We start from the raw sequence: 144179 nt of genomic DNA on the forward strand, positions 1-144179 counted from the left end.
TGTTGATTGTATCAAACTATTTGTGACAAGCGAGGCATTTGGAGACCATTTTGTGAGGCAAGGGCTTGTTGGGGTAGGGATTTGCACAGCTTGAATTAAGTAACACTTCTAAACTTGGTTATGAGGGTATGAAACCCCGAATTATGTGTTATATGGTAGATGTTGAGGTGACGCGCATGCTAATTGACGGACGTGTGAGCGTGCACCATAGAAATTGTGATTTAGTCATTACCTTGGAACTGCGTAGCCATTTTATCTGAACATTCTTGTCGTATTCTCTGGGTTAGAGCACTTGAGTTGTGATTCATGCTAGTAATCATGTTTAGACTATATATTGGTATTGTTGGGACCCATAATGATCGTTCTTTGTTGTTGACTTATTTGTTAAATTGCATTTATGTACTTAGTCTTATTCATCATTTCATATCACACCTCAGTCTCTATTATTGTGTATTGTCATATCTCGTATCATTGATTAGGGTTGTGTAGTATGAGCGTTATGAGTCTGAGGGACTGGAGAGATCGATGACTGAGTGAGGCCAAAGGCCTGATTGTGAGTGATATTTATGGGATCAGGCTGCACACTGCAGCATGTTTTATTTATTTATGCCTGGATATGGCTTATTATAGTGCTTGGACTAAAGGATTCCTTCTAGAGTCTGCACCCCTACAGTGAGCGCATTTGATTTAAATTAAGGGATGGATCTTCCCTTGGCATGGATCTTGCCAGAATCATTTATATTAGGGGATGGATTTTCCCTGGGCTGGATTGGCCTTATACAGTACTGAGTGACTAACTGTCACTTGATATATATTTGGGATGGATTTTTCCTAGGCTGGATTGGCCATATACAACACTAAGTGATTAAGTACTCTGAGAGTATGAGTACACTAGGCTTCCATTCTAGTGCATCACATACAGCATGCATGGTGGCATGTAGATATAAAAATGTCATATCCCGCATATCACTCAGAGTTGATCTATTTTACTGGTATTGAGTTTTTATCTGATGAACTTGAAAATTGTCACGCCCCCTTTTTCTAGAGCGAAATCGGGTTTAAGACATTTGGAGGGACAACTCATTCCTTTTGGGAATTGGGTTTGCATTCGAAGAGTCGCCACCTAATGATTAGGGTGCATTAAGACACCAAAGAGTTTGATTTTGAATAACAAGAGATTAGGGTAAGGGCTTGAAATTATTCCAAGGGGAAGGTATTAGGCACCACTCATAATCCACTAGTGTGGTTCCCGGCCAGACAATTATTGTGAATTTGGGTGCAATAAGCAAATAAATCTCAAATAAGAGGGGGTTTAAATTTAAACACATAAGAGTTTGAAAGAACAATTAAAAGACGAGTTTTGAAAAGAAGTTTGCAGATAAAAGGGAAAGGGGGTCCTAGGTTTATATTTAATATGGATCACCCCACACAATGCCCGGTAATCACTCCTCAATGAGGGGCTACACGTGACATTATCGTGTGGTCATCATATCTATATCTACCCTTCCCATCTCATTAAGGTATTTAAAGCGCGGATTGGTCTCGTTTACTTATTGCATGCTATTACCCGTCCCATTCCTATCAGTCCCGGAGGCACTTAGGACTACTAATCCTAAACGGGAAGGATGTTGGGCTTATTTGGAGTTTCAAAGGTAAAACTCTAGGTGACATACAAAAAAAGACATATATTGCACATTTTGGGGAAAGCATATAAACAAACAGAGGCTCAGATATACCTCCTTAAACAAAGAAAGTATACAATTAGCATTACTTACACATATTGTTTAGGTCTGATTTAAAAGATATTAAAGACGAGTGAGAGGAAATTGTTGAGACAGTTTCAGCTTATCACATAACTCAGATAAGAAGTCCGAGTCAGGCCTGCCTCCTGGTTGTAATTATTAACAGAAGCAGATTCAGTTTATATTTGTTACCCTAAGGCTCGCCTAAGTGTTGGAAAAGATCTTATGAGCATGGTATCTACTGGATTCAGAAAGCAATGAAACAGTAAGGCTCAAAATGAACTGTTTGAATGCATACTCGTTAAACTTGCTAAGTGAGGGACTTAGATTATTAAAAGAGAGAGGCAGAATTTAAACGAATTGATCGCAAGTTCTGCAAATGATAGCAGCCATTACTACTGGTTTTATATCTAACACTAAGTGAGGCGAATCAGATTTTTATTAGAAACTCCTATAGGCATGCTTTCTAGGAGTTACTGATTTAAGACCTTGTAGACGTGGTGTCTAAATGCGGACCTTGTTTTAAACCTTATGTAGATTTTAACATTTCTATAGGCATGATTTCTATATGAAATTAAATATGCAGAACCCTATAGACATGATTTCTAAGTGAAGTTTGAACATGCAGAATTCAGAACATCCTATAGGCATAATTTCTATATGAAGTTAAATAGGCAGAACCCTATAGTCATGATTTCTACCCTTTGCATACATAGTTACCCACCCTTTTTCACTAACTAGTCCCAAATATTTATTACAAATTATTACAAACCAGAATAAATGAAACTACATCAGGAAAAGTAAAAAAAATACAGCTAGAGGAAGCCTGATTCTGACATCCTCACTGAGTTACAAGATAAACCCAACTCAAAGACCAATTATCCAAAGCCTTTCTCCAATTTGAGTGTGTCAGAGTTCCCTAAGAGCCTCAATGGGACTCCGGGCAGTGCTCACACCGAATTATATTATCAGAATAGGGGCAAGTGCAGTGTGGGAGTGCCAGCCCTCAAGTGTCCAAGTTCAGAGGGAACTCAAGGGGTCCCAAGGTAAGGCTCACAAGAGGGGGGCAGAACTAAAAGTCTAAGAGAGAGTGCAAGTGAAGAGTAGAGTTCTAAAGCGGTGAAGGTGAGGGAAACAGCTACAAACAAGTACACAAAAGGGGTTCAGGGGAATAGAGAAGTTGCAAAGAGACTATGTGCTTAGGCAAGGGTAAGCTTTGGGCATGCACATCAATAGACAATGTTGGCATGCCTATAAGCCTACCAGAACATACAATATTAGAGAAACATAGAAGTAGGGGATCAAGCTTGAGTCATGGGCAGTAATATTCAGTATTGTCATGCCTCAAGCAAACCATAGCATCAAACACATTGGGGTGGGGGTTTGGGATTCATAATAGATTCAGAACAGGCAGAAGGAACTCATGCTAAAATAAATACTGAACTAAATACAAGCAGTAGACAGACAAGAAGGTAAAAGTATTAAGTAAACACATTGTTGTGATGCTGGAAATTTAATCAGAACATACTAGTTCAAAGAAGCAAAATACAGCAATAGCAGTACTTGAAAGAAAACAGGTCACAGTACAAGTAACAAAGGGAGAGAGCTTTTTGAGTAGGAGTGTGAGTTCAGAAAACTAAGAGTGTTCGTGTGTGTCCGTGTCAATGAAAGAGTCAAGTATTTATAGTGTAAAAACAGGCAGAAAATAAAGTAAGAAAATAACCACGTACCAATTAAAATCAATCAGTAGAAGAACTTCCTTTAATTAAGGAGTTCAAACTTAAACAGTAATGAATAAAATTTATTTAAGGAAAGAGATCTAGTAAGCATCTTGTGAAAAGTAGACAATTAGGAGTAAATACATAGGGGTTTAATTAAGGGAAGAATTAATGAAGAATCTTTGAAATACACGGCTAACCAAATAAGGCAAGAAACACAATAGATCAATCAGCACATAGTAAATCAAGGAGTCAGAGATTTGAAATTACTGGTTCATGTATAAACCAAGTCAGAAAGGCTAAGGAAAGTTTTCAAATCAAACCAAGACACAAGAAAATTAGCAAAACAAGGAAAGAATCAATCAGATTTACACAAGGAGGTCTGAAAATTAGTCAAAAATTAAAAGTCATTTTAGAGGAGAAACTCAGCATATATAAAGAGCACACAAGTATTAGGCATGCGAGGCTGAATTTAGGACAAAGAAAAGTATCATGCAATTGCAAAATCATTAAGTAGTGGACTATAGGAACATGGTAGTCACATAGGTCAGTTTCAGTAACTCAGCAATGGAGAAGGGAGAGAGTAGCAATAGCATGCAAAGGGTCAAGTAAAAGATCTTATAGAGTTTAGCAGGAAGTCAGAATAATATAAAGAAACAAAAGTTGAAACAAAGATTTCGAAACTCTGTCGAGCAGTAGATCAAACGACTTTAAGAACTCCAATAGGTCCAAAGGAATTAGGGTTTTGAAACCAAACAAGTTCATAGATGAGGAACAAAAAAATAACATAGCAAATAGTCTCAAAACTCGAATGAACCCCTAAATTTTAGGGTTTTCACCATCAATCGAGTATAGAGATGAAAGACAAGAGAATCAGGCAAAATATCAACAAAGAAAAATAAAATCATAAACCTTAAGAAAGAACCAAGACTTTTAACATAAAGAAATACAGTAGAAGAATCAACATAAGAAACACAGTAGAAGAATGACATGCTTTAAAAAAATCAGAAAAGCTTCGAAATAACTTAACAAAACCCTAAATCGGAAAAGATAAAGGTTTTGAAGGTAAGGTTTTGAAAGAAACTTTAAGAAAACTTTCAAAGAGTTTGGAGAGAACACAGATCGACAACGGATCTAAAAGAATCAGAAGAACCTCGAAGGTTAGGGTTTCAGAAGAAACCCAAAGGGTGAGAAAGGCTTGGAAATCATCGATTTAAGCAGGAGAGGTCGAGATCAGGCTTGAATAGCCATACCTAGATGGAGCAAGATCGAAGATGGCCGTAGACAGCCATAGCACTGAAAACATCCGAGGTCTGGTCCAAATTTCTTCAAGGTACGACCTTGAATATGATAATCGAGCATGTAGGAGTCATAAGAGGCAGATACATGCCTCTAATGGCTTTGGAAGCCATGGATTCAGGCTATTTCAGGGTGGAAGCGGAGGAAGGCAGCTACGGTTTGAGAGGAGCTGGGAGAAGGGGGAATTCAAGGGCGGCTGCAGGTGCAAAATGACCAAGGTTTGGGGAAGGTCCAGGTTAAAAAGGAAGGGGCAAAAGTGAGTCGTTGATCTAAGTGATCAACGGCTGTGATTAAAAGGGGGATCCGGGTGGGTTATTTAAAAGGGTCATGGGTCGGGTAGATTAAGATTCGACCGAGTAATTGGGTCTCAGATTGGGTTCAAATTGGGATGCCAAATCCGGCAAAAATTGAAATGAAATGGGTTAACATTTAAATAGCCATTTGTTCCTTATTTTCTTTATAAAAATAGTAAAATAATTTCTGGACATAAATTAAAAGCACTAAAATGATTAATAATACATAATTATCAAATGAAAAATACTGGAGTCAATTTTATAAATATAAATACGATTAAATCTTAAAAGAGGCTAATATTGCAATTATGTGCAATTTAGCTTTAAAAATACTGAATAAATTTGTAAGAATATGCAAAAATTATGCTAGCTATATTTTAACATAAATGTGAGAACGGACGTGATATTGAGGACGGGGTGAATGGTCAAAGTCTAACAGGGCTGCGGGAACTGGAGCGGGATCGCTCCTGCTGAGATGGTCGTTGCTCGCCGGTTTACTTGCAAATAAGCAACACAAGCATATATTGTGCGTAAATTTAAACATGATGCAAATTCCCGTCGGACCATGAGTGTTTGTCCTTAAACGGTTAGGATGACGTCCTTAGACCATGATGTCTCAGGCCATTAAGTGTATAATAAAGGATTCGCAGGCCATGAAATGATGCTCTCTGGCTATGATGATGATGCCTCCGAACCATGATGCCTTTGAATAATGATATGCAAAAGATTAAAAGGGGTCCTCGGGCCATGATATGGTGTTCTCGGGCTATGAAAATGGTGCCTCCGAATGATGACGCCTTCGGATGATTTGGCGATCTTTCAGCCCATGAGATGCAGTAAGTGGCGATCTTTCAGCCCATGAGATGCAATGGGTGGCGATCTTTCAGCCATGCAAATGTAGAGGTGGCAATCTTCCAGCCAATGCAAATGTAAATAAGGTGGCGATATTTCAACCAATGCAAATGTAAATAAGGTGGCGATCTTTCAGCCATGGAAATGTAAATAAGGTGGTGATCTTTCAGCCCATGAGATGCAGTAGGTGGCGATCTTTCAGCCATGCGAATGTAAATAAGGTGGCGATCTTTCAGCCAATGCAAATGTAAATAAGGTGGCGATATTTCAGCCCATGCAATGCAGTAGGTGGCGATCTTTCAGCCAATGCAAATGTAAATAAGGTGGCGATCTTTCAGGCAATGCAAATGTAAATAAGGTGGCGATCTTTCAGCCCATGCAATGCAGTAGGTGGCGATCTTTCAGCCAATGCAAATGTAAATAAGGTGGCGATCTTTAAGCCAATGCAAATGTAAATAAGGTGGCGATCTTTCAGCCAATGTAAATGTAAATAAGGTGGCGATTTTTCAGCCCATGCAATACAGTAGGTGGCGATCTTTTAGTCAATGCAGACGGAGGCAGATCTTAGTCTCGGAAGGTAGAATGGTAGCCTTATGCAATACAAGAATGCATATGGAGACAGAGCTTAGTCTCGGAAGGCAGAATGGTAGCCTTATGCAATGCAAGAATGCAGACAAAGGTAGAGCTTAACCTCAGAAGGCAGAATGGTAGCCTTATGCAATGCAGGAATGCAAATGGAGACAGAGCTTAGTCTCGGAAGGCAGAATGGTAGCCTTATGCAATGTAAGAATGTAGACGGAGTTAGAGATTAACCTCGGAATGCAGAATGGTAGCCTTATGCAATATAGGAATGCAGATGGAGACAGAGCTTAGTCTCGGAAGGCAGAATGGTAGCCTCTGCATACGGAGGTAGAGCTTAACCTCAGAAGGCAGAATGGGAGCCTTATGCAAGAAGTAAAAGGGCAAAATGATAATAGAATTTTCTTAGCTGATAGCGAATTGCGATATTGCGACTGTTGGGGACACTGCGTGCGGATAGCAGTTGTGAGCAAGTGCAACGATTCTAAGAGTTGTATTTCTAAGCAATGTGAGTCTCGTGAGTGTATAGTATGTTTGATAAATTTGCAACTCAAGTGCATGTATCCAAAGAAAAATCGTGAGTTTTGTAAAGGAGGGAGGTTAGTTTGTATTCCCGCTGGCTCTGCTTGACCTGCTCGACTTTGATCTGGTGATGTTGTACGTATCGTTGGGGGTAGCATTGCTAAACAGAGCGATTTCAGAAATAAACATGCATGATTTAGTAAAGAAAATGTAACAATAAATACATAATTAAAAATAGTTTTCTTTAGATAAACTGACGACTGCGACGTGGTTCAAAACATTGCAACCCTTCTTATTATGGAATTTTGAGGGTCCTCCTCAAAATTCTGCCCCCAGTTTAATAGGTTGATGCTTCTGGCTGCTGCTAGCGATGATTGGCTGAAATTAACTTCGAAATTTTGAGGGTCCTCCTCAAAATTCTGCCCTAGTTTCCAATTGTGGGGGGAAATAGAAATTTTATTGAATTGTGACCGAACCCATAGGGATGCCTACGTATCCCTCTTAAACGGGAATCAGGTCAGGCGTAGTTCAATTTACATCATATGGGAAAGCATAAAGATTACACATAGTAATGCTTGACTGCATCTGAATTGATCGGCTTTGGCCAGACTTCTCCGTCCATTTCTGCAATTATGAGGGCTCCTCCTGTTAGAACCCGGTGAACCATGTACGGACCCTGCCAGTTGGGAGAGAATTTCCTTTTGGCTTCATCTTGATGTGGAAAGATTTTCTTTAACACCAGCTACCCCGGTGTGAACTGTCTCGGCTTGACTCTTTTGTTGAAGGTTCTAGACATTCTGTTCTGATAAAGTTGACCATGGCAAACTGCATTCATTTTCTTTCCATCGATAAGAGCCAGCTGCTCGTAACGACTCTTTACCCACTCTGCATCGTCGAGCTCAGCTTCTTGTATGATTCTTAGGGAGGGAATTTCTACCTCAGCGGGAACGACGGCCTCTATACCGTAAACTAGCATATAAGGGGTTTCCCCGGTTGATGTGCAGATTGTGGTGCGATATCCCAGTAAACCAAACGACAACTTATCATGCCACTATTTATGCTTCTCTATCATTTTCCTCAATATCTTCTTGATATTCTCATTGGCGGCTTCTACTGCTCCGTTCATCTGAGGTCTGTAGGCTGTAGAATTCTTGTATCTGATCTTGAAGTTTTCACACATGGCTTTCATCAAGTCACTGTTGAGGTTGGAGCCATTATCAATAATGATTGATTCTGGAATCCCGAATCGACAAACGATGCGGTCGCGGACAAAGTCTGCCACGACTTTCTTAGTCACTGCTCTGTAAGATGCTGCTTCGACCCATTTGGTGAAATAGTTGATTGCTACTAGAATAAACCTGTGCCCGTTGGAGGCGGCGGGCTCGATTGTTCCAATAACATCCATTCCCCAAGCGGCGAACGGTCATGGTGAGCTTGTTGCATTAAGCTCGCTTGGAGGTACCTTTATCATGTCTGCATGTATCTGACAACGGTGGCATTTTCGGATATACTGGATGTAGTCCGTCTCCATAGTCATCTAAAAGTAACCAGCACAGAGTATCTTCTTTGCTAAGACAAAACCGTTCATATGTGGACCGCAGGTCCCAGCATGAATTTCCTCGAGTAGACTGGATGCTTCTTTTGCATCGACACACCTTAACAATCCCAAATCAGGATTTCTCCTATACAGGATTCCTCCGCTGTGAAAGAAATTGTTGGATAACCTCCGAAGTGTGCACTTTTGAGTAGGATTTGCGAGCTCTAGGTATTCTCCTTTCGTCAAATATTCCTTGATATCATGAAACGAAGGTTTTCCGTCTGCTTCTTCCTCAACATGAGCACAATAAGCTGGTTGATCATGGATCTTTACCGGAATGGGGTTAATGAAGTTCTTGTCTGGATGTTGTATCATGGATGATAGGGTAGCCAATGCATCGGCGAACTCATTCTGGATTCTAGGAATATGTTGGAATTCTGTCTTTGTGAACCTCTTTCTTAATTCATGTACATGATGTAGATATGGGAGTATCTTGGAGTTTTTCGTTGCCCATTCTTCTCGGACCTGATGTATAAGTAGGTCCGAATCTCCGATCACTAGCAACTCTTGAATGTTCATATCAATGGCCATCTTAAGCCCTACGATGCAGGCTTCATACTTGGCCAGTTGTTGGTGCACGGGAACCTGAGTTTGGCAGACATCGGATAATGCTGGCCGGTTCTGATACTAGGACTGCTCCTATGCCAACTCCTTTGAAATTTGCTGCTCCATCGAAAAACATTCTCCAACCATCATAGGATTGTGCAATGTCCTCTCCTATGAATGATACCTCTTCGTCAGGAAAATATGTTTTCAGGGGTTCGTACTCTCCATCCACAGGATTTTCAGCAAGGTGATCTGCCAATGCCTGTCCCTTGATCGATTTCTGATTTACGTAAACAATGTCGAACTCACTTAACAGGATTTACCACTTGGCTAGCTTGCTAGTGGGCATGGGCTTCTGAAAGAAGTACTTCAAGGGATCCATCCTCGATATGAGGTATGTAGTATAGGCACAGAAGTAGTGTCTTAGCTTCTGAGCTACCCAAGTCAAAGCACAGCAAGTGCGCTCTAACAGAGAATACCGGGCCTCGTACGGGGTGAAATTCTTACTGAGGTAATAAATGGCCTGCTCCTTCCTCCCCGTTTCATCATGCTACCCCAGAACACAACCGAATGCTCCATCCAATACTGCAAGGTAGAGTAATAAGGGACTACCTGGCTCAGGTGGAACTAAGACTAGTGGTGTTGGCAGGTATTCCTTGATTATGTCAAAAGCTCTTTGGCAATCATCAGTCCATTTGGTAGCGGCGTCCTTCTTCAGCATCTTAAAGATCGGCTCACAGATAACTTTAGATTGTGCTATGAACCAGCTGATGTAGTTAAGTCTCCCCAAGAAACTCATCACGTCCTTCTTGTTCTTTGGCGATGGCAATTCTTGAATAGCTTTGACCTTTGATGGATCTAGTTCTATTCCTCGGCGACTCACAATAAACCCAAGTTGTTTTCTAGCAGGAACCTCAAATGCACACTTCGCGGGATTCAGTTTTAGGTTGTACCTACGTAATCTGTTGAAGAACTTACTCAAATCTTCCATGTGGTCAGTGGCTTTCTTGGACTTGATAATAACATCATCTATGTACGCCTCTATCTCTTTGTGTATCATATCGTGGAAGATGGTAGTCATGGCCTTCATGTAGGTGGCCCCCACATTTTTTAGGCCGAACGACATCATCTTGTAACAGTACATTCCTCACGGCGTAATGGAAGCCGTTTTCTCTGCATCTTCTTTATCCATCCAGATCAGATGATACCCAGCGAAACAATCCACAAATAATTGTAATTCATGCTTGGCACAATTGTCGATCAGGATGTGTATGTTTAGCAAGGGGAAGTCATCTTTCGGACTGGCCCGGGTGAAATCCCGGTAGTCGACACAGACTCTGACCTTCCCATCCTTCTTTGGTACTGGCACAATGTTGGCCAACCATGTTGGGTATTCTACTACCCTGAGAACCTTGGTTTTGACTTGCTTAGCGACTTCTTCCTTGATTTTCAGACTCATGTCAGGCTTGAACTTTCTGAGCTTTTGATTTACCGGCGGACATGTTGGATCGGTTGGAAGTTTGTGAGCCACAATAGATGTACTCAGACCAGTCATGTCATCATATGACCAAGCGAATATGTCTTCATATTCCCTTAGAAATTCTGTGTATTCCTTCTTTTTTGATGGCGATAAGTGGACATTGATTCTTGTTTCTTTGATGTTCTCTGCATCTCCCAGGTTAACAATCTCGGTCTCGTCCAGGTTGGACTTAGGTCTGTTCTCAAAATTCTCAACTTCCTTAACAACCTCTTCTGGTATTTTATCTGTCTCTGAATTTGTGTCTGTTTGTTGCGTTGTTGCGTTGTCTCGTTGCACGTCACAGTCATCGGTTTATCAAGATAGGTAATAGTAATGTTGTATAAGTAAAGTAATGAGAGAAAATAATAGTAATAAGTGTTGATTCATAAGGAAAGTCAAAATGCTTTGATAAATAGCATAATCATTTTGAACATTGGAGATCTTATTGCGGGAATAAAAATGTGAAAGGAAAATCATTTAGTAAATAAAAACAGTGCATGATGCTTGTTTTAGCCTTGCTACCCTGAGGCTCGTCGGGCTCTAGTTGTCCTGATGGTCCAGTTATTGAGGCGTGCCCCTCTGCTTACGGCCTGTATGGAAGGGCCTTCCTCCCCCTCCTCCTCAAGAACAATACAACAGTCCATGTCATTGTCTTCTAGGAACAAATTCTTCACCGCTGCAAGTGCTTCTTCTTCTTCTGACCCATAGGTAACACCGGCCGGTTGGAAAGTCTGCTCAAAATGTAGTATTGGATACTCCAGTGGATATTAAGTATCACGCCATGGTGGCGACCAGTGGTTGAATTCCTCCCAGGTGTACTCATATCCCAGACCAAAAGTAGTGCCATGCTTCTTGAGCTTTATGGGCTTAGCGATTCCTTGGAGATTCCTGCCGAGCCCTTTGCCAAGTTCGTACCATACCAATTCAGTATACTCTCGATCTTGTTATCCCTCCATTTGCCTTTGTCAACAACATTCACCCATTCGATGTGATAGTAAGTCTCTCCTCCCAACTTCTTTCTCCCCTCGATTGATGGAATGGTCTGGCGACTGTATATAGGGTTGCTACCGTCGCCGTGAATGATCACTTCCTGGTGATTCCACTCAAACTTCACTGCCTGATGTAGTGTTGATGCTACGGCCCCAGCAGCATGGATTAATGGTCGTCCCAATAGCAGATTGTAAGATGCTGGCACGTCTATCACTTGGAAATCAACATCGAACCAAGTTAGCCCCATCTGTAAGCACAGACTAATTTCCCCAGTGGTGGACCTTTGGGAACCATCGAAAGCTTTCACGTTGATGGCTCCATCATTTATCTCGTGCAATCCCCTACCTAACTTCTTGAGTGTTACCAATGGACAAATGTTGAGACTGGAACCCCCGTCGATCAGGATCCTAGTGATGAAGTAGTCCTCGCATTGCACAATGATATGTTGTGCTTTGTTGTGTCCCAACCCTTCAGGTGGCAGCTCATCCTCATGAAAAGTGATCTTGTGGCTCTCCATCACCTGTCCTACCATGTTAGACATTTCTCCGCCAATAATGTTGTTGGGTACGTAGGTTTCACTCAGCACCTCAACAGAGCATTCTTGTGTGCCTTTGAGTTTTGTAGCAAAGCAAGTACGGAGATTTGTGCCGGTGTTTTGTTCAACTGGTCGATGACCGAGTATTTCTTAGCCTGTATCTTTCTCCAATGATCGCCTGGACCTATCTCAATGATGGGCAGCCAATTGGAGTCCTGCTTGCTTGACTCAGCTAGGTGTTCTGGGGCGTAGACCCTACCAGTTCTCGTCATACCCTGTGCGGCAATAGTTTCCTCGAACCTAATGTAGACACCGGATTCTTGACCCTCCCCGAGAATTTTCACATTTTTAGCGTTAATATGTAAAATGGGGTCTAATATAGCCATTTTAACTATTTTACTTTATTTCGTTGCAAAAAGAAAAAATCACAAAAATACATATATAAATTTTAGTTTATGTATTTCTCATAAACTTGAAAAAATATAAAAATTGTACTTTATTTTGGTACTTTATATAAATTCGAAAAATTACAAAAAAATATAATTCTATTAATGTTTTGTAGTCATTTTAATTTTGGAAAAATACAAAAATATTACTTTATATTTTGTCTTTATTAAAAAAAACGAAAATTACAAAAAAATAGTTTTATTAATATTTTGTAGCTATTTTAAATCTTGAAAAAATATTAAAAAGATATAGTTTTGTTAAATATTAGTCTTATTTTGGTAGCTATTTTGCTTACATAGGACTAGTTAAGCAACGTCGTGTTCTTATTCTCGGATCCGAGCAAAAGAATAATATTCGGGTTCGAACTACCCGGCTTTAGGCCTAATTTTCGGACCTAGCCCATAATAAACCGAGTCCATGACACATGGGGAACCCCACCACACGTGGGGGACACAAACCTTGAACCCCACCACGCGTGGGGCTCATTTTTCTTGGCATGGGTATCAAATACACGGACAAGGCCAAGGCAAAAGGGAGGACTTTGGAAATTTTAAAAAAACGAACAGATTTTGAAAGAAAGAAGCACTGTTCACGTTTCTTCTTCCTCACCAAAAACCTAACAAAACCCTAGCGGAACCCTACCCAAAACCCCAGCCCGTCACCCTCACGTCGGAAACCCTCGCACCCCAGCAACACCAAACAGACCCTTCCACTGTTCGTGCTTCTTCTTCCTAAAGAAGAAGAAGGGAAAACCCTCGCACCCCAGCAACACCAAACAGACCCTTCCACTGTTCGTTAGGGAAAACCCTCGTCGGAACCCACGCCCTCACGTCGCCACCAGCTTCCTCAACCAGCCTCCCCGTCGTTTCCCCACCTCCATCACCACCTGCTGAACCAACCAGCCTCACAACCAGCAGAAAACCTTCACCAACCCACGTCCAAACATCCCTCCATAGCTCCCCTTTCCTCACCTCCAACGACCCCTTATGTTGCAGCTTCACGCAACAGTTGCTGCGTCGAAAAAATACAGCAGCTGTTGCTACGTCGCTGCGTTGCTGAGCAGCTCAGCCGTTGCTTCAGTCCGGTGAGTTTGTTTTTGCTCGTCGAGGTCTGGTACGTCGAGGTTGTTGTCCGAGGTGTCAAGGTTCGCCTACGGTCCATTATGTTTCAAGGACAACGCCGCCTCGCGGTTAGTTTTCGTTCAGATTTGTTTGAGGTTTTTTATTTGGCGTTTTTTTTTGTTCGCTTCAGTAGATTTTTAGTTGTTCCCTGCTCATATGTATGTGGTTATTAACTTGTTTTTAATATGAGCATATGAGTGAGATTCTGGAAAAAGATGCATAATTATGCTTGGGTTTTTTGTTGTTGTTTTGTTTAAGTTTTGTTTCTAGTGCTTGTATTATTAAGGAACATTGCAATTAGGTTACAGATTTATTTTTACGTGATTTTGCTCGACAGATATAGCCTAGTGCCATGCTCTTAGTAGTCGTGTAAATATGGGCTTAAACCTTTAGTAGAAGTAATCCTTCGAAATCAGAATCCGAGGTGTGTCGTTTTTTAGCAAATTCTATGGCCACCACAAAGTAGATAATCGTAGTTGTTTTTAGGCTTGCCTTAAATAAAAATGAGACGAGCCTCGCCAAATAAAAGGGACAAGCTGCGGGGCCCTCTAAATGTATATATTAAATACTTAGAATTCGGGACATGCCGTTTAGCGAATTTCACGGCCTTTTCCCAACATAACAATACGCTAGTTGCTTTAGACGCGTATTTAATAATGTTATCTTCCTAAACTCGGGTGCACATTTATGTGACCCAAATCCCAATCTCAACAGAGTTGAAACGTAGCTCTAACCACGGGTACATTGATTGTAACGTGGTTCGAGGTGTGTTTTCCACGATGTTGCAATTCTTGATAAAAATAACATTAAATGATAAAAGCGGTTAAAAGATAAAATTGGCACATAAGTTCATATTTGTATAAAATCAGATAATCAAGCCGAATATAATAGTTGAGCGACCGTGCTAGAACCACGGAACTCGGGAATGCCTAACACCTTCTCCCGGGTTAACAGAATTCCTTATCCGGATTTCTGGTACGCAGACTGTAATATGGAGTCATTCTTTTCCTCGATTCGGGATTAAAATTGGTGACTTGGGACACCCTAAATCTCCCAAGTGGCGACTCTGAAATAAATAAACCAATCCCGTTTCGATTGTCTTTTAATTGGAAAAACTCCCTTGCGCCCTCGCGGGTGCGTAAAAAGGAGGTGTGACAGCTCTGGTGACTCCGCTGGGGATAAAAACCAGAACCACTGATTCAGGTTAAGAATTCGAGCTTAGAATAATTGTTATTATTTGGCTTTATTTATTATCTGATTATTACATGTTTTGAGCCTAATGTGCTAAATGCTGCTTTTACCGCTTTGATATTATTTGAACTGTATATAAACTGTGCCGAAACCTTTCTCTTCTTACCTCCGGGGATGTGCTTACTGGTTGAGACTCCCTATTCTGTTAGTGTCATACCCTGAATAAAAGAGGCTCGGAAAGTTTCTAAGTCGGCTGGCCTTTTGGTTCCCGGAAAGGAGCTCCTTCCTCAGCTCGAGTTGTCCGCTCGGGCACACTGTCTAGAACACCGACCCAGGTTCTGAACCTAGTATAACAAAGCCACATGTCGGATCCCTAGTAGGAGCGTTTATTTGCATCATGTGCATTTGACTTAGGGGACTCAACACAGGGGTTGGGTCCGTCTAGGACAAGCAACCTGAAAATAATAGACCATCTTTTGGCATCCTATGTGCTACATGTTGTATTTATTCAAGGGTGAATGGGTCAATTGGCGGACCAATGATAGTTGCGGACAAATGACACACCTTGTTATGTTGATCACGTTAAATAAGAAAGTTGCACGATTTTTTTAGATAAGTATGCTATTATATTAATTAAGCACATGGGGAACATTGTGGAATTCAAGAAGCTTTGGTATTCCACATGTCCCCCACGCTTCATTTTTTGGAAAAGGCACATGGGAAACATTTGTGGAATCCAAGAAGTCTTGGAATTCTCTATGTCCCCCATGCTTCACATGTTGGGAAAAGCGCATGGGGAACATTTGCGAAATCCAAGATGTCTTGGAAATCCTTATGTTTCCCATGCCACATTTGTGAAAATAGTAATAAATTTAAAAATAAAAATACATATAAAAAAAAGCATGAAAATTCAAAAGACTTTGTATGTTTTTCATCATTTTCCACAAATAAAAAAAATCGTGAAAAAGAGGAGAAAAATAACATTGTAGAGATATACTACTTATTTTTAGAAAAAATCAATGTCCAAGTAGTGTTGAAACTCTGCCGAAATTTTGAAAAAAAAGAAGAAGTAATGTTTTATGTTTTAGTTTGTTTGTTATGAATGAAAAATAATAGTTTGTTTGTTTATTATATAAAAAAAAGAATAGAGAATGGAAAATGGTCTTCTCAAAAATAGTTTATTTGCCCGAACTACGCGGGTTTGATTCTCACCGAATGTGAGATACGTAGGCAACCCTCATCGGGTCCAACCCCACCTTTTGCTAAAAAGCCAAAAACAAATAAATAATAATAAAATAAAAATATATATATGTCAAATTTTAATTTTGTCATAAAGAAGTCGGGTGACGCTGTTTTATCAAGACATAGCCGAATGTTCCCGAAAGGGACGCCGGAAGGCTGACTTTGCATAAACAGCCACCTTTGGGTCATTTTTTAAGACTTGGTCCAGTTGACCCCCACAGCCTAAAAATCTTCATCCCCGAGACGTTGAAAGACCGTGTTCGCAATATTGACTTTGGGTCATTTTGAGATATGGACCCACACAGCCCTAAAATCTTCGTCCCCGAAGCGCTGAAGGGCCGTGTTTGCAACACAAGGTTTTTATCGTAATTTGAAAAAAAAAACAAAGAGTCAACAGTCAGGTGAATGCCGTTTGGATGTTTAGTCAAAAAAAATGAAAAAATAAAATAAGCCGAGCCAGCTTCGGCCGCGTCTTAAGCCGTTCTTGCCGAAATAGCCTTAGAGTATCTTTCAGTTGTCGAAAGGCTATTTTCGTAAAAGAATGGACAAGTTTGTAAAGTGTCATAAATAATCCTCCCCGGCCTCAAAATTCATGTGAAATTTGGAAGGGGCCACATTTGCAAAAATAACCGTTTGGTTGCATTTGTCGAACAGAGAAAGGGAGCTAGCCTTTTGTTTTTGAGTTTGTAAAGCTTTTGATTAAAATATGTGGGTTGTTTGATTTTCGAGTTTGTAGGTCATCTTCAAACCTTTGAAACCCAGTTTGTTCTAATATGAAAAAATGTTTAGTATTGTTTATCTTTTAGTGGTCCGAACTACGCAAGGTCTGATTCATGCGGGGTCATGATACGTAGGCAATCTCCATAAGATTCGACCACACACACAAAAAAATAAAAAATATAATAATAAATAAATAAAAGAGAGTGTGGAAGATTTTCAGGGGGCACAATTGTCTAACTGCTTAGGTACATTGTATCTCTGATATATGATTGTCTGTCCAATGCCCTAACACTAACGTGATGGCTTCCCTTTGATGTGTCCATATATAGAAAGTGGTTGGTTGTGGTAACTCCTCCCTGCAAAGCAAAATCAAAGGACAATGGCTCAGAACCGCAGAACCGAGTGGGTCGGTACTGATGACCGACAACAATTGATCGAACGGAACAGCGGGTTGGTAGAAGAAGTGAGAATGCTGAGACAGCATGTGGCAGACATGTATCAGGCATGGATAACGGGAAAAGCACCACCCCCTCCACCGCCAAGTCTCTTGAACACGGTCATTTCCCAAGCACCCAACACCATAATGGAAGATCCCCCATACTCTCCATCTCAACCCACCTATGGCAGCTTTCCCAGCTATCCGAGTAGCTTCATCACTCCTCAATGCTTCTCCGCTCCCCAACACCACTTCTTTCCCCGTGACCTCAAAAGCCATACCTCACTTCCCAGGGAACCGACTCCACGAAATGCTTACCCACCCATACAAGCCCATCAAAAGCCGTCTGGATCAGGTTTCCGGCCCTGTCAACATGCAAGAATGAAGAGGTTGCTGAAACAAGGAAAGGCTCTCACCCCCATCGGGGTATCTTATGCCAGTCTGTTTGAAAGGCTAAGGCATGCTGGCTCGATTGAGCCACTCCCCGCATGTACTCTAAATCCACTTGCAAGGAGCTTTGATCCGGCAGCGCGATGCGCCTACCACTCCAATGTCATAGGGCACAACATTGAGAGTTGTCATAGTTGGAGAAGGGAAGTAGAGAAAATGATCCGAGAAGGGCGGGTTGTGATTAATAACAGTGACATGGAGCACTCGAACCCCCTTGAGAACTTGCTGACGGAGGTTGATGAGATTGAAGCTGGTAATGGTCTCGGCAGTATTGATGCAAAGCTCAGTGGCTAAAATGCCAATTTTGATAAAGTGGGAGGACGTTTCGTTCCTTGGTCAGCAAGAGAGAAGCTTGTGGTGGCTCATTTTGTTGTCATTTCTGTTGTTCGGATTATTAGGGTTATAAGTCGGATGTTGTCTTGTCCAGTTTGTTTTAGGATTTTGTTCTGGATTGTTTTGTTTGTTTTGTTATTTAAACCATTTCACCGGTAGTCTAATACAAAATCCGGTCTTTTATTATTTCCAGTCATCTTTTTGTTTAGTCCTTTTATCATTTTTGTTCAATGCCGATTCTAGGGACATGACATGCGCACCCAGTTTGGGCCTAGTCTTAAAAGTTAATCATAAAACCCTGGGAAGGTGATCAAAGCATTTAAAGGAAATAAGAACGGTTTGAGATTATTTGGAGCCCGAGTCATGTGGAACTGGGGCAAGTTAAACACAAAGAAAACCGTTAAAGAAAGATTCGCCTAAATTGGCATGAGGGTCGTTCATAATAATGAGAATGAGAGTGTCGCCCAACGGTGCTTTAGAAGTGACAAATGAACAAACAGATGTTGAATATAATTGTCAAGTCCAGCACCATCGGAAGAGACTATAAATCTATTGTTCAATTGTGTTGTTTGCACTTGGCATGTTTTGAAGACTGGAATGACGAAGGCATTTTATTCTGCTACCTAAACACTTTATCCTTCGTTACCCCTTTTGAGCCTTATTTATTTTTCTTTCATACCCCTCGTTCGGAATCAGTAGCAACGAAAAAAAAAAAGAGAAAGAAAGAAAACGACAACGAAAAAAAAAGAGAAAAAAAAAAGAAAAGAAATGAAAATTGATAACAAAGAAAAAAAGAGAAAATCAAATGAAAAAGAGGAATTGAGAACTACGTTTGACCTGATTCCTCAAAGAGGATACGTAGGCGCTTCACGGCTCGGTCATAGTTTTGAAAAAGGAAAACAAATCAATTAAAATATCCCCAAGCAAGAAACTGGGGCAAAGGTTGCGTTTGTTGTAAATAAATCTAATTCCGAAGGTTGTAACTAATAACCCAGAATTAATGTATTTTTGAGCCTTTTATACCCTTTCTTTCTAGCCTATCCAAAACCCACATTACGGTCCAAAGAAAGACCTTCTGATCAGTCTTCAAAAGATGCCAAGTCAGACAAATGAAGAGTCTTACCGGCGAACATAACATTCTGTTCCACAGCAGAAAGGACTCTAATCTCCAACAGAAAGAGTCATACCAGCAACACTCCAAATCCCCAGCTGGAGAGAGATATAAAACGAGAGAGTCTTATTGGTGAAAACCTTCACAGGCACCATAAGGCGATGAAAGCTGAGAAAAGAACCAAAAATGAGAGAGACTTGATAGTGAAAACCCTTCGGGCACTACAAGTCGAATAAGATTGAGAATCAGATGGGGAATCGCCAATTGAAGATCTTGAAAGATGATTGACGGTAGAGGATAGGCCACATACGCATGTCATGGCCATTAGAGTCGGTATCTGCGTTTGATAGATTTTTATTTATAGTTTCTTTTGTAAAAGAGTCATTCGTTTCCTTTGTCTTTTATTTTGTTTCTTTTATCTTTCTCCTTTCATAGAAAAATTCCCCAATAGAGTCTGTCGGGCCAGAACAAGTATGAAATGACTTCAAATATGCCATCAGCTTTTCAAGATGAGATCTGACTAGTACATCCAAATGGTATAGTCAGCAAGGAACAAGCGCGAGGCCAGTGTCAATAAAGATATCCCCAGCAAAAGGGAATTGACAAAAGGATTGACGAGCGTCAAGAGGGATATCCTTGCCAAAACCAAGGTTATAAACCTCAAAGACAAGGCCCGTGAACAAAGCAAGGAGAGCAGTGAGCATGATTTGGCGAAATCCATACTAGACTAAAGGGTCGGGGAAATGCCAGTTTTCAAGCTATGCCACAAAAGAAGAGGGATATCCCCAGCAGGAAGGGATTATCCCCAGCACATAATATAATCCCCAACATGTCGTGGAGCACAGCGCAATGAAGGAGAAAGGGAAAGCCATCCCAATAGGAGTATCACAGCCAACCACCATGTTTTAAACTAACAAATTTTGTTTGATTTGAAACAGGTAAAGGAAATGGCATTGATGCAGAAACGAATGCCACAAGGGATATTATCAAACTGGGGCAGAAAATTTTTCTTCCATTTAGAAAATTTTCTGGAAGTCAGGTACCCCCAGCTGATAACATTTTACCCCCAACAGGTAAGTAAATAATTCCCCAACAGTGTTATCCCTAGCAGTTGCGAGGAGTCCAACACAAGGTTGGAAAGTCGGTATCCTCAGCGGTTCCTTTCGGGGAAGGGCAAAACGACTCTCAAGGGAGGTAGTCTTCGAAGGAAGAAGCTAAACAAAAAAAAAGAATAAAAAAAAGAATAAAAAGATAATAATGAAAAAAAAAAAGGGTAAAAAGTCATCCCCATCTAAATAATCCCCAACAGTTTCGAGAGGGGACAACACAAGTAAGTAAATAATTCAAAAAAAAAAGCGAAGGTTTCATTAATAGGAGACGCACTTCCTAGTTTGAAATCATTAGAGTTCTACCCATAGGAGATGCATTTCCTCCTAAGTTCGTTTTAGTTTCACCCATAGGAGATGCATTTCCTCCTAAGTTTAAGTTTTACCCATAGGAGACGCATTTCCTCCTAAGTTTAAGTTTTACCCCCTAGGAGACGCATTTCCTCCTAAGTTTGTTTTAGTTTCACTCATAGGAGATGCATTTCCTCCTAAGTTGTTAAAATATATATATATATATGTATGTATTAAAAAAAAAAGACCTAGTCTGATGAACCTTCTCCTAGGATCAAAATCTTAGTCTGATGAATCTTTCTCCTAAGATATCAAAAAACAAGACCTAGTCTGATGAACCTTCTCCTAGGATCCAAATCTTAGTCTGACGAATTTTTCTCCTAAGATAGAGACCTAGTCTGATGAACCTTCTCCTAGGATCAAAATCTTAGTCCGATGAATCTTTCTCCTAAGATACCAAAAAGAAGAGACCTAGTCCAATGAACCTTCTCCTAGGATCAAAATCTTAGTCTGACGAATTTTTCTCCTAAGATAGAGACCTAGTCTGATGAACCTTCTCCTAGGATCCAAATCTTAGTCTGATGAATCTTTCTCCTAAGATACCAAAAAAGAGACCTAGTCTGATGAACCTTCTCCTAGGATCCAAATCTTAGTCTGACGAATTTTTCTCCTAAGATAGAGACCTAGTCTGACGAACCTTCTCCTAGGATCAAAATCTTAGTCTGACGAATCTTTCTCCTAAGATACCCAAAAAAAAACAAGACCTAGTCTGATGAACTTTCTCCTAGGATCAAAATCTTAGTCTGATGAATTTTTCTCCTAAGATAGAGACCTAGTCTGACGAACCTTCTCCTAGGATCAAAATCTTAGTCCGATGAATCTTTCTCCTAAGATACCAAAAAGAAAAGACCTAGTCTGACGAACCTTCTCCTAGGATCAAAATCTTAGTCTGATGAATTTTTTTTCTAAGATAGAGACCTAGTCTGACGAACTTTCTCCTAGGATCAAAATCTTAGTCCGATGAATCTTTCTCCTAAGATACACAAAAAAAACAACGTTTGAATTTGAAAAAAAAACAACGATTGAAAAAGAAAAGAAAAAGAGAGTCATTTTTAGTTTTCTTAAAATTATCAATGTTTAGTTTTCCTAATCTGGAGCCCGCCTGAAGAGAGGAGTGGCGTTTATTTTTTAAGTTGTTTAAATCTCGCCAACCTAAAAAGAGGAATGGCATTTTATTTTCAAAGTTGTTAAATAGGCGCCCACCTGTATAACGAGAGGAATATTTTCATGTCTTAGTTTAAATAGGCGCCCACCTGTATAACGAGAGGAATAATTTTCATGTCTTAGTTTAAATAGGCGCCCACCTGTATAACGAGAGGAATAATTTTCAGTCTTAGTTTAAATAGACGCCCACCTGTATAACGAGAGGAATAATTTTCATGTCTTAGTTTAAATAGGCGCCCACCTGTATAACGAGAGGAATATTTTTATGTTTTAGTTTAAATAGGCGCCCACCTGTATAACGAGAGGAATAATTTTCATGTCTTAGTTTAAATAGGCGCCCACCTGTTTTAGTTTAGCAGGAAGTCAGAATAATATAAAGAAACAAAAGTTGAAATAAAGATTTCGAAACTCTGTCGAGCAGTAGATAAAACGACTTCAAGAACTCGAATAGGTCCAAAGGAATTAGGGTTTTGAAACCAAACAAGTTCAGAGATGAGGAATAAACAAATCACATAGCAAATAGTCTCAAAACTCGAATGAACCCCCAAATTTTAGGGTTTTCACTATCAATCGAGTATAGAGATGAAAGACAAGAGAATCAGGCAAAATATCAACAAAGAAAAATAAAATCAGAAACCTTACGAAAGAACCAAAACTTTTAACATAAAGAAACACAGTAGAAGAACAACATAAGAAACACAGTAGAAGAACAACATAAGAAACACAGTAGAAGAACGACATGCTTTAAAAAAATCAGAAAAGCTTCGAAATAACTTAACAAAACCCTAAATCGGAAAAGATAAAGGTTTTGAAGGTAAGGTTTTGAAAGAAACTTTAAGAAAACTTTCAAAGAGTTTGGAGAGAACACAAATCGATAACGGATCTAAAAGAATCAGAAGAACCTCGAAGGTTAGGGTTTTAGAATAAACCCAAAGGGTGAGAAAGGCTTGGAAATCATCAATTTAAGTAGGAGAGGTCGAGATCAGGCTTGAATAGCCATAGCCGGCCGGAGCAAGGTTGAAGATAGTCGGAGACAGCCATAACACTGAAAACATCCGAGGTCTGGTCAAAATTTCTTCAAGGTCCGTCCTTGAATCTATGATAATCGAACATGTAGGAGTCATAGGAGGCAGATACAGGCCTCTAATGTCTTTGGAAGCCATGGATTCAGGTGATTTCAGGGGGAAAGCAGAGGAAGGCGGCTAGGGTTTGAGAGGAGCTGGGAGAAGGGGGAATTCAAGGGCGGCTGCAGGTGCAAAATGACCAGGGTTTGGGGGAGGTCCAAGTTAAAAAAGGAAGGGGAAAATGTGAGTCGTTGATCTAAGTGATCAACAGCTGGGATTAGAAGGGGGATCCGGGCGGGTTATTTAAAAGGGTCGTGGGTCGGGTAGATTAAGATTTCGGCCGGGTAATTGGGTCTCATATTGGGTTCAAATTGGGATGAAAATCCGGCCAAAATTGAAATAAAATGGGCTAACATTTAAATAGCCATTTTTCCCTTATTTTCTTTATAAAAAATAGTAAAATAATTTCTAGACATAAATTAAAAGCACTAAAATGATTAATAATGCATAATTATAAAATGAAAAATACTGGAGTTAATTTATAAATATAAATACGATTAAATCTTAAAAGAGGCTAATATTGCAATTATGTGGAATTTAGCTTTAAAAATACTGAATAAATTTGTAAAAATATCCAAAACTTATGCTAGCTATATTTTAATATAAATATAAGAATTAATAAATGAATCACCCAAAATGATAATTTTGGGGATAATTATTGTGTTTTTCTTGATAAAATAGGGCAATAAATTGATTTAAAAATCTTAAAAAATTAAGAGAAAAATAATAAAATATGTGGACATACTTATATATATATATATATATATATATATACATGGTATTTTGAAAGTATTTTGCATATTAAAACAATATACAGGAAAAAATTGGGTATCAACAAAAACATGCCTTACTGTCTTATCTATATTGAACTGTACATGCTGAATTCGTCACTACTTTTAGTCCAAAGGTTAGATTTATTACTTATTGAGTTGATTGTACTCACGGTACACCCTGCGCCTCGTGTGCAGATCCAGGTGCTTCCGATCACGGCAATTTCTGAGCTGCGAATTCCGGACCTTTGGAGATCATCGAGGTAGTTGCTTGGCGTTCGCAGACCTTGACTCTCCTCCCTTATCTTTCATTTTATTTTCAGTTTTGTTTCCTAAACGTGTAATTATGTAGATAAATTATTTGATAATTTCATATTAAAGTTAGAAATCATTAAAAAGCCTTAATATTTTATCCTTATTACTAAACACTTTCTTCATCACGAGAATTGACCCCAAAAAAATTGACAATGTTGAACCGTCAATTATAACTTTGTTTGATCACATTCAACCTAGATCTTGAGATCTCCAATCTTCTAGGTAGAGTTACAGCCGTGGTGACTTGTCCTCGTCCATAGTTCCATTTCATTTTATTATATCTCAACCACCTCTAGTTAGGCCTTTTGCAAGTGGATCTGATAGTCAATTGTGATAATTCTACTAGAGAATAGTGGTTTAACACTATTAAATCTTTATAGTATGTGACCATATTCCCATTATACATAACGCTCTTAGCCTTTTCTATTGCCTCTTGACTATCTCAATGTATGTATATAGGGGCCAATAGTTTGTGCCAAAAGATAATGTCCACGAAGAAATTTCAGAGCCATTCAGCTTTTCTAATGCTTTGTCTAAAGCTATGAATTCAGACTCCATTATAGAGCGGTTGATGCATGTCTGCTTGGACGACTTCCTATACATTGCTCCTCCATCAATATTAAAAACTTATCCACTTGTGGATTAAGTTATACCCCTCAATAAACGAGATACTTATTATAGTGTAAAGTATAATCTTTAGTATATATCAAATACCTCAAAACTCGTTTCATTGTCATCCAATGAGTTTGGTTAGGATTACTTGTTTATCGACTTAATTTACTTATTGTACATTTTATATCAGATTGTGTACAATTCATGATGTATATTAAACTTTCAGGGTCATCGCCATTTCTTTTTCAACAACTAAAACAGTTGAAAAGAAAAGAAGAATAAATAATAACATGTTTCATGTGTAATAAAGAGTCTCATGATCTATTATACATATGCACCAGTAGGTTTTACTGAAATGAGAATGTTTAAAAACTTTGGCTCTTGGATCTCAACATATGCAGCTCCGACACAATGAGCATAGTCATGATTTTAAAATTTTGATAGAAGCCCAATTATGTTTGCTTACTTAACAACTTTATGATGCAAACAACGAATTTTATAACAAAAATTAGCACGGTGTGGCCTCACACGCTCGTCTTTAAAGAATGACCCTAGTTGACCTTATTACTTTGGCTATCTGATAGAATTCTCTACCAAATGAACTATATTGATATGATCAGTATAGTTAAAAGTTCGTACATTTTTGTTATAACTGTCTATAACTTTAAATGAGTTACCATTGGTGAAATATGACACTCTGGTAGCACTAAGCTCCGCCAATCTGGTAGAACTCTCTACCAAATGAACTATAGTGATATGATCAATATAGTTAAAAGTTCTAAGTTTGTTATAATGTTTATAACATTAAATGAGATATCATTGATAAAACATGAAAATCCAATAGAGTTTGTGGTTAGCCAACAAGATAGCTAGGTTGAATAAAGCATGAAGTCCTATCGTTTTGTTATAACTTGTCTGCTATCCTTCTGACATGTCTTTTTACTCTTTCGTTCGTAGTTTTAAAATTATGACAATTTGGTAGAGTTTGTGTTGGATCACAAGTCATCCCCAAGAGAGATAGCTTCAAGTATCTTGGGTCGATGATTCAGGGGATGGAGAGATCGACGAGGACGTCACTCACCGTATAGGGGCGGGCTGGATGAAATGGAGGCTTGCATCTGGAGTCTTGTGTGATAAGAAAGTGTCACTGATACTCAAAGGTAAGTTTTATAGAGCTGTGGTTAGATCGGCCATATTGTATGGGGCAGAGTGTTGACCGGTTAAAAACTCCCATATCCAGAGGATGAAGGTAGCAGAGATGAGGATGCCAGGGTGGATGTGCGGGCACACTAGGATAGACAAGATTAGGAATGAAGATATTCGGAAGAAGGTGGGTGTGGTCCCTGCGGATGACAAGATGCGGGAAGCGAGGCTCAGATGGTTCGGGCACGTGCGGAGGAGAAGCCTTGATGCTCCGGTGAGGAGGTGTGAGCGGTTGGCCGTGGTGGGTACGAGAAGAGGTAGAGGGAGGCCTAAGAAGTATTGGGGAGAGGTGATCAGGCAGGACATGGTACGACTGCAGATTTCCGAGGACATGGCCCTTGATAGGACGGTCTGGAGGTCAAGCATTAAGGTTGTAGGTTAGGGGGTAGTGGAGCTTTCCTTACTTCATATCGGGGGTGAGGCGGATTGGATTAGGATTGAGCTTAGATGGCTTGCAGTTTATGTTGAATCCATACTATCCTTGCTATTTATCTTAGCCCCGGGCCTTAGATACTGGTTACTGTTATTGCATGTCATTTATCTTTTGGTTGTTATGCTTCTGTTACTATTACGGTTTCTACTGGAGTTACTAATGAATTGTCTTTTCCTGTTTTAATTTTCGTCTTTCTGAGCCGAGGGTCTATCGGAAACAGTCTCTCTGCCCTATTGGGGTTAGGGCTGTGCAGGGATCGGATCGGATCAGATTTATCATATTTCGGATTCGGATTTCGGATTCTAGAAAATGCAATCCGAATCCGATCCGAATTATATCGGATCGGATTGGATTTTAAAGTTTGGATCTGATCGAATTTCGGATCGTATTATTATGCCTCAAAGTTGCAAACTAATATGTATATTTTCTTTGTAAAAGAGGCAATACATTAAAAAAATCATGTTTATGCAATTATGAGCGGACTATGGTGTCAATATAGTTAAATCCAGCAATTGTAAAGATAATAGCTTGGAGGAAGATGTAAAGGAAGTACTGACTATCCGAAACTAAAGTGTAATATTTATACATGCCCTAATAATTTCGGATTTCGGATCAGATCGGATTAAAATATACCAATCCGAATCCGATCCGAAATTCGAAATTTTAATAAACACAATCCGAAATCCGATCCAATCCGAAATCCAAAATCCAAAACTAAATGGATCGGTTCGGATTTCAGATATCCGATCCGAATGAACAGCCCTAATCGGGGTAGGAATAAGGTATGCGTACACATTACCCTCTCCAGACCCCACTTTGTGGAATTTTACTGGGTTGTTGTTGTTGGTAGAGTTTGTGTATTATGCAACATGATAGCTAGGTTGAATATAGCATGAAGTCCTACCAATTTGTCACAACTTGTGCATGGCATAGTTTACCGATTTTGGTTGCTCTTGCTGCCATCTCTAGCGGTCAATCTTAGGGTATTTTAATCCGGATTATTTCATTAAACGCATGTCTATACATATTGGGGTCATTCCGACAATATTATCAATTATGGGGATAAAATTTCAAGATCAGACCCAAAAAGTCCTTTATTGTGTCAATCTCACGTTTTTTAATGAGCTCCCTCAATCCTTCTTGATATTGTTTAATGATATCTTCCATTGTTTCTGCTCTTCATTTTTCTACTTTTTCGAAAAGAATTTCTCAAGAAAAATTGGAGCAATATAACCGTAAAGTAAACCTTGCAAGTCCTCTTTTTAGGAAATCCAAATTTCCAAAATATATTTCACTTATACAACCTTCGGTTCAATGTGCTTTCAAAGTAACTTACGTAAAATAAACCAAAAAAATTCACTCCTTTCTTCGTTTTTATATTTTACAAAAACATCTATGGAGAAATGAAAGATTTCCAGGCTGCATATAATGTGTAACTTTTTTTCGGGACATTTGCATCTATACCCGCTTTTTGTGTCGCGTTTTAACTTGTGTCTGCTTTGCAAAAAAAATGCAAGCGTACCCGCTTTTTCACATAACTTCAGCATACGGGGCTGAAGTAGCAAAGGCAATCACGCAAAACTTCAGCATTCTAGTAGCCGGGCCTAAAGTTCAGCTCTAGAGCTTAAGTTTTTGTTTGTAACTGGGGAACTTCAGCTCTAGAGCTGAAGTTTTTTTCTTTGTAATTGTGGAACTTCAGCTCTAGAGCTGAAGTTTTTTTCTTTGTAACTAAGAATTTCAGCTCTAGAGCTGAAGTTTTTGTTTGTTTATAATTTCATTTGAGTCGCCGTAATTTTACAAAGGTTCCGCTTTTTATTGTGTGTAAGGAGTATGATAATTTGTCTTAAATGAAGAAAGTTGCAGCAGTTGAAAATACAAAACGTATGAACTTTTCCATTCGTTCGCAGGTGAGAATTCTTTGTTGCCTTCGAGATTTTATCTTCCCGTTGATGTTCATGATGCTCTGAGCATTGAATCTAAGAATTGAAAATTTAATATTATTCTTATACATGAAGGAGATCTTGTCTCTCTGTGAGTATTATTTGTATTTAAGAATAATCGTATTTTCACTATTATTATTCTTATCAAGATAGAACCTTTACAGCTGAGGGTGTCCGCGAAAAGGAAAAAATGATTGAAAATTTATAGGACTCACCGGAGAAATAAGAAGAAGCAGATAGGAATGAACTTTACTTCTGGAAAAAGAAAAGATAAAACTTTGAGGAGGAGAAGGAGGAGAAAGGGGGTTGAAGTTGTTTAAAAAGTGAGTACAAGTTAAAAAAAAATTTAAAAAATGGGTATAGGTTAAATGGGGGCGACCAAATAAGGCGCCCCGTGCAATTTTTACCTTTTTTTTCCTTCTGTTTTCATTTTCTGAATATGAAAGTTTCTCTATTTCTCCGGACAGGGGTAAAGTCTCTTACACTCTACTTCCACAGACCCCACTCGTAAAAAAATTATAGGGTTGTTGTTGACATATCAAATCAAAACATTTGCTTTTTTATTAGACTTGTTATTTTGTCAATTAAAAAACAAATAAATGAATGAATTAGTAACCTAGGTCTCCAGGCAACAATCCTACCTAAAGCACTACCAAATAACTTTTTTTTAAAGACAACAATGTTTAACTTATGCACCTACATTAATGAAAATGATTTTGTTTATTATAATAATTATAAAACCTCACATCAAACAATTAATTATTTGATATATTACGTGCATGATTCAAGGGATATCATTTGACCACAAATAAAAATATTAGTACATGATGGACCAGACAGATGAGAGAAAAAGACCAATTCATAAATTATTATTGACTGATAAGAACTCTTTCACTATAAAAGTTATGAAACTGTGTTCATTCCTGAAATGTTGACCATGTTCATGGAAAATAAAATTTAGTAAGAGGCTACTAAAGTACAACTTGCACAACCCAACAGACAACCTTCCACAGCACCCAAGTGTGACCTAGCGGACAACGAAATGCGTAAAAACAATGGAGATAGAGTTCAAAATGCGTAGATGATTTCTCTCTATCTGCCTGAGTAGTGAGGGTAAAGTTATACGGTACCCAAAGGCGAACCAAGATTTTTACGCGACAGGGCACAATATTCTGCTCAACCGGTGCCCCCTAAAGGCTTTTAGTGTTCAGGGTGTCAAGTGCTTTAAATTAACTATTTTCAAGGTATAAACATATGCATGAAGCTTACGGGGTCCGGTAACTCCTCACTATAACATATATGTCCGCCTCTGACGGTGACCCCTCATGGTATGATGGTCGGAGATTGCACCGCCTCTGACGGTGACCCTTCATGGTACCTATGATGGTCGGAAATTGCAGGTACCTGATAGAAATAGTCAAGATGTGCAAAGGCTGATCCCAACAATACCGCTAAACAAAAAAAAAGAGACAAACTTCCAAAGTTCCATTTTAAGTTAGGGTTGACTTAATGATCTCCGGATTAAACCTCATCCTCAACCTCTTGGACCCGAGCTTTAACAGATTATTTGAAGTTTTAAGTTAAGATAGGGACACTAACAAGAAAAAAAGGCTAGAGCAAACTGAGAGCATAAGCCAAGTAGGCATTTTGGGCAGAGTTGAGGAAGATTAGTCACCTCCAAATAAATACTAACTGTGAACAAATGCAATAAACAGTTACAATTAACTTGAACAGAATCAAGAACTTTCAAAAGTAACCTGGTTCTGTATCAGGATTTTCTTACACAAAAATTGCAATTGGAGGGTTACATACCAATGTTACAGTTTCAGAGGAGGCAGAGCGGGAAATGCGCATCTTGATTCTCAGAATGAGCATTGGAATAATGGAAAAACTAGGCGTTCTACATCATGCCAAGCTGTAGGTGCCTGGTTGTTAGTTCTGTACAGAAACCGATGACTGATTGGGAATGAAATACACGAATTAGAACTATTACAGTTCTGAATATGATTCAGACAGCGATTCGTCTTCAGGTGGTCTCTGTTGGTTATAAGCAAAAGGAGGTGGTGGAGGATCGACAGACAGAGTTCCCTCCAGTACCTTGACTACCTCTCCCATTGATGGCCTCATACGTTCATCACCTTGTAAGCACCAAAATGCAATTCTAAATGCTCGTTCTAACTCTTCCAAGTCGACGCCACCCTCAATTCGCTGATCAATGGCCATTTCTCTTTCAGCTTTAACCCATTTTTCGTATGCCCAATAACAAGCCTCATCCGCATCTTGCCGTCCGGTGATTAATACAACCATCATCTTACCAAAATCTCTTACATCTGTCTCTGCTAGTCCCCCACTACTGGACGCCTCAGCTTGAATCGTCCTCAGCCCAAATTCACTTACTTTAGCCTCTAATTCTTCATCTAAGAACACATTCTCACATTTCAAATTTCCATGACTAACAAACTCCCTACATCCTGTATGCAAGTAAGATATGGCTCTTGCCACTGACAAACATATATCTATTCTTTTCGTCCATGTCAATCTCTTGCACATTCTAGGTTCTTCTAAACATTTGTCAATCGAACCATACTTGGCAAGCTCATAAACCAATAACCTACGGCCTGACTCACAGCAATAACCGTCCAACCTCAAAAGATTTTTGTGATATATACTTCCTATTTTTAGGACTGCACTCCGAAACCTCCTTTCTTCTATAGAGGCATTAAGATCTTTAACCGCAACAAGCCTGGTATCTGGAAGTACACCTTCGAACACATTCTGTCCAATTTGTTTCTTAAAATTGTCTGTCAGATCTTTGATTTCCGAGTAAGACAACACGATGCAACCGGTAGCATTAGGCACCGTATGGGCCGGAACAGATTTCTGCATCATACTTTTCCTTCTCCTGAACAGGTAAACTCCAATCCCGAATTGAAGCATGAAAAACACAACAACTGATCCAGCAGCGACTTCTAACAGACAAGCAACACAGATTTTCTGTGATACCTTTCTCGGAGCAGGTACAGGCGCAGGTAAAACAGCAATTGGGTCTGAACAAGTCTTGACAAAAGTAATGGAACCCAAAGAGGGATCTGATTGACCGCCAACGTATTGGGACTTCATCATGTGGCATTGTGCAGTCCCATTGTTGATGAAGGATGCTGCATGGCAGGACGGGTCTTTCTGACACAGACTTCTACACTGCTGCAAATTGGTTTGCACAACTGTTTTGTTTGGTGGGTATATCCCGTACAAGTACATATGATCATATCGGATCATGGATGAACCAGACTCACAAGTTGGTTTGTATGGAATCAGACATTTGGTGTTTGTGTCTCTAGTAGATCTAAATGGACACTGACAAACATAAGAGTCTGATGCATTAAAGATGCATATACCTTGGTTAGCACATGTCGCAAAGACGTCACACTGATTGATTACAGCTTGCCAAACTGTTGTCCATGACGTGGCATTAGTTTTCCACGAGTACATCCGAAGATTACCATCAGAATCTAGTCTCAGGAACCGAAACTTCACATCAGGATCACTGTGGTCTTCACCATAGACAGACGAAACAACTTTTGATCTTTGATCAATTAGTCGGAGGATTCCGTCAGAGCCAAGAATGGACCGGACAGCAGGTTGAGAAGGACCCCCAACAGTCCAGTAAATGACAGTGGAGTCCCACCTAAGTTGCATCTCACCAGAAACATTCATAACAAGACTGTAATAACTTGCTAAAGAATCCCTACTAGAAGCTCGAAGAGTATGGCCAACAGATAAACTCTGGCCAGGAAGCAATGTGTCAGATGGACTTTCAAAGCTCTGCCAAACAGCACTCTTATTCCTATTTAACAGCACAAAGTTGCCATTATCGAGCAGAACAGCTGATTCAACAGATGCATTGCCAGTTTTGTTTTGCCAAGCAATTTTTTCCGTTGCTGGATCAAACAATATCATTTCCCCACTTCGGGAAAGCTCAAAATATGCTTTGCTACTAACTTTAACATTGCCTGCCGTCCAAATGGCTGTTTGTTCACTGCTAGGAATATAAATCGAATTGAAACGGATGCCAAAGATATACTGGTCGGAGGAGTTCAAGAATCCAACTGCATAGTCCCCGTTGGATGAGACCCAACAATTGTTCTCTTCTACTGTTAGTTTGGAACCCAAAGGAATTTGCGAACTGACTACTGAAAAGAGCAAGAATCCAATAGAGACAGAAAGCAGCAAATTCGAATAACAGGCTATTCTGTCTCCTCTAACCATGTCTATTTCTGCTTGCGGAAGCAGATGAAAAGACAGAAAACTGGTTCCAGCTTCTGCATATCAACAAAAAACTTGTTTACTCGTTCCGCTGGACTACAGTAATTTAGCAACTGTAAAAGGCTTACAAGATCAAGCAATTCTAGAGCAGAAAGAATAACAATGACCATAAGAAACCAAAACCAGGTAAAAACTATTCCTTTGAAAAGGAATTGAAATACATCTATCAAATCTAAGGCCAAACTCTCAAGCTGCCAATAGCTTCCAGGTTTGAAGCAAGATCAACAACAACAACAACTACAGACTCAATGTATTCCCACAAGTAGCTTCTAGGGAGAAGTAGTGTGTACGCAGACCTTATCCCTATCTTTAAAAGGCAGAGAGGGCTATTTCCGGTAGACCTTGGCTCAGGTTTGCAACAAGATCAGGCAAACAAAAAGTGGGAAAATGATGTGAAAAGAATGGAGGTATGATTAAAGGATAAAGATGAAATATAAAGTTTAGTACCTCAAAAAAGACATTCAAAGCCCCATAAGTGGGAAGGAGCTGGCAATGAATACTGCCTGCAGACACTTTCATGAAACAGCAAATGCTCCTCTATTGCCCTATAAGAAATTTGCCATGTGAGAAAACAAAAACAAAATCCACAGCTTATGATTGAATTAAAGAGCTTATGACCTACAAAATATCAAACTGGACCATAAAATAACAGTAAACAAAGAAAACTAGGAACATGAAGAAATATATTAATGGCTAAAAAAATAGCTTTGGATTGAAATCCTGGTTCAAATGGGACCCAATTTAGGTCAATATGATGACCCTTTTAAGCATATTCAATCACTATTCTAAGGCTTTAAAGTAACACTAGAAAATGTTTTGCCAGCATCCAAAGTTGAAGACCTAATCACTACTATATTATCCCAAAAACTGAATAAATTAAAATGAAAAAGTCAATGAAAACGCATATACTTTGACAAATACACGCTACAAAGTAACCTTGTGTCCACATACACAAATAACATATACTACATCTCAAATTCTTTAAGCCAAAAAAAAAAAAAAAACAATTAGATAAGAGAAAACTTATCTAGGTGCACATGCAAGAGAGATTTTCTTCAAAAATTGAATCTTTGGGACAAATGTAGTACAAATTTGAACAACAAAAACACTATAGACCAAACAAAATTCCAAAAGTTGAAAACTAAAATGACCATTAAAATGGAGATCCTCAAAAGGGTATTCGCTAAACTTCAAGAAAATGAAAACCCAAGTGGTAAAAAAGCTTAAAATGCAGTAGACATCAACATTCCTCAAAGAAAAAGCAGAAAGTTGGTATCTTGGGAGAATTTGAGTGGTCAGTGAAAGAGATGTGACTCACCAGTAAAGAGAGAAAACTCTGTGCCTCACATTGTGGATTTTTTCTTTACTCTTATCTTAGACTGAAAAAGCAGAGAAGGGGCTGCCGGAAAATCAAGAAAGAAAAAGTTCCGGTGAGAAAAAAGGGAATGGTCTGAAAAGGTTTGAGACACTTTGGAAAAATGTCTATCAATCTTTTTGGAGAATTTTTTTCTTGAAAAGAAGGATTAGATAATTTTTCGTTACCAATGCAAGTTTTTGTTGTCTTCTTCGTTTAGTGTTACCTTTTTTTTTCTTTTTTCTTTATATTTTTTCCTTCTTGGAGTTTTGCAAATTTTGGGTTTTGTGTAGCTGTTGGAATTTTGAAAATTTTCCAGCTAAGTTTTTAAGAGGTGCTAAAAGAGAGCAAAAAAGAAAGAAAAAAGTTAGAGCGTCGCAACTCATTTGGAGTTGAACTTTGACTGTTGACTTTTGTGGTCTGTTTTGGTTCAGACTGTGACAGAGTAATAAGCTGCCCTAAGACATAAGGACGTCATTGAGTAATCTTTTGACAAATTAGCACTTTGGACGATGGTTACTTGGTGTATTGTATCGTATATTGTTACTTTAACAGAATGTTTGGTTGGAATATGATTTATACCGGTATAAATTATGCCGGTATAAGTTATATTGGGATAAATTATGCTGGGATTATTATTTATTCGTTGTTTGATATGTTGTATTAAGAATGACAATTGCATAATTTCTAAGAAGAAGATATAAGTTATACCGATGTTAATTACTCTACCTTCTATAAGGTATAAGTTATCCCAGTGTTAAAATTAACACTGGAATAACTTATATCTGATTTGCTAACCAAACAAAGTATTAAGGTGGTATTAAATTTTTATACCACCATTATACCTTCTTATACCTCATACCAAACGACCCCTAAATATATTATTTATTTTGATTGTCACTGAAATTTTATTGTATTGTGTCGTTAAATTGTTGTTATATAACGAGGAAAAGTGTCATTTTATGGAACGACAGATTTGGTGAGGTAGTGTCGTTTTCTTACTTTTTTTTCTCTCATTTTACCCTTGTTATTGTTAAATAATCATATTTTATCCTTTAACCTACTTTTTATATAATAATTATACTTCGAATCCTATTTTTTCTTACTAATGCTGCAAGTTTATTCTTCATATTTTTGGTGCGTGATATCATAAATCGACGCCAAACGATATAATTTATCCAAATGTTGTATTATCAAACAATACAATACAATACGATACATTATGAAACGACATGTAACAACAATCCAAACAAGTTGTAAGTTAGTACAAAAATTAACCAATTCATAAAATATTATCATTATTAGCCAATTAGCTATTTATAGCCAAGAAAACATCAAATTTTTTATTTCTTTTAAGTGGGTATTGTTAGAATAGATTGAATAAATCTTAAGAAATTTAAATCTCAATTTTGGGATGATTTGGTATAGTTTTGAGATGGTTTGAATTGAAAATTTGAAGTAGAAGATAAACATGAAAAAGATGATGTGTATCTCACTATGTATCATTTGTGTATCGCACATGTATCATATTTGTATTAAATGTGTCTCACGTGTATATCTATGTATACTTGTATGCGTGATACATTTTTAATACATGTGTCACGGAAAAAATTTTGAACTTGATTTTAACTACGAATTTTGATACCAAATTAGTCCAGTTCACCTCCAATCTTCCTCAAATTTTGTATATTTACTCATCTAAAAAATATCCTTTTTTGCTTAGTTTTTTGAAATCCTGTATATCTATTTTTTATCACCTTATTTGTTATCTCATCCATGATTTTTTTTTCGTTTTGCATCTAATGTTGTTAATCATGCTTTAAAATATGGAAGGAGATCTTTGCATGTGATTATTGGAGAGAAAGAATCCTTATTTATTTGATTTTTTAATTTTTGTATATACTGGGCAAATTTTGGTAAGTATATAATTATGGCTAGAGATTGATAAGTTAAAACTTATTTGGGACATTTTTGTAAGATTCCCTAATCTATTGTTTATATAGTACATCACAAATGCCAAAGCGTGTGGGAGACATTCAAAATTAATCTGATTTATAATTGCTAATTAAGAATTAGTCACCGTAAAAATTAGCTACTATTTTAAGATTAATTAAAATTTAGTCAATTTTTTATGCGACAATAAAATTTGGACAAAAATATCTTAAGTTAAAATTGAAAATTTTTAACATAATATGTTAGAGTTCGAACTTTTTATATATGGAATTCTAGCATAATGTGTTAGAGTTTGAAATACCCTATATGAAAATTTCAGCATAATACGCTGGAGTTTGAACTTTTACAAGTTAAACTCCTGCATAATATGTTAGAATTCGCATACAAAGTGTCTTTGAAGTTTGAACTCCAGTATAATATGTTGAAATTTTATATGCAAAAGTTTCATAATCCATATGTTGGATTATTTTTCCGTATTTGCTAAGGGTATTTTCTTCAGATTTTATCTCCTCCATAAAATAGTGGCTATTTTTTTGACAAAGCGTGATATCCCCATTTTTAATCATGAACTAATTATGAAAAAATTATAGTAGTAATACATAAAATTCATTATATAATGAAGAATAACATAATGATTGTCATTAAAATTGGGATATTAAAGTCAACAATTAGATTTACTAATTAATTAATGCATATTAAACATTTTAAAAATACTTAAGTTGAATGTTCTTACTACACGATGCAAATCATGAGTTTTATTTTTAGTTTTATTTACTAAAAAGTTGTTGCTTACTTAAAAACATTTTCTCTGTGTAGCTAATACACATAACATTTAGCAACTCGTGAGTTATATAAGTATTATTTAATATTTATGCGGAAGAGCAAATATTATCTAAATATTGCTTTAGCAAGGAGTTTTATATATTAAGCCAAATACCTAATTACTAACATATAGTTTTCCTTATTTTTTTTTTGTCAGAAAAAAAAAAGTTATTCAACCTACACTACTAAAAATTTGGCTAAAATCCCCCGCGGCCGAGACCAACTTAGGTCGGTCAAAAAATTCGGTCGATTTTTCAAAATATTTTATTTTTTACTTTTTGTTTTTACGAAATCGATCAACTTCAGTCAGTTTTTTCTGTGCAGAAATGCGAAAAAATATTTTTACGTATAGTAAAATTTATTTTTCAAGAAACTGACCAACTTCGAACGATAATATTATTTTTTTTAATAATTCGACCGAAATCGGTCGGTTATTTTAGCACAGAAATGCAAATAAAGAGTATAAATAAAATAAAGTCTTAAACTAAAAGGCACCAGTGGTCTAGTAGTAGAATAGTATCTGTCACGACCCGAATTTTTCACCCTCGGGAATCGTAATGGCGCCTACTCGTGGAAGCTAGGCAAGCCGAATATTATAAAATCTTTACCCTTTTAATAAACATGTTCAACAATTTAAAATAATAAGTGATTAAACAACGAAATAAATTAAATAATCGAAAATGCGGAAGTCGAAACTTAATAATTCAACCAAACACTGCTACATAATCTGAAGTACAATACTACCCAGAATTTGGTGTCACAAGTCACGGAGTATCTAAGAATACTACAAATAAGGTCTGAATGGAAATACATAAGCCTGTCTTTGAATAAGTAAAAACAGAAAGAGAAAAGATAGGAGGAGATGCCAAGGCCCGCGGACGTCTGCGGGGCTACCTCGGGTCGCCTGAATGGACTGAAGACAGCACCCTCACTGCGGTCCAAACGTTTCGGTATCAGTATATGCACACAGTGCAGAGTGTAGTATCACCACAACCGACCCTATGTGCTGGTAAGTGCCTAGCCTAATCTCGGCGAAGTAGTGACGAGGCTAGGATCAGACTACCAAATAAATTTGTGCAGTTAAATAATATACAGCAAAAATAGAAGTAGATAATTGTAAGCACGTGATTTTTGCTTCACGGACAATCACTCCAAAAGAAAACAAAAATAGTGACCAGTGACCTCGCTGTGCAAATTTTCAATTTTTCATGACATGTACTGCTAGTCATTTGTGGTTCGGTCCATTTTGCATTTAATCTTATCGATCAAAATACAAAGTACGTCTGTCATGGTAATCAAACCGTAATTCGGTCGTTGAAAGAAAATTCAAAATATATATATATGCATCGTTCGTTCTAGGTTGTGATTTAACTTACTTAAATATTTTTATGATAATTGTGTTAAAATGTTACATTGTTGTTTGTTTTAATTTCATTGTTTTTATTATTTCATTTTGGTTTTAAAATTAGAAAAAAAACAAAAGAAAAGAGTGAATGAAAATCAGTTTGGGCCCAAGAAATGTAACAAAAATAGGCCCAAAACCGGCACACCAGTCCAGTCCAAGACCGACCTGCCCAAGTACGGACCCAAACGACGTCGTTTTAGGGACGGTTAATCTGAGCCATTCATCTCCATTGATCCGACGGCCCTTATTGGCCCTCGTGACCCGACCCATTCCCATTTTAACCGACCCCCTACTTAACCAAACGGCACCGTATTGTTAAGCTTCCCCAATCCTGACCATCAATTGTAATCAATCCAACGGCCAGGATTGAATCACCCTCCTCATATATAAACCTAACCTAACACCCCGCGCCCCCTATCCGAACCCCCCCTCCACTCATCGTCTTCACCAAACACTGAAACCCCCCCAAACCCTAGCAGCCGCCCTGATTTCCCCCGGCGGCATGAACGCCGATGACCACCTCCTGAACACCCTAGGACCCCCTCACTCTCCTGAACATGGATCTATTACCCCCTAGCCTCGAATCACCTTCCTTCATCTCGAATCTTCATTTGAAGATTCGAGTCGAACCCGGACCTATACCAAACCTCACCATCTTCGTACCAGACACTCCCCTAACCTCCCTCGTGACCAAACCAGGCTTGGTTTGGTCCGAATCTACCCACAACTCCTAAAAAACCAGATCTGAAGACCCAAAACCTAGAACACGAATAGCCTTGGAATCCGGCCGGTCTTAACAGGGGTTTGAGGTCTAATAGACCTTAATCAAGGTGTTCTCGTGTGAGAACACCCTGATTAAAGTTTGTTCGGCCTCAAATGGTCGAAGCTAAGTCGGATTTGGGTCAGTTTGGTTTAAACTCTTTCAGTAAGTTTTCCCTTCTCTTTGTTTTAATTTTGATTGAGTTGTTAGCATGCTTTGTTGTGACTGTGTGTTATTGTCTGATAATTTTCTTAATTTCTTCCATCTCTGTCAAAGACCTTTTTATTTGGTCGATTGTTTTCTGTGTATGTTCTGAATATATTCTGTGATATACATGTTCGATTAGGATAGTCGTCGCATAAATAATTCATATAGGTTCCCAGTAATTGAACAAAAGTTGTCTGATGCCCTTTGGGTCCCTGTACGTATTGTTTATGTGAACGATTGATTATTACCTGTTGTATTTAGTATAGTCGACTCGATAAACATCGTCGATTGGTTTTCTATAACTAATTGATCAAATGAACTAATAATGTCACATGACTGATCGAACCATGTCACTAACTGAATGCCCGACACTGTTTGAAATGGGTTTGTTTGTATTGCAAAACGACTGAAAAGATTCAGCCCATGGGCAGTTCTGAATTTGAACTTTCAGAAGTTCAAAATGCACAGATGCTGCAATGGGTTTAGGGCAGTAATTATCAGGGTTTAACAGGGGTAGTCTGGGGTTTGAAAAGAACAGAAAAGCTTAGTTTAAATGAGCTGACAAGTAGGGTACTAAATTGGGATTAAACTAATGCCAATGGGGAACAAGACACAAGAGTATGGGGTTTAAAATGAATACTTAAATGAACCCATAACTCTTGAACAAAAGGAATAAGCCAAGCGTGGGGAACAAAGGGCTGGCATCAAAAAGATGCTTAGGCATGGGATTTAATAGGTATGGACAGTCTGCAAATTGGCAGGATCCAGGCAGCTTGACTGCACTGTTTGTTTGGCTTATAAATAGGCCATTGCAGAACTTAAAAGGGGATGGAAATTTTAGTCTTGAGAGAGGTCTTGTGAGTTGAAGAAAACTGAAAAAATATAAGGAAATTTCCAGAAACACTGTAACCAAACACTGTCTGAAAACTACAGAAGAATTCATATTGGTCAAGCTGTCTTGGCCAAGTTCTGTTGTTTGCCCTGATTGAGCTGCTTGTGATTGTTGAACTGCTGGTGTTGCTGCATCGAATACTCTGTTATTTCTGTTGTTTCACTACTCTTTTCTGGGATTACTTGTTTGGTGCTCGACCATCTGTTGGTTTTCTTTGTTCTGGAAACTGTTGCTGGTTGTCTGTGGACTGTGGAAAACACTTGTGGTTGTTGGTTTGTTGCTGTGTTGTTGCTGTGTATCTGCTGTTGCTGTGTTTGTTGCATACTACCCAGCTGATCATTCCTTTCTTCTTTTGTCCTCTATACCAGGTACACAACCAATACACTGTCAAATGTAATTGGAAAATTGAGCATGAATACAAAAAGAAAAGACCTGAAGTTGACTTTCATACATAGATTGTTACATTAGATATCATGTACTGTATAATAATTTTCATTCCTGTGTTGACAATAGAAGTAGCATGTATGCCCAGTGTATATCAATATAGATTAGCTGAATGATAGTTTATATATGTATGCTGATAGGTGAAAATATTCCCAATGAAATAGGTTGTATCTTAGACTTAGTTTTACTTTGTAGTATGTCCTTTAATGTAGGCCAAGCATGAAAATCGTACTCTATTAGTTAAGTTCTTTCCTTTCTGATAAACTGCTTCATATAACTGGTAAACCATGTTTTAAGACAAAGAACACGGAGACTGCAATCTCAACCTCACGAAGGTCGAGCCCGGGTCGAAACAGACCAAGCAGGCCTGCATCGAACAAACAATGGCCCAGGTCTGGTCCATCACGCATGGGCTGGATTTGGGCCCTTAATTTTTGCTCGGCCGACTGTGTACGTGGCCGTGCTTCTGATTTTGTGCAAGCACTCGGAATTCTGTATAGATAACTTGCAAGCATGTAATTAACTAGGGCTATCTACTGTTTTCAATTAGTAGAGACAAACGCAACAAGAAACGTAGTTGCTATAGGATATCCTTTTAAAATAAGGACGAGATGAGCCTCGACAAAAAATAAAGAAAAACGCACAAATTGCGGGGCCCTTGTTAAATATATATATGTTGAAGCATTCAGTCCCTAAGGTGGGTCGTTTAGCAAATCTCACGACCCTCCCGGAATAATAACGCGATAGCCTCTTTAAGCGCGTATTTAATAATTTTACCTTCTTAAATTCGGGTGTGCATTTATGTGACCCAAATCCAAATCTCGACGGATTCGAAATGTGTTTCTAATCACTGGTACATTGATTGTGACGTGGTTCGAGATGCATGTCCATGACGTCGCAAATTCCTTTTAAAAATAGAACGAGACGAGCCTCGACAAACAAAATGTACAAAGCTGCGGGGCCCTCTAGATGCATGTATATATTAAAGTATTTAGAATTCGGGATGTGCCGTTTAACGAATTTTTACGACTTTCCCCAAAATAACAAGACGCTAGTTGCTTTAGGCGCGCCTTTAACAATTTATTTTCCTTAATTCGGGTGCACATTTATGTGACCCAAATCCAAATCTCAACCGAGTCGAGATATATCGATAACCACGGGTACATTGATGTAACGTGGTTCGAGATATGTTTTCACGACGTTGCAATTCTCGTAAAAATAATAATAATGACAAAAGCGGTTAAAAGATAAAATTTGCACATGGTTCATAATTGTATTTAAAATCAGATAAATAAGCCGAATATAACAGTTGAGCGACCGTGCTAGAACCACGGAACTCGGGAATGCCTAACACCTTCTCCCGGGTTAACAGAATTCCTTATCCGGATTTCTGGTACGCAGACTGTAATATAGAGTCATTCTTTTCCTAGATTCGGGATTAAAATTGGTGACTTGGGACACCCTAAATCTCCCAAGTGGCGACTCTGAAATAATTAAACCAATCCCGTCTCGATTGTCCTTTAATTGGAAAAACTCCCTTGCACCCTTGCGGGTGCGTAAAAAGGAGGTGTGACAGCTCTGGCGACTCTGCTGGGGATCATCGACCCAGAACCACTGGTTCAGGGTTCAAGAATTCGAGCTTAGAATAATTGTTATATTTGGCTTTATTATCTGATCTTTATTACATGTTTTTGCATAACGTGCTAAATGTTGTCTTTTACCGCTTTGATATTATCTGAACTGTATATAAACTGTGCTGAAACCCTTCTCTTCTTACCTCCGGGGAGAAGCTCGCTGGTCGAGACTCCCTATTCTGTTAGTGTCAATACCTGAAATAAGAAAGAGGTCGGACAAGTTACAAAGTCGGACGATCTCGCGGGTCCCCGATACGTAGCCCCCTCCTCGACTCGAGTTGTCCGCTCAGGTACACAGTCTAGAACAAATACCCAGGGTATAAACCTAGTATAACGAAACTTCATGCCAGATCCCTAGTAGGAACGTTTATTTGCATCATGTTGCATTTGACTTAGGGGGCTCAACACAGGGGTTGGGTCCGTCTAGGACAGGCAACCTGAAATGAAAAGACCATCCTGCTGCATCCTATTTGTTTTGCGCATTTATTTGCTTCGGTTCCGCATGCTGACCGGTTTCTAAAAAAAAAAAATAGCAGCGTAGGGAGATAATTACTTATTTTGGAAAAATAAAACCAATGTCCAAGTAGTGTCGAAACCTCGCCGGAATTTTTCTAAAAAAAAAATTCATCATTCAAAAAATATGTTGTTTCTCTCATAGTATCTCTTTTATAAATTCAGACTAATAGTCTAAATACTTCCTAAAAAAAAATTTAGTCTTTATCTCTTTTCGAAAGAAAATAATAAAAAAAATATTCTTGCTTTCTGGGTTTAATTGATTTTCTCTATTCATGATGGCCCGAACTACGCGGGTTTGATTCTCACCGGATGTGAGATACGTAGGCAACCCTCGTCGGGTTCAACCCCATTTTTGCTAAAATAGCCAAAATCAATAAAAAAATATATAAAAAAAGAAGAAAAAGACGTGTCAAATTTTAAAAAAGAGTCATAAATAAGTCAGGTGATGCTGTTTTGTCATAAATAGCCGAATATTTCCGAAAGGGATGCCGGAAGGCTGACTTTGCATAAACAGCCACCTTTGGGTCTTGTTTAGTATGGTTGTCCAATTGACCCACACAACCTTAAAATCTTCGTCCCCAAAGTGCTTAAAGGCCGTGTTCAAAACTTGATCCCCTTTGTAAAATATTTTTGAGTCAAGTCATTTTGTTAAAATCACCTTAATAAATGTGCAGGATGAGCACGATGCAAAATGAACATTTTTCAATAATGACCAAAATCCCTGTCAAGTTACGGCTATGGTGGAATGATCTAGGTGTTGAAGGACAAAATGAGGTTAAGAAATATCTGAAAGGTCTCGTGGGTTTGTTGGAATCCAGCCTCGGGGAGATATCATAAGAGCTTTAGTCACTTACTGGGACCCGGCGCACAATGTTTTCCATTTCTCTGATTTTGAACTCACCCCGACTTTGGAAGAAATGGCTGGGTACATCGGAAATGCTGAACTTCCGTTGAGGCAAAAATACTTGGTCGCCCCAAGAGCTGTCACGGTACATCGGTTCCTAGATTCACTGAAGATACCCAGAACGGTCCACGACCCGGATCTGGCTGCCGGTTTTTGTACTCCATGCTTCATATATGATAGGTACGGTCATGAGGGAGGATTCAATAATCCAATCAACAAACTGTGCAGCAAAGGTATTCGTCAGAAGTGGGACAAACACAGACGGGTAGCCTTCATGATGATGTTCCTGGGCCTTCTGGTATTTCCAAGGAAAGACGGAAACATTGATTTGAAGATATCCGGGGTCGTCAACACTTTACTCACGCAAAGTGACAGTACTCTCGTGCCTATGTTGGTATCTGACATCTTTCGAGCTCTTACAGCCTGTAAAGCTGGAGGAAATTTCTTCGAAGGTTGTAACTTGCTCCTACAAATGTGGATGACCGAGCACCTCTGCCATCGTTCCGAGATTTTGAGCCATGGCTCCCCGGAAAAGACTTGCATAGAAGAATTTTACACGAGAACCAAAGAGATTAGTTTGCCCAAATGAGTCATGGCATGGACCTCGTTCTTTCAAGCTCTTACTGCCAGCCAAATACAATGGACACTGTCACACCTCCTTTTTCCGCCCCCGCGAGGGGTGCAAGGGAGTTTTTTCCAATTAAAGGACAATCGAAACGGGATTTATTTATGTATTTCAGAGTCGCCACTTGAGAGATTTAGGGTGTCCCAAGTCACCAATTTTAATCCCGAATCGAGGATAAGAATGACTCTGTTTAACAGTATGCGCACCAGAAATCCGGATAAGGAATTCTGTTAACCCGGGAGAAGGTGTTAGGCATTCCCGAGTTCCGTGATTCTAGCACGGTCGCTCAACTGTCATATTCGGCTTATTTATCTGATTTTAATACAAATATGAACTTATGTGCAAATTTTATCTTTTTACCGCTTTTATTATTTTTTAATTATTTTTACAAGAATGTGAACATTGTTTAAAAACATGTCTTTGGATTGCGTCACATAAAATGCACCCGCGATCAGGAACGTATTTTTATTCAATGTTTTGGGATTTGGATTTGGGTCGCATAAATGCGCACCCGTGTTTAAGAATGTATTATTATTAAAATCATGCCTAAAGCGATTAACGTGTTATTATTTATGGGTAAGACTGTGGAATTCACTAAACAATCCATCCCGAATTCTAAATACTCAATTAAACATTTATTGAGGGCCCCGCAGTTAGTGCATTTTATTGGGCGAGGCTCATCTCATTTTATTTTTAAAAGGACAGTCCTAAAATGCCTACATTTTTTATTGAAATTTGTCTCTACAAAATAAAGGAGAAATATCTTAATTTATTTACATGTTATTACCTAGTTACATTATACTAGGCATGTTCTCAGTTTGTCAAATTAAAAAAAACATAGCAATTCTAATTTTAATCCTAGACCATTTATATGCTGAAATTAACCAATATTATTTAACTAAATAAATTTCTACCAACTTCCTACTAGATGGCCTATTCGTTTGATTTTTTATTCAACGGAATTACTACACCATTTATTTATTTTTAGGCAATAGATGTAGATAGTTCATTTGTTAAGCTATCGTCGAATGTTCCACTATATGTATTAAATATCTACATGATTCTGATTTTTTGCAAACTACATAATTTATACATACAAATAAAATTCAGAATATAATTAAATATAATTCAAAATTTCAACTCTTCATTTTTTCGTATTCATGCTTCATATTTCGGATTACAATAACCAGCGTGTCAGTTGTGTACCTGATATTGGAAGCAAAAGAAAATGAAGATGAGAATCAGCAGCAGCAGTAAAATCAGTACAACACAGCAACAATAGCCCAACAACAGTAACAACCCAGTAACAGACCGGTGGAGTAGTAATCCAAAAAAACAAAAGCTTCAGCTTTTATGAAACAACAATCAATTCTGATTTCAAACAACAAAAGAAAGCAGGATATTTTTTTTAGTTTTTTTTTATTTGAAAGCTTAAATATTTTTTCGGAATTTTCTATCTCTTAAATGTTCAGCCCTTTTCTCTCTTATTTTCAGATTTTTTTCTCTCTCCCTGTGTATTTTTTCTCTATCTCTCTGTCTATATTTTTTGATTTCAAGACCTCACATATATAACCCATCCCATAAACCTTTCAATTAATTAAAATCCATACTTTTCTCTACCCAACCCATTATCTTTCCACTCATCCCCATTACATTAAATAAACATATCACACCACCCCATTTCATTTTGTCCCCCATGCTTCATTTAAAATAATGCAAGATTCCCCTTTAAATTAAATCTTGTCCCCCCTTTATATTAAATAATCATATCACAACCCACCCCATTTCATTTTGTCCCCCATGCTTCAAATAAACAATTACAAAATGTACAATTCCTAAACTACCCCTTCCGACCTTACTGAAATTACCAAACTACCCCTGAACGTATTACAAATTTACCAAACTACCCATCAGCTATAACACATCAATTAATCAAACTGAACCAAAATATAGACAATATGATCAATTTCTAACAATGTTCAAACAACAATATGAACATGGATGAACATCATAACAACAATATCACATGAACACGATTTTAACAACATTTCAACAACAAATCACATGAACACAAATTGAACAACAAAGAACAACTAAAATTTGATTGAACAATATTTTAGCAACAAACAATCCTATTTTCGGATTCAACAACAACAACAAACAAAGTATGAAGATTTCTAAATTCAATCATATTGAACTTAAAATCAACTCTAACAACATTACAACAAACAATTCTTATATTAAACTTTAAACAAGATTATGAGAACAATTCAAGCAATAATCATAAATGGTAAACAAGAAATCAAACTATACAAAATTCGGATTCAAGATCATCCAAACAAAGTATGAACATGAATGAATCTATTTTAAGACAACAAACATGACGGATTAAACGATTAAAACAATATATTCCTTTAATACAACTAAATTCTTTAAACAAATAACAAGATCGACGAAGAAACAATTATGAACTTAAACTTGAACTTAACAATATTAACAATTTCTAACAATACATAAACACATGAAACAAATTGAAGAAACAATTAATTAAATTTCAATTTGAATCTAACAAACATCAAACTAACAAATTCTTACTTAAACAATACAACAAACATGAAATAAACATGAAAACAACTAATTAAACTTCCATTTTAAAATCTGAAAATTGATTTAACAAATAACACATGAACATGAACTAAAAATTAATTCAAACGATAAACAAAACAAACATTTGTTGATTTTAGATTCGAAAATATCAAAACAAAATATGGACAAAATAAAACTCAAAAACTACTAACCGGATCGAAAGACGAACAACGACCAAACAAACAACGAACTTGACGATGAACTCACGACGTATAGGATCTTCACTTGACGAAAAACCCTCGACCTTTGCCGGACTTTAACCGGACTGTCTTGTGTCGTCAACAACAGTACGAAGCGGCGAGCAGCAACACGACGCCAAGAAGCAGCAGCAGTCCGAAGCAGCGAGCAGCAGCAACTGTCGACGACGTCCATGGCGGAATGGACTGCTCCCGATGGCAGCGTGCGAGCTTGGTCGTGACGAGCAGCGGCGATGGGAGCTTCGATCAACAGCTGACTCATCGAGGTTATGTTCGTTTGGTTGTTTGGTTGAGACAGAAGCAACAACGACATAGACGTCGAGCTTCAACGAGCTTGAGCTCGATGAGCTTCATCAATGGCGGATAGGGTTGGGGTCGCGAAAGAGGTTGTGTCGTTTGGTGGTGTTTGGACGGTGCTTGGGTGGTGTTCGACGAAGGGGGGTGGCTGCTAGGTAGCCATGGTTGTGCTTTGGAGTTTTGAGGAGAAGAAGATGAAAAGAGAGAAAGAGAAGAAGGGGGGGGGCGGATAGCTTAGGATAGTTTTAGGGTTTTTTTTTTCTTTTTTTCTTTTGTTTTGTGTCTTTGAAATGCAAGATAGGGGTATTGGGTCTTTTGGGTTATGGACTGGGTCGACCCAGTTCGAAATGGACTGGGTCGTAGGGAAGATTGGGCCATTTTTTGGGCCTATAGCTTGAAATTGAAGAAGAGGCCCAATTCCGACTTTCTTTATATTTTCGCTCTCTTTTCTTCTTTTATTTTTTCTAAAACTAAATTATAAAAATACTTAAACTATTATTAAGAACTAAATTAAGTTATAAAAGCGCAAATTAACTCCCAATAACAATTAACGCACAATTAAGTATTAATTAAGCATAAAATTGTATATTTGGACATTAAATGCTAAAAATGCAAACGATGCCTATTTTTGTAATTTTTAATTTTTGTAAAACAATTTTAATTACTAACAATTGTAGAATTAAATCCTACATGCAAAATGCGACATATTTTTGTATTTTTTATTAATTTATCAAATAAACACGCACAGACAAATACAAATAATTATTCAAAATATCACAAAATATCACAAAATTGCACACCAAAGAAAAATCATTTTATTTTTGAATTTTTTGGGAGTAATTCTCATATAGGGCAAAAATCACGTGCTTACAGCTGCCCCTCTTTGCCCGGAGACACGAAGGGTTTTCGTGCAAAGATAAAGCGAGCGATTTTTGCCCATCCGAGTACTCTGTTGAAGCATTTTTTGAAAAAGATTTGACCGAACCTTTGCTTCAAAGGTTTCCTACATATCCTGGGCTAAACAGGAATCAGGTCAATGTAGTTCGGGAAGTCTTGGTAGCTGGGACTACCATGGGACTGCAATGTTACTGCTGTTGCATGCTACTTTTACTGTTTGCTGACCTCCTTATTACACCATGCTTAAAAAAATAAGAAGCTAGACTAAGCTAGAAATTACAGAATCTTATCTGTTTTCCCCCTTGCTCCGGTTGCCTTGCTTTTTGTCGGTTTGTGTTTCCTCTGGTGCCTTTTTACCAAGACTTCTGGCCCTTGGTTTTTTTTTTTTTAATACCAGTTTTCGTCATTTTGTTCGGTCCGCTGGGGACATGGCTTTCTTCATTAAGCTTTTTGGCTGTTCCTCTTGGGACACGATTATCTTTATCATATTCATCAAGACGCGTCTTTTCTTTCTTTTGACTCATGCGCATGAATTTGCGCTGGGACTTCTTGTTGCCACCTTCTGCCTTCCGGTGTTGGGATTTTTATTGTTTCCTGCTGGGGATTCTTGTTGTAACCTTTGCCTTCCGGTGGGGTTACTGACTTCAAAATCTGCAGTATAAGACTGAAAAGTATTCCTCTCGTTATACAGGTGGGCGCCTGGACATGAAATGAAAATGTATACCCGCATTATACTGGTGGGCGACCTGGAAATGAAAAACTGAAATGTATGCCCGCATTATACTGGTGGGCGACCTGGAAATGGAAAACTGAAATGTATGCCCGCATTATACTGGTGGGCGACCTAGAATATGGAATGAATTCCCGCATTATACTGGTGGGCGACCTAGAACTGAAATGTATTCCCGCATTATACTGGTGGGCGACCTAGAACTTAAATGTATTCCCGCATTTTACTGGTGGGTGACCTAGAACTTAAAAGTATTCCCGCATTTTACTGGTGGGCGACCTAGAACTGAAAAGTATTCCCGCATTATACTGGTGGGCGACCTAGAACTGAAATGTATTCCCGCATTATACTGGTGGGCGACCTAGAACTGAAATGTATTCCCGCATTATACTGGTGGGCGACCTAGAACTTAAATGTATTCCCGCATTTTACTGGTGGGCGACCTAGAACTGAAATGTATTCCCGCATTATACTGGTGGGCGACCTAGAACTGAAATGTATTCCCGCATTATACTGGTGGGCGACCTAGAACTTAAATGTATTCCCGCATTTTACTGGTGGGCGACCTAGAACTTAAAAGTATTCCCGCATTATACTGGTGGGCGACCTAGAACTTAAATGTATTCCCGCATTTTACTGGTGGGCGACCTAGAACTTAAATGTATTCCCGTATTTTACTGGTGGGCGACCTAGAACTTAAAAGTATTCCCGCATTATACTGGTGGGCGACCTAGAACTTAAATGTATTCCCGCATTTTACTGGTGGGCGACCTAGAACTTAAAAGTATTCCCGCATTTTACTGGTGGGCGACCTAGAACATAAAGTATTCCCGCATTTTACTGGTGGGCGACCTAGAACTTAAAAGTATTCCCGCATTTTACTGGTGGGCGACCTAGAACATAAAGTATTCCCGCATTTTACTGGTGGGCGACCTAGAACTGAAATGTATTCCCGCATTATACTGGTGGGCGACCTAGAACTGAAATGTATTCCCGCATTTTACTGGTGGGCGACCTAGAACAGAAAGTATTCCCGCATTTTACTGGTGGGCGACCTAGAACTGAAATGTATTCCCGCATTTTACTGGTGGGCGACCTAGAACAGAAAGTATTCCCGCATTATACTGGTGGGCGACCTAGAACTTAAAAGTATTCCCGCATTTTACTGGTGGGCGACCTAGAACAGAAAGTATTCCCGCATTATACTGGTGGGCGACCTAGAACTTAAAAGTATTCCCGCATTTTACTGGTGGGCGACCTAGAACTGAAATGTATTCCCGCATTTTACTGGTGGGCGACCTAGAACAGAAAGTATTCCCGCATTTTACTGGTGGGCGACCTAGAACTGAAATGTATTCCCGCATTCTACTGGTGGGCGACCTAGAACTGAAATGTATTCCCGCATTTTACTGGTGGGCGACCTAGAACAGAAAGTATTCCCGCATTTTACTGGTGGGCGACCTAGAACTGAAATGTATTCCCGCATTTTACTGGTGGGCGACCTAGAACTGAAATGTATTCCCGCATTCTACTGGTGGGCGACCTAGAACTGAAATGTATTCCCGCATTTTACTGGTGGGCGACCTAGAACTGAAAGTAAAAGGACAGAAATGTATGCCTCTATTATATGGGCGGGCTCCCAACTTCAATGCTAACTTAGGAGGAAATGCGTCTCCTATGGGTAAACTAAACTTAGGAGGAAATGCGTCTCCTATGGGTAAAAGTAAATTTAGGAGGAAATACGTCTCCTATGGGTAAAACTAAACTTAGGAGGAAATGCGTCTCCTGTGGGTAAAACTAAACTTAGGAGGAAATGCGTCTCCTGTGGGTAAAAGTAAATTTAGGAGGAAATGCATCTCCTATGGGTAAACTAAACTTAGGAGGAAATGCGTCTCCTATGGGTAAACTAAACTTAGGAGGAAATGCGTCTCCTATGGGTAAACTAAACTTAGGAGGAAATGCGTCTCCTATGGGTAAAACTAAACTTAGGAGGAAATGCGTCTCCTATGGGTGAAACTAACTTAGGAAGTGCGTCTCCTATTGGCATACAGGTGGGCGCCTAAAATATGCAATGGACAGACAAGAAAAGTATTCCTTTCGTTATTCAGGTGGGCGTCTGGCTTCAACAACAACTTTGAAAATAAAATCCTATTCGAGGGCGGATGAACCCAAAATATCCTATTCGAGGGCGGATGAACCCAAAATATCCTATTCGAGGGCGGATGAACCCAAAATATCCTATTCGAGGGCGGATGAACCCAAAATATCCTATTCGAGGGCGGATGAACCCACAATATCCTATTCGAGGGCGGATGAACCCAAAATATCCTATTCGAGGGCGGATGAACCCAAAATACCCTTAAGACTTGAAAATGTCTTACCTCGAATACTTGCTGGGGATAACACTGTTGGGGAATTATTTACTTACCTGTTGGGGGGTAAAATGTTATCAGCTGGGGATAACGCTATCGAGGATAACACCGTTGGGGGATTCTGATTCTTTCAGAACTAGTGCTTCACTGAGCTCAAGTTTCATCCCTTTGCTGGGGAACAACTTCCTCCATAGAAACTTATTATGTTGGGGGCAACACTGGTTCTAAGACCACTTCCCTTGAGACTGGTGTTATCTTTATTCTTCCCCGCATGGGTACCTGACTTTCCAGAAAATTTTCTAAGCGGAAGGAAAATTTTCTGCCCCAGTTTGATAATATCCCTTGCGGCATGCATTTCTGGCATCAATGCCATTTCCTTTACCTGTTTCAAATCAAACAAAATTTGTTAGTTTAAAACATGGTGGTTGGTTGTGATACCCCTACTGGGATGGCTTTTCCCTTTCTCCTTCCTTGCTCTGCGTTCCACAGCTTGTTGGGGATGATATTATGTGCTGGGGATAATCCCTTCCTGCTGGGGATATCCGTCTTCTTTTGTGACATAGCTCGGAAGCTGGCATTTCCCCGACCTTTTAGTCCTAGTATGAATTTCCCAAATCATGCTCATTGCTCTCCTTGATTTGCCCACGGGCTTTGGCCTTGAGGTTTATAACTTTGGTTTTGGCAAGGATATCCCTTTTGACACTCGTCAATCCTTTTGTTAATTCCCTTTTGCTGGGGATATTTTCTTGACACTGGCCTCGCATTTGTTCCTCGGTGACTATACCATTTGGATGCACTAGTCAGATCTCATTTTGTATAATTGGGAAGCTGATGACATATTTTGAAGTCAATTCACACTTGTTATGACCAGACAGACTCTATTGGGGAGTTTTTCTATGAAAGGAGAAAGATAAAAGAAACAAAATAAAAGACAAAGGAAACGATGACTCTTTTACAAAAGAAACTATAAATAAAAACCTATCAAACGAAAACAACGACTCTAATGGTCATGACATGCACATGTGGCCTATCCTCTGCCGTCAATCGTCTTTCAAGACCTTCAATTGGCAATTCTCCATCTGATTCCTAATCTTATTCGACTTGTAGTGCCCGAAGGGTTTTCACTATCAAGCCTCTCTCATTTTGGTTTTTCTCTCAGCTTTCATCGCCTTATGGTGTCCGTGAAGATTTTCACCGATAAGACTCTCTCATTTGTATCACTTTCCCGCTGGGGATTTGGAGTGTTGCCGGTATGACTCTCTCTGCTGGAGATTAGAGTCCTTTCTGTTGTGGAAAAGAGTGTTATATTCGCCGGTAAGACTCTCATTTGTCTGACTTGGCATCTTTTGCAGACTGATCAGAAGGTCTTTCTTTGGACCGTAATGTGGTTTTTTTGGATAGGCTTAGAAAGAAAGGGTATTAAAGGCTCAAAACAAAATAAATTGGAGGTTTTAAATTACAACATTCGGAACCAATTTTGCTTACCACAAGCGCAACCCTTGCCCCAGTTTCTTGCTTGGGGATTATTTTAATTTTTTTTTTATTTATTTATTACACCATGCATACCATGCACATTATGCACACTATGCACCCTATGACCGAGCTGTGAAGCGCCTACGTATCCTCTTTGAGGAATCAGGTCAAACGTAGTTCCCAATTCCTCTTTTTTCATTTGACTTTCTTTTGTTTTTTTTTGTTACCATTTTTCTTTTCTTTTCTTTTTCATTTTGTTGTTTTTTTTTCATGTTTTCATGCCATGCTCGCGTTTTCTAGTCGTTTTTACTGATTCCGAACGAGGGGTATGAAAGAAAAATAAGTAAGGCTCAAAAAGGGGTAACGAAGGATAAAGTGTTTAGGTAGCAGAACAAAATGCCTTCGTCATTCCAGTCTTCAAAACATGCCAAATGCAAACAACACAACAAACAATAGATTTATAGTCTCTTCCGACGGTGCTGGGCTTGACAATTATGTTAAACATATGTTTGTTCATTTGTCACTTCTAAAGCACCGTTGGGCGACACTCTCATTCTCTTTTATTATGAACGACCCTCATGCCAATTTAGGCGAATCTTTATTTAACGGTTTTCTTTGTGTTTGCCCCAGTTCCACATGACTCGGGCTCCAAATAATCTCAAACCGTTCTTATTTCCTTTAAATGCTTTGATCACCTTCCCAGGGTTTTATGATTAACTTTTAAGATTAGGCCCAAACTGGGTGCGCATGTCATGTCCCTAGAATCGGCATTGAACAAAAATGATAAAAGGACTAAACAAAAAGATGACTGGAAATAATAAAAGACCGGATTTTGTATTAGACTACCGGTGAAATGGTTTAAATAACAAAACAAACAAAACAATCCAGAACAAAATCCTAAAACAAACTGGACAAGACAACATCCGACTTATAACCCTAATAATCCGAACAACAGAAATGACAACAAAATGAGCCACCACAAGCTTCTCTCTTGCTGACCAAGGAACGAAACGTCCTCCCACTTTATCAAAATTGGCATTTTAGCCACTGAGCTTTGCATCAATACTGCCGAGACCATTACCAGCTTCAATCTCATCAACCTCCGTCGGCAAGTTCTCGAGGGGGTTCGAGTGCTCCATGTCACTGTTATTAATCACAACCCGCCCTTCTCGGATCATTTTCTCTACTTCCCTTCTCCAACTATGACAGCTCTCAATGTTGTGCCCTATGACATTGGAGTGGTAGGCGCATCGCGCTGCCGGATCAAAGCTCCTTGCAAGTGGATTTGGAGTACATGCGGGGAGTGGTTCAATCGAGCCAGCATGCCTTAGCCTTTCAAACAGACTGGCATAAGATACCCCGATAGGGGTGAGAGCCTTTTCTCGTTTCAGCAACCTCTTCATTCTTGCATGTTGACAGGGCCGGAAACCTGATCCAGATGGCTTTTGGTAGGCTTGTATGGGTGGGTAAGCATTTCGTGGAGTCGGGTACCTGGGAAGTGAGGTATGGCTTTTGAGGTCACGGGGAAAGAAGTGGTGTTGGGGAGCGGAGAAACATTGAAGAGTGATGGAGCTACTCGGATAGCTGGGAAAGCTGCCATAAATGGGTTGGGATGGAGAGTATGGAGAATCTTCCATTATGGTGTTGGGTGCTTGGGAAATGACCGAGTTCAAGAGGCTTGGCGGTGGAGGGGGTGGTGCTTTTCCCGTTATCCATGCCTGATACATGTCTGCCACATGCTGTCTCAGCATTTTCACTTCTTCTACCAACCTGTTGTTCTGTTCGACCAATTGTTGTCGGTCATCAGTACCGATCCACTCGGTTCTGCGGTTCTGAGCCATTGTCCTTTGATTTTGCTTTGCAGGGAGGAGTTACCACAACCAACCACTTTCTATATATGGACACATCAAAGGGAAGCCATCACGTTAGTGTTAGGGCATTGGACAGACAATCATGTATCAGAGATACAATGTACCTAAGCAGTTAGACAATTGTGCCCCCCTGAAAATCTTCCACACTCTCTTTTATTTATTTATTATTATATTTTTTTATATTTTTTTTTATTTTGGTGGTGGTCGAATCTTATGGAGATTGCCTACGTATCATGACCCCGCATGAATCAGACCGAGCGTAGTTCGGACCCAATAAAAGATAAACAATGCTAAACATTTTTTTTCAATTTTCATGTTAAAACAAACTGAGTTTCAAAGGTTTGAAGATGACCTACAAGCTGGAAAATCAAACAACCCACATATTCTAATTAAAAGATTTACAAATGGCCAATTTCTTTCCCCGTTTGACAAATGCAACCAAACGGTTATTTTTGCAAATGTGGCCCCTTCCAACTTTCACATGAATTTGAGGCCGGGGAGGATTATTTTATGACACTTTACACACTTGTCCATTCTTTTACGAAAATAACCTTTCGACAACTGACAGATACTCTAAGGTTATTTCGGCAAGAACGGTTCAAGACGCGGCCGAAGTTGGCTCGGGTTATTTTGACTAAAAAAAATCCAAACGGTATTCACCTGACCGCTGACTCTTTTTTTTTTCTTTTCAAATTATACTAAAAACCTGATGTTGCAAACACGGCCCTTCAGCGCCTCGGGGACGAAGATTTATAGGGCTGTGTGGGTCAACTAGACCAAAATCCTAAACAGGACCCAAAAAAAAGTGGCTGTTTATGCAAAGTCAGCCTTCCGGCGTCCCTCTCGGGAACATTCGGCTATTTTTGACAAAACAGCATCACCCGACTTCTCTATGACAAAATTAAAATTTTGACATGTTTTTTTTTTGGCTATTTTAGCAAAAGGGGAGGTTGGACACCACCCGACTTATTCATGACAAGATTAAAATTTTTGATTTTTGGCTATTTTAGCAAAAGGGAAGGTTGGACACCACCCGACTTATTCATGACAAGATTAAAATTTTTGATTTTTGGCTATTTTAGCAAAAGGTGGGGTCGGACCCGATGAGGGTTGCCTACGTATCTCACATCCGGTGAGAATCAAACCCGCGTAGTTCGAGCTATAAACTAACTAATTTTTGAAAACAAACAAATTTTCCTTTTTCTTTTATATCAAAAAAACTATTTTCCTTTTTCATTTTTTTTTTAAAATAAAGCAAATTAAAATAAAAGACTTATTCCTACACACTTTCTACTTTCTAGGCAAACCAACAATTCTAAAAGTAAAAATATATATGTTTTTTTTTTAAAAAAAAAAATTCGGCAGCATTTCGACAGTACTTGGACACTGATTTTTCTAAATTAATCAAATAACTTTCCACTTGCTATTTTTATTTTATTTTATTTTTTACACTCCCGAGACTCAGAAGCCGGTCAACATGCAAGACCGAGCAAATAAATGCACATAAAACAAATAAGATGCATCAGGATGGTCATTTTCATTTTTGGTGCACCTGTCCTAGACAGACCCAACCCCTGTGTTGAGCCTCCAAAGTCAGATGCACGTGATGCAAACAAACGTTCCTACTAGGGATCCGACATGTGGTTTTGTTATACTAGGTTCAGAACCTGGGTGTTTGTTCTAGACCTGGCTTACCCGAGCGGACAGCTCGAGCCGAGGGGGGGTAGCGTACCGGGAATACAGAAGCTTCACCGGCTTAGCAACTTGTCCGAACCTCGTTCTAAATTGGGATTTTACACTATACAGAAAAGAAGTCGTACGAAGTACACCCTTCTTCATGATTTAGAAGACTCAGAGAGGAGATGGGTTTCGGCACAGTTTATACACAGTTCACGTAATATCAAAGCGGTAAAAGCAGCATTTAGCACATTAGGCTCAAACATGTAAAAATCAGATAAAACCAAATATGACAATTTATATGAGCTCGAATTTCTAACCCTGAACCACCGGTTCTGGGTAAAGGTCCCCAGCAGAGTCGCCAGAGCTGTCACACCTCCTTTTTCCGCCCCCGCGAGGGGTGCAAGGGAGTTTTTTCCAATTAAAGGACAATCGAAACGGGATTTATTTATGTATTTCAGAGTCGCCACTTGAGAGATTTAGGGTGTCCCAAGTCACCAATTTTAATCCCGAATCGAGGATAAGAATGACTCTGTTTAACAGTATGCGCACCAGAAATCCGGATAAGGAATTCTGTTAACTCGGGAGAAGGTGTTAGGCATTCCCGAGTTCCGTGATTCTAGCACGGTCGCTCAACTGTCATATTCGGCTTATTTATCTGATTTTAATACAAATATGAACTTATGTGCAAATTTTATCTTTTTACCGCTTTTATTATTTTTTAATTATTTTTACAAGAATGTGAACATTGTTTAAAAACATGTCTTTGGATTGCGTCACATAAAATGCACCCGCGATCAGGAACGTATTTTTATTCAATGTTTTGGGATTTGGATTTGGGTCGCATAAATGCGCACCCGTGTTTAAGAATGTATTATTATTAAAATCATGCCTAAAGCGATTAACGTGTTATTATTTATGGGTAAGACTGTGGAATTCACTAAACAATCCATCCCGAATTCTAAATACTCAATTAAACATTTATTGAGGGCCCCGCAGTTAGTGCATTTTATTGGGCGAGGCTCATCTCATTTTATTTTTAAAAGGACAGTCCTAAAATGCCTACATTTTTTATTGAAATTTGTCTCTACAAAATAAAGGAGAAATATCTTAATTTATTTACATGTTATTACCTAGTTACATTATACTAGGCATGTTCTCAGTTTGTCAAATTAAAAAAAACATAGCAATTCTAATTTTAATCCTAGACCATTTATATGCTGAAATTAACCAATATTATTTAACTAAATAAATTTCTACCAACTTCCTACTAGATGGCCTATTCGTTTGATTTTTTATTCAACGGAATTACTACACCATTTATTTATTTTTAGGCAATAGATGTAGATAGTTCATTTGTTAAGCTATCGTCGAATGTTCCACTATATGTATTAAATATCTACATGATTCTGATTTTTTGCAAACTACATAATTTATACATACAAATAAAATTCAGAATATAATTAAATATAATTCAAAATTTCAACTCTTCATTTTTTCGTATTCATGCTTCATATTTCGGATTACAATAACCAGCGTGTCAGTTGTGTACCTGATATTGGAAGCAAAAGAAAATGAAGATGAGAATCAGCAGCAGCAGTAAAATCAGTACAACACAGCAACAATAGCCCAACAACAGTAACAACCCAGTAACAGACCGGTGGAGTAGTAATCCAAAAAAACAAAAGCTTCAGCTTTTATGAAACAACAATCAATTCTGATTTCAAACAACAAAAGAAAGCAGGATATTTTTTTTAGTTTTTTTTTATTTGAAAGCTTAAATATTTTTTCGGAATTTTCTATCTCTTAAATGTTCAGCCCTTTTCTCTCTTATTTTCAGATTTTTTTCTCTCTCCCTGTGTATTTTTTCTCTATCTCTCTGTCTATATTTTTTGATTTCAAGACCTCACATATATAACCCATCCCATAAACCTTTCAATTAATTAAAATCCATACTTTTCTCTACCCAACCCATTATCTTTCCACTCATCCCCATTACATTAAATAAACATATCACACCACCCCATTTCATTTTGTCCCCCATGCTTCATTTAAAATAATGCAAGATTCCCCTTTAAATTAAATCTTGTCCCCCCTTTATATTAAATAATCATATCACAACCCACCCCATTTCATTTTGTCCCCCATGCTTCAAATAAACAATTACAAAATGTACAATTCCTAAACTACCCCTTCCGACCTTACTGAAATTACCAAACTACCCCTGAACGTATTACAAATTTACCAAACTACCCATCAGCTATAACACATCAATTAATCAAACTGAACCAAAATATAGACAATATGATCAATTTCTAACAATGTTCAAACAACAATATGAACATGGATGAACATCATAACAACAATATCACATGAACACGATTTTAACAACATTTCAACAACAAATCACATGAACACAAATTGAACAACAAAGAACAACTAAAATTTGATTGAACAATATTTTAGCAACAAACAATCCTATTTTCGGATTCAACAACAACAACAAACAAAGTATGAAGATTTCTAAATTCAATCATATTGAACTTAAAATCAACTCTAACAACATTACAACAAACAATTCTTATATTAAACTTTAAACAAGATTATGAGAACAATTCAAGCAATAATCATAAATGGTAAACAAGAAATCAAACTATACAAAATTCGGATTCAAGATCATCCAAACAAAGTATGAACATGAATGAATCTATTTTAAGACAACAAACATGACGGATTAAACGATTAAAACAATATATTCCTTTAATACAACTAAATTCTTTAAACAAATAACAAGATCGACGAAGAAACAATTATGAACTTAAACTTGAACTTAACAATATTAACAATTTCTAACAATACATAAACACATGAAACAAATTGAAGAAACAATTAATTAAATTTCAATTTGAATCTAACAAACATCAAACTAACAAATTCTTACTTAAACAATACAACAAACATGAAATAAACATGAAAACAACTAATTAAACTTCCATTTTAAAATCTGAAAATTGATTTAACAAATAACACATGAACATGAACTAAAAATTAATTCAAACGATAAACAAAACAAACATTTGTTGATTTTAGATTCGAAAATATCAAAACAAAATATGGACAAAATAAAACTCAAAAACTACTAACCGGATCGAAAGACGAACAACGACCAAACAAACAACGAACTTGACGATGAACTTACGACGTATAGTATCTTCACTTGACGAAAAACCCTCGACCTTTGCCGGACTTTAACCGGACTGTCTTGTGTCGTCAACAACAGTACGAAGCGGCGAGCAGCAACACGACGCCAAGAAGCAGCAGCAGTCCGAAGCAGCGAGCAGCAGCAACTGTCGACGACGTCCATGGCGGAATGGACTGCTCCCGATGGCAGCGTGCGAGCTTGGTCGTGACGAGCAGCGGCGATGGGAGCTTCGATCAACAGCTGACTCATCGAGGCTATGTTCGTTTGGTTGTTTGGTTGAGACAGAAGCAACAACGACATAGACGTCGAGCTTCAACGAGCTTGAGCTCGATGAGCTTCATCAATGGCGGATAGGGTTGGGGTCGCGAAAGAGGTTGTGTCGTTTGGTGGTGTTTGGACGGTGCTTGGGTGGTGTTCGACGAAGGGGGGTGGCTGCTAGGTAGCCATGGTTGTGCTTTGGAGTTTTGAGGAGAAGAAGATGAAAAGAGAGAAAGAGAAGAAGGGGGGGGGGCGGATAGCTTAGGATAGTTTTAGGGTTTTTTTTTCTTTTTTTTTTCTTTTGTTTTGTGTCTTGAAATGCAAGATAGGGGTATTGGGTCTTTTGGGTTATGGACTGGGTCGATCCAGTTCGAAATGGACTGGGTCGTAGGGAAGACTGGGCCATTTTTTGGGCCTATAGCTTGAAATTGAAGAAGAGGCCTAATTCCGACTTTCTTTATATTTTCGCTCTCTTTTCTTCTTTTATTTTTTCTAAAACTAAATTATAAAAATACTTAAACTATTATTAAGAACTAAATTAAGTTATAAAAGCGCAAATTAACTCCCAATAACAATTAACGCACAATTAAGTATTAATTAAGCATAAAATTGTATATTTGGACATTAAATGCTAAAAATGCAAACGATGCCTATTTTTGTAATTTTTAATTTTTGTAAAACAATTTTAATTACTAACAATTGTAGAATTAAATCCTATATGCAAAATGCGACATATTTTTGTATTTTTTATTAATTTATCAAATAAACACGCACAGACAAATACAAATAATTATTCAAAATATCACAAAATATCACAAAATTGCACACCAAAGAAAAATCATTTTATTTTTGAATTTTTTGGGAGTAATTCTCATATAGGGCAAATACAATGGACACTGGGATGGTTGCCTGTTGACGAGGTCATATATATGCCGGCAGCTAAAACCCATTTCTTACTGATGGGGCTTAAGAGCATTCAACCTTACGCACCCTGCCGAGTTTTGAGACAGCTCGGAAGATGCCAGACAGTACCTTATGAGGAAGATCTTAGCACTCAAGCAGTTGAGATAAGTCCTAACGGACAGTTTCCAGAAGCGAAAATTCGCCAAATCTGGAGTGAGTGTCAATATTTGAAATCAGATACTTGCGTGCGGGATCGAGCCAAAGGGGAGACGACGCCAGCTTACCTGGCATGGTATAGAAGGGAACTTGAGCATGAAAGGCCGGCTAAGAGACCCCACATCATGAATTTCGCTGAAACATCGGAAAAACAATGGGATTGGCTAGCAAAAGAAAGAGGCTATTGCGCCGAAATCAGCAGGTTGAAGCAACAAGTGGAAAGCTTGAAATATGAGCACAATGTGCAAGTTGCTGCCAATCTGGGAGAGCGGAACAGGTTAATTCAGGAAAACGAAATGCTCAGAGCCCAGATCAAACAGATAAGGGTGGATGCGGATAAACAGCCAAGGCGTCGATCAGACGAGCAGCTGATAAAAAGGCTAAAAAGTGAAATCAGGGAATGGCAAGATGGTTTGGAGAAATCCGAAAACGTCATAGCAGAGCTCAAGGCACAGTGGGATACAAGAGTAGATAAGCATCGCCGATGCTTGAACCAATTGAAACGTGACCACGAGAAGACTGTTGCAAAAATAAAGAGAGAGATGGCTACACTTGAGTTTAAAGCAGTTAAGTAGGCCAGGGATTTCCAATTGGAGAGTAGATACTGTTACGACTTGTTGGCCCAAATGAAGACAGAAGTGCGGCAGCTGAAGAATCAGCATATACAGGACTCACAGGTATTCAAGACGTGCAGTGATCAGATAAGACACGTACTCATAGAGAAGAAACAAACCAGAGATAAGATCAGGGCCATTGCCCATGCCATCATCAGACGGTGTCGGCGGTGTGAGAACATGACCTGCGTTACCGTTCTCTCAGCAGTGATGGGTTATGTCAAACAGACCATGCACGAGTTGGAGCAGCTCGAAAGGGATCTCGCACCTAGAACCGCGAAAAGGCCGAATGATGCCTCGCGGGTCCCTAAGTTGGAAAATTAACCTTTGGTCGAGTCTTGTTTATTTAGGCTTTGATGTTTTCCCATATGTTGTTTTCTATTTTTCCTTCAATCAAATAGGGTCAAAGAACCGTGGAGTCTGTATTGTTGCTATTCCTTGTTTGAAGTAATTTGTAATAGCAAAATTTTGAGAATGAATTTATGATTTCACAAGAATTTTGTATTTCTTTACTTTAAGGCAGAACTACGCCTGGTCTGATTCGCGCGGGGACGTGATACGTAGGCAATCCCCATAAGATTTGACCACTTTAATAAATAAAGAAAAGAAAAAACAAAAATAACAATAAAAGGACAAATGAGCAAGCCGGGATGACGCATGTTGTTCGAAGCAAAGCATGTAGAAACGGTTAACTGCCTAGGAGCATGGCATCCTTTATGTGTTATGATCAAATCTGTTAAACTCTAACGCTAACAAAGTTTGTTGTTGTCTGATCCAGACAAGTTAGTTGTTAAAGAACTCTGGCAACACACTCCTATCAAACCAGATCCAAAGGACCGATAGCAACAAGCATGACTACTTCAGAGAATAGTAATGAGGAAGAGAGGCCGATGAGCCAGTTGTTAAAAGAAGCGATGGAAAAGATTGAAAGGATGGGACTAGAGATGAATGCAATGCAGCTAGCCATAGCCAAAACACAAAAGAGCCCTGAAACACTGGGACACATGCCAGAATACCCTCACTCCGGCCCTTCCACAAGCCGCCCAAATCCCCTTTATCATCAAGAAAGAAGCCCTCATGATTCCCAAGCTCCACCACCCCATCAACCTCTCCCAACACCCAATATTCCCATTTTTGTGGGACCAACATCAGCTCCTTTGCAAAGAACGGCCAGTGAGCCATTGTTTCAGGCTCACGATACACAATACTATCCCCCCGAGCCTACGTTTCATGCTCCCGAGCCAGAGACTTAAAATCCACACTTGGAAGTGCCGGCAGAGATTGAGAAGCCGGTCAAGGCCCCTGAACAGGATGAAGTATTGAGAAAGTTCAAAAGCCTGGAGCAGTCCTTCAGGAACTTGCACGGGCTGGGCAATCAAGTCAGCGTAGCATACAAAGATCTGTGCCCTTTCCCAGACGTCCAACTCCCGGCTGGGTTCAAGATGCCTAAGTTTGATTTATATGAAGGGCACGGTGATCCCATGGCACATTTGCGGGGATTCTGTAGCAAAATGAGAGGGGCAGGCGGCAAGGATGAGCTGCTGATAGCTTATTTCGGCCAAAGTCTGAGCGGATCTGCACTAGAATGGTATACCAGGCAGGATTCCAGCAGGTGGTACACGTGGGATGATCTGGCGCAGGCTTTTGCAGGTCATTTCCAGTACAATCTCGAGATAGTCCCTGACCGTCTCACATTATTGAGAACTGGGAAGAAACCCGGGGAAAGCTTTCGCGAGTTCGGATTCCGTTGGAGAGAACAAGCAGCTAGAGTCGATCCTCCCATGAGAGAGGGAGAGATGGTGGACTATTTCTTACAAACATTGGATCCAACCTACTTTGGCCACTTGGTGACAACAGTTGGAAAATCTTTCAACGAGGTGGTCAAGATAGGGGTCATGATAGAAGAGGGTCTGAGGTCTGACAAAATCTTGAACTATTCGGCACTCAAAGCCACAACCCAGGCTATTCAAAGCGGCACGGGAGGTGCGCTGAGAAGAAAGAAAGAAGAGGTTGCCACGATCGAGGCAGGCAGTTGGTCCAGGGCTGGCAGGCCGCACTACAACCAACCCAGACCTCACAGGTCAAACTACCCATACAACCCACCACAAAATTTCTATCCACCTCGAGAACCACATTGTTCCGTACACCAGGCCCAAGCATACACCCAGCCTCCGGTTCGCCCGCAATGGCGCGCGCCGGCTCCCCAGAACATATATGCACCACCACAAAACACCTATCCTCCACCAAGGGCGTATAGAAACCCTCTAGGGGCAGGTTTTCGGGGAAATCCAGATGCTAGGAATGACAGGTTGCGGAAACAGAGAACTTTCACGGAGTTGGGAGAAACCAACACCGCTTTGTTCCACAAGCTGAGGCAATTGGGTTTGGTTAGTCCTGTCCAGACTCGAGAACCAAATCCCCCACCTCAAAATTTGGATCGATCAATCAGTTGTGAATACTGCTCAGGGATGCTCGGACATGATACCGAGAAGTGTTGGAAATTGAGGCATGCCATACAGGATCTTATTGACACCAATAAGATCGAGGTCCAGACACCGGAGGCTCCTAACATCAACCAGAACCCACTGCCAGCGCACCACGAGACTCACATGATTGAGTTAGTGTATGAGGGAGGAGAGTTGAGAAAAACCTCACAAACAGTGATGATGATCCAGGCTGCCCCGAAAGAAGTCTCAACCAGTGGAGGAACGAGGGTACAGTCGCAGGGAGAAGGCGTCAAGCCAGTAGTGATATTGGGAAAGAGCCCGTCCGCCATAACAAGCAAACCCAAGCCAAACAAGTTGGTAATATCAGGGATTCCGCCCACACCTGCAGTTGTGTTGAAAGGGGTATGTAGAGAACCGGTCACCATAAAGCCTGTAGTCCAGCTGCCGATGATTGATAGCAAGGCTGTGCCTTGGAAATATGAAAAGGCGGTGGTGATGTATAAAGGAAAACAGGTGGAAGAAGTTAGTTGTGAAGCGCAAGGGCTGACTCGATCAGGTCGATGTTTTGCTCCGGTGGAGCTAAGAAGAACCAACCCAGTTGCAACCAAGAAACCTGTGTCCGAAGAAGAGGCTGAGGAGTTCCTGAGGAAGATGAAAGTGCAGGACTACTCCGTGGTCGAACAGCTGAGAAAAACACCGGCCCAGATCTCGTTGCTGTCATTACTGATCCATTCTGAGGAGCATCGATGGGCTTTGATGAAGATATTGAACGAAGCTCATGTACCCAATGAGATTTCTGTAAACCACCTGGAAACCATTGCCAACAAGATTTTCGAGGTGAACAGGGTGACATTCTCAGATGATGACTTGCCGATGGAAGGTACGGAGCATAATAAAGCTCTATACCTAGCTGTCAAATGTGAAGACTCGATGGTAACTCGAGTATTGGTGGATAACGGCTCAAGTGCCAATATTTGTCCACTATCTACCCTGAACCAGTTAAAAATCGACCACGGAAGGATCCACAAGAATAGTATCTGTGTCCGAGGGTTTGACGGAAATGGAACAGCCACTGTAGGGGATGTCGTACTTGAACTGACCATTGGTCCGGTCCTGTTTACCATGGAATTCCAGGTGTTAGACGCCACGGTATCTTACAACCTGCTGTTAGGATGACCATGGATTCATGCAGCCAAAGCAATACCCTCCACCCTACATCAGATGGTGAAGTTCGAGTGGGAAAGACAAGAGGTCGTGCTACACGGCGAGGACCCGGCGTGCACCATGGGTGGCGCCATTGTACCTTTCATAGAGACCACTAACGACAAAGGCCCTTGGGTCTACCAGATTTTCGATACAGGGTCGGCCAACAATATTTCTGAAGGAGAGATCATCTCACACCCTAGGGTAGCTGCCGCGACAGTCATGATGGTCTCAGAAATGCTGGGTAATGGATTTGTGCCGGGAAAGGGCCTAGGAGCCGAGCTTCAGGGGATTGTCCAACCGGTCACCTTGCCTAAAAATCTGGAAACTTTCGGATTGGGGTTCAAACCAACCGCAGCGGATAGGAAGCAAGCGCGAAAAATGAAGAAGAGGGTTTGGTTTCTGCCCAAACCAGTGTCACGTCTCTCAAGGTCTTTTGTTAAAGCAAGTGCCAAGGGGTCATCGGTCCCAAAGATTCTAGGACCATTGATCGGTATAAATGAGGACCTGAATCAGATTTTTGAGAGGCTATTCGCTGATGTCAGTGTGGTAGGAGTTGGAGAAGGTTCCAGCAGAACAGAGATACAGTTTGTGGGGCCTGAGGCCAAGACCAACAATTGGACAGTTACTCCTCTTCCTGTCCGAGGGGAGTCTTGGTAGTAGGCTTTGATTTATGTTTTGTTTGTTTTGTTTTGTTCGGATTATTCCAGGGTGTAATCCAAATTTTACGTTTGTCTTGTAAAAGTGTGAACCCTTTTATCCCGCAAGTTTAATAAAGTTCTCTCTTTTTGTCCTATTTTAATTTTTGCTTTGTTCTTTTTCTTTCTGAACAGTTCTCTTTTTACTGGTTCTAATGACATGGCATGCACAGCGGATCTTCGACCTAGTCTAATAAATCAATCTGAATCCGACTCAATGATGCAAGAGGTCGTTTGTGACGATGAATCTGAATGTGACGAAGGTGAAGCCTTCGAAGAGATAAACCGAGAACTGTGCCAATTTGAAGAGAAACCCAAGCCTAACCTAAATGACACTGAGGCTGTGAATCTAGGAGACGTTGATAACGTCCAAGAGACCAAAATTAGCATCCACATTGAGCCGAATGTCAGGGAAGAATTGATCAAAACCCTCATGGAATTCAAAGATGTTTTTGCATGGTCATATGACGATATGCCTGGATTAAGCACCAATTTAGTGGTTCACAAATTGCCCACTGACCCGGCATACCCTCCGGTCAAGCAAAAACTAAGGAAATTTAAAACAGAAATGAGTGTAAAGATCAAAGAAGAAGTGATTAAGCAGTTGCAGGCGAAGGTCATTCGGGTCACTCGATATCCCGAGTGGTTGGACAATGTGGTACCAGTCCCGAAGAAGGATGGGAAAATCAGGGTGTGCGTCGACTACCGCAACCTCAACAAAGCAAGTCCCAAGGACAATTTTCCGTTACCCAACATTCATTCCTGATCGATAATTGCGCGGGGCGCGAGATGGGATCCTTTGTGGATTGCTATGCGGGTTATCATCAGATCCTAATGGACGAGGAAGATGCGGAAAAGACAGCGTTTATTACGCCATGGGGAACCTACTGCTATCGGGTAATGCCGTTTGGATTGAAGAACGCCGGGGCAACATACATGCGAGCAATGACTGCTGTGTTTCATGACATGATACACAAAGAAATCGAGGTGTACGTCGATGATGTGATCATCAAATCTTGGCATCAGGAGGACCATGTAGCAGACCTAAGGAGATTTTTCCAAAGACTCCGAAGGTATGATATCAAGCTCAACCCGGCCAAATGCGCATTCGGGGTTCCATCAGGAAAGCTGCTAGGATTCATCGTCAGTCGACGGGGGATTGAGTTAGACCCATCCAAAATTGAATCCATCCGAGATTTGCCACCGCCAAGGAACAAAACAGAGGTAATGAGTTTGCTGGGTAGACTCAATTACATCAGCAGGTTCATCGCCCAACTCACAGCAACTTGTGAGCCCATATTTCGGTTGCTGAGAAAGGATGCTGCGGTAGGTTGGACGGCAGAGTGTCAGGAGGCCTTCGACCAAATCAAAGGGTATCTGTCTAATCCACCCGTATTGGTCCCGCCTAAGCCTGGGAAGCCCTTAATTCTTTACCTGACGGTCTTGGAAAATTCATTTGGTTGTGTACTGGGGCAACATGATGACACAGGAAGGAAGGAGCAGGCCATCTACTATCTTAGCAAGAAATTCACAGTACATGAGGTCAAGTACACTCAACTCGAGAAAACATGCTGCGCCCTAACTTGGGTAGCTCAGAAGTTGAAGCATTACTTGTCCTCATATACTACTTATCTCATATCCCGTTTGGACCCATTGAAGTATATCTTTCAGAAACCTATGCCCACGGGAAGGTTAGCAAAATGGCAAATTCTGCTCACAGAGTTTGATATCGTCTATGTGACGAGGACAGCCATGAAAGCCCAGGCGCTTGGCCGATCATTTGGCAGAGAATCCCGTTGATGAAAAGTACGAGCCCTTAAGAACGTACTTTCCCGACGAGGAGGTAATGCATACAAATGAGATGGAATTAACTGAGGAACCGGGTTGGAAGCTTTTCTTCGATGGAGCTGCAAACGCGAAAGGGGTTGGAATAGGAGCAGTACTCATTTCTGAAACAGGACGCCATTATCCTGTTACGGCTCAACTACGCTTCTATTGCACCAATAATATGGCCGAGTATGAAGCTTGCATTTTGGGTCTACGCTTAGCTATGGACATGGATGTCCAAGACGTCTTGGTCTTGGGAGACTCGGACCTCTTGGTACATCAAATTCAGGGTGAATGGGAAACACGAGATCTAAAGCTCATACCATACCGACGATGCTTGCATGATTTGAGCAAGCGATTTCGATCGGTGAAGTTCAAACATATCCCGAGAGTTCACAATGAGGTTGCGGACGCCTTGGCCACCTTAGAATCAATGCTGCACCAAATGGGTTGAGGCTAAAACCTTCAAGTCGGTGACCATTGATTACTTCACCAAATGGGTTGAGGCTAAAACCTTCAAGTCGGTAACTAAAAAGGCAGTGGTGGATTTTGTGCATTCCCATATCATCTGCAGATTTGGGATCCCAAAAGTAATCATCACGGATAACGGTGCGAATCTTAATAGCAGCCTGATGAGAGAGGTATGCCAACAATTCAAGATTACACACCGCAATTCCACCCCATATCGTCCCAAGGCGAATGGAGCGGTCGAAGCAGCCAATAAGAACATCAAGAAGATACTGCGAAAGATGGTGGAAGGATCCAGACAATGGCACGAGAGATTACCCTTTGCTTTGTTGGGTTACCGCACTACTGTCCGGACTTCCATAGGTACAACTCCTTATTTGTTGGTGTACGGAACTGTAATACCGGCGGAGGTCGAAATTTCATCCCTCCGGATTGTCGCTGAATCCAAGATTGATGATGATGAATGGGTCAAAGCTCGGTTGGAACAGTTAAGCTTGATAGAGGAGAAAAGATTGGCGGTGGTGTGCCATGGTCAGCTGTACCAGAAGAGAATGGCAAGAACATACAATAAGAAGGTGCGCCCTAGGAAGTTTGAAGTAGGGCAGCAGGTATTGAAGAAGATCCTCCCACATCAGGTCGAGGCAAAAGGCAAATTCGCCCAAATTGGCAAGGGCCTTATATTGTGACCAGAGTATTGTCCAACGGTGCTTTGTGTTTGACAGATATCGAGGGGAGATGTGTCGACATGGCTATCAATTCTGATGCAGTCAAGAGATATTATGCGTAATTTCTTTAATTATGGCAATTATTGGTTCGTTTGTTTGTATTTGGCATTTATTGGATAATGAGATGACGGAGGCAATTCTTTCTTCTATCCAAACACTTTTAACCCTTGCTTCCCCTTTTGAGCCTTAAGTTATTCTTTCATACCCCTCTTTTGGAATCACTAATGGAAAAGACATGGAAAAGAAGAAAAAAAAAGAAAAGAAAAAAAAAGAGAGAAAAAGAAAAGAAAAAAAATCTTTAAAGGAAAATGAAAAGAAGGATAAAGAAAAGAAAAAAAAACAACAAAGAAAAAAGAAGATAAAATCATAAGAAATACAAAACCGTGGGAACTACGTTTGACCTGATTCCTCAAAGAGGATACGTAGGCGCCTCACGGCTCGGTCATAGTGTGCATCATAGTGTATATAGGATGCATAATGTACATAGGGTGCATAAGAGGCACAGTGTGCGTAACGCACATAGCTCAACATAAGTGTAAAAAAATAAAATTCCCCAAGCAAGAAAACTGGGGCAGAGGTTATGTTTAAGTCCAACAAAGGTTTGATTCCAAAAGTTGTAGCAGATCACCCATCAAATTATTTCATTTTTTGATAGCCTTTCTTTAACCCCACACCAAAACCAACATCGATGCCCAAAAGACCTCCCGATCAATATCCAAGAGATACTAAGTCAGGCAAATAAGGCCAGGAATAATACGCCGACCCCCAGCAAAGGAGCGGATCATAAGACTGGGAAGGAATTGATGATCAAAGGAATCCCCAGAAGAGAGGGTCGTATCGACAACCCCGATTCCTCGATGAAAAATAAAATGAGAGAGTCTTATCGGTGAAAACCCTCACAGGCACCGAAAGGCGACATAAGATGAAGAATAAAATGAGAGAGTCTTATCGGTGAAAACCTTCACAGGCACCGAAAGGCGACGTAAGATGAGAGATATGAAATGAGAGAGTCTTATTGGTGGAAACCTTCACAGGCACCATAAGGCGCCGGGAGATGAGAGAAAAGAGAGGGTCTCATTAGTGAAAACCCCTCGAAGGGCACTATGAGGCGACAAGACAGATCAACAAAAAAGCGACCACATTCGCAATGGACACTCATTTATCATCCCCAGCAAGTCAGACCATCGGGCAAATCGATTGATACAAATAGACTAGGTCGGGAATCTATGGTGCACGTCATGATCACGGGGACCAGTCATGTCCTCCAGATAAGTTCTTTTGAGTTTCTTCTCCCACCAAATATTGGTTCAGAAAGATTTTCTCCCTTTTCTATATTTTATTTCTCTTCCTAAAAAAAATTGTCTTGAAAAGAATTTTTCAAAGCTTACTACCAGAGACCGAAGGGGAATTCATCCAATGCAGGATAACACAAACAGTCTTAAAGGCCGGCCCCAGGCAATGCAATGATCGTGCCTGCCAGTTTTGGAGGAAGTAAGCTCCTAAAGGGAGTGGTTTCGGGAGTAAAAACAGACTCTCACAGCATGTGCTTAAAGAGAAAGCAGGAAAGGGGATAAATTGAAAACCAGCCCCAGCAGGCTAGAAACCCCCAGCAAGCAATTTTGTCCGCCAACCGATTATGGGGACATAGAGCAAGAAAAGGGGAAGAGAGAAAAATCATCCGCCGGAAAGGCACCTTCTACCACCACGATTGAAACTAACTAAATCCTTTTGTCTGCTGCAGGAAAACAAAGGATTGATAATGGCAGCAAGACGCAACGCCAGGGAAATCACCAAAAACCGGGGCAGAAAATTTTCTGCCGATTGTCAAAAATTTTCTCGGAAGAACGGGGAAACAATTTCAATACATTTAAGTTCTAGGTCGCCCACCAGTAAAATGCGGGAACTCATTTAAGTTCTAGGTCATCCACCAGTAAAATACGGGAATACTTTTAAGTTCTAGGTCGCCCACCAGTAAAATGCGGAAATACTTTTAAGTTCTAGGTCGCCCACCAGTAAAATGCGGGAATACATTTAAGTTCTAGGTCGCCCACCAGTAAAATGCGGGAATACATTTAAGTTCTAGGTCACCCACCAGTATAATGCGGGAATACATTTAAGTTCTAGGTCGCCCACCAGTAAAATGCGGGAATACTTTTAAGTTCTAGGTCGCCCACCAGTAAAATGCGGGAATACTTTTAAGTTCTAGGTCGCCCACCAGTATAATGCGGGAATACATTTAAGTTCTAGGTCGCCCACCAGTATAATGCGGGAATACATTTAAGTTCTAGGTCGCCCACCAGTAAAATGCGGGAATACTTTTAAGTTCTAGGTCGCCCACCAGTAAAATGCGGGAATACATTTAAGTTCTAGGTCGCCCACCAGTATAATGCGGGAATACATTTAAGTTCTAGGTCGCCCACCAGTATAATGCGGGAATACATTTAAGTTCTAGGTCGCCCACCAGTAAAATGCGGGAATACTTTTAAGTTCTAGGTCGCCCACCAGTAAAATGCGGGAATACATTTAAGTTCTAGGTCGCCCACCAGTATAATGCGGGAATACATTTAAGTTCTAGGTCGCCCACCAGTAAAATGCGGGAACACATTTAAGTTCTAGGTCGCCCACCAGTATAATGCGGGAATACATTTAAGTTCTAGGTCGCCTACCAGTATAATGCGGGAATACATTTAAGTTCTAGGTCGCCCACCAGTAAAATGCGGGAACACATTTAAGTTCTAGGTCGCCCACCAGTAAAATGCGGGAATACTTTTAAGATCTAGGTCGCCCACCAGTAAAATGCGGGAATACTTTTAAGTTCTAGGTCGCCCACCAGTATAATGCGGGAATACATTTAAGTTCTAGGTCGCTCACCAGTATAATGCGGGAATACATTTAAGTTCTAGGTCGCCCACCAGTATAATGCGGGAATACATTTCAGCTTTAAATTTTGGAATCAGTAACCCCACCTGAAGGCGGAAGGTTACAACAGAGACCCCCAAGCAGGAAACAAAAATCCCCAGCACCAAGAAGCAGAAGGCTGCAAAGGCAAGCGCGCGACTCAAAAAGAAGAAAGAACGCGCCTCAAAAGAAGCAGTTCGGGAGCATTATAGCAGGCCCAATATAACAATTTTGATGAATAAAGTCATACCACTGAAGAAACCATTGAAAGGCTTAAAGAAGGGGGCCATGTCCCCAACAGATCAAGCGTGGTGATGAAAACTGGCATTCAGAAAAGGCGAAGGACCAGTATCATCCCCCAAGTCCACAAAATAAAGGCATCAGAGGAAAGCGCTGGCCGACAAGAAAGCAAGGCAACAAGAACAAGTCAAGGATAGATGAGATCTCATGATCCATAGTCTAGCTTAGCTTCTTGTTTTTCCTTTCAGAACAATGTAACAAGGAGATCAGTGAGCGGTAGAATCCTACAGCAGCATGCAACAGTGCACAACAGCAGTGAGCACTACAGTCACACGGTAGTCCCAGCTACCAAAATTTCCCGAACTACATTGACCTGATTCCTATTTAGCCCAGGATATGTAGGAAACCTCTGAAGCAAAGGTTCGGTCAAATCTTTTTCAAAAAATGCTTCACACGGAATACTCGGACGAGCAAAAATCTCCCGCTTTATCTTTGCGCGAAAACCCTGTGTGTCTTCGTGCAAAGAGGGGCAGCTGTAAGCACGTGATTTTTGCTTCACGGACAATCACTCCAAAAGAAAACAAAAATAGTGACCAGTGACCTCGCTGTGCAAATTTTCAATTTTTCATGACATGTACTGCTAGTCATTTGTGGTTCGGTCCATTTTGCATTTAATCTTATCGATCAAAATACAAAGTACGTCTGTCATGGTAATCAAACCGTAATTCGGTCGTTGAAAGAAAATTCAAAATATATATATATGCATCGTTCGTTCTAGGTTGTGATTTAACTTACTTAAATATTTTTGTGATAATTGTGTTAAAATGTTACATTGTTGTTTGTTTTAATTTCATTGTTTTTATTATTTCATTTTGGTTTTAAAATTAGAAAAAAAACAAAAGAAAAGAGTGAATGAAAATCAGTTTGGGCCCAAGAAATGTAACAAAAATAGGCCCAAAACCGGCACACCAGTCCAGTCCAAGACCGACCTGCCCAAGTACGGACCCAAACGACGTCGTTTTAGGGACGGTTAATCTGAGCCATTCATCTCCATTGATCCGATGGCCCTTATTGGCCCTCGTGACCCGACCCATTCCCATTTTAACCGACCCCCTACTTAACCAAACGACACTGTATTGTTAAGCTTCCCCAATCCTGACCATCAATTGTAATCAATCCAACGGCCAGGATTGAATCACCCTCCCCATATATAAACCTAACCTAACACCCCGCGCCCCCTATCCGAACCCCCCCTCCACTCATCGTCTTCACCAAACACTGAAACCCCCCCCCAAACCCTAGCAGTCGCCCTGATTTCCCCCGGCGGCATGAACGCCGATGACCACCTCCTGAACACCCTAGGACCCCCTCACTCTCCTGAACATGGATCTATTACCCCCTAGCCTCGAATCACCTTCCTTCATCTCGAATCTTCATTTGAAGATTCGAGTCGAACCCGTACCTATACCAAACCTCACCATCTTCGTACCAAACACTCCCCTAACCTCCCTCGTGACCAAACCAGGCTTGGTTTGGTCCGAATCTACCCACAACTCCTAAAAAACCAGATCTGAAGAGCCAAAACCTAGAACACGAATAGCCTTGGAATCCGGCCGGTCTTAACAGGGGTTTGAGGTCTAATAGACCTTAATCAAGGTGTTCTCGTGTGAGAACACCCTGATTAAAGTTTGTTCGGCCTCAAATGGTCGAAGCTAAGTCGGATTTGGGTCAGTTTGGTTTAAACTCTTTCAGTAAGTTTTCCCTTCTCTTTGTTTTAATTTTGATTGAGTTGTTAGCATGCTTTGTTGTGACTGTGTGTTATTGTCTGATAATTTTCTTAATTTCTTCCATCTCTGTCAAAGACCTTTTTATTTGGTCGATTGTTTTCTGTGTATGTTCTGAATATATTCTGTGATATACATGTTCGATTAGGATAGTCGTCGCATAAATAATTCATATAGGTTCCCAGTAATTGAACAAAAGTTGTCCGATGCCCTTTGGGTCCCTGTACGTATTGTTTATGTGAACGATTGATTATTACCTGTTGTATTTAGTATAGTCGACTCGATAAACATCGTCGATTGGTTTTCTATAACTAATTGATCAAATGAACTAATAATGTCACATGACTGATCGAACCATGTCACTAACTGAATGCCCGACACTGTTTGAAATGGGTTTGTTTGTATTGCAAAACGACTGAAAAGATTCAGCCCATGGGCAGTTCTGAATTTGAACTTTCAGAAGCTCAAAATGCACAGATGCTGCAATGGGTTTAGGGCAGTAATTATCAGGGTTTAACAGGGGTAGTCTGGGGTTTGAAAAGAACAGAAAAGCTTAGTTTAAATGAGCTGACAAGTAGGGTACTAAATTGGGATTAAACTAATGCCAATGGGGAACAAGACACAAGAGTATGGGGTTTAAAATGAATACTTAAATGAACCCATAACTCTTGAACAAAAGGAATAAGCCAAGCGTGGGGAACAAAGGGCTGGCATCAAAAAGATGCTTAGGCGTGGGATTTAATAGGTATGGGCAGTCTGCAAATTGGCAGGATCCAGGCAGCTTGACTGCACTGTTTGTTTGGCTTATAAATAGGCCATTTCAGAACTTAAAAGGGGATGGAAATTTTAGTCTTGAGAGAGGTCTTGTGAGTTGAAGAAAACTGAAAAAATATAAGGAAATTTCCAGAAACACTGTAACCAAACACTGTCTGAAAACTACAGAAGAATTCATATTGGTCAAGCTGTCTTGGCCAAGTTCTGTTGTTTGCCCTGATTGAGCTGCTTGTGATTGTTGAACTGCTGGTGTTGCTGCATCGAATACTCTGTTATTTCTGTTGTTTCACTACTCTTTTCTGGGATTACTTGTTTGGTGCTCGACCATCTGTTGGTTTTCTTTGTTCTGGAAACTGTTGCTGGTTGTCTGTGGACTGTGGAAAACACTTGTGGTTGTTGGTTTGTTGCTGTGTTGTTGCTGTGTATCTGCTGTTGCTTACTGCCCAGCTGATCATTCCTTTATTCTTTTGTCCTCTATACCAGGTACACAACCAATACACTGTCAAATGTAATTGGAAAATTGAGCATGAATACAAAAAGAAAAGACCTGAAGTTGACTTTCATACATAGATTGTTACATTAGATATCATGTACTGTATAATAATTTTCATTCATGTGTTGACAATAGAAGTAGCATGTATGCCCAGTGTATATCAATATAGATTAGCTGAATGATAGTTTATATATGTATGCTGATAGGTGAAAATATTCCCAATGAAATAGGTTGTATCTTAGACTTAGTTTTACTTTGTAGTATGTCCTTTAATGTAGGCCAAGCATGAAAATCGTACTCTATTAGTTAAGTTCTTTCCTTTCTGATAAACTGCTTCATATAACTGGTAAACCATGTTTTAAGACAAAGAACACGGAGACTGCAATCTCAACCTCACGAAGGTCGAGCCCGGGTCGAAACAGACCAAGCAGGCCTGCATCGAACAAACAATGGCCCAGGTCTGGTCCATCACGCATGGGCTGGATTTGGGCCCTTAATTTTTGCTCGGCCGACTGTGTACGTGGCCGTGCTTCTGATTTTGTGCAAGCACTCGGAATTCTGTATAGAATAACTTGCAAGCATGTAATTAACTAGGGCTATCTACTGTTTTCAATTAGTAGAGACAAACGCAACAAGAAACGTAGTTGCTATAGGATATCCTTTTAAAATAAGGACGAGATGAGCCTCGACAAAAAATAAAGAAAAACGCACAAATTGCGGGGCCCTTGTTAAATATATATATGTTGAAGCATTCAGTCCCTAAGGTGGGTCGTTTAGCAAATCTCACGACCCTCCCGGAATAATAACGCGATAGCCTCTTTAAGCGCGCATTTAATAATTTTACCTTCTTAAATTCGGGTGCGCATTTATGTGACCCAAATCCAAATCTCGACGGATTCGAAATGTGTTTCTAATCACGGGTACATTGATTGTGACGTGGTTCGAGATGCATGTCCATGACGTCGCAAATTCCTTTTAAAAATAGAACGAGACGAGCCTCGACAAACAAAATGTACAAAGCTGCGGGGCCCTCTAGATGCATGTATATATTAAAGTATTTAGAATTCGGGATGTGCCGTTTAACGAATTTTTACGACTTTCCCCAAAATAACAAGACGCTAGTTGCTTTAGGCGCGCCTTTAACAATTTATTTTCCTTAATTCGGGTGCACATTTATGTGACCCAAATCCAAATCTCAACCGAGTCGAGATATATCGATAACCACGGGTACATTGATGTAACGTGGTTCGAGATATGTTTTCACGACGTTGCAATTCTCGTAAAAATAATAATAATGACAAAAGCGGTTAAAAGATAAAATTGGCACATTGGTTCATAATTGTATTTAAAATCAGATAAATAAGCCGAATATAATAGTTGAGCGACCGTGCTAGAACCACGGAACTCGGGAATGCCTAACACCTTCTCCCGGGTTAACAGAATTCCTTATCCGGATTTCTGGTACGCAGACTGTAATATAGAGTCATTCTTTTCCTAGATTCGGGATTAAAATTGGTGACTTGGGACACCCTAAATCTCCCAAGTGGTGACTCTGAAATAATTAAACCAATCCCGTCTCGATTGTCCTTTAATTGGAAAAACTCGCTTGCACCCTTGCGGGTGCGTAAAAAGGAGGTGTGACAATAATTACAATTAAAGTTGGGTGGGGGAAACATGTTGCGAGGAGTAACAGATAAAAACAGAATAACAGTAGGGAAATGTAAGGAACGTCATAAACCAATTACAAGCAAAAGATAAGGAAATAAGAAGCACAAGTACACATGTAATACCGTTGCAGACGTGCAACCTGATCCCATTTCATATAGTATCGTTGCAGGCGTGCAACCCGCTCCCATTTCATATAGTATCGTTGCAGGCGTGCAACCCGTTCCCATTTCATATAGTACCGTTGCAGGCGTGCAACCCACTCCCATTTCATTTATCAACACCAATCATAAAAGAATCCCGGCAAGGGAACAATAGCATAATAACAACATCCTGGCAACGGAACGATAATATTACAACAACATCCCGGCAAGGGAACAATAATATCACAACAATATTCCGGCAAGTGAACAACAATATCACAACAACATTCCAGCAAGGAAACAATAATAAAATTCTCATATGAAGCACGAATAAACCACAACGGAGTCATAAAAATTACAATACAATACTCACGAACATGCTTGACACCGACGTATTGATACTCGTCACCATGCCTATACATCGTACTCCACAGTTAACATGTAGCAAATAATACACGACTCCTAATCCCTCAAGTTAAGGTTAGACCAAACACTTACCTTAAACTTCCACGGCCAACTCAAGCCTCAAACACCATTTTTTCTTTAGAATTCGCCTCCAAATTACTTGTATCTAGTCCAAATTAATTTAACAACATCAATAAATGCTAAATAATTCAATCCCAATGCTAAATTATAGGTTTTCTATCATTTTCCCCAAAAAATCAAAAATTGACCCCGGGCCTGCTTGGTCAAAACACGAGGTTCGGACCAAAATCCGATCACCCATTCACCCACAATCCCGAATATGTAATTAATTTCGGAATCTGACCCCAAAATGAGGTCTAAATTTCAATTATTCAAAAAGCCCTAACTCTACCCAAATCCTCAATTTTCTACCATTAAGAACATGATTTAGGCCTAGAAATCTAATGGGCGTTAATGGAAATTGAAGAAAACAAGTCTAAGAACACATACCTACAGTTTTGTGGTGAAATCCCTCTTCAAAAATCGTCCAAATTCGAGTTTAAGTGAAAAAGTTATGAAGTTTTGAAGAAATCCTGTTTTGCTACTATTTTAAAATAACTGGGCAGGGAACATATGCGTTCGCACACGATTGGATGCGTTCGAATAGATCAAATGGTAACCCCCAGAATTAACTCTATGCTATCGCGGGCCTACCTATGCAATCGCATAGAACAAATGATGACCCCCAGAATTAATTCTATATTATCGCGGACCTAGCTATGCAATTGCATAGAACAAATGATGACCCCCCAGAATTAACTCTATGCTATCACGGACCTACACATGCAATCGCATAGAACAAATGAGGACCCCGGAATTAACTCTATGCTATCGCGGACCTACCTATGCAATCGCATAGAACAAATGATGACCCCCAGAATTAACTCTATGTTATCGCGGACCTACCTATGCTATCGCATAGAACAAAAACTTGGACACCAGCAAACAGCAAAAACACAAGATTTTCTAAGTTCGAATCACCCCGACGCCTATCCAAAACTCACACGAACCCTCGGGGTTCTAAACCAAACATGCACGCAAGTCTAAAAACATCCTTGCTCGTGCGATCAAATCGCCAAAATAACATCTTAAACAACGAGTTTAGCATAGAAATCTAAGAAAAATCTCAAAACTTTCAAAGTTTCAAATTTCACAAATACGGGTCCGAAACAAATCAAACGACCTCCGTTTAATTCCAAATTTTACATACACAACGCAAACATCATATTGAACTTGTACCGGGTTCTAGAACTAAAATACGGGCCCGATACCATAAATTCAAACATAATCAAATTTCCAAAAACGCTTATATTTTTAGTAAAATAATTTCTTTCAAAAATTTATTTCTCGGGCTTAGGACCTTGGAATTCGATTCCGGGCATACATCCAAGTCCCATATTTTCCTACGGATCCTCCGGGACCGTCAAATCACAGGTCCGGGTCCTTTTACCTAAAATGTTGACCGAAGTCAACTTAAATTTAATTTTAAAGGCCAAATTAACACTTTTATCACATTCCCACATAAAAGCGTTCCGGATATGCGCTTGGACTACACACGCAAATCGAGGTGAGGAAAAAAGAGACTTCTAAGGCCTCGGAACACAGAATTTACTCGTAAATCAAGTCACATCCTCCACCTCTAAAATAATCATTCGTCCTCGAACGGACATAAGAAGGAAGTACCTGAGTCGGGAAAAAGATGGGGATAATGGCTCCGCATATCGGACTCGGACTCTCAGGTCGATGCCTCAACAGGCTGACCTCTCCACTGAACACGAATAGAAGGAAAACTCTTCGATCTCAACTGACGAACCTGCCGGTCTAGAATAGCTACCAGCTCCTCCTCATATGACAAGTCCTTGTCCAACTGGACAGTGCTGAAGTCTAACACGTGGGATGGATCGTCGTGATACTTCCAAAGCATGGACACATGAAATACTGGATGCACGATTGATAAACTCTACGGCAATGCAAGTCTGTAAGCCACCTCTCCCACTCGATCAAGAATCTCAAATGGGCCAATGAACCTAGGGCTAAGCTTGCCCTTCTTTCAAAATCTCATCACGCCCTTCATAGGCGACACTCGAAGCAACACCCGCTCGCCAACCATGAATGCCACATCACGAACCTTACGGTCAGCATAACTCTTTTGCCTGGACTGAGCTGTACGAAGCCTATCCTGAATGATCCTGACCTTGTCCAAGGCATCCTGTACTAGATCCATACGGCCGTACCCAACAACCGAGCCTTTTCCGGCTCAAACCATCCAATCGGCGACCGACACTGCCTACCATACAAAGCCTCATAAGAAGCCATTTGGATACTTGACTGGTAGCTGTTGTTGTAGGCAAACTCCGCTAAAGGCGAAAATTGATCCCACGAGCCTCCAAAGTTAATGACACAAGCTCGGAGCATACCCTCCAAAATCTGAATAGTCTGTTCGGACTGCCCGTCCATCTAAGTATGAAACGTTGTGCTCAACTCAACCCGCGTGCCCAACTAATGCTGAACTGCTCTCTAGAAATACGAGGTAAATTGCGTACCTCGATCAGAAATGATGGACACGGGCACACCATGAAGATGAACAATCTCCTAGATATAGATCTCAGCTAACCTCTCAGAAGAATAAGAGACTGCCACAGGAATGAAATGCGCTGACTTAGTCATCCTATCAACAATAACCCACACTACATCAAACTTTCTCTGAGTCCATGGGAGTCCAACAACAAAGTCCATAGTGATACGCTCCCACTTTCACTCCGGAAGCTCAATCCTTTAAAACAAACCACCAGGTCTATGATGCTCGTATTTTACCTACTAATAATTCAAACACCGCGCCACATACGTAACAATATCCTTCTTCATCCTCCTCCATCAATAGTGCTGCCGCAAATCCTGATACATCTTTACGGTGCCCAAATGAATAGAGTACCGGGAACTATGGGCCTCCTTTAAAATCAACTCTCAGAGTTCATCCACATTAGGCACATAACTCGACGCTGAAGCCTCAAAACTCCATCATCTCCTAATGTAACCTACTTGGCACCACCGTGCTGCACCGTGTCTCTGAGGACACATAAATGAGGATCATCATACTACCGATCTCGGATATGCTCCAATAAAGAAGAACGAGCGACTGTGCAAGCTAATACACGGCTGGGCTCAGAAACATCCAATCTCACAAAGTGATTGTCCAAAGCCTGAACATCCAAAGCAAGCGGTCTCTCACCGACCAGAATATACGCAAGACTACCTATACTGGCTGACTTCCTACTCAAAGCATCGACCACCACATTGGCCTTCCCAAGATGATATAAGATGGTGATATCACAGTCTTTCAATAGCTCCAACCACCTCATCTGCCTCAAATTCAACTCTGTATGCTTGAACAAGTATTGCAAACTCTTGTAATCCATGAACACCTCACATGCCACGCCATAAAGATAATGCCTCCAAATCTTAAACGCGTGAATAATGGCTACTAACTCCAAATCATGGACCAGATAGTTCTTCTCATGAATCTTCAACTGACGTGAAGCATAAGTAATAACCCTGCCATCCTGTATCAACACCGCACCAAGTCTAATACGAGATGCACCACAATAAACTATATATGACCCTTAACCTGTGGGCAAAACCAACACCGGCGCCGTCGTCAAAGATGTCTTGAGCTTCTGAAAGCTGGCCTCACACTCATCTGACCACCTGAACTGGGCACCCTTTTGGGTCAACTTGGTCATCGGGGATACAATAGATGAAAACCCCTCCACAAACTGACGATAATAGCCTGTCAAACCCAAGAAACTCTGTATCTCTGTAGTTGATGTGGGTCTAGGCCAGTCCTTGACTGCCTTTATCTTCTTTGGATCTACCTGAATACCCTTTGCTGAAACAACATGACCCAAGAAAGCAACTGACCCCAACCAAAACTCGCACTTCGAAAACGTAGCATACAACTGACTATCTCTCAAAGTCTGGAGAACAACTCTCAGATGTTGCTCATGCTCCTCCCGGCTGCGGGAATAAATCAAAATATCATCAATGAAGACTATCACGAATGAATCCAAGTAAGGCCTGACCACTCGGTTCATCAAATCTATAAAAGTTGTTGGGGCACTGGTCAACCCAAATGACATCACCAAGAACTAATAATGCCCGTACCGAGTGTGGAAGGCTGTCTTAGGGACATCGGATGCCCTAATTCTCAACTGATGTAGCCAAATCTCAAATCAATCTACGAAAATACCTTGGCACCCTGAAACTGATCAAACAAATAATCAATCCTCGGCAATGGATACTTATTCTTGATTGTAACCTTGTTCAACTGCCGGTAATCTACACATTCGCATCGATCCGTCCTTCTTCTTAATAAACAACACCGGTGCACCCTAAGGCAAGACACTAGGTCTAATAAAGCCTTTCTCAAGCAAGTCTTGTAACTGCTCCTTCAACTCAGGCGGGGCTATACGATACAGAGGGATAGAAATAGGCTGAGTGCCCGGAGCCAAATCAATGCAGAAGTCAATATCCCTGTCGGGTAGCATACCCGACAAGTCTGAAGGAAATACCTCAAGAAACTCACGAACAACATGCACAAAATCAATAGAAGGAACCTCGGCACTAGAATCACGAACATATGCCAAATAGGCCAAATACCCTTCTTGACCATGCATCGAGCCTTCATATATGAGATAACACTACGGGTAGAATGACCAAGAGTCCCTCTCCACTATAAAAGAGGCAACCCTAGCAAGGCTAATGTCACAGTCTTGGCATGACAGTCTAAGATCGTGTCGTAAGATGATAACCAGTCCATTCCCAATATGACATAAAAATCAACCATGTCCAGAAGTAACAAGTCTACTCGGGTCTCAAGACCCCTAATCACAACTATATAAGAATGATGGACATGATCTACCATAATAGAATCACCCACCGGTGTAGACACATATACAGGAGCACTCAAGGAATCACTAGGCATGACCAGATATAGTGCAAAATAAGATGACACATAGGAGTACATAGATCCTGGATCAAATAGAACTGAAGCATCCCTACTACAAACCAGAACAATACCTGTGATAACTGCATCGGAAGCCTCAACCTCAAGCCTTGCTGGAAGAGCATAACATCGGGGCTGGGCCCCACCACTCTAAATTACATTTGTGGGACGGCCTGCTGCTGGCTGGCCTCCACCTCTAGCGGCCTAACCTCCACCTCTAATACCTCTACCTCCACCTCTAGCACCTCTACCTCCACCTCTAGCTGGCTGAGCATGCGGTGGAACACTCGGTGCCTGAACCATGGCACGGGAACCTTGGTGCTGAGAATTGTATGGTGCTCGATGGCAATACCTATCAATATGCCTCGTGTCGCCACAAGTAAAACAAGCCCTCAGCTGCTGGGGCTGACGATCCCGAAAACTCTAAAGCAGAGGTGCACTTATAGGAGTTGGTGATGCACTGTAGGACTGCTAATCGGAATACTGCATGTGAGAACCACGGCCACCTGGGGCACTATAAGAAGCCTGAAGTGCTGACTGAAAAGGCCTAGGAGGATGGCCTCTACCATATGAATCCCTACCTCCAAACGAGGCACTACTAAATCTGCCTAAATGATGAGGCCCCTTATCAGACCCCTGACCACCTCCCTGCGATAGAACCATCTCAACTCTCCTGGCCACATTGGCCGCCTCCTGAAAAGAAATCTCACTCCCCGTCTCCTTAGCCATCTGAAGTCAAATAGGCTGAATGAACCCCTCAATGAACCTCTTCCTTCTCTCTCTCTCTCTATCTATCTCTCAGTGGGAAGTATAAGAAGAGCATGACGGGCCAAATCAATAAACCTGATCTCGTACTGAGTAACTGTCATAGAACCGTGTTGGAGACGCTCAAACTACCTCCGATAGATCTCTCTATGAGTGATAGGGAGAAACTTCTCTAGAAATAACTGAGAAAACTTCTCCCAAGTCAAAGTTGGTAACCCAACTGGTCTAGCCAAACAATAATCCCTCCACCAAGTCTTGGCGGATCCAGCTAAGCAAAAAGTAGCAAAGTCGACCTCATTAGTCTCCACTATTCCCATGTTCCTAAGAACCTCATGATAGCTGTCTAAATAATCCTAGGGATCCTCAGAAGATGCACCGCCGAAAGTGGTAGTGAAGAGCTTGGTAAACATGTCCAATCTCCACAAGGCATCAACAGACATAGCTGCTCCATCAACGGTCTGAGCTACCATACTCGACTGAACTGTTCCAACTGGTTGAGCTGCTAGAGTCTGAAACTGGGATCCATATGCTCCGGAATGCGAGTAGCAAGAGTCTGGGATCCTTCTCCATCCTGAGAGATGGCTGCTGCTACAAGAAGCAAGCCTGCCTGGGTGACACTCTCCATAAGGCCCACTAGACGGACCAGAGTATCTTGGAGTACTAGGGTAGCAATGAACCCCTCTAGGACCTGAGCTGGGCCCACCGGAACTACCTGGGCCGGAACCTCATCATCATACCCAACCTGAGGCTCTGCCACTGGTGTTGCTGCTCTGGGTTGAGCTCTGCCCCTGCCTCGGCCTCTAGCACGACCTCGACCTCGCCCTCTACCCCTCGTGGGAGCTGCTGCTGGGGGCTCGAGCTGCTGATCGGTGGATGAGAAAACGCGTGTTCTCGCCATCTGCGAAAGAACATAGTAGAAATTTAATTAGCATTGAGAAACTAAACCGCACAAGAGGAAAGAATAAATGTGAAGTTTTTCCTAACTCTGTAACTTTTAAAGGATAAATACAGAAGTCTCTGTACCGATCCCTCAGACTCTACGAAGCTTGTCCGTGAATTGTGAGACCTATGTAACCTAGAGCCCTAATACCAACTTGTCACGACCCAAATTTTCCACCCTCGGGAGTCGTGATGCCGCCTACTCGTAGAAGCTAGGCAAGACAAATATTATAAATCTTTACCCTTTTTATTAAACATGTTCAACAATTTAAAATAATAAGTGATTAAACAGCGAAATACATTAAATAATCGGAAATGTGGAAGTCGAAACTTAATAATTCAACCAAACACTGCTACATAATCTGAAGTACAATACTACCCAGAATTTGGTGTCACAAGTCACAGACTATCTAAGAATACTACAAATAAGGTTTGAATGGAAACACATAAGTCTGTCTCTGAATAAGAAAAAATAGAAAGAGAAAAGAAAGGAGGAGACGCCAAGGCCCGCAGACGTCTGCAGGGCTACCTCGGGTCACCTGAATGGACTGAAGACAACACCCTCACTGCAGTCCAAATGCTTCGGTATTAGTATTCGCACACGGTGCAGAGTGTAGTATCACCACAACCGACCCCATGTGCGGGTAAACGCCTAGCCTAACCTCGGTAAAGTAGTGCGAGGCTAGGACCAAACTACCAAATAAACCTGCATAGTTAAATCATATACAGCGGAAATAGAAGCAGATAATTACAACTAAAGTTGGGCGGGGGAAACATGCTGCGGGAAGTAACAAATAACAACAGAATAACAGTAGAAAAATGTAAGGGACGCCATAAATCAATTACCAGCAAAAGATAAGGAAATACGAAGAACAAGTACACGTGCAATACCTATTACCAGCAAAAGATAAGGAAATACGAAGAACAAGTACACGTGCAATACCGTTGCAGGCGTACAACCCGATCCCATTTCATATAGTATTGTTGCAGGCGTGCAACCCGCTCCCATTTCATATAGTACCGTTGCAGGCGTGTAACCCGCTCCCATTTCATGTATTACCATTGCAGGTGTGCAACCCGCTCCCACTTCATGTGTTACCGGTGCAGGCGTGTAACCCGCTCCCATTTTATTTATCAATACCAATCATAAAAGAATTCCGGCAAGGGAACAATAGCATAATAACAACATCCCGGCAAGGGACCAATAATATTACAACAATATCACAACAAGGGAATAATAATATCACAACAACATTCCGGCAAGGGAACAACAATATCACAACAATATTCCAGCAAGGGAACAATAATAAAATTCTCATATGAAGTACTAATAAACCACAACGGAGTCATAAAAATTAAAATACAAGAATCACGGGCATGCTTGACACCGACATATAGATACTCGTCATCATGCCTATACGTCGTACTCCACAGTTAACACGTAGTAAATAAGAGACGACTCCTAATCCCTTAAGCTAAGGTTAGATCAAACACTTACCTCATACTTCCACGGCCAACTCAAGCCTTCAACACCGCTTTTACTTTATAATTTGCCTCCAAATTACATGTATCTAGTCCAAATTAATTTAACAACATCAATAAATGCTAAATAATTCAATCCCAATGCTAAATTATAGGTTTTCTATTATTTTTTTCAAAAAGTCAAAAATCGACCCCGGACCCGCTTAGTCAAAACACGAGGTTTGGATCAAAACCCGATCACCCATTCACTCATGAGCCCGAATATGTAATTAGTTTCGGAATCCGACCCCAAAACGAGGTCTAAATTCCAATTATTCAAAAAACCCTAACTCTACCCAAATCCCCAATTTTCCCTTAAGAACATGATTTAGGTCTAGAAATCTAATTGGTGTTAATGGAAATTGAAGAAAACAAGACTAAAAACACATACCTATGGTTTTGTGGTGAAATCCCTCTTCAAAAATCCCCCAAGTTCGAGCTTAAGTGAAAAAGTTATGAAGTTTTGAAGAAATCCCGTTTTGCTACTGTTTTAAAATAACTGGGTAAGGAACCTACGTGTTCGCACATGATTGGATGTGTTCGAATAGAACAAATGGTGACCCCAGAATTAACTCTATGCTATCGCGGACCTACCTATGCAATCTCATAGAACAAATGATGACCCCCAGAATTAACTCTATGCTATCATGGACCTACCTATGCAATCGCATAGAACAGATGATGACCCCTCCCAGAATTAACTCTATGCTATCGCGGACCTACCTATGCAATAACATAGAACAAATGATGACCTCCAGAATTAACTTTATGTTATCGCGGACCTACCTATGCGATTGTATAGAACAAAAACCCAGACACCAGCAAACAGCAAAAACACCAGGTTTTCTAAGTTCGAATCACCCCGACGCCTATCCGAAACTCACCCAAGCCCTTGGGGCTCTAAACTAAACATGCACGCAAGTCTAAAAATATCATACGGACTTGCTCATGCGATCAAATCGCCAAAATAACATCTTAAACAACAAATTTTGCATAGAAATCTAAGAAAAATCTCTAAACTTTCAAAGTTTAAAATTTCACAAATATGGGTCTGAATCACATCAAACGACCTTCGTTTCTTACCAAATTTTATAGACACAACTCAAAGATCATTTTGAACCTGTACCGGGCTACGGAACCATAATATGGGTCCGATACCATAAATTTCAAATATAATCAAATTTACAAAACTCTTATATTTTCAGTAAAACAATTTCTTTCAAAAATTCATTTCTCGGGTTTGGGACATCGAAATTCGATTTCAGGCATACGCCCAAGTCACATATTTTCCTACGGACCCTCCAGGACCGTCAAATCACAGGTCCGGATCTGTTTACCCGAAATGCTGACCGAAGTCAACTTAAGTTCAATTTTAAAGGCCAATTAATATTTTCATCAGATTTCCACATAAAAGCATTTCGGATATGCGCTCGGATCGCGCACGCAAATTGAGGTGAGGGAAAAGGAGGCTTCTAAGGCCTCGAAACACATAATTTGCTCGTAAATCAAGTGATGAGCTTTTGGTTCATTACAGTATCGTGCTATAGTACATACCCTGTTCGATTCCCAAATGGCGCATTTTTTAACTTCAGTTGAAATTTTCGGCCGATTTTTTTGTTGTCGTTTGTGGAATTTAATTGGCCACCGAAGTATTTGGCTCTTCTACCACACGCCATAAATTTTTAACTTTGTTTTTTCACACATAAATCATAAAACTTTCACTAACTCACACAAATTCATAGTAACCGAAAAACATAATTTTCTCATAGTATTTTCTTATTCCGTATTTTTTATTTGTTATTTTCATTCTGATAAATAAATAACTCAATTAAAATAGGAGATATATATATATATATATATATAAGATTGACCCAGGTTGGGTTGGGTCATTCCTATTTTAAAGAAAAAATATAAGATTGACCTGTAGTGTGTGTGTGTGAGTGTATATATTGAATCCTTCCTCTGCGAAAAATTTAGATTAGATGCATGAGATCCTGACCAAAAAAAAGGTATAATTAGAGAGTGCTTCAAACAAAACGGTTATCAATTTGAATAAATATATTGAAAAGAAAAATAAAAGATAAAAGCATGGTATTTTGAAGGATTCACTTTTAGTTTTATTTTAATTTACATAATGGGCATTAGGCTGGGAGAGTATGGTCGGGTTGGATCATTCCTATTTTAGTTGCATTATTATTTATTAGACAAAAAATAAACAATAAAATCATGGAATAAGAAAATACTACTGAAAAGTTGTATTTTTAGGACACTAAATGTTTTATGATCTTATGTAAGAAAATAAAGCTATATGACTTTAATAAGAAAATATACATACATACATACATATATATATATATATATATATATATATATATATATATATATATATATATATATATATATATATATATATATATATGACCACTTATGAAATTTACCATATTGAAACAAGGTCCGCATTTAAAAACCACTTCCTAACATCAAATAATTTCCTCATAAACCACAATATTTCAACATTTTTAAGTGAATCACTCTTCACTAACTTATTTTTTTTACTATTAGTAGCTTTTATTAAGATTTTGTCCTTGTTTTCTTTCTTTATTTGATTTTTTTTCTTTGATGAAAGGATAGAATATTAACCATAATTAATTTTATTTATTTTCTAAAAGAAAAAAATATAGCTCTTCTGTAGTTAACATATTTCTTTCTTGGAAGAAAATATTGTAATCTCTATAAATTGAGAATTCCTCCTTCATTCATAATAACACAATATCATCCACAATGTAGTCATTAAAAGAGTCTTATTTATGGGAAGATTATTATATCAATAGTTTTATATTTTTTAATATTAGTTTTCTCGTAGGCCAATTAACCAGAACTATATTATAGTATATTATGCCTCTTTTAGTATAATTTTCTTTGTCATCTGATTTATCGTTACCAATGTTTGGTTTATTAGCTTCCGCATGACTTTTTATTATTATCGCTCTCAACAGCTCTAGAACATTAGTTTTTTTTTAAAACAAACTTCTTAATCAAAAGTCCTGAAGTTAAGTTCATGACCAAGTGTCTTTAACTTTTGAACTTGTTTTCTAAGTTCACGACCTATTGTCCTTAACTTTTGGGCTTCTTAGCCTAAGTTCAGAACCTATTGTCCTTAACCTTTGAGCTTGTTAGTCTAAGTTTAGGACTTCAAGACCTATTGTCCTTAACTTTTGAACTTGTAACTATAAGTTCAGGACCTATTGTCCTTAACTTTTGGGTTTCTTAGCCTAAGTTCAGGACATATTGTCTTTAACTTTTGAACTTGTAACTGTAAGTTCAGGATCACTAGTTTATTATTATTTTCCAGGTCCATTCACAGGTGCACTTCATCAACCAATTCAACTAGCACAGCTACGCAAAAGAATTTAAGAGACGCCATCCATGGTAGTCGTATTTAATTTTTTGGATGATGAAATGCATCAATAAGCAGTGGAATATTTAGGAGTATAATATTTAATAACTTGACACCAAAACTTAAATTAAATAAATCCTTGCTGCAACTTCGAAGCGACATTAGAAAAGTTGACTTCGAGAAATTGTTCCAGCAAAGTTTATCCGTAGTTTAAGGAATGCAAAATTCCTCACACAAATGAGAAATCAAAACAACGGGTGCAAGTATAAAGATTTGCAAAGGCAAAACGAGGCAGCAAAAATAATGAGAAGAAAGGGTATCACAGTCTTTTTATATTAATTTTAATAGGCTAGTGGCTACTATTGCAAAACATTAAAAATACTGGACAAAAATTAAATATCACTTTAAAAAGTGGCTACCCCACACGATTTTACTATGAAATACACGTTCTCTGTCTCACATAACTACATAAGTATCCCGTATTAACTCTTGAAGTTTCAATAGAGAAATATTTTCCTAAAGTGCTAAAAAAAAAATTAAGCGTCTCAAAATCAACCTAACTGCGAAGAAAAGGCGATTCATTGGAAATAAGTTAGATTTTCTCAAAAATTTGATTTAATCAAATAGCGTGTAGTTTCATTTAACAATATTAATTTGGGAAAATTTCACATAAGAACAACTGGGCTCCCTATATTTTAATTTTATAAGGAGTGGGTGTTATTTAGACTTGTTAGAAATAGTATAAGGAGGTTCTATATAAAATTTGAAGTCATTTAATGGAGATTTGGACTGGTTTTGAACAAGAATTGCAACAAAAAATCGTGAAGAAGTTCATCTACAGACGCTTGTATAAAGGTGTATAAAAGTGTATAATAGTGTATAAGATGTGTTTATACACTCGTATACACTATTATACAAAGATTATACATAATTATACAAAAAACCGACTTCGCCTTCTTCCTTGCGTCTTTTCTGAAATTTAACTCAAATCTTGCTCAAATCACTTCAAATTTAAAATTTGAACTCCTTTTGATATTTTCAATCAATTGGAACAATACCCAATACAAACAAGTAACAAACTCAAAAAAATTTATTTTCAAAAGCAAAGCTTTGAATGGCCTTCAATGGTGGACTTCTACTCTTCAATTTTCTTACATTGCAACCAAGTGACTTGGGGGGGAGGAAGCAGTAATGAATGACGACCCCTTGAAGCATATGTAGAAGACGTGAGAAGAAGAGAAAGTGAAAGCAGCAATGGTTGTGAGAACACAAATTTAACTTCATAACTTTTAGAAGCATTTGGTTGTAAGAACACAGATTTTAAGTTTGCTAGTGCTTTCAAAATATGTACAATAAGGGTTAGGTCGGGTAAAACTTAAAAACATGAACCATTTTTTGTTATGTTGCGAAATCATGTGTATTTTCTTGTAATTCTTTCTTTCAATTTTTGGGTGCACGCATTCATTAAAGAAAGAAGTATTTACTCTTTCAAAGTCTAAACATTCTTAGTGAAATTTTTAGCTATGTCACCGTATGTTATAACATCTAGATTGAATGAAAGTAACTAGTATATAGCTCGTACTGTCAAAAGTAGGGGTGACTATGAACCCCTCCGGGACCTAAGATGGTCCAACAGCTACAATCTGAGCTGAAACCTCTTCCTAAAAATCTACTTGCGGATCCACTGCGGGTGCTGCTGCTCGAGCTCTACGCTGAGCTCTGCCTCTTCCTCGGACTCTAGCGCGATCTCGACCTCTGCCCCTGGTCGTAGCTGTCACTGGGGGCTTCGGCTACTGTCCGGCTACCAATGTTGTGCGTGTTCTCGCCATCTGCGAGAGAACAAGAATAAAAGGGTTCAATCATCAATGATAGAATAAAATCGCACGACAGAGAATGATAGAAGCGAAATTGTTCCTAAACTCCATAGCCTCTAGAAGATAGGTACAGACGTCTCGGTACCGATCCTCCAGAATCTACTAAGTTTGCTCGTGACTCGTGAGACCTAGGTAACCTAGTGCTCTGATACCAACTTGTCACGATCCGAAATTTCTACGCTAGGACCGTGATGGCGCCTAACATTTCACTTGCCAGGCGAGCCAACGTTAGAATAGTTTTTAGCCATTGTTAACAGTTCAAATTAAATAATAATAATAAAGAGACTTAAATAACTGAAATAAAATGAGAAGACCATAACAACCGTAATATCTAGATACAATCCCAGAACTGGTGTCACAAGTGCACGAGCGACTAGAATAATACAAATACTAGTTTTGAAAGTAAAACTGTCTTAAATGAAACAAAAAACTAAGATAAGACGGAAGGGACTTTAGGGCTGCGAACGTCGAGCAGTTGTACCTCAAGTCTCCATCGGACTATCGATCCGAGCAATCTATTGACCGCCGCTGGGACCGGCTCTAAAGTCTACACAAGAAGTGTAGAGTGTAGTATGATTACAACCGACCCCGTGTAATAAGTAAGTGCCGAGTTTAACCTCGACGAAGTAGTGACGGGACTAAGGTATGTCACTTATAATAACCTGAACGTAGTATAATGATAATAACAGGAAGGAAACACAGGAAAAGTAAAACATTTAACTTATGTAAATAAACTCAATCCTCGAAATCAGTAAAATTAGAAACACTAGTCCTTAGAATCTCGTATGAAAACATTGAAAGCTAACACAATGTAATAAGGAATAAAAACACACAATCCGTTGCGGCGCGCAACCCGATCCCACCGTACAAACACAATCCTCCCTTATTCCACTATATCAATATCAAGAATAACAAAGTAAAATCCGCTGTGGCGCGCAGCCCGATCCCACCATATAATCATAATAAATATCATAATCATCCCTTATTTCACCATATCAATAACATATATAAAATCCGTTACGGCGTGCAATCCGATCCTACCATATCAATATCAATCCTCCCATATTCCATCAGTTGCAGCGTGCAACCCTATCCGTAAATAAAATCAATAAATGATATCAACTTAACAACTCCATTCACAAGAATTGCTACGATTAAAGAATATGAAAGCAAAGTCATGAGGGAATCTCGTACCAAATCAAGGAATGATATAATTAATACAAAGTAACAAGACAAGCCAAATACAAGACACTTAAAGTGTACAAGTAAGACAATGAAGGCAAGTAGCAGTTAATCATGGAAGCGTGGAAGAAACGAATATTTTAATACGAGAAGAATAAGTGGCAAGTAGCAAGGTAAGACACGTGGGGCAATTTAATACATGTAACAGTTAAGACATGGAATATGATAATTAATGAAATACGAGAAGCATGGAAACAATTATTTTGGCGGCGTATATATACTCGTCACCTCGCATATACGCCTCTACACATGTAATTCACATAACACATAGTCCAAGGAGTCCTAATTCCTTCAAATCAAGGTTAGACCCAACACTTACCTCGCTCCGCAAGCAAATCAAAGCTCAACCGGGGCCTTTCCTCTAAAATCCGCCTCCAAACCAATCGAATCTCACCAAAATCGACTTAATAAAATCAAATAATGCTAGAAAAATCAATTACAATACATAAAGTTAAGATCTTTACACTTTTTCCAAAAAGTCAACAAAAGTCAACCCTATGCTCGCTTGGTCAAAACTCGATATTCAGACTAAAACTCGATTACTCATTCACCCCGACCCCGATTATGTAATTAGTTTCGAAATCCGACCTTAATTCGAGGTCTAAATCCCAAGTTTACAAAAATCTTTAATTCTACCAAAATCACTAATTTCTACCATGGAAATCCTAGATTTAATGTTGAAAATACTTGAAAAGTAATGGACAATTGAAAAGAAATAAATTAAAGTTGCTTACTAATGAATTTAGAAAGAAAATCTCTTGGGAAAATCGCCTCTAAGGAGTTTAGGGTTAAGAGTTTGAACAAAATAAGCTAAATCCCGTTTTTCCCTCTTTTACCTGTTGCGGATGTCGCAATTGCGATATCTTGTTCGCAATTACGAACACCACAAATGCGAGAACGAGGTCGCAAAACTCGAACCCTTCTCAAAAGGCCAGTCATCGCAAATGCGAAGTTTTGGTCGCAAATTCTAACCTATGCCCTCGCAAATGCGCACCATTCCTTTGCATATGCGAAGGTTGCCCAAGAACATGCCGAGTCGCAATTGCGACTCTGCCTTCGCAAAAGCGACAGCAGCAAGTTCGCAAATGCGAATAATTTCCTTGCAATTGCGAGTCCATCCCAACCAACCCATGCTCGCAAATGCGAAGTATTCTTCGCAAAAGCGAGGCTCGCATTTGCGATCCATATCTCACAATTGTGAGATCTGCAAGTAATACCAAAAACCAAAATGCATCAGCTATACTTCTAAGTCCAAAATCTTTCTGTAGCCTATCCGAAACTCACTCGAGCCCCTCAAGCTCCAAACCAAACATTCACACAAGTATAATAACAGTATACGAACTTACTCGTGTGATCAAAATACCAAAATAATACTTAGAACTATGAAACAGTCACCAAAACAAATGAAATTTTCAAATAAACTTAAGAACTTTCAATTTTTCAACCGGACGTCTGAATCACGTCAAATCAACTCCGTTTTGCACCAAATTTTGCAGACAAGTCATAAATACTGAAATGAATCTATACCAAGTTCTGGAACTGAAATCCGAATTCGGTAGCAATAAAGTCAATCTACGGTCAAACTTAGAAATATTTTAAACCTTTAGACTACTAGTTTTCAACAAATTACATTAGATCAAGCTAGGGACTTCCAAATTCGATTCCGGGCGTACACCCAAGGCCCAAATCACAATACAGACTCAATGGGATCGTCAAAATACTGATCAATGTCTGTTTACACAAAACATTGATCGTAGTCAACTCAAATGAGTTTTAAGGCACGATTTCATATTTTCATCAAGTTTCTCATAAAAACTTTTCGGAAAGAGGACACAGACTTTTCATGCAAATCGAGGAATACTAAACGAAGCTATTCGAGGTCTCAGAACACAAAAATAAAGGTTAAAACTAAAAATGACCTATCGGGTCATCACATAATTTTTATTAAGAGCCTATTTGGACATAAGAATATTTTCACTTTTTTCCGATTTTTTTTTTACGTTTTTTCAAAATCAGTGTTTGGACATGAAATTTTCAATTTTCACTTGAAGATGAATTTTGGAATTTTTCGAAAATTTTCAAAAATTCCAAAAATGTATTTTTCAAAATTTTCACTTAGATTACTCACAAAAATTCAAAAAGAACCCAAAATTATATTCATGTCCAAACACAACTCTAATTTTCAAATACCCTTTTCACTTGGAAAAATTTTCTTTTTTTTAGGGGAATTTTACAATTCTTACGTCCAAACGTCCACTAATTAGGGAACCTTCACTTCTATATTTGCATGAAGCCATGTGTTAAGGGTAGTGTTAATCACACTTTTAGCCCTATTAGCTTTAGGTCACGCGCGATGCGCGTAAATTCTGTCTCAATGAGTATAATTTAAAAAAAAATTAAAATATAAAATAAAAGTATAAGTTCCTAAAAATGATCATGAATATCGATGTGTACTAACTCAATAATTAAATAAACTATATTAGAGGCCCTTAACATCAATAAATCAACTTAAAATTTATTCCAAGTTTGTAATTTCAGAACTTCAATTTCGCGGGCAAAAACCTTGGAAATCTAAATAATTTTGAAGTATACAACTTACAACATATAAGCAAGTAACTAATAATCTAAGAACTTTAAATAAACACAAAATCAAAGTGCAATAATAAACAATAAAAAGACATTAAAAATAAATAAATAAAGTAAGATAGTAAGATATTCTACAATTGAAAGCTAGCTAATAAACCCACTCATATTTAGCTAAATGTATCATGGTTTAAAAAATAAAGAATCTCATAAATTATCTTGTTTTTTTTAAACACAAATTATCTTGTTAATTTTGTGCCCTTTATTGATTTCTGCTCAACATTTCTCATAATTATACTAGTGCATTTAAAAAATTTGAAAGTTAAAAGTATAATATTAAATTATATTATTAGTGCAATAGCCTTCTATATTTTTAAAAAGTGAATTATCTACACTATTGTCCAAGAACTCGTACCTCTTCTTTCTTAAATATTTTTATTTTTCTTTTCTTTTCTTTTTTTATCATTTATATATAGTTTACGTGTAAGACTTATACAAGTTCGAAATGGAAACAAAAAAGATAAATTTTAACTTTCTTCATGGTTCAAATAAGAAATAAATTAATAATTAAATTTTAACTAATTTTAAGCTCTAAAATATTAAAAATAATAATTATATAACTATTAAATGAAGTATTTCTTATAATATTTAACATAAATTGAGGGACTTCAAATATATATATATATGTATATATATATATATATATATGTATATATTTGTGTGATTAAGATCAAGTTTGAAAGAAAAGAAAAGGCATTAATTTTAAATTTTAGTCCTTTATTGTAGGTAAATATTATTTCCTAAATTGTATTCTATTGGGTTTAAGAAACTCACATTTTCTTGTTAATTAATACGTTATGATGGCCAAAGGCTAAGAATTAGGACTCTTACTTAGTTTAATAACAAAATATTAATAACCAAAATTTTAGGTGATTTAAATACCCTAAATATTACTTCCTCTATTCACTTTTACCTGTCACGTTTTGACTTTTCAAGTCACTTAAGAAATAATAAATGAAGTGCATAAATTTATTATGATACCCATATTAATTGATGCATATTTTATTGTATTTGAGAAAATGATTTGAAATGAGTAATAAATACTGTGAGTATAATAAGAAAAAAAAAATGTTTTCTCTTGATTGCATAAAGTGACAAGTAAAAATAAAAATCTATTTTTAGTATACATGCCAAGTAAAAGTGAACAGAGGGAGTATGAAAGTAACTTAAATTATAATTATATCCAATGTGAAATTTATTTTTAGAAGATAAAAAAGACGAATGACATTTTGCTAAAGGTTTTCGTGTTTTAATATAGTATAGATGGTTGGAAACAATATGTTCTCCTGTGTAAGCCACTTGTTATATCAAGTGCAATAACTATGTCATTGAATTCAAAACCTCTATGAAAATTAACTTGAACGAGGCAGGGAAAAACAGGGACAAGACATGACACAAAGTATATCCATTTTTCCATATTTTTGTCTTCAAGGTTGTCTATTCCATGGAAAAACAAAACCCTACATAGGCAAAAGAGAAAGAAAAAGTTCTTGGCTGGTTACTTGCTCTCAACTAATGACTAAATAGGCCAAAAGGGTTCTATGTTGTCCCTCGTGCAGCCCATTTTAAGATAAATATTAATTAAACAAATTAAAAGTTCACTCTAAGAAAATAAAATAAACAAAAGAGAAAAGAATGAAAAGTGATAGGAAACATTAAAAGAAAAAAAAGTAGCGTGCCAACAAGGACAAAAAGGAGGTAATATGAGAAGAAGTATAATTTAATTACACCTCTCGCCCCAAAAAAGTATGAACAATTGACGATGATGGATTTTGAACACGAAATTAGGATTTGAATGTTATGAATTCTAAATTTCAGAATAACATAACGATATTAGGTGTTAATAATGGGTTTTAAATTTAATTTTTATACAATATTAAATAGAATTCTCAATACAAAAAATATAAAATTTGAACTAAAGTTATTAGATTCGGCCTCTAAGGGCCCTTTTGGCCATAAAAAATTATATTTTTCCGTTTTTTTTTTTGGAACCAATATTTGGTCATGAAAATCTCAAAACTTCATTTGAAGTTGAATTTCAAAATGTTTCGAAAATTTGAAAAACTTTAAAAAGTTATTTTTCAAAATTTTTACTTCAAATCAGTCACAAATATTAAAAAACAACTCCATTATATTCATATGCAAACACAACTCTAATTTTCAAATATTATTTTTAAATTTCGCAATTCTTCGAAACGCCCACTAACTCGTAGATTACCTTCTAGTTTCGATACCCTAATTGTGAACGTACTTGAAAGTATAAAAAGGTATCTGAATTACATTGGAATTTTAAAAAGAAATGGCCATAAGGTGCATGCAATCCAAGAAAGTAGCATTTCTCCTTTTCCCCCTTTTCCACCCGTGAAATCTTTTTGCCCATAATCCCAATTGTCTAATAGGCCCCATTAGCTGAAAGCATAAGATGCTTTTCTATTACCTTGTACAATAATTTATGAATTCATCATTTCTCAATGTTTTCAATTTTTTACTCACATGAAATTCACCTTTTCAACTTTGATGTTATTACACCATAACGTCTAAATAATCTTTTTGTAATAGAAAAGTCACTCAGTTTTACCTAAATATTGTCACAAAATCACTAAAAGATTTGTTGTAACTGTAAAGTGATTCAATTCTACTTATCACATAAAGTAGAGAAAATGATAGAAACATGGTGACAGTGAACGTAATATTACCACTATGATATGTGATGACCCAACTCTTGTTTTAGAAGTTAAATTTGTATTTTGGGACCTTAAAAATCTTCTTTTGTCTTACCTCGATTTATGTGCACAATTCGGGTGCGTTTCCGGAAAGCGTTTATGTGAAATTTAAGAAAAAGATTGATTTTGGCCTTTAAAATTGATTAAAGTTGACTTCGGTCAATATTTTTGGTAAACGAACCCGGACCCTTGATTTGACGGCTCCATAGGGTCCGTAATAAAATATGGGACTTGGGCGTATGCCCAGAATCGAATTCTGAGGTCCCTAGCCCGAGAAAAGAATTTTTGAAAAAAATTATTTGCTGGAAAATATATGGACTTTTGGAAATAAAAGGGTGTGTGTCTTGATGGTATCGAGCCCGTATTTTAGTTTCGGAGCCCGTTACAAGTTTAAAATAATATTTAAGTAGAATTTGTGAAATTTAGTAAGAATCGGAGTTGATTTGATATAAATCGGACCCTAGGTTGAGAAAATGGAAAATTTGATCTATCTCATGAATTTCATGAATTTGAGGTTAAATTCATAGTTGTTCATGTTATTTTGATGATTTAATCACACGAGCAAGTCCGTATGATATTTTTAGACTTGTGTGCATGTTTGGTTTGGAGCCCCGAGGGCTCGTGTAAGTTTTGGATAGGCCACAGAGTGAGTTTGGACTTAAAAAATTTCTGATTTGCATCTGGTATTTGTTGCAGGCTCTGATCTCGCAATTGCAAAGTCAGGCTTCGCAATTGCAATTGCTAATTGCGAGGGGCCTTATCGTAAATGCGATGAATGCCCTGACCAGCACTAGTTCGCAATTGCGAATCTCTCCTTCGCATTTGCGAAGTCAACATGAGTCAACCTTCGCAATTGTGACTAACTGTTCGCAATTGCGATAGTAGCAGACATTGCAGCAGGTTCGCATTTGCGAAGCCTGTCTCGCAATTGTGAGCTTTGCAATTGCGAAGTTCTGGTCGCAAATGCGACATCTGCAGCTGAGTAAAAAGGGTCTTGGACGGGATTTTCACAATTTTTCAATTTTCTCAAACCCTAAACATCCCTAGGCGATTTTTCAAAGACCCAAACTTCTCCAAATCATAGGTAAGTAATTTCTAACTCATCTTCTTCAATTCTAATTCATCTTTTTACATGATTTCACTTCAAAATCTAGGGTTTTTCATGGAAAATTGAGTGTTCTTGGGTAGAAATTAGGATTTTCAAAATTTGGGAATTTGAACCTCAAATTGAGGTCGGATTTCAAAACTAATTGCATATTTGGGTGGATGGGTAGTCAGATTTTGGTTCGAACATCGAGTTTTGACCAAGTGGGCCAGGGGTCGATTTTTGAATTTTTGGGAAAAATATTGGGAAATCTATATTCATGCATTAGAAATATTTATTTCGTATTTATTGATGTTATTAAGTAAATTATGACTAGATACAAGCGGATTGGAAGTGGAACCGAGAGGTAAAGCGGTAATTGAGGCTTGATTTTGTCCGTGGAATTGAGGTAAGTGTTTGGTCTAACCTTAGCTTGAGGGAATATGATTTGTGGTCTTATTTGCTACGTGTTAGTATTGAGTATGATGTATAGGTGTGGTGGCGAGTACCTATATGTTCGTGTCAAGCATGCACGTGAGTCCTATACCATGATTGTTGTGACTCTATTATGTACTGTTCATGCTTAAATTGATGATTATCAATGTTGAACAAGACTTATGAAAGTGTCTTGGTAATTGACCATTGTTGAGTATTGGCTCAAGTTGAGATTTATTTTGTGAAGTAACTGTTGAAACGATATTGGTTATAGCTGATTCCCTTGTCGGGATGTTATTATTTCTATTGTTGATTCCCTTGTCGGGACGTGTTGTTTCTATTGTTTGAGTGAGGAAGAGTGTAAAGCATGAAGGGTGATGCCGTGCATGATATTGTGAGTGAGTGATAATGCACGAAGGGTGATGCCGTACCGATATTGTGATAGTTAATGCACGAAAGGTGATGTCGTGCCATGATTATGAGAGTTAATGCACGAAGGGTGATGCTGTGCCGATATTGTGAGAGTTAATGCACGAAGGGTGATGTCGTGCCATGATTATGAGAGCTAATGCACGAAGGGTGATGTCGTGCCGATATTGTGAGAGTTAATGCACAAAGGGTGATGTCGTGCCATGATTATGAGAGCTAATGCACGAAGGGTGATGTCGTGCCGATTCTGTCATTTCTTATGGTGAGGACGGGAGTAAAAACACGAAGGGTGATGTCGTGCACGTGTAGTTGTTTCATTATTCCCTTTGATAAAAATATGGTGTTCTTTATGCTCCTCTACTGAATTATTGTTAGAGTTTGCTATTTCCCCGCAGCATGTTCCCCTTCCCATCTTTATCTGTTAGTTCATGTCATTATCGTTCTGTTTGTATATGATTTATCTGCACAGGTTTATATGGTTGTCATGTCCTAGCCTCGTCACTACTTCGCCGAGGTTAGGCTCGACACTTACTAGTACATGGGATCAGTTGTACTGATACTGCACTCTGCACTCTTTTGTGCAGATTTTTGTGCCGGACCTTGTGAATAGCTTGAGGTAGGTGCCTTCAGTCCAAGGAGACCAAGGTAGATCTGTTGGCGTCTGCAGAGCATGAAGTCCCCCTTTCCCCGCTTTAGCTTTTTACTGTCTCTTTTTATTTCGAGAATAATTATACTTTTCTTTCTAAACCAGTGTTTGTAGAAATTCATAGATGTTCGTAAAATTATGACACCAGATTCTTGGGTAGACATGTATTAGAGTATTTGAATTTGTTATAACATTTTCGCACTTTATATCTGCTTAGTTTTAGTTACTATTTATATTTGTTTGGGTTAATTGCTAATGTGTTAAAATCATAGTAGTTGGCTTGCATAGCTTTCATGAGTAGGCACCATCACGATCCCGACGGTGGAAAATCCGGGTCGTGACAAGTTTGTATTAGAGCTCTAGGTTGCCTAGGTCTTACAATTCATGAACAAGCTAGGTAGAGTATGAAGGATCGGTACAGAGACGTCTGTGCCTATCCCCAAAAGCTACAGAGTTTAGAAAAACTTGACATCTATTCTTTCCTGTCGTGCGACTTGATTTCTCAATGCTAATTAAACTTCCACTTTGTTCTTTCGTAGATGGTGAGAACACGTACCGCTTAATTAGCTGACCAGCAGCCCGAGCCCCCAGTGAGAGCTCCTACGAGAGGCAGAGGTCGAGGCTGTGCTAGAGGCCGAGGAAGAGGCAGGGTTCAGCCTAGAGCTCGAGCAGCAACACCAGCGACAGAATCTCAGGTAGAGTTTGAGGATGAGGTTCCGCCCCAGACAGTTCCAGCAAGGCCAGCTCAGGTTCCAGCGGGGTTCATCTCCACCCCGGTACTCCAGGATGGTCTGGTCTGTCTAGTGGGCCTTATGGAGAGTGTCACACAGGCAGGCATATTCCCTGTAGCACTAGTTGTCTCTCAAGCTGGAGGAGGAGCCCAGACTCCTGCTACTCGCACTCCGGAGCAGATGGCTCCCCAATTTCAGACTCCAGCAGCTCAGCCAGTTGGGGTAGTTCAACCGGGCATTGTGGCACAGACCGGTGATGGGTCAGCTATGTCTGCTGATACCTTCTGGAGACTGGACATGTTTACCAAGCTTTTTACTACCACATATGGCGGTAAATCTTCAGAGGATCCCTAGGACTATTTGGACAGCTGTCATGAGGTTCTACGAAACATGGAGATAGTGGAGACCAATGGGATCGCTTTGCTGCTTTTCGTCTGTCAGGTTTCGCCATGACTTGGTGGAGGGATTATTGTTTGGCTAGACCAGCTGGGTCACTGATTTTGACTTGGGATCAGTTCTCTCAGCTATTTCTAGAGAAGTCTCTTCCTATCACCTAGAGGGAGGAATATCGGAGGAAGTTTGAGCGTCTCCAACAGGGTTCTATGACCGTCACTCAGTACGAGACAAGATTTATTGACTTGGCCCGTCATGCTCTTCTTATACTTTCCACCGAGAGAGAGGGTGAGGAGGTTTATTGAGGGAATAGCTCAGCCTATCAGATTGCAGATGGATAAGGAGATAGGGAGTGAGATTTCTTTCCAGGATGCAGCCAATATGGCCAGGCGAGTTGAGATGGTTCTATCACAGGGGAGTGGTCAGGGGTCTGACAAGAGGCCTCATCATTCTGACAGGTTCAGTGGTGCCTCATCTGGAGGCAGGAACTCTTTTGGTAGAGGCCATCCTCCCAGGCCATTTCATTCAACACTTCAGACTTCTCACGATGCTCTAGGTGGCCGTGGTTCTCATATGCAGTATTCTGATCAGCTACCATATAGTGCATCACCAGCTCATATCAGTGAACCTCGCTTCCAAGGTGGTTACTCAGGCTGTCAGGGTCAGTTTTAGGGTCAGCAGTCCCAACAACCAAGGACTTGTTATACTTGTGGCGATCCGAGGCACATTGCTAGATTTTACCCTCGAGCATGAGCAGTTCTCAGCATCAGGGTTCTCGTTCCATGGTTCAGGCACCAGGTGTTCCACCACCCGCTCGGCCAACTAGAGGTAAGGGTCAAGCAGCTAGAGGTGGAGGTCGAGGTATTAAAGGTGGAGGTCAGGCCGTTAGAGGTGGAGGTCAGGCCGCTAGAGGTGGAGGCCAGCCAGTAGAAGGCCATCCCGGGATGTAGTTCAGAGTGGTAGGGCCCAGCCCCGATGTTATGCTTTCCCAGCCAGGCCTGAGGCTGATGCATCTAATGTCGTTATCACAGGTACGACTTCCGTTTGCAGTAGAGACGCTTCAATTCTATTTGATCCAGGGTTTACATACTCTTATGTGTCATCTTATTTTGCTATATATTTGGTTGTGCCTCGTGATTCTTTGAGTGATCCTGTATATGTGTCCACACCGGTGGGTATTTCTATTATTGTAGATCATGTCTATCGCTTGTGTGTGGTTATTATTGGGGGTCTTGAGACCCATGTAGATCTCTTACTCCTGGATATGGTTGATTTTGATGTAATTTTGGGGATGGATTGGTTGTCACTTTATCAAGCTATATTGGACTGTCACGCTAAGACCGTGACCTTAGCCTTGCCGGGTTTGCCTAGATTGCAGTGAAGAGGGACTTTTGGTCATTCTATCAGTAGGGTTATTTCTTATATGAAGGCTCGTCGTATGGTTGAGAAGGGGTGTTTGACATACTTGGAATATGTTCGTGATTCTAGTGCAGAGGTTCCTTCTATGGATTTCGTGCCAGTTGTTCGAGATTTTTCAGAAGTATTTCATGCAGACTTGTCGGGGATGCCACCCGACAGGGATATTAACTTTTGCATTGATTTGGATCTAAGCACTCAGCCCATTTCTATTTCGCCATATCGTATGGCCCCGCCAGAGTTGAAAGAATTGAAGGAGAAGCTGCAAGACTTGCTTGATAAGGGCTTTATCAGTCCTAGTGTCTCGCCCTGGGGTGCGTCAGTGTTGTTTGTTAAGAAAAAGGATGGATCAATGAGGATGTGCATTGATTATTGGCAGTTGAACAAAGTCACCATCAAGAACAAGTATCCATTGCCGAGGATTAATGATTTATTTGATCAGATTCAGGGTGCCAAAGTGTTTTCGAAGATTGATTTGAGATCTGGCAACCATCAGTTGAGTATTAGGGCATCTGATGTCCCTAAGACGGCTTTTCGCACTTGGTACGGGCATTAGGAGTTCCTAGTGATGTCATTTGGTTTGACGAATGCCCCAGCAGCTTTTATGGATTTGATGAACATGGTGTTCAAGCCTTATCTGGATTTCTTCGTGATTGTCTTCATAGATGATATTTTAGTTTACTCCCACAACCGAGAGGAGCATGAGCAGCATCTTCGAGTCGTTCTTTAGACTTTGAGAGACAGTCAGTTGTATGTTAAGTTTTCGAAGTGTGAATTTTGGTTGAGTTTAGTTGCCTTTTTGGGTCACGTTGTATCAGCAGAGGGTATTCAGGTGGAGCCGAAGAAGATAGAGACAGTCAAGGACAAGCCTAGACCCATATCAGCTACAGAAATCTGGAGTTTCTTGGGTTTGGCGGGTTATTACCGTTGGTTTGTGGAGGGGTTTTCATCTATAGCAGCCCCAATGACCAGGTTGACCCAGAAGGGTGTCCAGTTCAGGTGGTCGGATGAGTGTGAGGCGAGCTTTCAGAAGCTCAAGACAGCTTTGACTACGTTGTCAGTGTTGGTTTTGCCAGTAAGTTCAAGGCCATATATAATATATTGTGACGCATCTCGTATTGGACTTGGTGCGGTGTTGATGCAGAATGGCAAGGTGATTGCATATGCTTCGCGACAGTTAAAGATTCACGAGAAGAATTATCCAGTTCATGATTTGGAGCTAGCAGCCCCTGTTCACGCACTGAAGATTTGGAGGCATTATTTATATGGCGTGTCATGTGGGGTGTTCACGGATCACAAGAGTCTACAGTATTTGATCAAGTAGAAAGAGTTAAATTTGAGGCAGAGAAGGTGGTTGGAGCTTTTGAAAGACTATGATATCACCATCTTGTATCATCCGGGGAAGGTCAATGTAGTGGCCGATGCTTTGAGTAGGAAGTCAGCCAGTATGGGCAGCCTTGCGTATATTTCGGTCAGTGAGATACTACTTGCTTTGGATGTTCAGGCTTTAGCCAATCAGTTTGTGAGGTTGAATGTTTCTGAGCCCAACCGTGTTTTAGCTTGCACAATCGCTCGGTCTTCATTCTTTGATCGTATCAGGGATCAGCACTATGATGATCCTCGCTTGTTAGTCCTTAGGGACTGTCACACCTCCTTTTTATGCACCCGAGGGGCGCATGGGAGTTTTTTCCAATTAAAGGACAATCGAAACGGGATTGATTTATTAATTTCAGAGTCGCCACTTGGGAGATTTAGGGTGTCCCAAGTCACCAATTTTAATCCCGAATCGAGGAAAAAAGAATGACTCCATATTACAGTCTGCGTACCAGAAATCCGGATAAGGAATTCTGTTAACCCGGGAGAAGGTGTTAGGCATTCCCGAGTTCCGTGGTTCTAGCACGGTCGCTCAACTGTTATATTCGGCTTATTTATCTGATTTTTAATACAATTATGAACCATGTGCAAATTTTATCTTTTACCGCTTTATTATTGTTATTTCAAAAGAATGTGAACATCGCTTAAAACACGTCTTTGGATTGCGTCACATGAAATGCACCCACAATCCGGAACGCATTTTATTTGATGTTTTGAGATTTGGATTTGGGTCACATGAAATGCACACCCAAGTTTAAGAAAATAGATTATTAAACACGCGCCTAAAGAGCCTATCGTGTTATTATTTTGGGAAGGCCGTGAAATTCGCTAAACGGCCCTCCTGAATTCTAAGTAATTTAAAACAAGTATTTACTGAGGGCCCCACAATTTGTATTTTTGTTCGGCGAGGCTCATCTCATTCTTATTTTTTAAAAGGAATTTGCAACGTCATGGACATGCATCTCGGGCCACGTCACAATCAATGTGCCCGTGACTAGAGACATATTTCGACTCCGTTGAGATTTGGATTTGGGTCACATAAATGTGCACCCGAGTTTAGGGAGATAACATTATTAAAGGCGCGCCTAAAGCAACTAGCGCATTATTATTTTTTGGTAGGGCCGCGAAATTTGCTAAACGGCCCGTCCCAGAATCTAAGTATTTAATACACATATTTTGTGAAGGCTTCGCAAGGTGTACATTTTTATTTGGCGAAGCTAGTCTCGTTTTTTATTTATTTATTTATTTATTTATTTTTATTTATTATTTTTTAAAAGGATGCCATTTTTACGCCTTTAACAATACTAAACCTTACGGCTTCTTTACAACTAAAATCTCATAACTTGTCAAAAAATTAATAAACTGAGTTTAGCGAATGAGTGTTTCGGGAGTAGTAACAACAAGTACTAATGTTAATTTTGTCCGAACGAACTAAGCAAAGGACCACGAACAAATTAACGTCAAACTCGTGTCATAGAACAACTAGCCTAACTTAATTAAATGACATCAAATAAACAAGAATAACATAACATGAAAATGAACCAAAGTGCAGACAATGAAACATAGGCAGAAAATTTCCATACCAATTTTTATATTGCATCTCAAACATTCAACGTAAAGTTTATTTATCTAATACATCGAGGTTTACTGACCTTTGCACCTCGACAAACTCAGAACGACAAACACGATTCCGACGGAACTCAAGCCGGACCTCACTCGACGAGGAATAATGATGAAAACCCCGGAACAAACTCGACGAACCGGACCTCGACTCAACTTTTGGACTTTGGACTGGAACTCGACTTCAACTCGACCTCACTGACGGACTGTTTGGTCGACGACTGTGGGATCAACGGGCAGTGTTTAATGGCCGGAGGCGTCGCTGGACATGGTGTAAGCACGTGATTTTTGCCCTATATGACCATTACTCCCAAAAAAAATTCAAAAAAAAAAAAAATAAAGTAATTTTTCTTGGTGTGCAATTTTGTGATGTTTTGTGATATTTTGAATAATTATTTGTATTTATCTGTGCATGTTTATTTGCTAGATTAATAAAAAATACAAAAATATGTCGCATTTTGCATATAGGATTTAATTCTACAATTGTTAGTAATTAAATTTGTTTTACAAAAATTAAAAATTACAAAAATAGGCATCGTTTGCATTTTTAGCATTTAATGTCCAAATATACAATTTTATGCTTAATTAATACTTAATTGTGCGTTAATTGTTATTGGGAATTAATTTGCGCTTTTATAACTTAATTTAGTTCTTAATAATAGTTTAAGTATTTTTATAATTTAGTTTTAGAAAAATAAAAGAAGAAAAGAGAGCGAAAATATAAAGAAAGTCGGAATTGGGCCTCTTCTTCGATTTCAAGCCATAGGCCCAAAAAATGGCCCAACCTTCCCTACGACCCAGTCCATTTCGAACTGGGTCGACCCAGTCCATAACCCAACACCCCTTTTATTTTACAAACAAAATAAAAAAAAAATTAAGAAAACCCTAAAAAAACCTAAAGAACACATCCGCCCCCCCTCCCTTTGCTTCTTCTTCTCCAAGTTCTCCTCACACCCCATCCATGGCTGCCTCCCATAGCTTCGCCTGTCGTCCTCAGTTGCGACCATGCCGTCCCCAGCTCCACCATAACACCATCGTTGTTTTGGCTTCATCATCTTCGTCGAGCTCTAACCATCGTTGCCTTTGCTTCATCGTCTTCGTTATGGTGTAACCCACGTTGCCGCTGCTTCTTCCTCACTTCATGCTGCTGCGATATCTGCTTTCATCTTCCCCGTCGCCACTGCTTCATCATCGACCAAGAAGACCATGCTGCTGCTTCTCCGTCGCAGCTGCTGCCCGGACCCGCCATTGACGCAGCCATTTTGCTCCCCGCTGCTTCTGCTTCAGCCTTCTTCTACTGCTGCTCGTCGAAGCTACTGCTGCTCGTTGAAGCTCCTGCTTCTCGTCGAAGCTCCAGCTGCCTCCGTTCATCACTGTTCATCGCCTTCTATCGCGTCTCCGTTGCTTCCATGGCCAAGTTCATCGTGGTCTGCTCATTTTATTCATCGTTGGTTCGAGCTTTGGTCGAGGCTCGTCAAGATTCATTGTTTGTTTGGTCGTTGTTTGTCGTTTCAATCCGGTTAGTAGTTTTTAAATTTTATTTCGTCTGTTATTTTGTTTTGATATTTTTCGAATCTAAAATCGGCGAATGTTTGCTTTGTTCATGTCTATGGTTAGATATTTGATTTTTTTGGTTTTGTTCATGTTCATGTTGTTTGTTAAATTAATTTTCAGATTTCAAAATAAAAGTTTAATTAGTTGTTTTCATGTTTATTTCATGTTTGTATTATTGTTTAAGTAAGTATTTGTTAGTTTGATGTTTGTTAGATTCAAATTGAAATTTAATCAACTATTTCTTCAATTTATTTCATGTGTTTATGTATTGTTAGAAATTGTTAATATTGTTAAGTTCAAGTTTAAGTTCATAATTGTTTCTTCGTCGATCTTGTTATTTGTTTAAAGAATTTAGTTGTATTAAAGGAATATATTGTTTTAATCGTTTAATCCGTCATGTTTTGTTGTCTTAAAATAGATTCATTCATGTTCATACTTTGTTTTGATGATCTTGAATCCGAATTTTTGTATAGTTTGATTTCTTGTTTACCATTTATGATTATTGCTTGAATTGTTCTCATAATCTTGTTTAAAGTTTAATATAAGAATTGTTTGTTGTAATGTTGTTAGAGTTGATTTTAAGTTCAATATGATTGAATTTAGAAATCTTCATACTTTGTTTGTTGTTGTTGAATCCGAAAATAGGATTGTTTGTTGCTAAAATATTGTTCAATCAAATTTTAGTTGTTCTTTGTTGTTCAATTTGTGTTCATGTGATTTGTTGTTGAAATGTTGTTAAAATCATGTTCATGTGATATTGTTGTTATGATGTTCATCCGTGTTCATATTGTTGTTTGAACATTGTTAGAAATTGATCATATTGTCTATATTTTGGTTAAGTTTGATTAATTGATGTGTTATAGCTGATGGGTAGTTTGGTAAATTTGTAATACGTTCAGGGGTAGTTTGGTAATTTCAGTAAGGTCGGAAGGGGTAGTTTAGGAATTGTACATTTTTGTAATTGTTTATTTGAAGCATGGGGGACAAAATGAAATGGGGTGGGTTGTGATATGATTATTTAATATAAAGGGGGGACAAGATTTAAATTAAAGGGGAATCTTGCATTATTTTAAATAAAGCATGGGGGACAAAATATAATGGGGTGGTGTGATATATTTATTTAATGTAATGGGGATGAGTGGGAAGATAATGGGTTTGGTAGAGAAAGGGATTGATTTTAATTGATTTATGGGATGGGATATATATATGTGAAGTCTTGAACACAAGAGGGGGAGAAAAAAAGAGAGACAGAAAAAAAGAGATTGAAAAAAAAAGCTGAACATTTATTCCGAAAAAAAACTTGAAACTCTCAAGAAAAGAAAAACATACAAAGAAAAAAAATTGAAAATTAGAAGAGAAAGTAGTACACACCTGATAAATATTCTGGTATACAGGTGTATAAATTAAGGGTTGAAGATTAACTAGCCTTTCAAAAATCTGAAAATTTCCCTTGGTTTCTGTCCGTTATTTTCGGCATTCCTGGATTTTATTTTGAATTTTTCAAAGCTGTCACTAGGATTTTCGTTGACTGGTTATTGCTGGTTATTGTTGTTGTTGCTGTGTTACGTATTACGTTGCTGACTTTCTTCTTCTTATATTGACAATATCAGGTACACAACTGTAATTTTGGCATTTTGTAAGCTGAAATGAAGAATGGAGTGTTAAATTTTTAATTTAGTTTAATTTAATTTTTTGTATTGTATTTAGGTTATTCATGTATTATTATTCCGTAAATCACTGTCATCGGCATAACTAGGCATATTATAGCGACATATTAAATAACGTCTTTACCAGATTATTAGGAAATATATTTAAACCTGATTATTAATTAAAATTGTTTAAATAAAAAAAATATAGAAGAAATAACGTAAAAATGGCGTTATTGAATCAGTTTGGCAAAAATTAACTAAGTTCCTTATTCAGAAGGTTTTTCGTCAACGATAAGTTAATCCGAATCATGTAGTCAATTTCAGTTATAACATGAATTAGTTTGCAAACAAGTATTAGGACATGATGAATTAAAACAAAGTTAGTTAATGTTAAATTGTTTAAATTTTTAGAAATATGATTTAGTACTCAAGTTTTTATTTTTATTTCTTTCAATTTTCAGTATTTGTAAATAATTAGTTTCAATAAGCTTAAGTCTTACTAATAATTTGAATTTTAATCCAACTATGGGATAATTAGTTTTTTTTATTTTTTTACTTTTTTTACTTTTCGATAATTCCATGTTGTATTTATGATTATAATTTTATTACTTTCTGTTAATATCTGTTTTTCTCTTCTATTTAATATGTCATTTTCAAGAATGTAGATATTGATTTTATATTTATAAAAAACTTAGTAATAATAAAAAGGTTGTCATTAAAGGATATTATTAAAGGATTTCGCTAAAAATAAATAGATGTAAATAATACAAATGTATAGGATTCTCCAATCTCATTTATTTATTTAATTATTTTAAAAAAAATTACTTAGAATTTGGGATGGATTGTTTAGTGAATTTCACTTCCTTCCCAAAAGATAATGACGCGTTAGACTCTTTAGGCGCGATTTAATTAATTTTACCTTCTTAAACTCGGATGCGCATTTCATGCGACCCAAATCTAAATCCTAAAACATCAAATAAAATATGTTTCGTATTGTGGGTGCATTTCATGTGACACAATCCAAAGATATGTTTTAAGCGATGTTCACATTCCTAAAAAAATAATAATTATAATAATAAAGCGGTAAAAGATAAAATTTGCACATGGTTCATAATTGTATTAAAAATCAGAATAAATAAGCCGAATATAACAGTTGAGCGACCGTGCTAGAACCACGGAACTCGGGAATGCCTAACACCTTCTCCCGGGTTAACAGAATTCCTTATCCGGATTTCTGGTATGCAGACTGTAATATAGAGTCATTCTTTTCCTCGATTCGGGATTAAAATTGGTGACTTGGGACACCCTAAATCTCCCAAGTGGCGACTCTGAAATAATTAAACCAATCCCGTTTCGACTGTCCTTTAATTGGAAAAACTCCCTTCGCCCTTCGCGGGGTCGGAAAAAGGAGGTACGACAGCTCTGGCGACTCCGCTGGGGACTTAACCCAGAACCAGTGGTTCAGGGTTAGAAATTCGAGCGCATATAAATTGTTATATTTGGTTTTATCTGATTTTTACATGTTTGAGCCTAATATGCTAAATGTTGCTTTTACCGCTTTGATATTACATGAACTGTGTATAAACTGTGCCGAAACCCATCTCCTCTCTGAGTCTTCTAAATCATGAAGAAGGGTGTACTTCGTACGACTTCTTTTCTGTATAGTGTAAAAACCCAATTTAGAACGAGGTTCGGACAAGTTGCTAAGCCGGTGAAGCTTCTGTATTCCCGGTACGCTACCCCCCCTCGGCTCGAGTTGTCTGCTCGGGTAAGCCAGGTCTAGAACAAACACCCAGGTTCTGAACCTAGTATAACAAAGCCACATGCCGGATCCCTAGTAGGAACGTTTGTTTGCATCACGTGCATCTGACTTTGGAGGCTCAACACAGGGGTTGGGTCTGTCTAGGACAGGTGCACCAAAAATGAAAATGACCATCCTGATGCATCTTATTTGTTTTATGTGCATTTATTTGCTCGGTCTTGCATGTTGACCGGCTTCTGAGTCTCGGGAGTGTAAAGAAATAAAATAAAAATAGCAAGTGGAAAGTTAGATGATTAATTTAGAAAAATCATTGTCCAAGTACTGTCGAAATGCTGCCGAATTTTTTTTTTTTAAAAAAAAAACATATATATATTTTTTGTTTGTTTGCTTAGTGTGTAGGAATAATTCTTTTATTTTAATTTGCTTTATTTTCAAAAAAAAAAAAAGAAAAAAAAAAAGGAAAATAGTTTTTTTGCTATAAAAGAAAAAGGAAAAATTTGTTTGTTTTCAAAAATTAGTTAGTTTATAGCCTGAACTACGCGGGTCTGATTCTCACCGGATGTGAGATCAGAGGCAAACCTCTTTGGTTTCGGCTCACTGTATTCAAAAAAAAAATCCAAAAATATTTAACATTACTCACTTCTTTAGAAAGTTTTTCTTTTAGACCTCAAATTATTTTTTTAAAAAAAAATATATTTCCTTTTAATTTCAAAATCCCATTTATTTGATTAAAAGATATTCAAAATAAAATTCAAAAATATTTTTTTCTGTAGTATTTCTTTCATAAATTCAGAATATTAGTTCAAAAATATTTCCTTTCTCCTTAAAAGTTTTTTTTCAAAAAAAAAGAAAAAAAAATTATTAAAATCCAAAAAATATTTCTTTAGAATATAGATAGTTTTTAAGTCAAATAAAAGTTTTTCCTTCTTTAATCACTATAATAAATGTGCAGGATGAGCACAAGTCAAAATGAACCATTCTCAGTGTGTAGCGAGGTCCCTTCGCAACTCCACATGTGGTGGAATGATATGGGAAAGGATAGTATAAAGATAGTGGAAAGAGTTTTGGGAGGTTTTGTCGATCTGTTGAATATCAAGCCAAGGACAGATATCATCGAGGCTCTAATACCGTTCTGGGACCCAACACGCAACGTGTTTCGTTTTGCTGACTTTGAACTTTCACCTACACTAGAGGAAGTCGCCGGATATGCGGGGTTGAATGGGAAACTAAGAGGGCAGTATTTACTTTCACCAAGACCAGTATCTCCGCACGCGTTCTTGGATTTGCTAAGCATTAGTCGGAAGGTACAGAATGATGATTTGTCGAAGGGATGTTGTACTCTCCAATTCTTGTATCAACGGTACGGAATTCCTCAGGGTTTGGAAGAACCAAACCTCGGATTAATTCACACTGGGAACAGAATCAAGTGGGAAGCAAGACGTACTTTGGCATTTATCACAGCATTTCTGGGAGTTGTGGTCTGTCCCCGCAAAGATAAAAAAATAGAGATAGGCCTTGTAGGGATGGCCGATGTTGCAATCAAAAGAACCGACAGTACTGTGGTTCCTTTGATTTTGTCCGAAATCTACCGAGCTTTAACTATATGCCGAGAAGGAGGCAAGTTCTTTCAGGGATGCAATCTGTTACTCCAGCTGTGGATGCAAGAACACCTCCATCACCGAGTGGGATACATGAACCACGGGTTGACTGAGAGAAACTGCATTAGCGGCTTTGAGAAACGAATGACAGGCGTCATATTTCCCGAAGGCGTCGAAGCATGGCTTGCACAATTGAGGTCAACAACAGCCGACCAAGTTGAATGGGCATTTGGGTGGTTGAATGATACTGAGGTAATATACATGGCGGCCGAGGAATGTCATGTTCTTTTGATGGGACTTCGTAGCATCCAACCATATGCTCCTCATCGGGTACTGCGCCAACTAGGAAGATTTCAGGTAATTCCCACTGATGAGGATCTAAGCAAGCACGCCATTGAGTTGAGTCCAGGAGTCGTGTTCCCCGAAGGAAAAATTAGAAAGATGTGGCACGAATGTAGATTCCTTGAACCCAAGACTATGGTTCGAGAGCTGGCTAAGGGTGAGGTAGACCCAAAATACGATGTTTGGTTCGGGAAAAGGTTCCAGATTCGTCAGAGGCCTGCCAAAAGAGCTCACGTCCAACAATTTACGGATGATTCGCAGGAACAGTGGGGCTGGTTAGTGAGAGAGGAAGGCTACCGGGTTGAAATCGGGAAGCTGAAGCGACAAATTGAAAGGCTTATGTTTGAAAACAACGTTCAAGTAGCCTCAGAGCAGGGTGAGAAGAACAAATTAGCCAAAGAAAACCAGGCACTGAAAGCCCGAATCCGCCAAGTCAGTAAGAGTGATAGTGACCGACAGAAACGTCGATCTGATGAAAGGTTGATAGCGGAATTGAGAAATCAAGTCAGCCAAAGCCGAGAAGACTTGGAGAGATCCCAGGCTTGTATAACAAGAATGCGGGTCAGGTGGGCTACAGTTACAACATCACGGAGAGAGCACCTATGGCAAGTAAAAAGGGACTACGAAATGAGTGTTGCGACATTGAGAGAGATAAACTCCATTCTCAATAATCGGGTCCTCAAACAAGCCCAGGATGCTAGAACATATAGAGAACACTGCCATGAGTCGATAGCCCGGATGGAAGAACAAATGGAGAGGTTCCAAGAGCAGCTCATTGACAATACTCGAATATTGGGACTAAAGAATCAACGGATAGAACAGCTGTGCATAGAGAGGGATAGAATCAGGGGTAGGATCAATGATATAGGGCGCTATATCACCACAAAGTGCCTAACATGTGAAGAGATGCCTCGTGATGTCCTATTTGCCTCAATCATGGGTTATGTCCATCAGATCATGGAGGAACTAAAAAGCTTGCAAAGAAGCCTGGCCCCCAAGCCCGCGGAAAGGCCGAATGATGCCTCGCGGGCACCAAAATTCAAAGCTTTAATGTATCCCTAGTTCAATCTTGCACTTGTTTGTTTTTCGAGTCTGTTGTCTACCCATATGTTTTTTTCTTTTCTTCAAACATTCTCAAAAAAAAAAAAAAAATATATATATATATATATATATATATATATATAAAGTCTGTATTTTTTGTTTTTTTGTGATGGCTTGTAATAGCATTATTTTTGAGTAATAAAAAATAAAAAAAAATATATTTGGTCTTATGGCACGAACTACGCTTGGTCTGATTCGTGCGGGGTCACGATACGTAGGCAATCTCTATAGGATTCGACCGTAAAAAAAAATATATATATATATTTGTCAGAGCAAAAATATATATATATATATATATATATATATATATATATATATATATTTGTCAGAGCAAAAATAGGCCGGGATGATGCATGCGGTCAGAGCAAAAGCATGTTAGAAATGATTAACTGCCTAGGAGCATTGCATTCCCCTAACGTGCAATTACAATATCTGTTAAGACTCTACCACTGACAAGTTTGTTGTTTTTTCCAATCAATATCAGTTAGTTGTTAGAGCGTACTGGCACCGTACCATTATCAGACAAGATCAAAAGGTCCTATACCAGAAAGCATGACTGGGTCAGACAACAGCGTTGAGTCAGAAAAAACGGCCAATCAGATGCTGAAGGAAGCCCTGGAGAAAATGGAAAAAATGAGGCTAGAAATGAATGAAATGCAGATAGCCTTAGCTAGAGCCCAGAAGGGGCAAGAACTACCCGTTACTCCTACCCTCCAACCAACACACACGCCGGAATACCCCTCTCCCGGTCCTTCAACAAGTTTCCCAAGCCATCACTATTATCAGGGAAGAGAGGCTTATGATTCCCAAGCTCCACCACCCACTCAAAACCCTCCTCCACCAAATGTTCCCGTCTTTGTGGCACCTCCCCCAGCCCCATTGCACAGATCATCTAGTGAGCCACTGTTTCAGGCTCACGATACACAATACTACCCCCCTGAACTCACATTCAAAGCACCCGAGCCACATACCTATAATCCCCACTTTGAGGTCCCGGCGGAGATTGAAAAGCCGGCTAAGAGCCCAGAGCAGGACGAGGTGATGCGGAAATTTAAAAGCCTGGAGCAATCCTTCAGGAACATACACGGGTTAGGTAACCAAGTCAGCGTGGCTTACAAGGATCTATGCCCTTTCCCTGACGTTCAATTACCAGCAGGGTTCAAAATGCCCAAGTTCGATTTATACGAAGGGCATGGTGATCCTATGGCACATCTACGAGGTTTTTGTAGCAAAATGAGGGGAGCAGGGGGCAAAGATGAGCTATTAATAGCTTACTTTGGCCAGAGTTTGAGCGGGTCGGCGTTAGAGTGGTATACAAGACAAGATCCGAGCAGGTGGTACACCTGGGATGACTTGGCACAGGCTTTCGCAGGACATTTCCAATACAACCTTGAGATAGTCCCAGACCGTCTCACATTGCTAAAGCTCGAGAAGAAACCCGGAGAGAGCTTCCGGGAATTTGGGTTCCGATGGAGAGAACAGGCAGCCAGAGTTGATCCCCCAATGAGAGAAGGAGAAATGGTGGATTACTTCTTACAAACTCTCGAGCCAACTTACTTTGGTCACTTGGTGACGTCAGTTGGCAAATCATTTAATGAAGTTGTGAAAATGGGAGGTATGATAGAAGAGGGACTTAAGTCCAATAAGATCCTGAGTTATTCGGCAATTAAGGCAACAACTCAGGCCATTCAGAGCGGCACGGGAGGTGCGCTAGGGAAGAAAAGGAGAGAGGAGGTCACGACATTAGAGGCCGACAATTGGTCCAGATCTAGAGGTCCTTCCCCTCATTACCAACCCAGACCCCATCGTCTAAACTACCCACACATTCCAAATTACCCTCCACAACCCTACTACCAACCACAAGAACAACATTTCACCGTCCATCAAGCCCAGACATACACCCAACCTCCGGTTCGCCCACAATGGCGCGCGCCGGTTCCCCACAATACATACCCACCTCCACATAACACATACCCACCACCACAAAACACCTATCCACCACCAAGAGCCTACAGGAACCCTCCAGGGATGGGTTTCAGGGGAAATCCGGCCGCCAGAAATGAAAGATTGCAGAGGCAAAGAACTTTTACTGAGTTGGGGGAAACTTATATTGCCTTGTTCCACAAATTGAGGCAGTTGGGTTTATTAAATCCTGTTGAGCCTAGATTACCAAATCCCTTACCCCAAAATATGGATCACTCGGTAAGATGTGAATATTGTTCGGGAGCTCCCGGACATGATACCGAGAAATGTTGGAGGCTGAAACATGCAATACAAGATCTTATTGATACCAACAAGATCGAGGTACAGGCACCGGAGGCACCTAACATTAACCAGAACCCATTGCCAAAGCACCCTGAAGCCCACATGATCGAGCTTGTGCACGAAGGAGGGGAGCCGAAGAAACCCCCACAGACAGTGATGATGATCCGTGCCACTCCAAAAGAAAAATCGATCAATGAGGAAGCAGGGGTACAGTTGAAGGGGGAAGATGTCAAGCCAGTGGTGATATTGGGGAAGAATCCATCTGCCGCTACAAGGAAACCAGAACCAGCCAAGTTGGTAATAACGGGAGCATCATCTGCACCCGTGGTTGTTGTGAAAGGGGTCTGTAGGGAACCGGTCATCATAAAACCAGTAGTCCAAACACCAATGATGGATAGCAAGGCTGTGCCTTGGAAGTATGAGAAGGCAGTGGTGATGTACCAAGGGACAACAAGTGGAGGAGAATAGTTGTGAGGCGCAGGGACTGACTCGATCAGGACGGTGTTTTGCTCCGGCAGAGTTGAGAAGACCCAATCCAGCTGCAATAAAGAAACCTGTGTCAGAAGAAGAAGCTGAGGATTTCTTAAAGAAGATGAAAGTGCAGGATTACTCCGTGGTCGAACAAATGAAGAAAACACCGGCCCAGATCTCACTGCTATCATTATTAATCCATTCGGATGAACATCGTCGGGCCCTGATGAAGATACTGAATGAAGCTCATGTGCCCAATGAGATTTCTGTAAATCACCTGGAAACGATTGCCAACAAAATTTTCGAGGTGAACAGGGTAACATTTTCAGATGATGATCTGCCAGTGGAGGGCACGGAGCATAATAAAGCTCTCTACCTAACTGTCAAATGTGAAGATTCGGCAGTTACTCGGGCATTAGTGGATAACGGCTCAAGTGCCAATATTTGTCCATTATCCACCCTGAACCAATTGAAGATCGACCACGGAAGAATCCAAAAGAATAGCATTTGCGTCCGAGGATTTGACGGAAATGGAACAGCCACCGTGGGGGATATTATACTTGAGTTGACCATCGGTCCAGTCCAGTTTACCATGGAATTCCAGGTATTAGATGCTACGGTATCTTATAACTTTCTGTTGGGACGACCGTGGATCCATGCAGCCAAAGCAGTGCCATCCACCTTGCATCAGATGGTCAAGTTCGAGTGGGATAGACAAGAGGTCGTGTTGCACGGCGAGGACACTGCGTGCACCGTAGGAGGCGCCATTGTACCCTTCATAGAGACCAATGATGACAAAGGTCCCTGGGTCTACCAGATTTTTGATGCAGTGTCGGCAAACAAGTTCCCCGAGGGTGAAATCATTCAGCATCCTAGGATAGCTTCCGCAACGGTTATGATGGTTTCAGAAATGCTGGGTAATGGGTTTATGCCAGGAAAAGGCTTGGGAGCTGAACTTCAGGGAATTGTTCAACCTGTTTCCTTGCCCAAGAATTTGGAGACCTTTGGGTTGGGGTTCAAACCGACTGCGGCAGATGTAAAACGAGCTCGGAAAATGAAGAAGAAAGTTTGGTTTCTTCCCAAACCTGTGCCACGTCTCTCAAGATCTTTTGTTAGAGCAAGCGCCAAGGGGTCACCAGTCCCGAAAGTTCTCGGGCGATTGATTGGGATTGACGGGGATCTGAATCAGAGTTTCGAAAGATTGTTCACTAATGTCAATATGGTAGAAGTCGGAGAGGGTTCCAGTGGAACAGACATACAGTTTATGGGGCCTGAAGCCAAAACCAACAATTGGACGGTTACTCCTCTTCCTACTCGGGGAGAGTCCTGGTAGTAGGCTTTGATTTTTGCTTTTTTATTTTTCGGATTATTCAGGGTGTAATCCAAATCTCATTTTATCTTGTAAAAGTGTGAACCCTGTTATCCCGCATTTTAATAAAATTCTTTTCTTGTCTCATTTTAATTTTGTTTTATTCTTTTCTCTTTCTGAACAGTTCTCTTTTTACTGGTTCTAATGACATGGCATGCACGACGGATCTTCGACCTAGTCTAATAAATCAATCTGACTCTGATTTAATGATACAAGAGATCGATTATGACGATGAGTCTGAATATGATGAGGATAAAGCCTTCGAAGAAATAAACCGAGAACTATGCCAATTTGAAGAGAAACCCAAGCCTAATATGAATGACACCGAGGCTGTAAATCTAGGGGATGCGGATAATGTCCGAGAAACCAAAATCAGCATCCACATTGAGCCTAGCATCAGGGAAGAATTAATCAAAGCACTCATTGAGTTTAAAGATGTTTTTGCATGGTCGTATGACGACATGCCGGGTTTAAGCACCAAGCTAGTGGTTCACAAATTACCCATTGACCCGACATGCCTCCCCGTCAAGCAGAAACTGAGGAAGTTCAAGACAGATATGAGTGTGAAGATTAAAGAAGAAGTAACCAAGCAACTGCAAGCAAAGGTTATTCGGGTCTCTCGATATCCTGATTGGTTGGCTAATGTAGTGCCAGTACCAAAGAAAGATGGGAAGATCAGGGTATGCGTCGACTACCGTAATCTGAACAGGGCAAGCCCAAAGGATAACTTTCCATTGCCCAATATCCATATCTTGATCGACAATTGCGCCGGGCGAGAAATCGGCTCCTTTGTGGATTGCTACGCTGGGTATCATCAGATTTTGATGGATGAAGAAGATGCAGAGAAAACAGCTTTCATTACGCCATGGGGGACTTATTGTTATCGGGTAATGCCATTCGGTTTGAAGAACGCTGGGGCAACATACATGAGAGCAATGACTACTGTGTTCCATGATATGATACACAAAGAGATCGAAGTGTACGTAGATGATGTGATCATCAAATCCAAGCATCAGGAAGACCACGTAGCAGACCTTAGGAAGTTTTTCCAAAGGCTTCGAAGGTACGACATTAAGCTCAACCCAGCCAAATGTGCATTTGGTGTTCCATCTGGAAAGCTGTTAGGATTTATCGTCAGTCGGCGAGGCATTGAGTTGGATCCGTCAAAGATCAAATCCATCCAGGAATTGCCGCCACCAAGGAATAAAACAGAAGTAATGAGTCTGTTGGGAAGATTGAACTATATCAGCAGATTCATCGCTCAGCTCACAACAACTTGTGAACCCATCTTTCGATTGCTGAGGAAAGATGCCGCGATAGAATGGACGGCAGAATGTCAGGAGGCATTTGACCAGATCAAAGGTTATTTATCCAATCCACCTGTATTGGTTCCACCTGAGTCGGGGAGGCCATTAATCCTTTATCTAACGGTCCTGGATCATTCGTTTGGTTGCGTGTTGGGTCAACACGACATCACAGGAAGAAAAGAGCAAGCCATCTATTATCTCAGCAAGAAGTTTACAGTCTATGAGAATAAGTACACTCAACTTGAGAAGACATGTTGTGCTCTAACTTGGGTAGCACAGAAGTTTAAGCATTATCTGTCGTCACATACTACTTACCTTATTTCACGTCTGGATCCATTAAAGTATATTTTCCAGAAGCCTATGCCCACAGGAAGATTGGCAAAATGGCAGATATTACTCACAGAGTTCGACATTGTCTATGTGACGAGGACGGCCATGAAAGCTCAAGCATTGGCCGATCACTTGGCTGAGAATCCTATTGATGAAGAATACGAGCCTTTGAGGACGTATTTTCCTGATGAAGAAGTGATACATATAGAGGAGTTAGAACTGAATGAGGAGCCAGGGTGGAAGCTTTTCTTTGACGGGGCTGCTAATGCAAAAGGAGTTGGAGTAGGAGCAGTACTTATTTCAGAAACAGGAACATCACTATCCTGTTACAGCTCAGCTACGTTTCTATTGTACTAACAACATGGCTGAATATGAGGCATGTATTTTGGGCCTACGATTGGCTGCAGACATGGATGTTCAGGACGTCTTGGTCTTGGGAGACTCGGACCTCCTAGTACATCAGATCCAGGGTGAATGGGAAACACGGGATTTGAAGCTTATACCATATCGACAATGTTTGCACGATCTGAGCAAGCGATTTCGATCAGTGGAGTTCAGACACATCCCGAGAGTTCACAATGAGGTTGCCGATGCTTTGGCCACTTTAGCATCGATGTTGCACCATCCAGACAAAATCCATGTTGACCCATTGTATATTCAGGTTCGTGATCAGCATGCCTACTGCAACATAATAGAAGAAGAAATGGATGGCGAGCCATGGTTTTATGATATCAAGGAATACCTCAGGATGGGGATATACCCGGAGCAGGCAACCGGAGATCAAAAGAGAGCCATTCGACGACTGGCAAATGGATTTTTCCTCAGTGGAGGAATGTTGTACAAAAGAACCCCAGATCTGGGATTGCTGAGATGTATTGATGCAGGTCAAGCCACGATAGTGATGACAGAGGTACATGCTGGAGTCTGTGGGCCCCATATGAGCGGATATGTGTTGGCAAAGAAGATTCTGCGAGCGGGATATTATTGGCTCAGTATGGAGCATGATTGTATCAGTTTCGTACGAAAATGCCATCAGTGTCAGATACACGGAGATCTGATTCATTCTCCACCAATGGAATTGCACACAATGTCCGCACCATGGCCATTTGTAGCATGGGGCATGGATGTCATTGGGCCTATCGAGCCGGCAGCTTCGAACGGTCACAGGTTCATTCTGGTAGCCATCGATTATTTCACTAAGTGGGTTGAAGCCAAAACTTTTAAGTCTGTAACCAAGAAGGCAGTGGTGGATTTCGTCCATTCCCATATCATTTGTAGATTTGGGATCCCAAATATAATAATCACGGACAATGGTGCTAATCTTAACAGCAACTTGATGAGAGAAGTATGTGAACAGTTTAAGATTACACACCGTAATTCCACCCCGTATCGGCCCAAGGCGAATGGAGCAGTTGAGGCAGCCAACAAAAATATAAAGAAGATATTGAGGAAAATGATTGAAGGATCCAGACAATGGCATGAAAAGCTACCATTTGCGTTGTTAGGATACCGCACTACTGTTCGTACTTCAATAGGTGCGACTCCTTATTTGTTGGTATACGGAACCGAAGCAGTAATACCAGCAGAAGTTGAAATTCCTTCCCTTCGAATTATCGCTGAGGCCGGGATTGACGATGATGAATGGGTCAAAACCCGACTAGAGCAGCTGAGTTTAATGGATGAAAAAAGATTGGCAGCAGTATGTCATGGCCAGTTGTATCAAAAGAGAATGGCAAGAGCATACAATAAGAAGGTGCGCCCCAGAAAATTTGAAGTAGGGCAACAAGTATTGAAACGGATCCTCCCACATCAGATTGAGGCAAAAGGCAAGTTCGCCCCGAATTGGCAAGGGCCGTATATTGTGACCAGAGTATTATCCAATGGCGCTTTACGTCTGACGGATGTTGAAGGAAGATGCGTCGACATGGCTATCAATTCTGATGCAGTCAAAAGATATTATGTGTAATTTCTTTTGTTGTTTATTTGTTTGTTTGTACTTAGTGCTTATCGGATAATGAAATGACGGAGGCAATTCTTTCTTCTATCCAAACACTTTTAACCTTTGCTTTACCCCTTTGAGCCATACTTATCTTTTTATACCCCTCTCTTGGAATCATTAATGAAAAAATGTATGAAAAAAAAAACTTTTTGAAGGTCGCAAGGAAATAATAAAAATCCAGTGAACTACGTTCGACCTGATTCCTCAAAGAGGATACGTAGGCGCCTCACGGCTCGGTCATAAGGTAATAAAAAAAAAAAAAAATCCCCAAGTAAGAAAACTGGGGCAGAAATTATGTTTCTAAATTTTGAAAAAAGAAAAAAAAAAAAAAAGAAAAAAAAGGAGTTTGATTCCAAGAGTTGTAATACTTTACCCATCAAAGTTATTTTGAATTTTATATCCTTTTCTTCTAAAACCTATATTGATATCCAAAAAAGACCTCCCGATCAGTATCCGAGAGGTGTTAAGATAGGCAAATGAAAACCAAGAATAAAACATCGGTCCCTGACTGAATGAGGATCATGAATTGAAAGAATTTATAGCCAAAAGAATTCCCGGCAGAGATAAATCTTATCGGCAACACTCCAATCCCAAGCTGAGAAAATAAGATGAGAGAGTCTTATCGGCGAAAACCTTCACAGGCGCCATAAGGCGACGTAAGCTGAGAAATACAAAATGAGAGAGTCTTATCGGTGAAAACCTTCACAGGCACCATAAGGCGACGGGAGTTGTGAGAAATGAGAGAGCCTTGTTAGTGAAAACCCCGCGAAGGGCACTATAAGGCGACAAGATAGATTGACGGAAAAGATCCGTATTTTGCGAAGAATTGGGCACCTATTTATCCCCAGCAAGTGAAGACATCAGAAAGTTTGATCGACACAAATAGACTGGGTTGATTAATCTGGAATGCACAACATGATCATTGGAATCGGTTGTATCACCCAGATAAGTTCATTTTTTTTGTTCAGAAAGATTTTCTCATTTTTCTATCTTTTCATTTTGTTGTTTAAAAGAATTTTTCTAGAAATTTATGTTTTAAGGAAGGTCTTTCAGAGCTTACTACCAGTTGCCAAAATGGTACAACATAAAAAGTGAAAAGGGCAGGCAAGAGACAAGGCAATAAGGCAAAAGACGTTGGTTGCTAGGCCGAATAATACTGTCCTAAAATGGCAAGGAAAGTACGGGGAAGAGCCGAAAAAAAAAAAAAAAACATGTTGAGGAAATTGTAAGCCAAGTTCCAAGACGATCCCCAGAGTACTCCGACCGAATATCGACCAAGCTACGAGGTGGTCGGACAACACAGAAGGGGAAGGGAAGAAAGGAAAATTCATCTTCGGCAAAATAACCTCCAGAAATTTTTGAGATACAAAATGGTGAAGGGATAAATGGAAAAACCATCCCCAGCAGAATGTTATCCCCAGCAAATAACATCATCCCCAACAAGTTTTGAGAACGCCGAACAAGAATAAGGGAAAGGGAACAATCATCCCCATCAGGAGTGACATGACCACTCGCCATATTTCAAAAAAAAAAAAAAAAAACTAACTAAATTTTCTTTGATTTGAACAGGAAAATAAAGTGTTGATGATGGCCTAAAGATACGCCATAAGAAAGATCGCCAGAATTGGGGCAGAAAATTTTCTGCCACAAGTGGAAATTTTCTCGGAGAATCGAGGAAACAAATTCAAATTATTCTTTACCAATTAGGCGCCCACCAGTATAATGCGGGAATACATTTTATGTTTTCATTTCATGTTCTAGGTCGCCCACCAGTATAATGCGGGTATACATTTCTCTTTTCATTTCATGTTCTAGGTCGCCTACCAGTATAATGCGGGCATGCATTTATCTTTTCATTTTCAGTTCTAGGTCGCCCACCAGTAAAATGCGGGAATACATTTAAGTTCTAGGTCGCCCACCAGTATAATGCGGGAATACATTTCAGTTCTAGGTCGCCCACCAGTATAATGCGGGAATACATTTCAGTTCTAGGTCGCCCACCAGTATAATGCGGGAATACTTTTAAGTTCTAGGTCGCCCACCAGTAAAATGCGGGAATACATTTCAGTTCTAGGTCGCCCACCAGTATAATGCGGGAATACATTTCAGTTCTAGGTCGCCCACCAGTATAATGCGGGAATACTTTTAAGTTCTAGGTCGCCCACCAGTAAAATGTGGGAATACATTTAAGTTCTAGGTCGCCCACCAGTAAAATGCGGGAATACATTTAAGTTCTAGGTCGCCCACCAGTATAATGCGGGAATACATTTCAGTTCTAGGTCGCCCACCAGTAAAATGCGGGAATACTTTAAGTTCTAGGTCGCCCACCAGTAAAATGCGGGAATACATTTCAGTTCTAGGTCGCCCACTAGTATAATGAGGGAATACATTTTGTCTGTTCATTCCATAGTTCTAGGTCGCCCACCAGTATAATGCGGGCATACATTTCAGTTTTCCATTTCCAGGTCGCCCACCAGTATAATGCGGGCATACATTTCATTTTTTCCATTTCCAAGCACCCACCTGTATAACGAGAGGAATACTTTTCAGTCTTATACTACAGATTTTGAAGTCAGTAACCCCACCGGAAGGCAAAGGTTACAACAAGAATCCCCAGCAGGAAACGATAAAATCCCAACACCAGAAGGCAGAAGGTGGCAACAAGAAGTCCCAGCGCAAATTCAAGCGCATGAGTCAAAAGAAAGAAAAGACGCGTCTTGATGAATCTGATGAAGATAATCGTGTCCCCCGAGGAACCGCCAAAAAGCTTAATGAAGAAAGCCATGTCCCCAGCGGACCGAACAAAATGACGAAAACTGGTATTAAAAAAAAAAAGTCAAGGGCCAGAAGTCTTGGTAAAAAGGCACCAGAGGAAATACAAACCGACAAAAAGCAAGGCAACCAGAGCAAGGGGGAAAACAGATAAGATTCTGTAATTTCTAGCTTAGTCTAGCTTCTTATTTTGTTTTTAGCATGGTGTAATAAGGAGGTCAGCAAACAGTAAAAGTAGCATGCAACAGCAGTAACTTTGCAGTCCCATGGTAGTCCCAGCTACCAAGACTTCCCGAACTACATTGACCTGATTCCTGTTTAGCCCAGGATATGTAGGAAACCTTTGAAGCAAAGGTTCGGTCAAATCTTTTTCAAAAAATGCTTCAACAGAGTACTCGGATGGGAAAAAATCGCTCGCTTTATCTTTGCACGAAAACCCTTCGTGTCTCCGGGCAAAGAGGGGCAGCTGTAAGCACGTGATTTTTGCCCTATATGACCATTACTCCCAAAAAAAATTCAAAAAAAAAAAAAATAAAGTAATTTTTCTTGGTGTGCAATTTTGTGATGTTTTGTGATATTTTGAATAATTATTTGTATTTATCTGTGCATGTTTATTTGCTAGATTAATAAAAAATACAAAAATATGTCGCATTTTGCATATAGGATTTAATTCTACAATTGTTAGTAATTAAATTTGTTTTACAAAAATTAAAAATTACAAAAATAGGCATCGTTTGCATTTTTAGCATTTAATGTCCAAATATACAATTTTATGCTTAATTAATACTTAATTGTGCGTTAATTGTTATTGGGAATTAATTTGCGCTTTTATAACTTAATTTAGTTCTTAATAATAGTTTAAGTATTTTTATAATTTAGTTTTAGAAAAATAAAAGAAGAAAAGAGAGCGAAAATATAAAGAAAGTCGGAATTGGGCCTCTTCTTCGATTTCAAGCCATAGGCCCAAAAAATGGCCCAACCTTCCCTACGACCCAGTCCATTTCGAACTGGGTCGACCCAGTCCATAACCCAACACCCCTTTTATTTTACAAACAAAATAAAAAAAAAATTAAGAAAACCCTAAAAAAACCTAAAGAACACATCCGCCCCCCCTCCCTTTGCTTCTTCTTCTCCAAGTTCTCCTCACACCCCATCCATGGCTGCCTCCCATAGCTTCGCCTGTCGTCCTCAGTTGCGACCATGCCGTCCCCAGCTCCACCATAACACCATCGTTGTTTTGGCTTCATCATCTTCGTCGAGCTCTAACCATCGTTGCCTTTGCTTCATCGTCTTCGTTATGGTGTAACCCACGTTGCCGCTGCTTCTTCCTCACTTCATGCTGCTGCGATATCTGCTTTCATCTTCCCCGTCGCCACTGCTTCATCATCGACCAAGAAGACCATGCTGCTGCTTCTCCGTCGCAGCTGCTGCCCGGACCCGCCATTGACGCAGCCATTTTGCTCCCCGCTGCTTCTGCTTCAGCCTTCTTCTACTGCTGCTCGTCGAAGCTACTGCTGCTCGTTGAAGCTCCTGCTTCTCGTCGAAGCTCCAGCTGCCTCCGTTCATCACTGTTCATCGCCTTCTATCGCGTCTCCGTTGCTTCCATGGCCAAGTTCATCGTGGTCTGCTCATTTTATTCATCGTTGGTTCGAGCTTTGGTCGAGGCTCGTCAAGATTCATTGTTTGTTTGGTCGTTGTTTGTCGTTTCAATCCGGTTAGTAGTTTTTAAATTTTATTTCGTCTGTTATTTTGTTTTGATATTTTTCGAATCTAAAATCGGCGAATGTTTGCTTTGTTCATGTCTATGGTTAGATATTTGATTTTTTTGGTTTTGTTCATGTTCATGTTGTTTGTTAAATTAATTTTCAGATTTCAAAATAAAAGTTTAATTAGTTGTTTTCATGTTTATTTCATGTTTGTATTATTGTTTAAGTAAGTATTTGTTAGTTTGATGTTTGTTAGATTCAAATTGAAATTTAATCAACTATTTCTTCAATTTATTTCATGTGTTTATGTATTGTTAGAAATTGTTAATATTGTTAAGTTCAAGTTTAAGTTCATAATTGTTTCTTCGTCGATCTTGTTATTTGTTTAAAGAATTTAGTTGTATTAAAGGAATATATTGTTTTAATCGTTTAATCCGTCATGTTTTGTTGTCTTAAAATAGATTCATTCATGTTCATACTTTGTTTTGATGATCTTGAATCCGAATTTTTGTATAGTTTGATTTCTTGTTTACCATTTATAATTATTGCTTGAATTGTTCTCATAATCTTGTTTAAAGTTTAATATAAGAATTGTTTGTTGTAATGTTGTTAGAGTTGATTTTAAGTTCAATATGATTGAATTTAGAAATCTTCATACTTTGTTTGTTGTTGTTGAATCCGAAAATAGGATTGTTTGTTGCTAAAATATTGTTCAATCAAATTTTAGTTGTTCTTTGTTGTTCAATTTGTGTTCATGTGATTTGTTGTTGAAATGTTGTTAAAATCATGTTCATGTGATATTGTTGTTATGATGTTCATCCGTGTTCATATTGTTGTTTGAACATTGTTAGAAATTGATCATATTGTCTATATTTTGGTTAAGTTTGATTAATTGATGTGTTATAGCTGATGGGTAGTTTGGTAAATTTGTAATACGTTCAGGGGTAGTTTGGTAATTTCAGTAAGGTCGGAAGGGGTAGTTTAGGAATTGTACATTTTTGAAATTGTTTATTTGAAGCATGGGGGACAAAATGAAATGGGGTGGGTTGTGATATGATTATTTAATATAAAGGGGGGACAAGATTTAAATTAAAGGGGAATCTTGCATTATTTTAAATAAAGCATGGGGGACAAAATATAATGGGGTGGTGTGATATATTTATTTAATGTAATGGGGATGAGTGGGAAGATAATGGGTTTGGTAGAGAAAGGGATTGATTTTAATTGATTTATGGGATGGGATATATATATGTGAAGTCTTGAACACAAGAGGGGGGAGAAAAAAAAACAGAGACAGAAAAAAAGAGATTGAAAAAAAAGCTGAACATTTATTCCGAAAAAAAAAATTGAAACTCTCAAGAAAAGAAAAACATACAAAGAAAAAAAATTGAAAATTAGAAGAGAAAGTAGTACACACCTGATAAATATTCTGGTATACAGGTGTATAAATTAAGGGTTGAAGATTAACTAGCCTTTCAAAAATCTGAAAATTTCCCTTGGTTTCTGTCCGTTATTTTCGGCATTCCTGGATTTTATTTTGAATTTTTCAAAGCTGTCACTAGGATTTTCGTTGACTGGTTATTGCTGGTTATTGTTGTTGTTGCTGTGTTACGTATTACGTTGCTGACTTTCTTCTTCTTATATTGACAATATCAGGTACACAACTGTAATTTTGGCATTTTGTAAGCTGAAATGAAGAATGGAGTGTTAAATTTTTAATTTAGTTTAATTTAATTTTTTGTATTGTATTTAGGTTATTCATGTATTATTATTCCGTAAATCACTGTCATCGGCATAACTAGGCATATTATAGCGACATATTAAATAACGTCTTTACCAGATTATTAGGAAATATATTTAAACCTGATTATTAATTAAAATTGTTTAAATAAAAAAAATAGAAGAAATAACGTAAAAATGGCGTTATTGAATCAGTTTGGCAAAAATTAACTAAGTTCCTTATTCATAAGGTTTTTCGTCAACGATAAGTTAATCCGAATCATGTAGTCAATTTCAGTTATAACATGAATTAGTTTGCAAACAAGTATTAGGACATGATGAATTAAAACAAAGTTAGTTAATGTTAAATTGTTTAAATTTTTAGAAATATGATTTAGTACTCAAGTTTTTATTTTTATTTCTTTCAATTTTCAGTATTTGTAAATAATTAGTTTCAATAAGCTTAAGTCTTACTAATAATTTGAATTTTAATCCAACTATGGGATAATTAGTTTTTTTATTTTTTTATTTTTTTACTTTTCGATAATTCCATGTTGTATTTATGATTATAATTTTATTACTTTCTGTTAATATCTGTTTTTCTCTTCTATTTAATATGTCATTTTCAAGAATGTAGATATTGATTTTATATTTATAAAAAACTTAGTAATAATAAAAAGGTTGTCATTAAAGGATATTATTAAAGGATTTCGCTAAAAATAAATAGATGTAAATAATACAAATGTATAGGATTCTCCAATCTCATTTATTTATTTAATTAATTATTTTAAAAAAAATTACTTAGAATTTGGGATGGATTGTTTAGTGAATTTCACTTCCTTCCCAAAAGATAATGACGCGTTAGACTCTTTAGGCGCGATTTAATTAATTTTACCTTCTTAAACTCGGATGCGCATTTCATGCGACCCAAATCTAAATCCTAAAACATCAAATAAAATATGTTTCGTATTGTGGGTGCATTTCATGTGACACAATCCAAAGATATGTTTTAAGCGATGTTCACATTCCTAAAAAAATAATAATTATAATAATAAAGCGGTAAAAGATAAAATTTGCACATGGTTCATAATTGTATTAAAAATCAGAATAAATAAGCCGAATATAACAGTTGAGCGACCGTGCTAGAACCACGGAACTCGGGAATGCCTAACACCTTCTCCCGGGTTAACAGAATTCCTTATCCGGATTTCTGGTATGCAGACTGTAATATAGAGTCATTCTTTTCCTCGATTCGGGATTAAAATTGGTGACTTGGGACACCCTAAATCTCCCAAGTGGCGACTCTGAAATAATTAAACCAATCCCGTTTCGACTGTCCTTTAATTGGAAAAACTCCCTTCGCCCTTCGCGGGGTCGGAAAAAGGAGGTACGACACATGGGGACGACGAACAGCAGTGGTCGTCGGGGCAGTGGTCAAGGGCTGGATTATGGTGGTTTGGACAGTAGGGTGATGGTGTTTCGACGTGAGAGAGTCGATGGGGGAGCTGGTCGCGACTGGACAGGGATGACAGGGAGCAGCTGTGGGGGGGGGGGGCTGGTTGCGATAGTAATGGTCGAGGGCTATGGAGGTCGTGACTGGTTTTGGACGTGAGGGAGTGGTCGTTTGGTGATGGGTGATTGCTGGTTGGAGGTGGGTCACGATGGTTGGACAGTGACGACGAGGGAGTCGGGGAGCTGGTTGTTTGGACGTGGTGTTTGGGTGCGACAGTAGGGGTGATGGTCGACGATGGCGGAGATGGTAACGACGATGGTGGTCGTTCGGAGGAGTTTGGGTGAGGCTAGAGCTGAGGTTGATGACGAGCAATGGCGGATGCGTGGGGGTGCGACTGGTTTCAGTCGGTGTTTGGACGTGGGGGGTGGTGGTTATGGCATTCGTTTGGGTGGTGGTTATGGACGGAGGGAAGCTGGGGGAAGGTGACGAGGTGGTTTTGACAATGGTGGGGCTGGTGGTTATGGCGGAGAGGGAGCTGGGGAAGGTGACGAGGGAAGTCGGGAATGAAGGGTTTTGCGTGGTTTTACAGTAGGGTTTCTTGGTTTTTCCAAGGAGGAAGACGGAGGAACAGTACTCTTTTCCAAAAAATTCCAAAAGTTCCCCCCCTCTTTTGGCCTTTGTCCGTGTTTTGTAACACAATGCCCATAAAAATGAGCCCCACGCGTGGTGGGGTTCAAGGCATATGTCCCCCACGCGTGGTGGGGTTCCCCACGTGTCCTGGACACGGTTTATTATGGGCTAGGTCCGAAAATTAGGCCTAAAATCGGGTAGTTTGAACCCGAATATTATTCTTTTGCCCGGACCCGAGAAATAGGAACACGTTGCTTAACTAGTCCTATGTAAGTAAAATAACTACCAAAAATAAGACTAGTATTTAAACAAAACTATATCTTTTTTAAATATTTTTTCAAGATTTAAAATAGCTACAAAATATTAATGAAACTATTTTTTGTAATTTTCATTTTAAATATTAAGATAAAATATGAGGTAATATTTTTGTATTTTTCAAAGTTAAAATGACTATAAAACCTTAATAGAACTAAATTTTACTTATTTTTTGTAATTTTCGAAATTATAAAGTACAAAAATAAAGTACAATTTTTGTATTTTTCAAGTTTATGAGAGATACATAAACTAAAATTTATATATATATATTTTTTGAAATTTCTTTTTGCAACGAAATAAAGTAAAAATAGTTAAAATGGCTATACTAGTCCTAAATTAGATATTTAAGCTTAAGGACGTAAAAATTCCCGGGGAGGGTCAAAAATCACGTGCTTACAGCTGCCCCTCTTTGACTGGAAACACGAAGAGTTTTCCGACAAAGAACGACTAGACGTGTTTTTGACCCGACCATTACTTGGACGGACTACACTTAAGGAAAGGGAGGGAATGTGACCGAGCCCTGGTATCTGAGCTGCCTACATATCCTTGGTTATACAGGAATCAGGCCACGTGTAGTTCGGGAATGGGAGAGATAGTGAAGTGTACCGAGGTGAAGAGCCGATCGAGGTGCCGTTCCGTTGAGGTTCCGGTCCGCGGTCCTGTCATTACAACAAAATGAAAACTGAAAAAGACTAACTAAACCTATCAGCTACTTGTTACAAGGATTCCTATCTTTAAGTCTTCTGAAACTTGGTCTTGAGTCTTGAATGGTGCTTCATACAGACTTTGGATTTGAATCTTGATACTTGCTAGTTGTAGGCGCTAGTTCTTGAACAGATCACATCTGTTCTCCACTTCCGTATTTTTCTCCTTTTTTGTTTTCCTCCTTTCTTGTTCTTCTTCTTTTCTTTTTTCTTTTATGTTGTGTCCAGCTTTTGTCGACCATCTCAGATGTTGACTCGCATTCTTGAGGCGAGCTTCTGCTATTTATAACTTGGTTGAATGCTGGGGATTTCTGTTGTAATCCTTCTGCTTTCCAGTGGGTCACTGCTTGATCTTTGACAGGCAGACTCCTGACTTCTTCGATCTTTGACATACCACAAACTCCGTTCTACAGGCGGGTCCCTGACAATCAAAACAAACACAACAAACAAAATTTCCTAAACCAGTTTGCACTGGGGAGGTTTGTGAGTCGTTAGCAAAATCGTAGCCCACTGATACTACTGATGCAGTGCTGAGAGTGAAATAAACATTAGATTAGGATGTATTCCCTTGTTATACAGGTGGGCGCCTAACTTCAATGCTTGAAATGTAAGGACTGAAATGTATTCCTCTGTTATTATGGGCGGGCTCCCAATTTCAACACTTGAAAGTAAAACTGAAGTGTATTCCTCTCGTTATACAGGTGGGTGCCTGGTTTTAGGAAAATGACTCTTTTTCAAAATGTTTTTTTTAGCATCTTAGGAGAAAGATTCATCGGACTAAGATTTTGATCCTAGGAGAAGGTTCGTCAGACTAGGTCTCTATCTTAGGAGAAAAATTCGTCAGACTAAGATTTTGATCCTAGGAGAAGGTTCATCAGACTAGGTCTTTTCTTTTTGTTATCTTAGGAGAAAGATTCATCAGACTAAGATTTTGATCCTAGGAGAAGGTTCATCAGACTAGGTCTTTTCTTTTTGTTATCTTAGGAGAAAAGATTCATCAGACTAAGATTTTGATCCTAGGAGAAGGTTCGTCAGACTAGGTCTCTATCTTGGGAGAAAAATTCATCGGACTAAGATTTTGATCCTAGGAGAAGGTTCGTCAGACTAGGTCTTTTCTTTTTGGTATCTTAGGAGAAAGATTCATCAGACTAAGATTTTGATCCTAGGAGAAGGTTCGTCAGACTAGGTCTCTATCTTAGGAGAAAAATTCGTCAGACTAAGATTTGGATCCTAGGAGAAGGTTCATCAGACTAGGTCTTTTCTTTTTGGTATCTTAGTTTTTCTTCAAAAACAACTTAGGAGGAAATGCATCTCCTATGGGTAAAACTTAACTTTGAGGAAGTGCGTCTCCTATGGGTACAATAAACTTAGGAAGTGCGTCTCCTATTGGGGATAACTGTTCTTAGGAAGTGCGTCTCCTACTGGGTGAAACTAAACTTTAGGAAGTGCGTCTCCTATGATAAACTGAACTTAGGAAGTGCGTTTCCTATGGTAAAACTGAATTTTAGGAAGTGCGTCTCCTATTGGTACAACTATTCTTAGGAAGTGCATCTCCTATTGGTGAAACTTCTTAGGAAGTGCGTCTCTTATTGGTACAATGGATCTAGGAAGTGCGTCTCCTATTAGTAGAACTTAACTTAGGAAGTGCGTCTCCTATTGGGTACAATAAACTTTAGGAAGTGCGTCTCCTATTGGTAGAACTGAATTTTAGGAAGTGCGTCTCCTATGGTAAAACTGAACTTAGGAGGAAATGCATCTCCTATGGGTGAAACTGAAACAAACCTAGGAGGAAATGCGTCTCCTATGGGTAAAACTAAACTTAGGAGGAAATGCATCTCTTATGGGTAAAGACGTGGAATGTATGCCTCTGTTATCTGGGCGGGCTCCCAACTTCAATACTTGAAACGTAAAAACTGAATGTATGCCTCTATTATCTGGGCGGGCTCCCAATTTCAACACTTGAAATAAAAGACTGAATGTATGCCTCTGTTATCTGGGCGGGCTTCCAACTTCAACACTTAAAAGTAAAGACTGAAACCAACATATCCTATTTGAGGGCGGATGAACCCAACATATCCTATTTGAGGGCGGATGAACCCGGCATATCCTATTTGAGGGCAGATGAACCCAACATATCCTATTTGAGGGCGGATGAACCCAACATATCCTATTTGAGGGCGGATGAACCCAACAGATCCTATTTGAGGGCAGATGAACCCGACAGATCCTATTTGAGGGCGGATTAACCCGACATATCCTATTTGAGGGCGGATGAACCCAACAGATCCTATTTGAGGGCGGATGAACCCGACATATCCTATTTGAGGGCGGATGAACCCAACATATCCTATTTGAGGGCGGATGAACCCAACATATCCTATTTGAGGGCGGATGAACCCAACAGATCCTATTTGAGGGCGGATGAACCCAACATATCCTATTTGAGGGCGGATGAACCCGACAGATCCTATTTGAGGGCGGATGAACCCAACATATCCTATTTGAGGGCGGATGAACCCAACAGATCCTATTTGAGGGCGGATGAACCCGACATATCCTATTTGAGGGCGGATGAACCCAACATATCCTATTTGAGGGCGGATGAACCCAACATATCCTATTTGAGGGCGGATGAACCCAACATATCCTATTTGAGGGCGGATGAACCCAACAGATCCTATTTGAGGGCGGATGAACCCGACATATCCTATTTGAGGGCGGATGAACCCGACAGATCCTATTTGAGGGCGGATTAACCCGACATATCCTATTTGAGGGCGGATGAACCCAACAGATCCTATTTGAGGGCGGATGAACCCGACATATCCTATTTGAGGGCGGATGAACCCAACATATCCTATTTGAGGGCGGATGAACCCGACAGATCCTATTTGAGGGCGGATGAACCCAACAGATCCTATTTGAGGGCGGATTAACCCGACATATCCTATTTGAGGGCGGATGAACCCAACAGATCCTATTTGAGGGCGGATGAACCCGACATATCCTTAAGACTTGAAAATGTCTTATCTGGAAAACTTGGTGGGGATTATTTACTTACCTGTTGGGGGGTAAAATGTTATCAGATGGGGGTACCTGACTTCCAGAAAATTTCTAAATGGAAGGAAAATTTTCTGCCCCAGTTCGATAATATCCCTTGGCATGTGTTTCTGCATCAATGCCATTTCCTATACCTGTTTCAAATCAAACAAAATTTTTTAGTTTAAAACATGGTGGTTGGCTGTGATACTCCTATTGGGATGATTTTCCCTTTCTCCTTCATTGCGCTGTGTTCCACGACTTGTTGGGGATGATATTATGTGCCGGGGATAATCCCTTCCTGCTGGGGATATCCCTCTTCTTTTGTGACATAGCTCAGAAACTGGCATTTTCCCGACCTTTTAGTCTAGTATGGATTTCGCCAAATCATGCTCACTGCTCTCCTTGCTCTGTTCACGGGCCTTGTCTTTGAGGTTTATAACCTTGGTTTTGGCAAGGATATCCCTCTTGATGCTCGTCAATCCTTTTGTCAATTCCCTTTGCTGGGGATATCTTTTTTGACACTGACCTCGCGCTTGTTCCTTGCTGACTATACCATTCGGATATACTAGTCAGATCTCATCTTGGAAAGCTGATGGCATATTTTGAAGTCATTTCATACTTGTTCTGACCGGACAGACTCTATTGGGGAAATTTTTTATGAAAGGAGAAAGATAACAGAAACAAAATAAAAGACAAAGGAAACGATGACTCTTTTACAAAAGAAACTATAAATAAAAACCTATCAAACGCAGATACCGACTCTAATGGCCATGACATGCGTATGTGGCCTATCCTCTGCCGTCAATCATCTTTTAAGATCTTCCATTGGCGATTCCCCCTCTGATTCTCAATCTTATTCGACTTGTAGTGCCCGAAGGGTTTTCACTATCAAGTCTCTCTCATTTTGGTTTTCTCTCAGCTTTCACCGCCTTATGGTGCCTGTGAAGGTTTTCACCAATAAGACTCTCTCGTTTTATATCTCTCTCCAGCTGAGGATTTGGAGTGTTGCCGGCATGACTCTTTCTTTTCTGCTGTGGAACAGAACGTCATGTTCGCCGGTAAGACAACATTTGTCTGACTTGGCATCTTTTGAAGACTGATCAGAAGGTCTTTCTTGGACCGTAATGTGGGTTTTGGATAGGCTAGAAAGAAAGGGTATAAAAGGCTCAAAAATACATTAATTTTGGGTTATTAGTTACAACCTTCGGAATTAGATTTATTTACATCAAACGCAACTTTTTGCCCCAGTTTCTTGCTTGGGGATATTTTAATTGATGATTTTTTCATTTTTCAAAACTATGACCGAGCCGTGAAGCGCCTACGTATCCTCTTTGAGGAATCAGGTCAAACGTAGTTCCCAATTCCTCTTTTTCATTTGACTTTCCCTTTTTTTTTCTTTGTTACCATTTTCTTTTTTTTTTTTTTTTCCGTTTTGTTGTTTTCTTTTCTTTTTTTTTTTCTTTCTTTTGTTCACCTACCGCGCTTGCGTATTCTATTCGTTGCTACTAATTCCGAACGAGGGGTATGAAAGAAAATAAATAAGGCTCAAAAGGGGTAACGAAGGATAAAGTGTTTAGGTAGCAGAACAAAATGCCTTCGTCATTCCAATCTTCAAAACATGCCAAGTGCAAACAACACAATTTAAATTTGTAGTCTCTTCTGATGGTGCTTGACTTGACAATTATATTCAACATCTGTTTGTTCATTTGTCACTTCTAAAGCACCGTTGGGCGACACTCTTATTATCATGAATGACCCTCATGCCAATTTGGCGAATCTTGCTTTTAACGGTTTTCTTTGTGTTTAACTTGCCCCAGTTCCACATGACTCGGGCTTCAAATAATCCAAAACCGTTCTTATTTCCTTTGAATGCTTTGATCACCTTCCTATGGTTTTATGATTAACTTTTAAGATTAGGCCCAAACTGGGTGCGCATGTCATGTCCCTAGAATCGGCATTGAACGAAATGATAGAAGGACTAAACAAAAGACGACTGAAAATAACAAAAGACCGGCTTTATATTAGACTACCGGCGAAATGGTTTGAATAATAAAACAAACAAAACAACCAGAACAAAATCCTAAAACAAACTGGACAAGACAACATCCGACTTATAACCCTAATAATCCGAACAACAGAAATGACAACAAAATGAGCCACCACAAGCTTCTCTCTTGCTGACCAAGGAACAAAACGTCCTCCCACTTTATCAAAATTGGCATTTTAGCCACTGAGCTTTGCATCAATATTACCAGCTTCAACCTCATCAACCTCCGTAGGCAAGTTCTCGAGGAGGTTCGAGTGCTCCATGTCACTGTTATTAATCGCAACCCGCCCTTCTCGGATCATTTTCTCTACTTCCCTTCTCCAGCTATGACAGCTCTCAATGTTGTGCCCTATGACATTGGAGTGGTAGGCGCATCGTGCTGCCGGATCAAAGCTCCTTGCAAGCGGATTTATAGTACATGCGGGGAGTGGCTCAATCGAACCAGCATGCCTTAGCCTTTCAAACAGACTGGCATAAGATACCCCGATGGGGGTGAGAGCATTTCCTCGTTTCAGCAACCTCTTCATTCTTGCATGTTGACAGGGCCGGAAACCTGACCCAGGTGGCTTTTGGTAGGCTTGTGTAGGTGGGTAGGCATTTTGTGGAGCCGGGTGCCTGGAAAGTGAAGTATGGCGGGGAAAGAAGTGGTGTTGGGGAGCGGAGAAGCATTGAGGAGTGATGGAGCTACTCGGGTAGCTGGGAAGGCTGCCATAAGTGGGTTGGGATGGAGAGTATGGGGGATCTTCCATTATGGTGTTGGGTGCTTGGGAATTGACCGAGTTCAAGAGACTTGGCGGTGGAGGGGGTGGTGCTTTTCCTGTTATCCATGCCTGATACATGTCTGCCACATGCTGTCTCAGCATTTTCACTTCTTCTACCAACCCGTTGTTCCGTTCGACCAATTGTTGTCGGTCATCAGTACCGACCCACTCGGTTCTGCGGTTCTGAGCCATTGTCCTTTGATTTTGCTTTGCAAGGAGGAGTTACCACAACCAACCACTCTCTATATATGGACACATCAAAGGGAAGTCATCACGTTAGTGTTAGGGCATTGGACAGACAATCATATATCAAAAATGTACCCAAGCAGTTAGGCAATTGTGCCCCCTGAAAATCTTCCACACTCTCTTTTATTTATTTATTATTATATATATATTTTTTTTTTATTATTATTTTATTTTTCATTTTAGTGGTGGTCGAATCTTATGGAGATTGCCTACGTATCATGTCCCCGCATGAATCAGACCTTGCGTAGTTCGGACTAATAAAAGATAAACAATAATGAACATTTTTTCCAATTTTCATATTGAAACAAACTGAGTTTCAAAGGTTTGAAGATGACCTACAAACTTGAAACTCAAGCAACCCACATTATTCTAATCAAGAGATTTATAAACTCAAAAACAAAAGGCTAGCTCCCTTTCTCTGTTCGACAAATGCAACCAAACAGTTATTTTTGCAAATGTGGCCCCTTCCAAATTTCACATGAATTTTGAGGCCGGGGAGGATTATTTATGACACTTTACAAACTTGTCCATTCTTTTACGAAAATAGCCTTTCGACAACTGAAAGATACTCTAAGGCTATTTCGGCAAGAACGGTTTAAGACGCGGCCGAAGTTGGCTCGGCTTATTATGACAAAATTCAAACGGTATTCACCCGACCGCCGACTTTTTTTTTTTTTTTTTAAATTATAATAAAGACCTGGTGTTGCAAACACGGCCCTTCAACGCCTCGGGGACGAAGATTTTTTTAAGGCTGTGTGGGTCAACTGGACCAAACTCCCAGACACGACCCAAAAGGTGGCTGTTTACGCAAAGTCAGCCTTCCGGCGTCCCTTTCGGGAACATTCGGCTATTTATGACAAACAACATCTCCTGACTTAGTTATGACTCTTTTATTGTTTTTTCAAAAATAGGAAACTCAATATTGCAAACACGGCCTTTCAACGTCTCGGGGATGAAGATTTTTAGGCTGTGGGGGTCAACTGGACAAAGTCTTAAAAATGACCCAAAAGTGGCTGTTTATGCAAAGTCTGCCTTCCGGCATCCCTTTCGGGAACATTCGGCTATGTCTTGATAAAACAGCGTCACCCGACTTCTTTATGAAATTTGACATATATATTTTTGCTATTATTTTTTTTGTAAAAGGAGAAGTTGGACATCACCCGACTTATTTATGAAAAAAAATCTTGACATGTTTTTCTTTTTATTTGTTTTTGGCTATTTAGCAAAAGGTGGGGTTGGACCCGATGAGGGTTTCCTACGTATCTCACATCCGGTGAGAATTAAACCCACGTAGTTCGGGCAAATAAACTATTTTTGAGAAGACCCTTTTCCATTTCTATTTTTTTTTATTATTATTCTTTTTCCACAACAATCAAATAGACTATTATTTTTCATTCATAACAAACAAACAAATTAACGAAAAACATAAAACATTCCTTCTTTTTGAGAAGGTGAGGTTGGACCCGATGAGGGTTGCCTACGTATCTCACATCCGGTGAGAATCAAACCCGCGTAGTTCGGTCAAATAAGAATAAGTAGGCAAATAATAATAAGCAGATGAACTAACTTTTTTTTTTTTGAATTTTCGTTTAAAAGAACTACTTTAAAAGAGGCAAGGAAATATTATTTTTTGATTGATTTTCCTTTTAAAAGAAAGACTAATATTTTTGAATTTTCGTTTTTTTTTATTCTAAAGAAAAGAAGAAAATATTTTTCGGAATTTTACCTTTATTATAAGAAATGCTCCTAAAATGTTTTTTTTTTGAATTTTGAATTTTCTTTTCAATTTCTGAAAGAAGAATCAAAATATTTTCGGATTTGTTTTTTTATTTATATTATATATGTTTTTTTTATTTTATTTTTTAAAGAAACAACTAGAAAGACTTTCTAAAGAAGTCAATAATGGAAAATATTTTTGGATTATTTGTTTTGAAAATTGGGATTCTAAAAATTTTTGGTAAGACAAATGTTCTTGCAACAGATAAAGATATATATACATATTTTGGAAATAAAGAAAAACTTTTTGGATTTTTTATATATATATATATATATATATATATATATATATATATATATATATATATATATATATATATTTGCAACAAATAGTAAAACTACTTTCAACGCCCAACTCTTTTTATTTTATTATTTTTATTTTTATTTTGACATTTTCATAAACAGATAAATAAATAAAAACCCATTTTAAAACAAAACCTTTTTTTTTCATTTTTATGGCAAAACAAACTATTTTCTTTTCTATATTTTTTTTAAAAACAAGACAGAACAATGATGATTTTTTTTCTCTATTTTTCCTTTGCTTTTAATATAACAAACTAATAAGACATTCATTTTCATTTTCTCAAAATTTCGGCAGAGTTTCGATACTACTCGGACATTGATTTTTCTCTAAAAATAAGTAGTTATATCTCTACACTGTCATTTTTTTCTCCTCTTTTTCACGATTTTTTTTTAATCTATGGAAAATAATGAAAACATACAAAATCTTTTTGAATTTTCATGCTTTGTTTTATTTGTAATTTTATTTTTTATATTTATTATTATTTCCAAAATGTGGCATGAGAAACATAAGGATTTTCAAGACATCTTGGATTTCGCAAATGTTCCCCATGCGCTTTTTCCAACATATGAAGCGTGGGGGACATATGGGAATTCCAAGACTTCTTGGATTCCACAAATGTTCCCCATGTGTTTTCCCAAAAAGCAAGCGTGGGGGACATAGGGAATTCCAAGGCTTCTTGGATTCCACAAATGTTCCCCATGCTTTGATTAAAATAACATCATGCTGGAAATGACCAAATGACCCATACGCCCTTGACTAAATACAACATGTAGCACATAGGATGCCGAAAGATTGTCTATTATTTTCAGGTTGCTTGTCCTAGACGGACCCAACCCCTATGTTGAGTCCCCTAAGTCAAATGCACATGATGCAAATAAACGTTCCTACTAGGGATCCGGCATGTGGCTTTGTTATACTAGGTTCAAAAACCTGGGTCGGTGTTCTAGACAGTGTACCCGAGCGGACAACTCGAGCTGAGGAAGGAGCTCCTTTCCGGGAACCAAAAGGCCAGCCGGCTTAGAAACTTTCCGAGCCTCTTTTATTTAGGGTATGACACTAACAGAATAGGGAGTCTCAACCAGTAAGCACATCCCCGGAGGTAAGAAGAGAAAGGTTTCGGCACAGTTTATATACAGTTCAAATAATATCAAAGCGGTAAAAGCAGCATTTAGCACATTAGGCTCAAAACATGTAATAATCAGATAATAAATAAAGCCAAATAATAACAATTATTCTAAGCTCGAATTCTTAACCCTGAACTAGTGGTTCTGGGTCCTGATCCCCAGCAGAGTCGCCAGAGCTGTCACACCTCCTTTTTACGCACCCGAGGGGCGCATGGGAGTTTTTTCCAATTAAAGGACAATCGAAACGGGATTGGTTTATTAATTTCAGAGTCGCCACTTGGGAGATTTAGGGTGTCCCAAGTCACCAATTTTAATCCCGAATCGAGGAAAAAAGAATGACTCCATATTACAGTCTGCGTACCAGAAATCCGGATAAGAAATTCTGTTAACCCGGGAGAAGGTGTTAGGCATTCCCGAGTTCCGTGGTTCTAGCACGGTCGCTCAACTGTTATATTCGGCTTATTTATCTGATTTTTTATACAATTATGAACCATGTGCAAATTTTATCTTTTACCGCTTTATTATCATTATTTTTTAGGAATGTGAACATCACTTAAAACATATCTTTGGACTGTGTCACATGAAATGCACCCACAATCCGGAACGCATTTTATTTGATGTTTTGAGATTTGGATTTGGGTCACATGAAATGCACACCAAGTTTAAGAAAATAGATTATTAAACACGCGCCTAAAGAGCCTATCGTGTTATTATTTTGGGAAGGCCGTGAAATTCGCTAAACGGCCCTCCTGAATTCTAAGTAATTTAAAACAAGTATTTACTGAGGGCCCCACAATTTGTATTTTTGTTCGGCGAGGCTCATCTCATTCTTATTATTTTTTTTGAAGGAATTTGCAACGACGTGGAAATGCGTCTCGGGCCACGTCACAATCAATGTGCCCGTGACTAGAGACATATTTCGACTCCGTTGAGATTTGGATTTGGGTCACATAAATGTGCACCCGAGTTTAGGGAGATAACATTATTAAAGGCGCGCCTAAAGCAACTAGCGCATTATTATTTTTTGGTAGGGCCGCGAAATTTGCTAAACGGCCCGTCCCAGAATCTAAGTATTTAATACACATATTTTGTGAAGGCTTCGCAAGGTGTACATTTTTATTTGGCGAAGCTAGTCTCGTTTTTTATTTATTTATTTATTTATTATTTTTTTATTTATTTATTATTTTTTAAAAGGATGCCACTTTTACGCCTTTAACAATACTAAACCTTACGGCTTCTTTACAACTAAAATCTCATAACTTGTCAAAAAATTAATAAACTGAGTTTAGCGAATGAGTGTTTCGGGAGTAGTAACAACAAGTACTAATGTTAATTTTTTCCGAACGAACTAAGCAAATGACCACGAACAAATTAACGTCAAACTCGTGTCATAGAACAACTAGCCTAAATTAATTAAATGACATCAAATAAACAAGAATAACATAACATGAAAATGAACCAAAGTGCAGACAATGAAACATAGGCAGAAAATTTCCATACCCATTTTTATATTGCATCTCAAACATTCAACGTAAAGTTTATTTATCTAATACATCGAGGTTTACTGACCTTTGCACCTCAACAAACTCAGAACGACAAACACGATTCCGACGGAACTCAAGCCGGACCTCACTCAACGAGGAATAATGATGAAAACCCCGGAACAAACTCGACGAACCGGACCTCGACTCAACTTTTGGACTTTGGACTGGAACTCGACTTCAACTCGACCTCACTGATGGACTGTTTGGTCGACGACTGTGGGATCAACGGGCAGTGTTTAATGGCCGGAGGCGTCGCTGGACATGGGGACGTCGAACAGCAGTGGTCGTCGGGGCAGTGGTCGAGGGCTGGATTATGGTGGTTTGGACAGTAGGGTGATGGTGTTTCGACGTGAGGGAGTCGATGGGGGAGCTGGTCGCAACTGGACAGGGATGACGGGGAGCAGCTGGGTGGGGGGGCTGGTTGCGATAGTAATGGTCGAGGGCTATGGAGGTCGTGACTGGTTTTGGACGTGAGGGAGTGGTCGTTTGGTGATGGGTGATTGCTGGTTGGAGGTGGGTCACGATGGTTGGACAGTGACGACGAGGGAGTCGAGGAGCTGGTTGTTTTGACGTGGTGTTTGGGTGCGACAGTAGGGGTGATGGTCGACGATGGCGGAGATGGTAACGACGATGGTGGTCGTTCGGAGGAGTTTGGGTGAGGCTAGAGCTGAGGTTGACGATGAGCAATGGCGGGTGCGTGGGGGTGCGACTGGTTTCAGTCGGTGTTTGGACGTGGGGGGTGGTAGTTATGGCGTTCGTTTGGGTGGTGGTTATGGACGGAGGGAAGCTGGGGGAAGGTGACGAGGTGGTTTTGACGATGGTGGGGCTGGTGGTTATGGCGGAGAGGGAGCTGGGGAAGGTGACGGGTGAAGTCGGGAATGAAGGGTTTTGCGTGGTTTTACAGTAGGGTTTCTTGGTTTTTCCAAGGAGGAAGACGGAGGAACAGTACTCTTTTCCAAAAAATTCCAAAAGTTCCCCCTCTCTTTTGGCCTTTGTCCGTGTTTTGTAACACAATGCCCATAAAAATGAGCCCCACGCGTGGTGGGGTTCAAGGCATATGTCCCCCACGCGTGGTGGGGTTCCCCACGTGTCCTGGACACGGTTTATTATGGGCTAGGTCCGAAAATTAGGCCTAAAACCGGGTAGTTTGAACCCGAATATTATTCTTTTGCCCGGACCCGAGAAATAGGAACACGTTGCTTAACTAGTCCTATGTAAGTAAAATAACTACCAAAAATAAGACTAGTATTTAAACAAAACTATATCTTTTTTTAAATATTTTTTCAAGATTTAAAATAGCTACAAAATATTAATGAAACTATTTTTTGTAATTTTCGTTTTAAATATTAAGATAAAATATGAGGTAATATTTTTGTATTTTTCAAAGTTAAAATGACTATAAAACCTTAATAGAACTATATTTTACTTATTTTTTGTAATTTTCGAAATTATAAAGTACAAAAATAAAGTACAATTTTTGTATTTTTCAAGTTTATGAGAGATACATAAACTAAAATTTATATATATATATTTTTTGAAATTTTTTTTTGCAACGAAATAAAGTAAAAATAGTTAAAATGGCTATACTAGTCCTAAATTAGATATTTAAGTTTAAGGACGTAAAAATTCCCGGGGAGGGTCAAAAATCACGTGCTTACAGGGACACAGTGCGGAACGGTGGTGCCAAGCAGGTTACAGTTGGAGATGATGGAGTTTTGAGGATGCAGGGTCGAGTTTGTGTGCCTAATATGGATGGACTTCGTGAGTTGATTCTACAGGAGGCCCATAGTTCCCGGTATTCTATTCATCCGGGCACCGCTAAGATGTATCAGGACTTGGGGCAACATTATTGGTGGATGAGGATGAAGAAGGATATTTTGCATATGTAGCTCTGCGTTCGAATTGTCAGTAGGTAAATTACGAGCATCGGAGACCTGGTGGTTTGCTTCAGAAGATTGAGATTCCTGAGTGGAAGTGGAAGCGTATCACTATGGACTTTGTTGTTGGACTCCCACAGACTTAGAGGAAGTTTGATGCGGTATGGGTTATTATTGATAGGCTGACTAAGTTAGCGCATTTCATTCCTGTAGCAGTCTCCTATTCTTCAGAGAGGTTAGCTGAGATCTATATCCGGGAGATTGTTCGTCTTCATAGTGTGCCCGTGTCTATTATTTCTGACCGAGGTACGCAATTTACCTTGCATTTCTGGAGAGCAGTTCAGCATGAGTTGGGTACGCGGGTCGAGTTGAGCATAACATTGCATCCTTAGACGGATGGACAATCCGAGCGTACTATGCAGATTTTGGAGGATATGCTCCGAGCATGTGTTATTGACTTTGGAGGTTCGTGGGATCAGTTCTTGCCATTAGCGGAGTTTGCCTACAACAACATCTATCAGTCGAGCATCCAGATGGCTCCCTATAAGGCCTTATATGGTAGATAGTGTCGATCGCTAGTTGGGTGGTTTGAGCCGTGGGAGGCTCGGGTTTTGGGTACGAATTTGGTATAGGATGCCTTGGACAAGGTTAAGATCATTCAAGATAGGCTTTGTACCCGTAAGGTTCGTGATATGGCATTCATGGTCGGAGAGCGAGTATTGCTTCGGGTTTCGCCCATGAAGGGCGTGGTGAGATTTGGAAAGAAGGGAAAGTTAAGCCCTAGGTTCATCGGGTATTTTGAGATTCTTGATCAAGTGGGAGAGGTGACTTACAAACTTGCGTTGCCACCGAATTTATCAACAGTGCATCCAATGTTTGATGTGTCCATGCTTCG

At 39.4% G+C, this 144179-nt stretch overlaps 1 protein-coding gene across 1 annotated transcript; it reads right to left on the reverse strand.

Annotated features, from left to right (window-relative positions):
- Window positions 1-30005: 30005 nt before the first annotated feature.
- On the reverse strand, window positions 30006-34209 carry LOC104220324 (G-type lectin S-receptor-like serine/threonine-protein kinase SD3-1). Its single transcript, XM_009771169.2, has 3 exons — window positions 33903-34209; window positions 33032-33129; window positions 30006-32580 (listed from the first exon to the last, which is right to left on the reverse strand). Exon 3 carries the CDS (start codon window positions 32525-32527, stop codon window positions 30251-30253), a length of 2277 nt encoding a protein of 758 aa, XP_009769471.1. The 5' UTR covers window positions 32528-32580; window positions 33032-33129; window positions 33903-34209; the 3' UTR covers window positions 30006-30250.
- Between the last annotated feature and the right edge of the window lie 109970 nt (window positions 34210-144179).

This window comes from Nicotiana sylvestris, chromosome 3, assembly GCF_000393655.2.
Source record: "Nicotiana sylvestris chromosome 3, ASM39365v2, whole genome shotgun sequence".
NCBI lineage: Eukaryota > Viridiplantae > Streptophyta > Magnoliopsida > Solanales > Solanaceae > Nicotiana > Nicotiana sylvestris.

Bases quoted from the DNA above. Each gene is read 5' to 3' on its own strand.
- LOC104220324 (XM_009771169.2), bottom strand. From the start codon at position 32,527: ATGGTTAGAGGAGACAGAATAGCCTGTTATTCGAATTTGCTGCTTTCT.